The 144,179-nt window shown below is 37.0% G+C and overlaps 2 protein-coding genes across 9 annotated transcripts; one reads left to right on the top strand and one right to left on the bottom strand.

The window, feature by feature from the left end:
* Positions 1-32,441: 32,441 nt before the first annotated feature.
* On the bottom strand, positions 32,442-98,956 carry CHIC1 (cysteine rich hydrophobic domain 1). 5 transcript variants are annotated; one of them, XM_059157283.1, is made up of 6 exons: positions 98,516-98,956; positions 86,892-86,946; positions 68,595-68,750; positions 40,447-40,503; positions 40,141-40,200; positions 32,442-39,868 (listed from the first exon to the last, which is right to left on the bottom strand). In XM_059157283.1, exons 1-6 carry the CDS (start codon positions 98,788-98,790, stop codon positions 39,827-39,829), a joined length of 645 nt encoding a protein of 214 aa, XP_059013266.1. In that variant the 5' UTR covers positions 98,791-98,956; the 3' UTR covers positions 32,442-39,826. The 5 variants fall into 5 exon arrangements, with proteins under 5 accessions (XP_059013266.1, XP_059013265.1, XP_059013264.1 ...); XM_059157282.1 differs by having other exon boundaries at positions 32,442-38,694; XM_059157281.1 differs by having other exon boundaries at positions 32,442-40,200.
* LOC131821291 (uncharacterized) lies at positions 98,715-139,714 on the top strand. Of its 4 annotated transcripts, none has more exons than XR_009349869.1 (3): positions 98,715-98,857; positions 99,742-99,874; positions 107,814-108,220. XR_009349869.1 is itself a non-coding variant. In XM_059157286.1 (3 exons), the coding sequence occupies exon 3, from the start codon at positions 138,625-138,627 to the stop codon at positions 139,351-139,353; it is 729 nt and encodes a 242-aa protein (XP_059013269.1). In that variant the 5' UTR covers positions 98,715-98,857; positions 99,742-99,874; positions 138,409-138,624; the 3' UTR covers positions 139,354-139,714. The 4 variants fall into 4 exon arrangements, 3 of the variants coding, with proteins under 3 accessions (XP_059013269.1, XP_059013270.1, XP_059013271.1); XM_059157286.1 differs by lacking the exon at positions 107,814-108,220 and adding an exon at positions 138,409-139,714; XM_059157287.1 differs by lacking the exon at positions 107,814-108,220 and adding an exon at positions 138,409-139,714 and having other exon boundaries at positions 98,720-98,845.
* The last annotated feature ends 4,465 nt before the right edge of the window (positions 139,715-144,179 follow it).

Genomic DNA, 144,179 nt, shown 5'->3' with positions numbered 1-144,179 from the left:
CTCTATCTTGTTGCAAATGGCAATATTTCATTCTTTTTAATGATTGAGATATATATGCATATATCTCACATCTGCTTTATCCATTCATCAGTTGATGGACACATGGGCTGTTTACATGATTTGACTATTGTAGAAATGCTGCTATAAACATTGGGGTGTATGTGTCCCTTTGAATTAGTATTTTTGTATTCCTTGGGTAAGTGCCAATAACACAAATGCTAGATATTAGGGTAGTTCTAATTTTAACTTTTTGAGGAACGTCCATACTGTTTTCCACAGTGGCCACACCAGTTTGCATTCCCACCAACAGTGCAAGAGGGTTTCCCTTTCTCTGCATCTTTGCCAACATCAATTGCTTCCTATGCTGTTGATTTTAGCTATTCTGAGAGATGTGAGATGGAGATGGTATCTCATAGTGGTTTTTTTAAAAAGATTTTATTTATTTATTTGACAGAGAGAGCTCACAAGTAGACAGAGAGGCAGGCAGAGAGAGTGGGGGGAAGCAGGCTCCCAGCTGAGCACAAATCCCGATGTGGGGCTCGATCCCAGGACCCTGGGATCATGACCTGAGCTGAAAGCAGAGACCTTAACCCACTAAGCCACGCAGGCACCCCAGTATCTCATTGTGGTTTTGATTTGTGTTTGCCCGATGCTGAGTGATATTGAGCATCTCCTCATGTCTCTGTTAGCCATATGAATGTCTTTAGGAAAATGTTTATTCATGTCTTCTGCCCATTTTTAATTGGGTTATTCCTTTTTTTGGATATTAAATTTTATAAATTCTTTATATATTGTAGATACTCTCTATCAGATATGGCATTTGTAATTATCTTCTCCCATTCCATAGATTATCTTTTAGTTTTGTTGATTATTTCCTTCATTATTTCCTTCATTTCATTTCATTCTTTTAGTTTTGTTGATGATTTCCTTTATTTCAAAATGAAAGCAGAAGGCTTTCATTTTGATGAAGTCTCAATAGTTTACTTCTGCTTTTGTTTCCCTTGCTTCAGGGAAGCTATCAGAAAGAAGTTGGTATGGACAAAGTCAAAGAGGTAACTGCTTTGTTCTCTTCTAGGATTTTTATAGTTCCACATCTCACATTTAGATCTTTCATCCACTTTGAATTTGTTTTTATGTATAAGAAAGTCCAGTTTCATTATTTTGCATGCTGTGGTCCAATTATCACAACAACATTTGTTGAAAAGACTCTTTCCCATTAGATATTTTTTCCTCCTTTGTCAAAAATTACTTGACTGTATAGTTATGTGTGTGTGTGCATGCATGTGTGTGTGTGTGAGCATGTTTTGAGAGAGAGAGAGAGAAGAAGGGGGGAGGGAGTACAGGAGGGAGAGTGACATACAAACTCCACACACAGCATGGAGCCTGATGTGAGACTTGATCCCATGACCTCAGATTATGACCTCAGTTGAATCAAGAATCAGCCATTCAACAGAATGAGTCACCCAGGTGCCTCTAGTTGTGGGTTTTTTTTTTTTTAAAGATTTTTATTTATTTATTTGACAGACAGAGATGACAAGTAGGCAGAGAGGCAGGCAGAGAGAGAGGAGAAAGGAGGAAGCAGGCTCCTCACTGAGCAGAGAGCCCGATGCGGGGCTCGATCCTAGGACCCTGGGATCATGACCTGAGCCGAAGGCAGAGGCTTTAATCCACTGAGCCCCTCAGGCACCCCGTGGTTTATTTATTTGTTTTTTGTTCCGTTCTCTTGACTTATGTGTCTATTTTTGTGCCAGTACCATACAGCTTTCTAATATAACTTGATGTCCAGAATTGTGATCCTTCCATGTTTGTTTTCTTTTCCAAGGTTGCTTTGTATATTCCGGGTCTTTTTAGGATTGTTCTGTGAAAAATGTTGCTGGTGTTTTGATAGGAATTGCATTAAATGTGTAGATTGTTTTGGGTAGTAGAGACATTTTAAAAATATTTTTTCCTCCAATCCATAAGCATGTATTGTCTTTCCATCTCTTTGTCATCTTCAATTTCTTTCTTCAATGTTTTATAGTTTTCTGAGTACAGTTGTTTCACGTCTTTGATTAGGTTTACTCCTAGGTATATTATTGTTTTTGTTGCAATCATAAATGGTGTATAGAAATGAAACAGATATCTCTATGTTGATTTTATATCCTATGACTTTACTGAATTTATCAGTTCTAGCAGAGTTTTTTTTTTGTTTTTGTTTTTGTTTTGTTTTTTTTTTTTTGGTGGAATCATTCAGGTGTTTTACATGGAGGGTTATATCCTCTGCAAATAGTGAAAATTTGACTTCTTCCTTTCTTATTTGTATGCCTTTTATTTCTTTTTGTTGTCTGATTGCTGTGGCTAGGACTTTCAATACTATATTAAGTAACAGTAAAGAGTGTGAGCATCTTGTCTTGTTCTTGGCCATAGTGAAAAGATTTCCCCCATGAAAAAGGATATTAGCTGTGGGTTTTCCCATATATGGGCTTTATTACGTTGAGGTATGTTCCTTCTAAACCTACTTTGCTGAGGATTTTTCATTAAGAATGGATGTTGTACTTTAGTAACCCCCCCCTTTTAAAAAAATTTCCTACATCAGAGTATTTTTTAATATTTCAGTTTTTACTTAAATTCTAGTTAGTTAACATATAGCATAATAGTAGATTCAGGAGTAGAATTTAGTGATTCATCACTTACATATAACACCCAGTGTTCATCCCAAGTACCCTCCCTAATATGCATCACCCATTTAGCTCATAGCCCTGCCTACCTCCCCTCCAGCAACCCTCAGTTTGCTCTCTGTAGCTAAGAGTCTCTTTTGTGGTTTGCCTCCCTCTCTCTTTTTTTCCCTTCTTTCTCCTATGTTCATCTCTTTTGTTTCTTAAATTACACAGATGGGTGAAGTCATGGTATTTGTCTTTCTCTGACTGACTTATTTCGCTTAGCATAATATGCTTTAGCTCCATCCATGTCATTGCAAATGGCAAGATTTCATTCTTTTTGGTGGCTGAGTAGTATTCCATTGTATATTTCTCTTCTTTATCCATTCATCAGTTGATGGATGTTTGAGCTCTTCCCATAATTTGGCTATTGGTCATAATGCTGCAATAAACACTGGGGTGCATGTGCCCTTTTGAATCAGTATTTTTGTATCCTTTGTGTAAATATCTAGTAGTGAAATCGCTGTGTCATAGGGTTGTTATATTTTTACTTTTTGAGGAACTTCCATACTGTATCCCTGGGTGGCTGGACCAGTTCACATTCTCATCAAGAGTGTAAGTGTCCCCTTTTCTCTGCATCCATGCCAACATTTGTTTCCTGTGTTGTTAATTTTAGCCATTCTGACAGGTGTGAGGTGGTATGTCATTATGGTTTTGATCTGTATTTCCCTAATGATGAGTTATGTTGAACATCACCTCATGTGTCTGTTGGCCATCTGGATGTCTTCTGTGGAGAAATATATATTCATATCTTCTTTCCATTTCTTAACTGGATTATTTGATTTTTTGGGTTTGAGTGTAATGAGTCCTTTATAGACTTTGGATGTTAGCCCTTTATCATATATGTCATTTGCAAATATCTTCCCCCCTTTCTGTAGGCTGTTTTGTTGATTATTTCCTTTGCTCTGCAGGTTTTATCTTAATGAAGTCCCAATAGTTTATTTTTGTTTTTGTTTCCCTTTTCTCAGGAGATAATGTTGTTGAAGTTGCTAAAGCCCATGTCAAAGAGGTTACTACCTGCATTCTCCTCTAGAACTTTGATGGTTTCCTGTCTCACATTTAGGTCTTTCATCCATTTTGAATTTATTTTGGTGTATGGTGTAAGAAAGTGGTCCAGTTTCATTCTTCTAAAATTGCTGCCCAGTTTTCCCAGAAGCATTTGCTGAAGAGGCTGTTGAAGAGAGAATTGGATATTCTGTTTTATCAAAGATTAAATGAACTTATCAAGTTCAACACCCAAAGGACAAATAATCCAATCAAGAAATGGGCAGGGGAGTCTGGGTGGCTCAGTCGTTGAGCATCTGCCTTTGGTTCAGATAGGGCTGCCTCCTCAATGGGAAGCCTGCTTCTCTCTCTCCCACTACTCAGCTTGTATTCCATCTCTCACTATCTCTCTCTGTCAAATAAATAAAAATTAAAAAGAAAAGAAACGGGGAAAAGACATGAATAGATATTTCTGCAAAGAAGACATCCAATTGGCCAAGAGACTTATGAAAAAGTGCTCAATACCACTCAGCATTAGGGAAACATAAATCAAAACCACAGTTAGATACCACTTTCACACCAGTCAGAATGGCTAAAATTAACCAGTCAGGAAATGACAGGTGTTGGAGAGGATGTGAAGAAAGGGAATCCTCCTACACTGTTGCTGGGAATGCAAGCTGGTGCAGCCACTCTGGAAAACACTATGGAGGTTCCTCAAAAAGTTGAAAATAGACCTACCCTGTGATCCAGCAATCACAGAAGTGGGTATTTACCCTAAAGATACAAATGTAGTGATTCAAAGGGGCACATGCATCCGAATGTTTATAGCAGCAATGTCCACAAGAGCCAAACTATGGAAAGAACCTAGATGTCCATTAACAGATGAATGGATAAAGAAGATGTGGTATATACACATAATGGAATACTATGCAGCCATCAAAATCCCCACAAAATCCTGCCATTTACAATGACATGGATGAAACTAGAGGGTATTATGCTGAGTGAAATAAGTCAATCAGAGAAAGACAATTATCACATGATCTCTCTGATATGAGGAATTTGAGAGGCAGGGTGGTGGGTCGTGGGGTGTAGGGAGGGAAAAGATGAAACAAGATGGAACCAGGGAGGGAGACAAACCATAAGAAACTCTTAATCTTGGGAAACAAACTAAGGGTTGCTGGAGGGGGTGGGAAGGATGGGGTGTCTGGGTGATGGACATTGGGGAGGGTATGTGCTATGGTGAATGCTGTGAATTGTGTAAGACTGATGAGTCACATACCCGCACCCCTGAAACAAATAATATGTTACATGTTAATAAAGATCCTCTGAAGAAACCTTAAAAATAAAAAGCTTAGGTGACCATATAGTTGTGGGTCCATTTCTGGGTTTTTCCTTCCATCCATTGGTCTGTGCTGTTTTTGTGCCAACACCATACTGTTTTGATAACTATGGCTTTGTAATTTAGCTTCAATTCCAGAATTGTGATCCTCCCAGCTTTCCTTTTCTTCTTCAAAATTGCTTTGTCTATTTGAGTTCTTTTGTCATTCCATACAAATTTTAGGATGGTTTGTTCTAGCTCTTGTGAAAAACGCTGGTGGTATTTTGATAGAGATTACATTAAATATGTATATTGCTTTGGGTATTATAGACATTTTAACAATATTTATTCTCCCAATCCATGAGCATGGAATGTTTTCCCATTACTTTATGTGATCTTCAATTTCTTTAATAAATGTTCTATAATATTCAGAGTGCAAATATTTTACTTCCTTGCCTAGGTTTATTCCTATGTATCTTGTGATTTTTGATGTAATTGTTATTGGGATTGATTCTTTGATTTCTCTTTCTTCTGCTTTATTTATGCTTTTAGAAATGCCACAGATTTCTGTACATTCATTTTGTATCATGCAAATTTACTGAATTTGTGTATTGTTTAAACAATTTTTTTGTGGAGTCTTTTGGGTTTTCTATATAGAATATCATGTCATGTGTAAATAGTGGAAGTTTGACTTCTTCCTTGCCCATTCTGATGCCTTTTTTTCCCTTTTTGTTGTCTGATTGCTGACAGTAAGACTTTCAGTAGTGTGTTAAATAATAATGGTGAGAATAGACATACTTAACTTGTTCCTGATCATAGAGGAAAAGCTCTCAAGTTTTCCCCATTGAGGATAATGTTAGCTGTGGGTCTTTCTATGTGGCCTTTATGATGTTGAGGTATGTTCCCTCCATTCCTACTTTTTGAGGGTTTTTCATCAATAATGGATGGTGTACTTTGTCAAATACTTTTTCTGCCCTTATTGAGACGATCAATATTTGTTCTTTCAATCTATGAGCATGGAACATTTTTTTTTCCCATTTCTTTGTGTCTTCCTCAATTACTTTCATAAGTATTCTCCCATCCAAGTACTAACCAGGCCCGACCCTGCTTAGCTTCCGAGATCAGACGAGATCGGGCGCGTTCAGGGTGGTATGGCCGTAGACTACTTTCATAAGTATTCTATAGTGTTTTGAGTATAGATCCTTTGCCTCTTTTGTTAGGTTTATTCCTAGGTATCTTATGGTTTTTGGTGCAATTGTAAATGAAATTGACTAAATTTCTCTTTCTTCAGCCACATTGTTAGTGTATAGAAATGCAACTGATTTCTGTGCATTGATTCTATGTCCTGCCAAGTTGCTGAATTCTTGTATGGGTTCTAGCAGTTTTGGGGTGGAGTCTTTTGGGTTTTCTGCATACAGTATCATGTCATCTGTAAAGAGTGAGAGTATCACTTCTTCTTTGCTGATTCAGAATATTTTATTTCTTTTTGTTGTTTGATTGCTGAGGCTAGGACTTCTAGTACTATGTTGAACAACAGTGGTGAGAATGGTCATCTCTGTCATGTTCCTGACCTTAAGGGAAAAACTCTCAGTTTTTCCCCATTGAGAATTAACTTGCTGTCTGCTTTTCATAGATGGCTTTTATGATATTGATGTATGTTCCCTTGAACCTCACAATTTGAAGAGTTTTAATCAAGATAGGATGCTGTACTCTGTCAAATGCTTTTTCTTCATCAACTGAGAGGCTCATACGGTTCTTTTATTAATGTGATCTATCATGTTGCTTGATTTGAGATTGTTGAACCACACTTGCAGCCCAGGAATTAATCCCTCCTGGTAGTGGCGAATAATCATTTTATGTGCTGTTGGTTCCTATTGGCTAGTATCTTGGTGAGTATTTCAGCATCCATGTTTATCAGGGATATTGCTCTGTATTTTTCCTTTTTGATGGGGGCTTTGTCTGGTTTTGGGATCAAGGTAGTGCTGGCCTCATAGAATGAGTTTGGAAGTTTCCCCTCCATTTCTATATTTCAAAAAAGCTTCAGAAGAATAAGTATTATTTCTTCTTTAAATGTTTGGTAGAATTCCCTGGGAAGCCATCTGGACCCAGACTCTTGTTTTTTGGGCCATTTTTGATTATTGCTTCAATTTCCTTGCTGGTTATTTGTCTGTTCAGATTTTCTATCTCTTCCTGTTTCAGTATTGGTAGTTTGTAAGTTTCCAAGAATGCATCCATTTCTTCCAGATTACCTAATTTGTTGGCATGTAGTTGCTTAGAATATGTTCTTAAAATTGTCTGTATTTCCTTGGTGTTGATTGTTATCTCTCTTCTTTTATTCATGATTTTATTAATTTGGGTCCTTTCTCTTTTCTTTTGGTTAAGTCTGACCATAATATTGATCTTATTAATTCATTCAAAGTACCAGCTTCTAGTTTTGTTGATCTGTTCTACTGTTCCGTTTCTATTTCATTGATCTCTGCTCTAATCTTTATTCTTTCTCTTCTCCTTATTTGTTTAGGCTTTATTTGCTTTTGTTTTTCCAGGTGTAAGGTTAGCTTGTGTATTTGGGATTTTTCTAATTTATTGGGAGAGACTTGTATTGCTATGTACTTCCCTATTAGGACCACTTTTGCTCTATCCCAGAGGTTTTGAATTGATGTGTTTTCATTCTCATTAGTTTCCATGAATTTTTAAAAAGATTTTATTTATTTATTTCTCAGAACTGGGGCAGGGGGGAGATTGGCTGAACACAAACAGGGGAAGCAGCAGGCAGAGGGAGAGGCAGGCTCCCTTCTGAGCAAGGACCCCAGTTTGGGACACTATCCCAGGACCCTGGGATCATGACCTGTGCTGAAGGCAGATGCCTAACTGACTGAGCCACCCAGGTGTCACAGTTTCCATGAATTTGTTAAGCTCCTCTTTGAATTCCTGGTTGACCATTCATTCTTAGCAGGATGCTTTTTAATCTCCAAGTGTTTGAGTTCCTTCTGAATTTCCTCTTGTGATTGAGTTTCAGTTTCAAAGAACTGTTGTCTGAAAATAATCTCAATATTTTAGTATTGGTTGAAACCTGATTTGTAACCCAATATGTGATCTATTCTGGAGAAAGTTCCATTAGCACTTGAGAAGAATGGGTATTCTGTTGTTTTAGGATGGAATGTTCTGTATATATTTGTGAAGTCCATCTGGCCCAGTGTGTCACTCAAAGTCCTTGTTTTTTTGATGATCTGCTTAGATGATCTGTCCATTGCTGTGAGTGGGGTGTTGAAGTTCCCTAATATTAATGTATTTTTGTCAATATGTATCTTTACTTTGGTTATTAATTTGTTTATATATTTGGCTGCTCTGATGTTGGGGGCATAAATATTTACAATTGTTAGATCTTCTTGTTGGATAGACTCTTAAGTGTGATATAGTGTCCTTCCTTATCTCTTATTATAGTCTTTGGTTTAAAATATAATTTGTCTGATAAAAGGATTGCCACCCCAGCTTTCTTTTGAGGTTCGTTAGCAATGAAACTAGTAATTTGCTCTCCACCCCCTCACCTTCATTCTGGAGATATCTTTAGGTCTAAAATGAATCTCTGTAGACAGCATATAGGTGGTTCTTGCTTTTTTTTTTTTTAATCCAATCTGATACCCTGTGTCTTTTGGTTGGAACACTTAGCTCATTTACATTCATTCAGAGTACATTACATTACATTCAGAGTAACTATTGAGACATATGAATTTAGTGCCATTGTATTGACCATAAAGTCCCTGTTTTTGTAGAGTGACTCTGTTTCTTTCTGGTCTATGTTATTCTTGGGGTCCTTCTTCGCTTACAGGATCCCCCTTAATATTTCTCGCAGGGCTGGTTTTGTGGTCACATATTCTTTCATTTCTGTCTATCCTGGAAACTCCTTAGCTCTGCTTGCATTCTGAATGACAGCCTTGCTGGATAAAGTATTCTTGATTGCATGTTCTTCTCATTTAGTACCTTGAGTATGTCTCGACACCCTTTTCTAAGGTTTCTGTGGATAATTCTCAAGTTATTCAGATATCCTTCCTCTGTATGTAAGGAACCTCCTCTTCCTAGCTGTTCTCAGACTAGCTTATTTTTCTCTAAGATTTGCAAGCCTCACTATTATAAGTTGGGGTGTTGATCTGTTTTTATTGATTTTTGAGAGGAGTCCTCTCTGCCTGTTGGATATGAATGCTTATTTCCTTCCCCAGATTAGGGAAGTTCTTAGCTATGATTTGCTCAAATATACCTTCTAGCCACCCCCCCCATCATGAATCCCAATAATTCTGACATTGGTTCACTTGAAGGCATCATTAAATTCTCAAAGCCTTTCTTCTTGGGCTATTGGTTGCCTTTCCTTTTCTTCTACTCCCTTCCTTTCCATCAGCTTGTACTGTCCTCTAGATCACTTATTCTCTCTTCTGCCTCATTGATCCTAGCTGTTAGAGCACCCAATCTAGACTACATCTCATTCATAGCATTCTGATTAGATCTCATTTCTACCCTTAGAAACTCTGTACTGTCACTTATGCTATTTCCCAGCCTAGCTATTAACTTTGTAATTGCTATCCTGAATTCCATCTCTGACATCTTACTTATATCCATATTGATTAGCTGTGGCAGAGAACAGTGCCTCTGTGTTTTTTTTTTTTTTTCTGCTGTGAATTTCTCCTTCTAGTCATTTTTCCCAGGGAAGGATGGGTGAGTGAATGAGCAGAGTCCAAAATATCTACCACTACCCAAGCAAAATATACTTTAGAAAAATCTGACATGGTCAAAAGCCCCAAAAGAAAAACAAGAAAAATCAAAATGAAACAAAACAATTAAAAAAAAAAGGTGTGGGAGCAGGAAGAGAGACTATAATCTCACAGGGTGGACCAAGCACGGTGATCCACTTGTTTTTTTTTTTTTTTTTTTTTTTAATTTTTTATTTTTTATAAACATATATTTTTTATAAACATATATTTTTATCCCCAGGTCTGTGAATCACCAGGTTTACACACTTCACAGCACTCACCAAATCACATACCCTCCCCAATGTCCATAATCCCACCCCCTTCTCCCCAACCCCCTCCCCCCGGCAACCCTCAGTTTGTTTTGTGAGATTAAGAGTCACTTATGGTTTGTCTCCCTCCCAATCCCATCTTGTTTCATTTATTCTTCTACCCACTTAAGCCTCCATGTTGCATCACCACTTCCTCATATCAGGGAGATCATATGATAGTTGTCTTTCTCTGCTTGACTTATTTCGCTAAGCATGATACGCTCTAGTTCCATCCACGTTGTTGCAAATGGCAAGATTTCATTTCTTTTGATGGCTGCATAGTATTCCATTGTGTATATATACCACATCTTCTTGATCCATTCATCTGTTGATGGACATCTAGGTTCTTTCCATAGTTTGGCTATTGTGGACATTGCTGCTATAAACATTCGGGTGCATGTGTCCCTTTGGATCACTACATTTGTATCTTTAGGGTAAATACCCAATAGTGCAATTGCTGGGTCATAGGGCAGTTCTATTTTCAACATTTTGAGGAACCTCCATGCTGTTTTCCAGAGTGGCTGCACCAGCTTGCATTCCCACCAACAGTGTAGGAGGGTTCCCCTTTCTCCGCATCCTCGCCAGCATCTGTCATTTCCTGACTTGTTGATTTTAGCCATTCTGACGATCCACTTGTTCTTGACTGAGTTTTGATCTCTGTGTTAGAAGAAACTACATCCCAAAGTTTTGCTTTCTTTGCAAATTTGCAAATAAATAGTATTCTTCTATACTATAATAAATACTGAAATAGTATTCTTTTATGCTACATAAGTATATATACTCATATATATTATATAAGCAATATATATAGCTTATATATGAGTTATATATACATAAAACATATAAAATTACTATATTTATTATATCTTTACATAAATTTGAATAGAGTAAAAAAAGTACTAAAATGAAGCCTATATTTATACAATGTATGTGTAAAAAATAAATTAAATATATTGGAAACATAATTTGGTAAAATAAAAATCTAGTTGAAGTGGAGAAAAGGTAAGTAAAAACAATATTTTAGACTGAAAGATAAACAAGTTGTGAGAAAACATCTGTAGCTCAACATACTATTTACCCCTGGCACTGGAGTTTTACAGTCTTGTGGGATCCATAAAATTGTAATCCACCTGTTCTATCTTCTGGGAGAGGGGCTTCTCAGGTGTCTTTGCCTGAGCAGAGTTGCCCCAACCCTTGTTAGGAAGGTAGGTTCAGTAGAAGCTCTGTGTGGCTATTATTCCCTGGAGGCTTTCTGCACCTCCTCAGAGGATCAGAGCAAAAATGGCTGAGGCCAGATGTCCAGCCCAGAGCTGAGAGATTGTGGTCCCCTTCTTCACTAAACCCTCTGGGACAAACTGTTTTTACTTTTGTGTGTGACAAATTCTGCTAACTCTTGCAGTGCGTGCCCACTGCCATCCTCCCCGGTGGAGTCCCAGGGACCTGCCAGCATCACTGCCCTTTGTGTGACCTGGAACCATGAGTGGTTGCAGGCTCCTGCATGAACTCTACTTCTCCACTCCTAGGCCATGGCTGGTTGTCTCCAGTACTGTCCTTTCTGGGGCTGCTGCCACCCTGAGAGCTGTTTGTTGTGGGCACAGCTGTTTCACCCCTCCCAGGGAATTGTAAATGACCTGTGCTTTCCAGTCCTTTTCAGGGTGCTTAGGCAAAGAGCAGACACCCTACTGGCCTGGCTTGTCGTTTATGGCAGCCCAAGCTGATCATAACCAGTTTTGCTGCTCCACTGCTTGGGTGCTTTATTGGTTCAGGCACCCCTATTTTTTCTGTGTCTCCTGGGATCCCGAGACCACAATGACTCACCTAGAATTCTGCCATTATTCATCCCTTGAGTCCCTTTCAGAAAGGGATGTCTCTCCCTGCAGCAATTTTCTAAGGGTTCAGGTTTTATGCTCTGGTGTTATATCACTTTCCAGTGGCCAGCTTGTGGAGGCTTCCTCCCCCTCCATTCATCTTCCAATATCTCCCCACAAATTCACAACTCCGCACCTCCCACTTTGCAAAAAGCAATTGCTTTTCTACTTGCAGAGTTTCAGATATATTTTCTTAGGTCTCAGGCTGAATTCATGGATGTTCAGAATGATTTGATAAATATCCAGCTAAATTCAAGGGACCAGATGAATTTTCCACCATCTTGCTGGACCCCTTAGGTCTGTTCAGGTTTTGTATTTCTTCCTGTTTCAGTTTTGTTTATACATCTCTAGGAATGCATCTATTTCTTCCAGATTGCCTAATTTGTTGGCATATGGTTGCTCATAACATGTTCTTATAGTTGTTTGTATTTCTTTGGTGTTAGTTGTGATCTCTTCTCTTTCATTCATGATTTTATTTGGGTCTTTTTTCTTTTTGAGAGGATCACATGGTTCTTATCCTTTCTTTTATTAATGTAGTGTGTCTCAATGATTGATTTGTGAGTATTGAACTACCCTTGAAGCCCAGGAATGAATCGAACTTCATCATGGTGAATGATTCTTTTACTGTATGTTGGATTCAAATTGCTAGTATTTTGTTGAGATTTTTTGCATCCATATCCATCAGGGATATTGGCTCATAATTCTCCTTTTTAATTGAATTTTTTGTCTGGTTTTGGAATCAAGGTAATACAAGCCTCATAGAATAAGTTTGGAAGTTTTTGAATTCTATTTCTTTTGTTTGGGATAGTTTGAGAAGAATAGGTATTAACTCTTCATTATTTTTATTTTTCAAAGTTTTAATTTAAATTCAGTTACTTAACATGTAGTGTTTAATATTGGTTTAAGGAGTAGACTTTAGTGATTTATCAATTACATATAATACCCAGTGCTCATCACAAGTGCTCTCCTTAATCCCCATCACCCATTTAGCTCATCTCCCAAACACCTCCCTTCTAGCAACCCTGTTTGTTCTCTATAGTTAGACTCTTATGTTTTGCATCCCTCTCTTATTTCTCCCTTCCCCTATTTTCATCTGTTTTGTTTCTTAGGTTCCACATATGAGTGCAATCATATGGTATTTGTTTTTCTCTGACTGACTTATTTTGTTTAGCATAATACACTGTAGCTCCATTCACGTCATTGCAAATGGCAATATTTCATTCTTTTGGTGGCTGAGTAATATTCCTTATAAATATATACCACATCTTCTTTATTCATTCATCAGTTGATAGCTGTTTTGGCTCTTCCCACAATTTGACTGTTGTTAATAGTGCTTCCATAAACATCATGGCCATGTGATCCCTGGAATCACTATTTCAGAATCACTATATCAGAATTTTTTGTATCCTTATTGTAAATACCTAGTAGTGCAATTGCTGTGTTATAAGGTAGTTATATTTTTATATTTTGAGGAACCTCCATAGTGTTTTCCAGAGTGGTTGCACCAGTTTGCATTCCTACCAACAGGGTAAGAGATTCCTCATTCTCTGGATCCTTGCCAACATTTGTTGTTTCCTGTGTTTTAACTATTCTGACAGATGTAAGGTTTATGTCATTGTGGTTTTGATTTGTATTTCTCTGATGATGAGTGATGTTGAACATCTTTTCCTGTGTCTAGCATTAACTCTTCTTTAAATGTTTGGCATAATTCTGAGTAGCCATCTGGCCCTATACTTTAATTTGTTGAGATATTTTTGATTACCGATTAAATTTCTTTGTGGGTTATCAATCTGTTTAAATTTTTCTATTTCTTCCTGTTTCAGTTTTAGTAGTTTATATTTTTCTAGTAATTTCTCCATTTCTTCCACATTGCCCAATTTGTTGGCATATAATTTTCCATAATAGTATTATAATGTTTTGCCTTTCTGTGGTGTTGGTTGTGATCTCTCCTCTCTCATTCATGGTTTATTTCGATCCTTTCTCCTTTCTTTTTGATAAGTGTGGCTAGAGTTTTTCATTATTATTAATAAACTTTGAAGAATCAGCTCTTAGTTTTGCTGATCTGTTCTACTGTGTTTTTCTTTTTGTTGTTTGTTTGTTTCTATATCATTTATTTCTGCTCTAAAATTTTTAAAAATTTTTCTTATTTTTTTAAACATACAATATATTTTTATCCCCAGGGGTACAGGTCTGTGAATCGCCAGGTTTACAAACTTCACAGCACTCACCATAGCACATACCCTCCCCAATGTCCATAACCCTACCCCCCTCTTCCAACCCCCCTCCTCCCAGCAACCCTCAGTTTGTACTCTGAGATTAAGAGTCACTTATGGCTTGTCTCCCTCCCAATCCCATTTTGTTTCATATATTCTTCTCCTGCCCCCTTAACCCCCCCCATGTTTCATCTCCACTTCCTCATATCAGGGAGATCATATGATAGTTGTCTTTCTCTGACTTATTTCGCTAAGCATAATACCCTCTAGTTCCATCCACATCATCACAAATGGCAAGATTTCATTTCTTTTGATGGCTGCATAGTATTCCATTGTGTATATACACCACTTCTTCTTTAACCATTCATCTATTGATGGACATCTAGGTTCTTTCCATAGTTTGGCTATTGTGGACATGGCTGCTATAAACATTCGGGTGCACGTGCCCCTTCGGATCACTACGTTTGTATCTTTAGGGTAAATACCCAGTAGTGCAATTGCTGGGTCATAGGGTAGTTCTGTTTTCAACATTGTGAGAAACTTCCATGCTGTTTTCCAGAGTGGTTGCACCAGCTTGCATTCCCACCAACAGTGTAGGAGGGTTCCCTTTTCTCTGCATCCTCGCCAGCATGTGTCATTTCCTGACCTGTTAACTTTAGCCATTCTGACTGGTGTGAGGTGATATATCATTGTGGTTTCGATTTGTATTTCCCTGATGCCGAGTGATGTGGAGCACATTTTCCTGTGTCTGTTGGCCATCTGGATGTCTTCTTTGCAGAAATATCTGTTCATGTCTTCTGCCCATTTCTTGATTGGATTATTTGTTCTTTAGGTGTTGAGCTTGATAAGTTCTTTATAGATTTTGGACACAAGCCCTTTATCTGATATGTCGTTTGCAAATATCTTCTCCCATTCTGTCAGTTGTCTTTTGGTTTTGTTAACTGTTTCCTTTGCTGTGCCAAAGCTTTTGATCTTGATTAAATCCCAATAGTTCATTTTTGTCCTTGCTTCCCTTGCCTTTGGCGATGTTCCTAGGAAGATGTTGCTGTGGCTGAGGTTGAAGAGGTTGCTGCCTGTGGTCTCCTCAAGGATTTGAGGAGATCGTTGGATTCCTGTCTCACATTGAGGTCTTTCATCCATTTTGAGTCTATTTTCATGTGTGGTGTAAGGAAATGGTCCAGTTTCATTTTTCTGCATGTGGCTGTCCAATTTTCCCAACACCATTTATTGAAGAGGCTGTCTTTTTTTCCATTGGACATTCTTTCCTGCTTTGTCGAAGATTAGTTGACTGTAGAGTTGAGGGTCTATTTCTGGGCTCTCTATTCTGTTCCATTGATCTATGTGTCTGTTTTTGTGCCAGTACCATGCTGTCTTGATGATGACAGCTTTGCAATAGAGCTTGAAGTCTGGAATTGTGATGCCACCAACTTTGGCTTTCTTTTTCAATATTCCTTTGGCTAGACGAGGTCTTTTCTGGTTCCATACAAATTTTAGGATTATTTGTTCCATTTCTTTGAAAAAAATGGGTGGTATTTTGATAAGAATTGCATTAAATGTGTAGATTGCTTTAGGTAGCATAGACATTTTCACAATATTTGTTCTTCCAATCCAGGAGCATGGACCATTTTTCCATTTCTTTGTGTCTTCCTCAATTTCTTTCATGAGTACTTTATAGTTTTCTGAGTATAGATTCTTAACCTCTTTGGTTAGGTTTATTACTAGGTTTCTTATAGTTTTGGGTGCAATTGTAAATGGGATTGACTCCTTAATTTCTCTTTCTTCTGCTTTGCTGTTGGTGTGGAGAAATGCAACTGATTTCAGTGCATTGATCTTATATCCTGACACTTTACTGAATTTCTGTACAAGTTCTAGCAGTTTTGGAGTGGAGTCTTTTGGGTTTTCCACATATAGTATCATATCATCTGCGAAGAGTGGTAGTTGACTTCTTCTTTGCTGATTTTGATGCTTTTAATTTCCTTTTGTTGTCTGATTGCTGAGGCTAGGACCTCTAGTACTATGTTGAATAGCAGTGGTGATAATGGACATCCCTGCCGTGTTCCTGACCTTAGCGGAAAAGCTTTCAGTTTTTCTCAAATATCATTGAGAATGATATTTGCGGTGGGTTTTTCATAGATGGCTTTGATAATATTGAGGTATGTGTCCTCTATCTCTACACTTTGAAGAGTTTTGATCAGGAAGGGATGCTATACTTTGTCAAATACTTTTTTAGCATCTATTGAGAGAATCATATGAATCTTGTTCTTTCTTTTATTAACGTGTTGTATCACATTGATTGATTTGCAGATGTTGAACCAACCTTGCAGCCATGGAATAAATCCTACTTTGTCATGGTGAATGATCCTTTTAATGTACTGTTGGATCCTATTGGCTAGTATTTTGGTGAGAATTTTCCATTTGTGTTCATCATGGACATTGGTGTGTAGTTAGCTTTTTTGATAGGATCCTTGTCTGGTTTGGGGATCAAGGTTATGCTGGCCTCATAAAATGAGTTTGGAAGTTTTCCTTCCATTTCTATTTTTTGGAACAGTTTCAGGAGGATAGGAATTAGTTCTTCTTTAAATGTTTGATAGAGTTCCCCCAGGAAGCCATCTGGCCCTGGGCTTTTGTTTGGAGATTTTTGATGACTCTTTCATTCTCCTTACTGGTTATGGGTCTGTTCAGGTTCTCTATTTCTTCCTGGTTCAGTTGTGGTAGGATATATGTCTCTAGGAATGCATCTATTTCTTCCAGATTGTCAAATTTGTTGGCGTAGAGTTGCTCATAGTATGTTCTTATAATTGTTTTTATTTCTTTGGTGTTAGTTGTGATCTCTCCTCTTTCATTCATGATTTTATTTATTTGAGTCCTTTCTCTTTTTTTTTTTTGATAAGTCTGGCCAGGGGTTTATCACTCTTATTGATTCTTTCAAAAAACCAGCTCCTAGTTTCATTGATTTGTTCTATTGGTTTTTTTTGGTTTCTATTTCATTGATTTCTGCTCTGATCTTTATGATTTCTCTTCTCCTGCTGGGTTTAGGCTTTCTTTCTTGTTCTTTTTCCCGCTCCTTTAGGTGTAGGGTTAGGTTGTGTACTTGAGACCTTTCTTGTTTCTTGCAAAAGGCTTGTACCGCTATATATTTTCCTCTCAGGAATGCCTTTGCTGTGTCTCACAGATTGTGAACTGTTGTGTTTTCATTACCATTTGTTTCTATGAATTTTTTCAATTCTTCTTTAATTTCCTGGCTGACCCATTCATTCTTTAGACGGATGCTGTTTAGTCTCCATGTATTTGGGTTCTTTTCAAATTTCCTCTTGTGATTGAGTTCTAGCTTCAGAGCATTGTGGTCTGAAAATATGCAGGGAATGATCCCAATCTTTTGATACCGATTGAGACCTGATTTAGGACTGAGGATGTGATCTATTCTGGAGAATGTTCCATGTACACTAAAGAATGTGTATTCTGTTGCTTTGGGATGAAATGTTCTGAATGAATCTGTGATGTCCAACTGGTCCAGTGTGTCATTTAAGGCCTTTATTTCCTTGTTTATCTTTTGCTTGGATGATCTGTCCATTTCAGTGAGGGGAGTGTTAAAGTCCCCTACTATTATTGTATTATTGTTGATGTGTTTCTTTGATTTTGTTATTAATTGGTTTATATAGTTGGCTGCTCCCACGTTGGGGGCATAGATATTTAAAATTGTTAGATCTTCTTGTTGGACAGATCCTTTGAGTATGATATAGTGTCCTTCCTCATCTCTTATTATAGTCTTTGGCTTAAAATTGAATTGATCTGATATAAGGATTGCCACTCCAGCTTTCTTCTGATGTCCATTAGCATGGTAAATTATTTTCCACCTCCTCACTTTAAATCTGGAGCTGTCTTTGGGTCTAAAATGAGTTTCTTGTAGGCAACATATAGATGGGGTTTGTTTTTTTATCCATTTTGATACCCTGTGTCTTTTGATTGGGGCATTTAGCCCATTAACATTCAGGGTAACTATTGAGAGATATGAATTTAGTGCCATTATATTGCCTGTAAGATGACTGTTACTGTATATTGTCTCTTTCTTTCTGATCTACTACTTTTAGGCTCTCTCTTTGCTTAGAGGACCCCTTTCAATATTTCCTGTAGAGCTGGTTTGGTGTTTGCAAATTCTTTCAGTTTTTGTTTGTCCTGGAAGCTTTTTATCTCTCCTTCTATTTTCAATGATAGCCTAACTGAATATAGTATTCTTCACTGCATCTTTTTCTCCTTTAGTGCTCTGAATATATCATGCCAGATCTTTCTGGCCTGCCAGGTCTCTGTGGATAAGTCTCCTGCCAATCTAATATTTTTACCATTGTGCGTTACAGACTTCTTGTCCCAAGCTGCTTTCAGGATTTTCTCTTTGTCACTAAGACTTGTAAATTTTACTATTAGGTGACAGGGTGTGGACCTACTCTTATTGATTTTGAGGGGGGTTCTCTGCACCTCCTGGATTTTGATGCTTGTTCCCTTTGCCATATTAGGGAAATTCTCTCCAATAATTCTCTCCAATATACCTTGCTCCACTCTCTCTTTCTTCTTCTTCTGGAATCCCAATTATTCTAATGTTGTGTCATCTTATGGTGTCACTTATCTCTCAAATTCTCCTCTCGTGGTCCAGTAGCTGTTTGTCCCTCTTTTGCTCAGCTTCTTTATTCTTTATGATTTGGTCTTCTCTACTGCTAATTCTTTCTTCTGCCTCATTTATCCTAGCAGCAAGAGCCTCCATTTTTTATTGCACCTGATTAATAGCTTGTTTTTTTTTCAACTTGGTTAGATTTTAGTTCTTTTATTTCTCCAGAAAGGGCTTTTATATCTCCCGAGAGGGTTTCTCTAATATCTTCCATGCCTTTTTTGAGCGGCTAGAACCTTGAGAATCATCACTCTGAACTCTAGATCTGACATATTATTAATGTCTGTATTGATTAGGTCCCTAGCCTTTGGAACTGCCTCTTGTTGTTTTTTTTTTTGTGGTTAATTTTTCTGCCTTGTCATTTTGCCCAGATAAGAGTATATGAAGGAGCAATTAAAATACTAAAAGGGTGGCAAAGACCCCAGGAAAATACGCTTTAACTAAATCAGAAGAGATTCCAAATCGTGAGGGGGGAGAAAGGGGACAAAATGAGGTTCAGAAAAAAAAAAGAAACAAAAAAGAAAACGAATAAAGAAAAAATATTAAAAAAGAAAAAAATATATATATATTAGATAAACTAGTCAAAAACGTTAAAAAAGAAAAGGGTAAAGGTTAACAAAATTTAGCAGAAGGAGAAAAAAATTGAAAAAGAAAAAAAATAAATTAACGGCAAGATTAAAGAATCATGGGGAGAAATCCATGAGTTCCATGCTTTGCTTTCTCCTCCTCTGGAATTCTGCTGCTCTCCTTGATACTGAATCTGAACTCCTTGTTAGGTGTACTTGGTCCTGGCTGGATTTCTTGTTGATCTTCTGGGGCAGGGGCCTGTTGTAGTGATTCTTAAGTGTCTTTGCCCCAGGCGGAATTGCACTGCCCTTCCCAGGGGCTGGGCTAAGTAATCCGCTCAGGTTTGCTTTCAGGAGCTTTTCTTCCCTGAATGCTTTCCGTAAAGTTCTGGAGAACGGGAATGAAAATGGCAGCCTCCCAGTCTCCCGCCAGAGGAGCTGAGAGCTCGCGGCCCCACTCCTCAGTGCGTCCTCAGAGAATAGCACCCAATTACTCCCGTCTTCCTGGCCTCTGGTTGCGCTCTGAGCTCATCGAGCCTGCGGCCGGTTCAAGGTAACCCTGAGCTGAGAGGTCACTCCTTGGCTCTGTCTCTGTAACCAGCTTCCCCGTTCTAATACCTGCAAGCTCTGCAATACTCAGACACCCCCGATCCTTCTGTGACCCTGCAGGACCTGAGGCCACGCTAACCCTGCATGGTCTTCACCCGGTTTAGCCTCTGGAGTGATGTCCCTCAGCGGAACAGACTTTTAAGAGTCCTGATTTTGTGTTCCGTTCCTCTGCTGCTTTCCGGGAGCCGGCCCCTTCCCCCACGGTCTATCTTCCCGTTGCTTTGGATTCACTTCTCCGCCAGTCCTACCTTTGAGAAAGTGGTTGATTTTCTGTTTCTAGAATTGCTGTTCTTCTTCTCTTCGATCTCCCGTTGGATTTGTACGTGTTTGCAATCTTTAGATAAGCTATCTAGCTGAACTCCTGCTACCTGATGTAGTCTCAGCCTGCTACTTCTCTGCCATTTGACTCCTCCTGCTCTAACCTTTATTAATTCCCTGGCCGTCTTTAGTCTTCATTTGATGTTCCTTTTCTATGTACTTGGGGGGTAAGTTTATGTTGTTTATTTGAGACTTTTCTTGCTTCTTGAGGTAGGCCTGGATTGCAATCTAGTTCCCTTGCAGAATCATCTCTGCTGCATCCTAAAGGTTTTGGACTGTCATGTTTTCATTTTCATTTGCTTCCGTGTATTTCATTTATTCTTTAACTTCCTGGTTAACCCTTTCATTCTTTAGTAGGATGTTCTTTAACTTTCATGAATTTATCATATTTCCACAATTTTCCTTAATAATTTATCAATTGATGTATGTTATTGAATTGTTAATCCATTAATGAGGTGTTAAAAGTCCCTGTTATTATTGGATTATTATCAATTAGTTCCTTCATGTTTGTTATTGTTTTATATATTTGTGTGTTCCCATATTTGGTGCATACATGTTTAGAATTGTTATATCTTCTTTTTGGAGTGTTTCCTTTATGGTTATACAGTGCATTTCTTTGTCTTGTTTTAGTCTTTGTTTTAAAGTCTAGTTTGTCCAATATAAGTATTTATACTCTTTCTTCTGACATCCATTTGTAATGGATGTAAATATTGTAAATATTTGTAAATATGTTTTTAAATATTGTAAATATGTTTTTAAATATTTACAAATATTTACAATATTTATAAATATTACTCCATCCCCTCACTTTAAACCTATAGTTGTTTTTAGGTTTAATATCAGTCTCTTGTAGGCAGCATACAGATGGGTCTTGATTTTTACCCATTCTGATATCTTATGTTTTTTGACTGGAGCATTTAGTCCATTTACATTCAGTGTAATTGTTGATAAGTATATAGTACCATTTTATCACTTTGTTGTTGTTGTTGTTTCTGGAGATTTTTACTCTTTTATTTCTTGTCTTTTTCACTTAAGTCTCTCCTTTGCACTCATGGAATCCCCTTTAATATTTCTTGCAAGGGTGTTTCAGTGGTCATGAACTCCTTTAGTTTTTATTTGCCTGGGATAGTCTTTATCTCCTATTCTGTATGATACCTTGCTGGAGAGAGTATTCTCCACTGTAGATTTTTCCCATTCAGGACATTGAATATATCATGTCAATCCCTTTTGGCTTGTCAAATTTTTGTTGAGATGGGTCCTGTCTTAAGTTAAGGACTTCTTTGGTCTAGGTGACTTCAATATTTTTTTCTTATGACTATATTTTGCAAATTCAATTACAATGTGCCTTTGTATTGGGCTGATTTTGTTGATTATTGTTATTACTATTATTATATATTTTTTTATTTTTTTAAAAGATTTTTATTTATTTATTTGACAGACAGAGATCACAAGTAGGTAGAGAGGCAGGCAGAGAGAGAGAGAGAGGGGAAGCAAGCTCCCTGCTGAGCGGAGAGCCCAATGTGGGGCTCAATCCCAGGACCCTGGGATCATGCCCTAAACTGAAGGCAGAGGCTTAACCCACTGAGCCACCCAGGCGCCCCTATTACTATTATTTTAAAAGAGAGAGAGAGGCCGAGAAAATTCCAAGCAGGCCTCATACCCAGTGTGTGAGCCTGATATGGATTTCCATCTCACAATCCTGAGATCATGGCCTGAGTCAAAATTAAGAGGCAAATGCTCAACTAACAGAGCCACCCAGCACCTCCCACTCCTGATTTTGTTGATTTTGATGTGAGTTCTCAGTATCTCCTGGATATGGATGTCCATTTCCTTTCCCAGATTAGGGATATTCTCAGCTATGATTTCCTCAAATAAATTCTCTGCCCCCTTTTTTCTCTCTTCTTCTTCTGGGACTCCTATAATAAGAATGTTATCACATTTGATGGAGTCACTGATTTCCCTAAGTCTATTCTTGTGTTATATAATTCTTCTTTCTTTTGTTTAGCTTCATTGTTCTCTATTATTTTGTCTTGTATGTCACTAATTCATTCTTTTGCTTCTTCTAGTCTACTGTTCATTGCTTCAAGCCTGTTTCCTCTCCTGTTTTTTTTTTTTTTTTTGCATTCTTCATCTCTGATTCATTCTTTTTTAGCTCTTTTATCTGTGTAGTAAGTGTCTCAATGATGTCTTCCATGCTCTTCTCAAGCCCAATAAGTTTCCTTGTGATTGTTGTATTAAATACCCCATTAGGGATGTTAGTTATATCTTTTTCCCTTAGATCTCTGGCTGCGTCCTTATCTTGTTCTTTCAATTGACATAAACGTCTCTATCTTGGCATTATGTTCAAGTCTCTGCTTTTTTTCTGGGTGTCAGAAAGGCCAGTTATGTTTCCTACTCCTGATAGGAAAGAAGAAGTCATGTGATGTCCAATGCCTGGCACTTCAGGGAGTGTCTCCATTGGGTGCTGCATGCACTCTGGTGTTGTTGTGTTTTGGTTGCCCTAGCTTTCAGGGCAGTTTTCTGTAGAGAGTCTCCTTGCCTGCAGTGGCCAGTGTTTGGTCCCTCGTCTATGTATGGTAGGTTTTAAGGGGGTATGCTCTGGTCTGCTTTTGAAAAGACACCCAAGACAATTTCCCTGAATAATTCTCTGGTTGGAAGACACTGTTGGCAGGAGTTTGGGTTGGTCTTCTGAGGGAGGGGTCTGACACACTGGGACAGAGGCAAACTTGACTGAGAAGTGCAGTCCTGTTGAATGGCATGGGGGGTGGGGCTTGGTGTAAGCAAGGTAGACAGCCAGGATCAGCAATCTGCTGCTTCCTGCAGGTTCCTTTGTGCTTATATTGAGAGACAGAGAAAGAAAATGGCATACATCAGCTTCTTTGTTCCCCAAAAGGTGTCTCCATGAATTATGCCTGTCAAGGTGTGCTCTGAGAAAAGCAAACCATCTCTCCTCTGTTTGCCCCAGACATTTGCCAGATGGCTGTGTCCATGTTGTCTGTCCCTAGGTTGTTTGCCTGCCTTCTCTCCAGGATCAGTGCAGTGTCCTTCAGGCTTTATCTCAGCCAAACCTGCTGACCTTTAAAACTCCAGGCTTTAAGGCCTGTTGGTTGAAAGAACTCATGAAATTCAGCCCGTCTTATTTTCCAAACCAATGTCTTCAGGAAAACCTCCCTGTGCATTCTCCTGTGTCTTCCTCTCTCTTTCACCCTTCTCTGCAACCAGGGATTCCCCTTCTCCACAGCACCTGTGATCTGTTTCTCCCTATACCACATATCTACTCTTTCTTCCTACCTGTTGCCTCTTCTTTCTCTTTACTTGTGGAGTTTGTTCTGTCAGTCTTCAGGTAAATTTATGTGTTATTAAGGATGATTTGATAGTTACCTAGTTGTGTTTATGGTGTGAGATGAGCCCAGGGTCCTCCTGCTCAACTGCCATCTTCCATCTCCTGATTTCCTTTGTCTTTAAGGTGGAGATAATAATGTCTGATTTACTTATCTAGAGATCTTTTTGAGAGAATTGAAAGAAGCAAAATTAGTTAAGGAAACTAATTTGAAAAATGAGAAAAATCTGCAAAAGTGTTAAAATTCCTTTAGAGGGTGCTTGGGTGGCTAAAGCCTTCGGCTTAGGTCATGATCTGGGAGTTCCAGGATCCAGTCCCACACTGGGCTTCCAGTTCCATGGGGAGTCCCCTTCTCCCTCTGACCTTCTCCCCTCTCATGCTCTCTCTCTTCAAATAAATAAATAAAATCTTTTAAAAAGGTCCTTTAGATATGAAAGTGGTGGTTAGATATATAAAGTCCTAATTAATTCAGTTTCCTAAGGGGAAGGGAGTGAACCAAATGGGATTACAGAGCATTTTTGCAGTGTATTATGTATCCACTGTTTACAAACTATATACAAGTTATCTATAGAGTAGCGTTCTTTTGTTCAAGGGCATCTAGCATACCCTACATCTGGGAGTCTGATTATTTCCAGGAAATGTGTACATTTGATTCACCCATACTGACCCAACTATGGCTCAATGTCCCTTATCTAATGCCTACTGTGTTCCCAATTCTGTACTAGGGGCCCTTCAGGGAGATAGAAGAATTTCAAATTCTCAAATATACCTCCTTCCCTTGATGACATTGTATTTTAGCTATGGGGACAAGATGTGCTATTCCTATTTTACATAGCAAAAATTTGGATTTGTGGTGTGTAAGTACACATGTTCCTGTGGAAACATTTGAACAACTTATTAAAATCTGTATTATAATAAAGGAATCAGGATGTTTGGTTATAATAGGCAATACACATACATGCAGAAATAGCATATGCTAATAATAGTAAAGTGTGAAAGTGCTTTGAGGGAGATTTCTTTGATAGAGGGTGGTCAAGAAAGTTTTCACTAAAGAAGCAAGTTGTGTAAGATTATGAAAAGGAGGGAGAGGTCATTCTAAACTGAGCACAGTGATTGTCAGAATGGCAATTATTTCATATTGGAGGGAATCCAGTATTGGACAAGAATTATTATATTCTTTCCACTTCATAAGTATATCAAAGACTTTAAGTAATCTCAAAGCTAGAAAAACGTAGAGCCAGGATTTGAATCCAAATAATCTGTTTGCAAGTTTGGTATTCTTTCCACAAGACCACTTTTCCTCTACTTCAGGTGCAAGGTCTCATAGCAGTCTCCAAAGGCTGCCCATTTCTTTTCCTACTCACTAGTTCATGATCTCTTTTAATCTTTATCTTTAGTTTTGTTTTCCATTCTGTTGTAGCTCAATAGACTAGAAAGCGGAAAAGACCCATTGTATACATAGAAAACGGAGATTCTAAAGTAGACTGTTGTAGTCTTAGTTGCTGGCATGTCTTGAGGAACTAGTCATTTTCCCAAGATACAAATAGTTGTTTTTTTTTTTTTTTTTTTTTACAAGAGAGAACATCTTAAAACCTCTTTACATGCCATGTCCCATTACCAATATTTTCTATGAAACAGCTAGACAATATGAACACAAATTGTCTCTGTCAGCTATTATTGATCTGAGGAGAAAGTAGAACATAGGTGACATTCTTACTGACTTATTTGGATCCAACAGCACATATCCCTCTAGTTGCTCTGTTCTTTATGGTAGGACATGACCTCCTTTCTCTCTTCATTACAACTTCTAGAGTCAGCATAGGCCTGTTCTGAGTGATCAAATCATTTCTCTTTCTGTGGTAAAGCATTCTGGTATCTTTTTTTTTTTTAAAGATTTTGTTTATTTGACAGAGAGAGATCACAAGTAGGGAGAGGCAGGCAGAGAGAGGAGGAAGCAGGCTCCCTGCTGAGCAGAGAGCCAGATGTGGGACTCGATCCCAGGACCCTGGGATCATGACCGGAGCCAAAGGCAGAGGCTTTAACACACTAAGCCACCTAGGCACCCCCTGGTATCTTTTAATCAGGTACTCATTCCTTTCAATTGAGACTTAATTCTTACTTTGTGCCTGAAATACACCAAAGGACATTATTCTTGGAGGCCAAGCCAACACTAACATGACTCAGGTGAACTCAGTAGGGTAGCCAGTAGAGTTCCCATTCCCATTTGTGAGCACAGATTTATTTGTTGACTGTTCCTATCACTTTGAGCAAATGAAAATTTGAGTCAGAATTTAATAAAAGCCAAGGTTTAGATAAAGGCCAAACTGAAAGATAAATAAAATTAAGGATTGTAAAACACAATATTATAATTGATTACCCATTAAGCTTTTTATAGAGTAGCAGACTGAGAGATATCATGGAAAATGGGGCTCTTTATGTAGAGGTGTTCCCTGTCAAATATGGATGTTACAAGGATCCAGTTGAAAGGTTGGTTTATTAGAATTTTCCCCTTCTCTAATCACTTCAAATAGTTAGCTGGATGAAAAATGTTCTCAGAAAATTTCTTCAACATCCCAAAGTATCAAGTCCTTGTTGATAATTCATCACTCTTGCTCTTTGGCCCCCTTTATGTACATCCTATCTTAGCTTGTTGAAAATTCACTAATCTTTGGAGATTTCTCTTTTGAAAGCATTTGAAGTAATCCTTTAATCTTCCTCTGCCTTTCATTCTGATAATCTATGCCACTCTGATTATCTGCATTGCTGCCTACTTTTCATTCATAAAAACCCTGATCAAACTGCAAGTACAGTTGGCCCTTGAACAACATGGGTTTGAACTGCACAGGTCTCTGTGTGTGTGTGTGTGTATGTGTGTGTGTGTGTGTGTATAGGACTATAAATGTGTTTTCCTTATGCTTTTCTTAATAAGCTTTTCTCTAGATTACTTCATTGTAAGAATACGGTACATAATACATGTAACTTACAAAATATGTGTTAATTGACTGTTTATTTTATCAGTAAGGCTTTTAGTCAACAATAGGCTATTAGTAAAGTTTTTGGGGAGTCAAAAAGTTTTGACTGCATGGGGAGGGGGCTGGTACCCCTAACCCCTGTGTTGTTCGAGGGTCAACTGTATTTCAGGATGTTTTCTTAGAAAAGAGAAATGAGACATGGCAGGGGCCATGCACATAATGGGTGTACAAAGAATGCCAAAAGAATGTGAGGAGTCACCCCAAGTAAAAATAACTGAGAAAAGACCCACTACTTCTACCTTGGCAGAGTTTTGAATAATCAACATTTTTTAAAACATAACCAGCAGTAGACAATCCTGATGAAAAATTGTATTAATTTATTCACCTATCAGAAGGCACAGGTTGTGAAATTACTCTTCCACGGAAACAAAAGTACTGTGATTTGATAACTTCCCAGCTCTTTCACATGTTACCTTAATCCTAACAATTTTGTCGGGTGTAATTATTTCTGTTTTACAAAAGAAACAGAAGCTAAGAGTTAAACTGCTTTCTCAAAATTGTCTAGTGGGGAATAGAAGACAGGAAGCATAAAGCAGATTTACAATAAATGTAATATAGATACAGTGCTTCTTTCCCTGAACCATGGCTGCCTTTCCAGAATTGGTAAAGCAGGAAAGAAGCAGCTAGGAGAGTGAGAAATAACCCTGTGGGGATACAGAATATGGCAAATAGTATGTAAGGAAGGATCTCTTTCAGAAGGTGAAATTTTAAGATATCAAGGGAAGCAGTATATCTGACTGCTGAAAGATGGGATAGAAATTACAGACTACACAAATTATATTTGCTGTTTTTTTACTGAGCTATCAGAGCTTTGTAAATCAGAATTTGAAGGCCAGTGGTTTTTAAGGGATGAGGTGTCTGGCACTGACTTTTTTAATTTAAATTTTTTAAATTTAAATTCAATTAATAACATATAATGTATTATTGGTTTCAGGGGTACAGGTCTATGACTCATCGGTTTTATAGAATACCCAGTGCTCATCACAACACATACCCTCCCCAATGTCCATCAGCCCTCTTCTCCTCCCACAACCCCCAGTTTGTTTCCTATGATTAAGAGTTTATGGTTTTTTTTCCCTCTCTGGTTTCATCTTGTTTCATTTTTTTCCCTTTCTTCCCCTATGATCCTCTGCCTTGTTTCTTCAATTCCACATATCAGTGAGATCACATGATAATTCTTTCTCTGATTGATTTATTTCATTTAATTAATTAACTGAATTCATAATACCCTCTAGTTTCATCTACGTCATTGCAAATGGCAACATCTTTTTTTTTTTTTTGATGGCTGTGTAGCATTACATTGTATATACTACATTTTTATTCATTCATCTGTTGATGGACATTTGGGCTCTTTCTACAGTTTGGCTATTGTGGATATTGCTGCTATTAACATTGAGGTGCAGGGGCCCCTTCAAATCACATTTGTGTCTTTGGGGTAAGTACCCAGTAGTGCAATTGCTGGATAATAGGGTAGCTCTATTGTTTTTTTTAAAGATTTTATTTATTTATTTGACAGACAGAGATTACAAGTAGGCAGAGAGGCAGGCAGAGAGAGAGAAGGAGGAAGCAGGCTCCCTGCTGAGCAGAGAGCCCGACGCGGGGCTCGATCCCAGGACCCTGGGATCATGACCTGAGCCGAAGGCAGAGGCTTTAACCCACTGAGCCACCCAGGCGCCCCTGGGTAGCTCTATTTTTAATGTCTTAAGGAATCTCTATGCTGTTTCCAGAGAGGCTATAACAGTTTGCAATAGGTTAATAGGGTAATAGGGTAGCTCTATTTTTAATGTCTTAAGGAATCTCTATGCTGTTTCTAGAGTGGCTATAACAGTGTAGAAGGGCTCCCCTTTCTCTGCATATTCGCCAACTTCTGTTGTTTCCTGACTTCTTAATTTTAGTCATTCTGACTTGTGTGAGGTGGTATAGCACTGACTTTTAAGGACAGATCTGCAGGGCTAAGGATGATGTCCTCATGCCCTTAAGTGGAGAAGCAAGGACCCTCAGTTCTATTCTTAGCTGCTGGGAAATGTCAGTTTAAGCCTTCCAATTTTTGACAGTATCCCACCCCAATTAGTGCCTCTAAATAGTGTGTCTGTATTAATTCTTACTCTTAATTCTCCCCATCTATCCAGAGGAAGACAAATACTTGGTCTGAGTGTCACATCTCCCATGCCTCTCTTAAAGCAATTATGTAATATACATCAAGAGCTATAAAGACTTCATATTCTTTCACTTAATAATTTATAGGAATCTTTCTGAAAGAAATTACCAGATTCAGGTGAAGATTTATGTATAAAAATGCTCATGAAGTCATTATTTATAATAGCAAAACACTGAAAACAGACTAAATACCAAACAACAGGAAGTTATGGCATATTCAAACATTATACATCTATATCACCATAATTTAGTTTCAAAGATTAAATGGGAAAATACAAAACTGTAAAAGCAGCATACAATATGCAATCTAATTAAAAAACTTTTTAAAAAATACACTATAAATACACATAAAAATTTTATGTTGCAATATTTAAAACACTAAAATGGTTGTAGATGGTGGGTAAACTTTTATTTTCTTCTTCATACTTCTTATATTTTCTAGTGGAAGCCAATATTTTTATAATAAGGAAAAAATTATCTTAATGGCCATACTTTTTATCCATCAGACCATAATACAGATCCTATTAAAGTAAAAGCTTACTTCCAGTTGTAGAATTTAAACATATTGAGTCTAACCTACTTTTTGAAAGTATTTGAGTATAGTTGACACACAATGTTACATTAGTTTCAGGTGTACAACATACTGGTTCAACTTTATTATATGTTATGCTATGTTTACCACAAATGTATTTACCATCTGTCACCATACAATGCTATTACAATATTATTGACTATATTCCCTATATTGTGACTTTTATTCTAGTGACTTGTTCATTCCATAACTGGAAGCCTGTATCTCCCACTCTCCTTCATCCATTTTGCCCACTCCCCAAACCCCTTCCTTCTGTCAACCATCAGTTTGTTCTCTGTACTTATAGGTCTGATTGTTTTTATTTACTCATTTAAAAAAATTCTATGTGTGAGTGAAATATTAACCTAATTTTTGTATTTTTTACACGAGGGAAAAATAACAGCCTAATTTTGAAATAAGTCTAAATTTTATTAATTTTTGAAAATATTTTACTTGTCGGAGAGAGACAGAGCACAAGCAGGGGGAGTAGCAGGCAGAGGGAGAAGCAGGCTCCCTCCTGAGCAAGGAGCCTGATGAGGGACTCCATCCCAGGACCCTGGGATGAGGACTTGAGTCAAAGGTAGATGCTTAAATGGCTGGGCCACCCAGGCATCCCCTAAATTTTCTTTTTGATCAGTATCATCTTGGTTCAACGTATTGTGGAAAAAGAGAAACATCAGCAGTCCTATGTAAATAACAAAACATAGAATAGGTTTTACAGATTCCTACCTAGAATTCTTATGGTAGTGTTACCTTGGGCAGTACTACCTTTGGGAGATACTGAGGTAGGTGCTGCTTTGGGTGTTTGATCAAATCTTTTTTGAAAAGCTATAAAGCAAAGATTAGTTCTAAAATGTTTTTGTCCTCCCTGCTTCTGGCTGTATTCCACTAGGTGGTCTTTGATGTCACTATTCTATTTGGAAGCCTGACCAGTTTCATCAACACTACCCATTTATCACACACAGACCTTCAAAGGCATAACAATTTGAAGTACAATGTTATAGAATCACCTCATGGAAACTCAAAATGTCAGAATTAAATGAGGTTTTAGAGATAATCTAGCTCAGGAATTATGAGATCAGTAGGTGATTTGTTAAGAAAACAGTTCCCCTCCACCCAAAAAAACACCACCAAAAGCCCAAACACTCACTCCATCCCCCACCTCCCCACACCAATATATTTTTAAAAAAGAGTATATGTAGCTACCATGGTTGGTATTAGCTGTTACTCAGCTCTAGCTAATTGTTCACATACGAAATTTCTCAAAAGCAGCCAGAAATCTAGATTTCTATGAAGTCTCTCAATTTTAAGTGCTGACAAACTAATTCAAAACGTGTGAAAAATAATTCTCTAAGTCAAGACATGTCTGTTGGAGGAATGGATATATCTTAGTTTGTAACCCTGATTTAACTCAACCTCCTACCTGGGGATGACGTATAAAACCAAGCTGAGTGTACTGATTTTTGCTAGAAGTTGGGTTGGCGGGCTCTGGGAGTAGAGGAGGAACATTAGAAATCACCACTGCGTCCCGCCCCCCTTTCCTTAACCCTTGACTCTCCTGCCAAAAGGATGTATGCCCAGGTCTCTACAGGTAACCCGATACCTATGCAGGAAACAGATAAAAGACCTCCAACTCCCTCCCAGTGCAACTTCCCGCACTCTGCTTTCCAGAGTGCCGGAACCTTGCCGGAGGGTGCCCACCTCCTCCCAGCGCAACTTTCCTGGCTCCCCTTCTCCTGAGCCCTGAAACTTCGCCAGGTGTCCTGTTTATCTCACCTATAAAACCTTACAGAAGTCACTCATACAGAAGAGGGATTACAATTCAGATTTATGGTAACTACAACTGGAAAATTCTAGCATCCCCCAGAGAGTTTCCCACATTTAGGTAGATAAATATCCTATACTGTGTTAAATATTATTTAATGACAGATATAAAGGCATGGGGCTTCAGCCCTCAATATTAGAAAATATAATGTAAAAGTATTTCCCACATAGCACACCCAAATAGTTATCAATAAAAAAGTATAGATTTTTGCTCATCCATATAGTTATCAATAAAAAGTACAGAATTTTGCTCATCCATAAAGTTTCCTCAAAAAATAATTTTAAAACAAAACATGAAACTTCCTGTAGGTTTAAGTCTGTGATCTCTGCTTTAACAGTTCAAAATTTAAAGTCTTTAAAAAATACTCAGTATAATTACCAAAGAAGATGGGAAACATTAAGTTTTTCTTTTTTTCTTTTTAAAGATTTTATTTATTTATTTGATATAAAGAGGTCACAAGTAGGCAGAGGGGCAGGCGGGGGCGCTGAGTAGAGAGCCTGATAAGGGGCTTGATCCCAGGACCCTGAGACCATGACCCAAGCCAAAGGCAGAGGCTTAACCCACTGAGCCACCCAGGTGCCCCTAAGTTTTTCTTGTTATTTTATATTTTCCTTCCTGCTTTGCTGAATTTGCAAAAGTTTGGCACAAGTTTTAAAAAATCTAATATTATATGCTCATTAGCTTGAGTAGTAAATCAAGATGTTAACACCTGAATTTTTTTTATAACAAACTGTTGACAAGAGAGTCAAAACTTTTGCCAAGTAGCTTCACATCATAACATTTCTTTCACTTAAAAAATATGCTTATTGAGGGTTTTGGAGGGGAGAGGGGTAAGGGGTTGGGTGAGCCTGGAGGTGGGTATTATGGAGGGCATGTATTGCATGGAGCACTGGGTGTGGTGCATAAACAATGAATTTTGGAGCACTGAAAAGAAATAAAATTAAAGAAAATTATGGTTATTAAGGTGTAACATCACTTTTAATTTTGTAGTTCACAGGTAGGCATGCAAAGTAGTTTAGAAACAAATTCCTACTTAGGCAAATACTAAACAATGGGCACAACAAAGGCCCCTAAAGCTAAAACACAGAATGAATTACAGGATCAGACATAATACTAGCAAATGCACGAATAAGAGGCAATATGCAAAATACAATTTTTAAAAAGAAGCCTTAGGTGACTACCTTAGAATGATGAAAACAGAAGTGAAGGAAGAAAGGAAGATGCACCAAAGAATACAGAATTCATTAACATAGTTTTGCACTTTATTGTAATTTTGCATCCTGAGATAATAAAATTTTATATCCGACAAGTGAACAACAGAAGCAGCAGTGAAAGTTTCAGAGAGGCAGGTTCCTTCATTTTGGCACAGCTGTATATAGGATGAGTTCTTTCAGGGGAGTCACTCTCAAACACGGGAGAAAAATAAATTCATTCCACAGGCTATGTAACAATACAAGATCACGAATGTTCTTGGTTTGAATGGACATATCCACTTTTATTCTTTTCTGGTAAACTTGTCCCAGTAGGAATCCTCTGCCAAAAAGTAGAAATCCTAGGCTTTTCAAATAGATGTTTTGATCAATGCCCATTTTCCAGCTACCAGCATTTCCTGTTTTTGCAGCTGAGATTCATTATTTGTATGTGGTTAGTCATGGAAGGCAAACTAGCTTGCTGATTATACAATTTCAAACACTTGTAATCTGTTCAAAGTTCAAGCATTAAAATAATTTTACACTATTTGCTTACTAGAAAAATGGAAAATTAAGAAAACTAAGCCAAGATAAAAGCAACAAAATAAACAGGAATAAAAGGGACATTTGAGAAATTATTGCCTAGGCTCATAATGAGTTTATACACAGAACTACTTTGAGACTCAGAAGCTGATATTTACTCCAATGCTAGAACATATAAAACTTTCCACATTTGCAATCCTATGTGTGTATATATAATTTACAAATACACACTCAAATAAATTAACTCAGTTATCCTGAAACAGAAGAGAACAGAAAGCAAATTCTAACTTGAAGTTATATAGGCCAATCTAATACACACACACACATCTAGCATTTTGTTATTTAGGGACCTGGGTAAGTAACTTGGGGAGAGGGTCAAATAATCAATAATCTTAGCCCCTTTGTAAAAGTGGTTTTCAGCATTTTCACCATAAGCATCCCTTTATTATTCCCTCCCCATGTTTTGAAGAATTTTATTTACTAAACTGCATGTAATAATAGGCTTTTTCATTCTTTTATTAATCAAAAGCAGAACTGTCATTTGCAGCTTCTGATCAATGTGTGATAACCAGTGTTGTTAGGCAGGATTGAAAAAATATAAGTAAAATGCATGGAAAATCAATGTCTTAATTGGCTTATGTGGCAGAAATATGGGTAAATGTATGCTTTCCAGTATATTTTTTGAAATATTAAGAAAAAGCTTCAAGGATGCCCTCTGCTATCTTTACTCTGTCCCAAGTTGGGAACCACTGAAGTTTGCATCCACCTGCTTTTCCTCCCTAAGTCAAGTATTAACATAACACAATTACTCATGTTAACATATAGGAGATTAATAACAAAATTTACTACTGACAAAATAGATTAACTGCAACACTCATTCTGTAGAGTTTAACTGAGAAAGAAAACATAACAACATAGATTTTAAAGGAATCTATTTAGAAATTACAAAATTATGATATCCAGTATATCTTTCAGTGAACTTCAAAAGCACACTAATATATGAAAAAAAATCCTCAATTCCCCTGTGAGGTAGGCCCAGATTATTGTCCCCACTTCCACAATGAGGACATGAGGTACAGAGGAATTAAGCAGCAGAATGAAGAATTAAACCAGAAGTGATTTGGGTTTGAGTTCCATACCACTTTTCTTTCCATCTAGTATCAATTTGTTCCAATAGATCTTTTTGAGGATATGGAACCTAGTAAGACACTGAAGCAGATATTTGATAGGATATGAACAATTTTCACATCAATGTCAAAGTGGTCCTCCCATATCTCCATTGTTGTCACAGTTATAATTCTTGCCTCGATACCAAATGCATAGTCAGATTCCACATATGCAAAACCCATAGATCTTAGCTTTTCATTCCTAGGGAAACTGCATTTCTTTTTATTACCATAGAGGGGCTGAGGTCTAGCAGGTATCAGGTTCTTTAGTCTGTGTGACATAAACACACAGCAGTTAGTCAGTTGGCAAATCAAACATTTACTGTGTGCAAGGCACTGTGAGAATTTCCACCAAGGGTAGTAGATCTGAGAAAAATCATTCTGGGACTCTGTAGAGTAAGAATTTCCTAAGGATTCCTAGAATCACAGAGTATTAGTTTTTCTCTAATTTTCTGTCAGCTCTAGGTTCAACCCAATGATTTTACAGATGAAGAGACTGAAATGTAATTTATGTGACTTGCCCAAAGCCCATAATATTAGGTCATTTCCTCATTATAGTAAGAAGCTGACAAAGTCCACAGAAAATGGAATATATTTTCAGGTTGCCATCGTGAAAATGAAAAGGCTGGCTCAGAATCAAGAGAGAAATTTGGGGCAAGATAAGGATATACATATCCTTTTTTAGTATCCTATGTTACATGAACAAGTAGTATTAATAAAATCTATTCCTTTTCTGTGGAAAATTTCCTAATAGTTCACCATTTAAAGGAATCCAAACAATCAGACAATTGCAGACAATTGCTGCAAAATGAATTTTTTAAAGCAGAATTTTATAGGCATAAGGGGATTTAACTTCAGTGAATTTGGGCATGTTATAATCAAATTAGCAAATATATTCCCACATGTGAAACTGCTCCAGTTAAACAAGTGTATATAATTTCTATATTCTCCTAAGCCAACACAGTTAATTCTGATGAAATGTTATCTGGGGCTTTATGTTCGAGTAGTGAGGTTTGATTTTAAGTGGTGGCTTATGTGTAAACAAAATTAAAATGCTAATAATTTTTGAAACTCTTAATACATTTGGAAAAATTCTATTTGTTCTAAGCCTTACAAATGTTATGAGCATGGAACTTCATTCAAATTATGAAAAAATAAGAATAAATTTCATTAAAAATTGTAGAGTGCTAAATGTTAACACAGATAAACTGATCACACATTAGTGCTTATAGATCATAATATAAATAGTATGTACATTAAATACTTAAGTGGATTTTGGTAGGGCTTCAATCAAAGACCACTGTTCTTCCAGAACCATGTAAATTATATATTCACTAGCATTAGAATTATACCAGTTTTTTAAGTGATTGATAGCCCTGTTCTGTAATGCTTTATCATTAACATATATGATTGGGGGAAAACTAGGAAACAGGCTTTGAATAATAAATATGAAATAAGAAATATGAGAAATAAGAAAAATAAGAAATATGCTAATGAAATATTCTTATACTTGAAAAGGATAGTTTTAAATCTAATGATCTGTCAATTCATCCATTTTGTTTCCATCAACATAAAATGTTATCTTTGTTCAAAAAAGACAAGGCACTTCTCCATCTTCTTCTAATGTTTGACTACAATGATCTAGTTCTTAAATTAATATCATGGGTAGGAGGGAACAAAAAAGAGTCGAAAAAGGTTAGGCCTTAATTTCATTTTATACATAATTTATGTTTTTAAAGGGGGAACTGGGGATGGAGATATGTAATGAAAAGTTAGAGAAGGAACAGTTTTAACTTGTGACTTTAAAGCTTTGTGAGATTTAGATACTTTGGCAAATACATGTTATTTTCTCTGGAACCTACCACAGCAGTATTCATAAAAGAATATCATGTAAAAAAGAAATTCACGATTACTTTCTTCAACCAAAAACAGCTTTCATAAACATATTCTAAGAACTTGATAGAAATAACCAAGTATGTTTCACCCTAAGGATAAAAGAAAAAGAGGTCAGTGGGGGAGGGATTATGACCACACAGTGTGCTTTGTCATTTCATCATTCACTGCTGCCAATTTCACTGAAAAGAAAACACCCTCCTCCAAAGCACTCCAAAATACCCAACTGGTAATTAGCCCCTTACGCAGGAAAATAGTTTGAAAAAGCATTCATATAAGAAAGAAAAAAGAAAGTTTATATTATCTGAGTAGTTCAAGAAAATAAGATGAATCAACCAGCATAATGAACAATAAAACAATAAATTTAAAAGCAATTAAGAGTAGGTTTTTAAATTAAGTTTACAAATGCTGGCAAATGATTTTAATGACAAATACTACTGTAACTTAAGTTATATTCTGTCACCGTCAGATGCACTATATTTCTGTCTCAATATTTGTTTCATGGAAACAATTCACCACTTCTTGCTGTTCTTTGAGCAAAACCAAGTGTAATTTATACATGGCAGAAAAAGTTATGATAACCAAATTCTAAATATACAGAAAAATGAGATTTTAAGGATTGACACTTAAAATTATTCTATCATTGCTAATTAGAAATTTTGTATTATTCTGGAAATCAATCTTGGTATTAAACAGTCACAGTTTGAAGCATAAACCTGATGATATTAGCTGGAGCATAAACCACAGATAGAATTTTTCCCTGACCTTAGCTATAAAACAAGACATTTGGTATGCATTTTCAGAGGTTTCCACCTTGTCTATAAAAATACATATTTAATTTTGCAGCAGACAGACAAATGTTATTTTCAGGCACACATATTAAAAGTTAGAGATTCCGGGTAGCTTGGTGGTATAGGGGTAATGAGACTCTACAGAGGGAGTTGGAAAAGTGTGCAAACAATTATTGTCATATATCAAAAAGTATCTCTTTTTTTCCTCTTCTTTTACTGGTCCAGGACTATGGATTTCAAATTAGGCATAAATTTTAAAAGTGACTTTAAAATACTTGACTTTGTATGAAAAAATGACTGTTCTCTTCACTGGGATAAATGTCTAAAAATTTTTTACTCTAGTTAAGAGTAAGATGACAAATAGGATATTTTTGAGTCTCAGATTCTTTTAATTTATTTTTAGCAAAAGGAGTTACAAATAATGCCTATAGACAGGCATACATTTGCAGATGAAATAACACAACATAAAGCTTTATACTTATGCTAAAAATTCAAAATAAGTGTGGTATTATCATTCATCTTACTTGTGAAGAGGAAAAGAAAAATAGGTATATGTAAATGAAAAGGCTACATGTGTGGTGAATTTATAAACTAAAATACTTTTGTCTAAGTACTTGTCTTTCCTTATTAGTAATATCCAAATGTTTAAAAAAAGATCCTCAAAAAATAAAGAATATTTTTATCAATTATGAATCAGCCACTATATATTCTTTAGGTACAGCTTTTCAATTAGCTCTCTCTCTTTCCCAAAGCAGAGTATCAGAAGTTCAAAAAGGGATTAGTGTGGCTTACATGAGGATCTAGACACTTCCCAAGAATGTGAAATCTTAAAACACTCCTTAAAGATCGTAATTGTGTGTATTTTCAAGTGAGGGAAAGGATACATAAAAGGCAATATATAAGGACAATGAAGCTGTGAAATGTGTTGGATGTCAAATGAATTTTTTAGGGAGTGGGAGTGGAGGACAAAATGGGAATTACTGAATTAAATGGAAAAACTAAGGTTCTTGGTTTCAGGTACAATGCAGAATATCTCAGACAATGATTTCAATTTTAATCCACTCATTACTTGGGCAATCCTGCCCTACACCTGAAATTTTTAACAAACTCATTATGGCTCTGCCATAAAACAGCATGTTAACAGTCTACACATTCAAGAGGATGCTTGCGAACTTCATTCATATTTAAATCTATGTAGATTTGTTGGCAATACAGTAAGTAATATTACGTTCTGTAAACCATGGCATATCACATTTTATGTTATGCAAAGAGACAATATTTACAAGTCTTTTAAGAGTTTAAATATTTTATCCACTAACATAAGTGATAATTTAGCAAAGTGCAGGACAAAACCAGTGCTATTAATTGCATGTCCTTTAAAAGCAAGTAAGAGTAAAACCATTTCTAAAAGCTACCAAAAGCTTATTTACTTATGTCCAGTAAGGGATTACAGAGCATTAAGTAGCCTAGAAAAATGATGCATATTTAGAAACAGTGAGTATGAAAATTATAAGGCAGCATGCTCGGAACAAATTTTTGTTTTTGTTTTTTAAACACCGGCACTGATGATTTATCTTTAGTGGCAACTATATATATACATATACGTCTCTGTATGTGTATTTATTTAAAAATATAGAGTGCAAAACACAAGCTCCATTAACAAAAAAAAAAGATGTGCAAATTTTCTTCTTAAACCAACACAAATAAAAGAGTAAGGAGAATATTCTAAAGAATAAGAAGAAGAAAAAATAAGGAATAAGTTGAACACAGCAAAGGAGACCATCTTCATTCCAAAATCATCTACAAGGCACTAAGGGTAGGAAATGACAAGTAACACAGAAGTGACTGAATAAAATTCCTCAGTCAGGTCGGAATATGGGATATTTTGGTAAGAATTCTATTAGTATTACCTGTAAAATAAAAACAAACAGAATATATTGACAAAATAATTTTCATTTGCTAGAACATATATAACCCAGAAAGTCTATAATCACTTTCCACAGGATGTACTTTGATCCTCTAATATAAAGTAAGCAAAATATATAAAACAGTTATAAAAAGAATTTACTATAACTTATCATTAGATTGGCAATTAAATCAAATTGGTAAACATAACTACTTATTGTAGCTAACAGTTTCTATGACCTAATTCATGTAATTATTTGTTTAGGTGCAGAAAAGCAAACCGTCTTACATTATTATCTCCATCTATCTATACTTCCTTTGGCCCACCTTTTTTTTTTTTTTGACAAAGTAGAAGGGATTAAAATTGTGTTTTACAGATTATAAAAAATACCTTTATCTATATTACATCTATATATTTTTCAGTTAAAGTAGCTGATATTGGTTATTACCATCTTTTACAAGTTGTTTGGAAAATATAATGAAACATCCAAATGGATTAAAACATTTTAATTAAAGACTGGAAATATAATAATAAAAACCAAAAATATTTATACACTATATAAATTTATATGCTAACTTATATTTAGATATATGCTCTCTATATATGTTATTTATAAATCTAATGTGTAAATTTATAATACTTTATATAAGGTTTTATCTATAGTGCATTTTAGATTTGTGGTCATTTGCACATTTTTCCCCCTAGCTATTCAAAATGGAGAAAAATGGCACAATAATCCTTATTTATGATATGGAAATGGAATGTTTACATAATATATATATATGTATATATATATGTCAGCAATGTGAAGTTTAGGTGAGTTTCATATTCTTTTGAATGTTTTATGATGAACTTATCACATTGGTTATAGGTAAATTTGTGTTTTGTGATTAAGATTGCATAGCTTATAAAAAAAAATAAGAGCCTATCATTTCTTTATCAAAAATTAAGTGCTAGCTAAGACTGTTAGGGTACGGAGTTGACCACCCCTCAATTAGACAGAGAACACTCTTGATAATGCAAGTCACACAGCGAGGTTTATTTCCAGCTAGCTGGGAAAAGCCAGGAACATGAATCCAGAAGTCAATTCCTATTTTATGCAAGTTTTGTCAAGATCACATTTAGAAATATTTTGTTCAACAGCAGTTGTGCTCATTATCAAACGTGATATTCTGCACCTATGTGAAGATAAGATTATGGTTGGGCAATGTTTTCATTGCAGCATACTAGCTGACATTTTTCTCAGATCTAAGTAATTACTAGCTTTCAAGATATTTTATGTTGGCTACAAATATAAGGAAGATGGAAGGAAACCTCTATGCTCCAATGGACAGAAGTTTAGGCTGAGGAGAAAAAAAATGTAGAAAGAACTGACAAGTGATAAGCTCAGTAAAATGTAACATTTAGAATGGAATCCAAAAAAAGTAACTAAAAACAACTGCATACTTACATACTCCATCATATTGCTAGTTTCGCATTTCCTTTTAGTCAACTTCCAGTGCAAAGCAAGCTAAGAAAGTACAGTTAAGAATTTTGATATCAATTTATATTAATTATTACCTATAACATTTGAATAAATCACCGAGAACCATCCAGGAAAAAGCATAAAACACATAAAATAGCATTTAAAATAACTTGTAAAGAATATATATTAAAATTGAATATTCTCTAATCCATTCTTTTGTGGCCTGAAAAATTCTCATCTTATCAATTTAATAATGCAAATATGTAAGTTTATTTGCTTAAACTTTCTTACCTTGTGATATAATCTGTTATTTTCCCATTCTAATAACTTCTGAATTGATCTTCTGGTCTAAGAGGAAGAATCAAGACTCTGTTACAAGATGAACTGAAGAACTTTGTAAACTATGTGTATATTTTTCTGCTTGTTTGTAAAATCCAATTATCTTCTCTTCTTGTTTTTGCATTAGAAATCAGAAAAAAGGCAATGTAACTGACAGAAACTGCCAAAAGAGGAGTAATATTTTGAGCAATTATTATACTGTTATTGTAAGATCGTTTTCTCTCCCTCTTCACACACCCATGCGTATATATGGGGTTTTAATATCTACTTTTAAAAATAAAATATGTACAAACTGTTCTGTGTTGTGAGTCCATTTACTGGACTACTATGAAATCAATACTGATACAGCTAGTAGTCCACTTAGATGGACCTAATCTTGACTTTCACATATCTTTTCATAGGGTTACTTTTTCAATATACATGCAATATACCAAGTTAACCCTGAATCCTCACAGAAAGTCTTCCTATAAGAGCTCCTAGCACAAATGCCTGGCATATGGTAGTCACTCCAGATCTACAAGTTGAAAAAAGCAAGCCAACATATATCAGAATTTCCACTGACAAGAACATGTTAAAAACAGCTAGTCAGAAAATTTTATTTAGAGGAAAAACTAAATGAGAAGCAGCACTGTCCTAAACAAGGGGACAGAGACTGAATTTCTCTATTGGAGTGCACATATGTTGTAGGGAGGAAGAAGTTTGCAAAACCTTCAAAAAAATTAAGTTAAAGTCTATTAGGCATTTTCAACTCTTATTTGGAAGAGTTTTATTAGGTTTCTGATAAAGAAGTCATGGTTAAAATTTAATACTACTCCTCAAAATTGAATGATTTACAAATCCGTATCTGAAATGGTTTCTAAAGCACCAACTTAGATACTATTCCATTTGTGGAACTATGTCAGTTAACAATCAATGGCAATTATATTCAGTTCATTCACTAGGTCAGAATGACAACAATGCCAGCTGGAGTGCACCATGGGGTTACTGTACTTGATAGAATCTCTAAACAAAATCAGATGGGTACAAAGAGACTGAATTAGTAATTATAAATCTTTTCCCAAAGAAAAAGTCAGGCCCAGATGGTTTCAACAATGAGTTCTACCAAAGAGTTAAAGAAGAAATAATAACATGACAATAAACACAAACTCAACAAAATACTAGCAAACTGAATCTAACAACATATGAAAAAGATTTTATCAACCAAGTAGAATTTATCTGAGGAACACAAAAATAAACTGCTGCAATACATTATATTAATAGAATAAAGGAAAAAAAACGACATGGTCATCTTAACAGATTTAAAAAAGGCTTTGAACAAAATCCAATATCCATTCATTATAAAAATCCTTAAAAATTAGGAATAAATATGAACTTCTTTAACCTGATAAAGGGCATCTATGAAAAAAAACTACAGCTACTATACTTAATGAAGAGAGGCTGTTTTCCTCTTAAGATCAGGAAAAAGACAAGAATGTCTCCTCCCCCTACTTTTATTCAACTGTATGAGAAAATTTATTCAAGTGTACTAGAAAGAATAGGGAGGGCAATTAGACAAAAATAAGAATTAAAAGGCATCCAGATTGGAAATGAAAAAGTGAAACTGTCTTCATTTGCAGACATGACCTTGCACAGAGAAAACACTAAGGAATCTGAAACCATGCTCCATAGGGTTAATGAAGTTAAAACTGTCACTAGCAAGACCCTCACTGACTATCCCTTCTTCACAAGAATGCTAAACCTTAACCTTTTAGAGGCAAACAGGAAGAGCTCAGGCAGGCTTAGACCAGTTTGAGCTTGACTACGGACTCACACCCGTGTAGATGGACCATGGAGTGTCCACAGTAGCTTCAATCTCATAATATCTGCTCAAGGAGGAATACAAACCTCATCAACATAACATACAATGTGTTACAGGCATATTTCCTATATATGTGTATATGACATTATACCTCTACATGCAATGACAAATCCCTCCCCCCTTTTCTGAATATCCATCCTGTCCCTAAATAAAAGAAATCCATTTACCCCTACTCAGAAGTCATGGCTTTGGAAGTTATTCCCCATGATTTTCTTATTTGTTGAAGTAAAGTTTTGTGTGACAACTCCACTTGATGTAGTCTCTATCTGTAATTTCCCAAGGAGTGAACTCACTTTAGTTATTAGGTTACAAATCCATTAAAACATTACTAGAACTAGAATAAGTCACCAAGTTTGCAGGAAACAAGATTTTGGTAGGTAGAATTCTGGCTCCCAAGATCTTCACCTCCTGGAGTTACACCTGTGAATACGTTACATTATGTTGCAAAAGGGGTGTTGCAGATGTAACTCAAGGTACTAATTATTTGGCTTTAAAATAGAGGGAGATTATTTTAGATTACTTTGGTGGACCCAATGTGATCTCAAGGGCCCTTAAAGGTAGAGAACTTTTTCTGGCAGATGAAAGGACAGTCAGAGGGATCTGAAGCAAGAGAAGAACTCAAACCACCACTGCTAGCTTTAAGACAGAAATGTAAGGACCCATTTTATATTTTTATTTTAGCCAGAGGCTTCCATTGAAGTTAAACAATAACTTTGTTGTTTAACCCTTAAATTGTCCCTGCTCCTCTTCCCCCAGGGGGACCTACTTAAAAACAAGTCCGGGGAAACCAGCCTCAGGTAACAAAGCTCGAATACAAGGGTGGATCAGGGCAGGTGGAGATACCCAATCAGTGGGGGCGCATACTGTCTCCTAGCTACCAAGGTGATGGGCTAGTTCCTATGGCTACTGTGGGGTGAATTGTAATTCAATTAGCCACTTGAGAGTGGCCAGGCCCAACCACAAGGCCTTTGCTCTATAAAAGTTAGTCTGGAAAGCAGGGAGGGGTCGCCCTCTCTTATAAGAGGTACGTCCCCAAACATTCAGTTAGATTCTTGATGCTTGGAGCAAAATAAAGCTTTGCTTGACCTTCGCTTTATATCAGTCTCGCTCCTTTAATCGCGGACCCATTATTGGTGCATAACAAGAGAGGCCACCCGGAAAGTATAAGAACATGATTTATGCAAAAATCTGAGGGAGTTTAGAAGCAAATTCTTTCCCAGAATCTCTAGAAAGGAATACAGACAGCCCTGCCATCACCTTAACTTTGGCCTTGTGACGCCTTAATATGAAAACTGTTTTAAACCATTAAATTTGTTACACTAGATAGAAAAATAACACGAGGCTCAACCTGTAAAAAAATCAATTGTATTTGTATACACTAGTAATGACCAATCTGAAAATGAGAGTAACGGACCATTTACAATAGAATTGAGAAAATATTTAGAAATACATTTAACGAATGAAGTATAAGACTTGTAAACTGAAAACTAAAAGAATCGCTAAAATACATTAAAGAGGTAGATAAATGGAGAGATATCCTATGTTCATGAATCAGAAGACTCATGGAATAACATTCACAACAATGGTGCTGGGACAATTGTATATCCAAAAGAAAAATTATGAACTCAGATACCTATCTCACAGCATGTATGAAAATTAACTCAAAATGGATCAAAGACCTAACCATAAGAGGTGAAATTTTAAAACAACTATAAGAAAACACAGGAGTAAATCTTTGTGATCTTGAGTTAGGCAAAGCACCTTTAGATATGAAGCAAAAAGTACAAGCAAGAAAAATTTAAAAACGATAAATATGACCTAGTCAAAATTAAAAATTTTGTGTGTCAAAGATACCATTGAGAAAGTGAGAGCCCTTCCAGAATAGCCATGTGAGAACCTAAGGGAAATTTCTTCCTTGTAGAGATAACTATTACTTTGATCAAGTATTAGCAAGGATACTCAAGCAAATGTTCCAGAGATTGATCAAAGGGATAACAGACTGACAAGTATTTATTCAATAAAGTTATGGACAATAGCTAAGAATATTGGGAAGCCTCGGTAATAAAGCTAGGTAATACACCCATATCTCCATTGCTCTACATTGTGGAAGAACTATTTTAACAAGCTTGGGAGCTGTGTGGCAGGTGGTTCCCCATAGCTTTCAGCTCCCTGGAGTGTAACTGCTTTCCTGGGTAAGGGCAGCTTCTACTTCTCTAATGCTTACTTCTACAAAATAGGCAAAACAGTTGGTGAAAAGTGCAGTCCCCCTTTCTGTCACATATCTGTATTGTGGGAAAGCTGATATATTTGGCTTGACAACTGAGTGGCATTTCCCATCCTCTCCGCTTCCTAGGGCAGAAATACTCTGGGCAATCCAGTTGCCCCCAAAATTCAGTTCCATTTCTATATAATAATAGTAAATAATTCAAAAAAGAAATTAAGAAAATAATTACATTTGCAGTAGAACCAAAAAGAATAAAATACTTAATAATAAACTTAAGCAAAGAGGTAAAGATGTGCAAACAGAAAATTATAAAACATTGCTAAAAGAATTTAAAGACCTAAATAAATGTAAAGACATCCTGCGTTCATGGATTAGAAGACTTAATATTGCTAAGATGACAATATTATCCAAAATGATCTATAGATTCAGTGCAATCCTTATCAGAATCCCAGTGACATTTTTATAGAAATAGAAAAAATCCTAAAATTCATATGGAATTAAGAGACCACTATTAGGCAGCAAGCTTGAAAATGAAGAATATGAAGGCCTCATATCTCTGGATTTCATAACTTAGTACAAAGCAATGGTAACCAAAAAAAAAAAAAATGGTATTGGAATAAAGACAGATATGTAGACCAATGGAATAGAATAGAACCCAGAAATAAACCTTTGAATGTATATGGTCAACTGTTTTTCAACAAGAGTGCCAACCATTTAATGGGGGAAAAGAATAGTCTCCAATAAATGCTGCAAGGAAAACTGGATATCCACATGCAAAAGTATCAAATTGGACCCTAAACTTACACCACATACAAAAGTTAGCTCAAAATGGATCAAAGAACCAAACAGAAGAGTGAAAACTATAGAAGTCTGTGAAGAAAACATTGGAGACAATCTTTATAACACTGGATTTTGCAATTTCTTGGCCCCTGACACTGAAAGCATAGGCAAAAAAAGGGGAAAATATTAACTGGACTTCATAAAAATTAAGATCTTTTATGCATCAAATGGCACTATCAAGAGAGTGAAACAATTATCTACAGAATGGAAGAAAATATTTGCAAATAATCAGAATACATAAACACTCCCCCAACTCAACAACAAATAAACAAATTAGTTGCAAAATGAACAAATTACCTATTATTAGAAATGGCCAAGAGTACATGGAAAAAGGCTTAACACAAGTCATTAGAGAAATGCAAAGCAAAATCAAGATACCACTTCACACCTATTAGAGTGGCTATTATCAATAAGAAGGAAAATAGCTAATGTTGGTGAGGATTTGCAGAAATTGGAATCTGGTACAAAAAAAATGGTACAGCTCCAATGGAAAGTCTTTCTTTTTCTCAAAAAGCTAAGCAATTACCATATGTTTACATATTCTATTCCTAGGTATACTTCCCCAAAGAACTGAAAGTATGGACGTGAACAGATATTTATACAGCAATGTTAAATGCAGTATTATTCACAAAAGACAAAAAGGTGGTGAGAATTCAGGTATCCATCAACTGATGAGTGGATAAACAATGTGGAATATAAATAGAATGGACTGTTATTCAGCCATATAAAGGAATTAAGTTCTAAAACATGCTATGACATGGATGAACCTTGAAGACATTAAGCTAAGCAAAACAGTGTCAGGGCAAATACGGAATTACCCTATTTATATGAGGTATCCTAGGGTAGACAAATTTGTAAACACAGAGAGTAGATTAGAGGTTACCAGGGTCTGAGGGGAAGGGGAATGAGGAGTTATTATTTAATGGCTACAGAGTTTCTGTTAAGGTAATGAAAGATGTGAAAATAGGTAATGGTAATTGTTATACAACATTGTGAATGTAATTAATGCCAATGAACACTTAAAATGGTAAACTTTATGTTATGTGTATTTTACCACTCTAACACATTTTCAGAAAAATCCAGTAAACACAGTAGAAACCAAGAAACGATATCATTAGTTGACCAAAATATAAGGAATTTCTGTATGATATAGATGACCCCACCCTCAAATGAAAAAGCTGAAATTTAAAAAATGCCTGACTGCAGACATCTTGATATGAAAGTATAGGAGCCTGAAAAAGAAGCAAAGATGAACCTGAAGTAACTTTAAATATGCACAGCAAGGAGGACATGTGCACCAAAAAAAAAAAAAAAAAAAAAAAAAAAAGGAATTAAGCTTCTTATAACAAAGGAATATAATATGCCATGCCATGATCAGAAATAAATGAAATTATGATGTCAATGGCTCATTAAGTAGAAACTATCTATAAGGAGACAGAAATTATTAAGAAGAGCCAAATGGAATTCTGGAGTTGAGGAGTACAAAACTGAAATAAAAGAACACAAAGTAGATTTGAATTAGAAGAATAATCAGAGTCAAAAGATAATATGTAATCTCAAAGCACAGAAAAACAGAATGAAGGAAAATGAAAACAGCCTCAGAGAAATGTTAGACATCATTAAGGGCACCAATACACATATCCTGGGAGTACCATAAAAAGACAAGAGCAAAACAGAAGAAATATTTAATGCAATAATGGTGAAAACTTCCTAAATTTAATGAAAAATATCTATCTACACATCTGGGAAGCTCAAGAGGTCCAAGCAGGAATAAACCATAAGGAGATCCATAGCATAACATTATATTATAATGTTGAAAAACAGAAAAACAACTGAAAATCATGAAAGCAGTAAAATGAAATTACTAATTACTTACACAGAAACTATAGTAAGATAAACAGCCGACTTCTGATTAGAAACAATGTAGGGCACAAGATAGTCTGTAACAGACTGAAAGTGATGAAAGAAAAAAAGACTGTCAACTTTAGAAAATGAAGGTAATCCATTTAGGCATGTAAAGGCTTGGAAGTTATCTCTCCTGCCCACATATCAAGAAGGAACAAAACAAAACAAAACCCTGAACCACCTGAAAACCAACTCCCCTTAGATTCATCAGAGAAGAGAGGTTGTAAAGACTGGAGAGATACACAGATGGATACAAATAAGCACAATTACCAGGGTAGAAACACAGGAGAGGAAAGCTCTGTGGGAACCAGGGGTAGGATAGCAGGACCTGAACTTGACGAATTGCTGGAAGCTGGAAGCTCAGTGGGGACAAGTTTGAGAGTTAAAAATTCCAAAGAGGCCCAGTCTTGGGGAAGATTCCCACACTTTAAGTTTTATTACCAAAAGCCTTACCAGGTTCTCACAGTGATTGGAGAAAAATTCCTTCATCCTTCTAGTAGGAAAAGGGAAAGAACAGCCACTTTTAAATACTCCCAGAAGGGACGCCTGGGTGGTTCAGAGTTAAGTGTCTGCCCTTCAGCTCAGGTCATGATCCCAGGGTCCTGGGATCGAGTCCTGCATCAGGCTCCATGCTCAGTGGGGAGCCTTGTTTCTCCCTCCGCCTGCCGCTCCTCCTGCTTGTGCTCTCTCGCTCTCTCTCTGACAAATAAATAAGTAAACCTTAAAAAAAAATGCCCAAAACATTCTGTTCTTAAAGACTGTTCTTAAGAGAAGCTATTGTACCAGAGCCTGACCAACCTTGGGGAAGGCAAAGACAGAACTCCAGCACCCTCCAGCCTTCCTGTCTCACCTAAAGGGGAAAACAAAAAACTGGGAAGCACTTGTGAAGGGCACAGCTCAGGGGCACAGGGTCACTAAAAAACAGGCCAAATCATAGTACTACAGAGTACTTCCAAGTCTTCCAACACCTTACCACTATGTCAGTAAAGTTTCTTATAATATGGGAATACAACTGAAAGAACTGTGCATCTCAGACAATATTTAAAATAAATAAGTCAGATGGATGAAAAGTACAGTACAAGGAATACAGTCAATAACACTTAATAACTTTGTATGACATATGGTAACTATACTTATTGTGGTAATAAGCATTGTGTAATGTAGAGAATTGTTGAATCACTATGCTGTACACTTGAAACTAATATAATGTTATATGTCAACTGTACTTCAAAAACAAAAAAAAAGGCAGAAAGTGAAGATAATTTACTTAGAGTCCTTTACACTAGAGAATTTGTTAAATAAATTGTTAAATTAAAGAACAAAAAAAGAAGTATCTAGGGAAATCTAAAGAAAACAGGCCAGACAAAACCAAGGACACTGGGGAAAGTTTAGTATCCAACATTGACAACAGTAAATACAGCCAAATGCCTGATAACATAAAATCTTATTTAAAAACCTGTTTACCTCAGTTTCTTTTACCTACTACATATGTGTGGCTTTCACACAAAAAGTAAACACAATAAAAAAAAAAAAAACGGCAAAAAAAGTAGAAGTCATACTAAAAGACACCACAAGCATTAGAACCAGACACAGAAATGGCAGAGATGTTGAAATTATCAGACTGGGAATATCAATCACCAAGACTAATATGTCACATGTAATGCAAAAAGTGGACAACATGAAAGAACAGATATGGATGATGTTAGCAGAGAATTGGACAGATATAATGTCAGCAAAGAAATGGCAACTGTAAGAAAAATTCAAAAGGAAATGGCAGAAAGCCAAAATACCATAACAGAAATAAAGAACACCTTTGATGGGCTCATCAATAGACTGGGCATGGTTGAGGTAAGTATCAGTGAAGATTGAAGATATAACAATAGTAACTTTCAAAACTAAAATAAAAGGAAAAAAAAAAGAAGTAGAATATTCCAGAACCAGTGGTCAATTATAAAAGGCGGAATAGACATAGAATAGAAATGCCAGAAGGTAAAAGAGGGAAAAGAACAGGAAGGAAGAAAGGAAGAGGAAGTATTTAAAGTAATAGTGAAAAGATAATTTCCCCCAAATTAATGAAAGGCATCAAACCATAGGTTGAGGAAGCTCAGAAAGTACAAAGCTAGATACTCAAAAATCTATACCTAGTAATCTCATATTTAAACTGCAGAAAGTAGGTGCACCTAGGTGGCTCAGCTACTGGCATCTGCCTTTGGCTCAGGTCAAGATCCCAGGGTCCTGGCATAGAGCCTTGCATTGGGCTTCAGGCTCTGTGGAAAGCTTGCTTCTGCCTCTCCCACTCCCCCTGCTTGTGTTCCCTCTCTTACTCTCTGTCAAATAAATAAATAAATAAAGTCTTTAAAAAAATAAATAAACTGCAGAAAAATCAAGGAAAAATCCTGAACAAAGCCAGAGGGAAAAATGCCTTACATATAAAGGAACAAAATAAGAGTTATATCAGACATCTCTTTAGATCTCCGGTGCGACAAGAAGAGAGTGGAATGAAATAAAGTGTTAAAAGTACCCCCAACCGAGAATTCTACACCCAGTAAATAAATATAGGCTTTCAGACAAAAAGTTGAGGGGACATGTCAACAATAGAACTGTCTTGCAAGAAATGTTAAAAGTTCTTCAGAGAGAAGGAAAATGCTATATTTAAGATACTTAGATCTTTAAGAAGGTTTAGAGAAGGAAAAAAATGAAGGTAAAATAGCTTATTTCTTTTATTCTTTTTTTTTTTTAGTAAAAGTTTTCATGCTTCTCAACTTGAGGGTTAAATTGGGGCATTTCTCTTATTCTTAATTGATCTAGCAGGTAATAATTTGCTCAAAATAATAACAACATATTCAATGATGTTAGCTTATGGATAAGTAAAACAAATGGCAGCAATGTTATAAGGGATGGGAAGGAGAATTAGAAATACTCTGTAAATAAGGTACTTCCACTACCTGGGAAGTGGTATTGTGTTATTTGAAAGTGGTCTTGAATTGGTTATACATATATATACATACACACACACATATATATGTGTATATGTACATATATATGTGTGTATACATATATATGTGTGTATACAAGTTTGTAGTATACATATATACACACATACATGTGTATATACACACGTGTATATACATATATACATACGTATATATGTATGTATATATGGTAAATGGTATGAACATGGTAAATCTTAATCCAACTATATCAATAATCACTGTAAACATCAATGGTCTAAATACACGGATTAAAGATTGTTTGCAGATCAAAAAAAAAAGATTCAACTACGTATTGTCTATGAGAAACCCACTTTTAATTTAAATGTAAAATCATATACGACTAAAAGTGAAGTGATGGACAAAGATATATCACGGTAACACTAATCAAAGGAAAGCTGGAGTTACTTTAGTAATTTCAGACAAAGCAGATTTCAGAGTGGGGAAAATTATCAAATACAATGATAAAAAGGTCAGTTCTTGATATGTCATGGGCATATCAAAAAAGCATCAAACTATGTGAGGCAAAAACTGATGGAACTGCAAGGAGAAATAGAGGAATCCACTCTTTTAAAAAAGATTTTATTTATTTATTTGACAGAGAGAGAGACAGCGAGAGAGGGAACACAAGCAGGGGGAGTGGGAGAGGGAGAAGCAGGCTTCCTGCTGAGCTGGGAGCCTGACGGGGCTCGATCCCAGGACCCTTGGATCATGACCTGAGCCGAAGGCACATGCTTAATGACTGAGCCATCCAGGTGCCCTGAGGAAACCACTCTTATAGCTGGAGACTACAACAGCCCTTTACCAGTAATGAATAGATCAATCAGGCAGAAAGTCAGTAAAGACATAAAACAACTCAATAGCACCACTGATCAGCTGGATATAATTAACATCTACAGACTACTTTATCAAACAATAGCAAACTACATATTATTCTCAGGCTGACATGGAATATTCATCAAGATAGATCACATTCTGGGTCCTAAAACACAACTTAACATATTTCAAAAAGCAGAAATCGTGCAATGCATACCCTCAGACAACAGTGGAATTAAACTAGAAATCAACAACAGAAAGGTAGCTGGGGAGGGGGTGGCGCCTGGGTGGCTCAGTGGGTTAAGTCTCTGCCTTTGGCTCAGGTCATCATCTCAGGGTCTTGGGATCGAGCCCCACATCAGGCTCTCTGCTGAGCAGGGAGCCTGCTTCCTCCTCTCTCTCTGCCTGCCTCTTTGCCTACTTGTGATCTCCCTGTCAAATAAATAAATAAAATCTTAAAAAAAAAAGAAAGGTAGCTGGAAAATTCCCAAACATTTAAGAGATTAAACAGCACATTTCCTTTCTTTTAGGGTGGGGGAGGAGCAGAGGGAGAGAAAATCCCAAGCAGGCTCCATACTCAGCACAAAGCTGGATGCAGGGCTTGATCTCACAACCCCAAGATCATAGCCTGAGCCGAAATCAAGAGTCAGATGCTTAACCAACTGAGACACCCAAGTGTTCCTAAATAGCACATTTCTTTTTTAAAAATTTAAATTCGGGGGCACCTGGGTGGCTCAGTGGGTTAGGGCCTCTGCCTTCAGCTCGGGTCATGATCCCAGAGTCCTGGGATCGAGCCCCACATCGGGCTCTCTGCTCGGCAGGGAGCCTGCTTTCTCCTCTCTCTCTGCCTGCCTCTCTGCCTGCTTGTGATCTCTGTCTGTCAGATAAGTAAATAAAATCTTAAAAAAAAAATTTAAATTTGGGGCACCTGAGTGGCTCATTTGGTTAAGAGACTGCCTTTGGCTCAGGTCATGATCTCAGAGTCCTGGGATTGAGTCCCATATCAGGCTCCCAGCTCCATGCGGGGTCTGCTTCTCCCTCTGACCTCCCCTCTCATGCCCTCTCTCTCTCTCAAATAAGTAAATAAAATCTTAAAAAAAAAAAAAACCACCTATGAGCACCAAATGGCCATTTCAATAACAATCTCTTTGGCTAGAAACATTTAAAAAAATTTAAATTCAATTAGCCAACATAAAGTACATCATTAGTTTCAGATATAGAGTTCAGTAATATATCAGTTGCATTTAACACCTAGTGCTCATCACATCACATGCCATCCTTAATGCCTATCACCCAGTTACCCTATCCTTCCCCCATCTCCCCCCACATCAACCTTTGGTTTGTTTCCTATAGTTAAGAGTCTCTCATGGTTTGTTTCCCTCTCTGATTTCTTCCCATTCAGTTTTCCTGACTTTCCCCTATGATCTTTTGCACTATTCCTTAAATTCCACATATGAGTGGAAGCACATAATTGTCTTTCTCTGATTAACTTATTTCACTCAGATGATAGCCTCCAGTTCCATCCACATTGATATAAATGTTAAGATTTCAACCTTTTTGATGGCTGAGTAATATTCCATTGTATATCTATACCATATCTTTTTCCATTCATCTAGATGCCAATGGACATCTGGCTCCCTCCACAGCTTGGCTATCGTGGACACTGCTGTTATAAACATTGGGGTCCATGTGTCCCTTTGGAGCATTGCATTTGTATCTTTGGGGTAAATACCTAGTGGTGCAATTGCTAGGTCATAGGGTAGCTCTATTTTTAACTTCTTGAGGAATCACCATACAGTTTTCCAGAGTGGCTAAACAGCATATTTCTAAATAATATAGTCAAGAAGGATCTCAGGAGAAACTTAAAAATATATAAAACTAAATAAAAATGAAAACACAACTAATTGAAATTTGTGGGATTCAGTGAAAGCTGTGCTTAGAAATTTGCAGCATCAAATGTATAGAGTAGAAAAGAAGACCTAAAATCAATCATGTAAGTTTGCACTTTAGAAAAAGAACAAATTAAATCCAAACTAAAAAGAAAGAGGTAACACAAATTAGAGCAGGAATCAGTGAAATTATAATAGGATTTCAATAGGGAAAATCAACAAAATTAAAAACTGAGTCTTTGAAAGACTAGTAAAAAGAGTCAATTTTTAGCCATGTTGAGTAAGGGAAAAAAGACAAAAGTTACTAATATCAGAAATAAAATGGGTTATCATTAATGATGCCATGAATATTAAAAGGGTAATAAAGGAATATTATTAACAACCCCATGCCCATGAATTTGTTAAGCAAAATGAAATGGACCAATTACTGGAAAGATACAATCTACTAAAACTCACACAAGGAGAAACAATTTGAATAGGCCTATATTTATTAAAGAAACTGAATCAACAATTAATAACCTTCCCAAATAGAAACTCCCATGGCCAGGTGGATTCATGAGTGAATTCTACTAAATATATAAGGGAGAAATTTTACCAATTCTTTACAATCTCTTCCACAAACAGAAGCAGAGGGAATACTTCTTAACTCATTTTAGAAGGCCAGTACTACCTGAGTGCCAAAACTAGACAAAGATATTATATGAAAGGAAAAGTACAGATCAATATTTCTCATGAATATAGATGTAAAAATCCTGAATAAGACATTAGCAAACAAATACAAGAATGTATATACCACAATAAGTGACTTTTGGTTTGGCAATGAATTCACAGATAGAACCCAAAGCATGAGGAATAAAAGAAAAAAATTGATAAGCTGGACTTTATCAAAATTAAAAACTCTATTCTGTAAGAGATGCTGTTAAAATAATGAAAAGACAAGACAAAGGCTGGAAGAAAATATTTTGAACACAAATACCTGATAGAAGACTTGCATCCAAAATATATAAAAAGTGTTTAAAATTTCACAATAATAAACCAGAAACCCAATTAAGATATGTCTGAGCAGAAAAATCTCAAAGATATATAGATGACAAATCAGTACATAGAAAGATGCTCAATATCATATAACTTTAGGGAATTGCAAATTAAAAAAACAGTGAGATACCACTATGCACATCTTAGAAGGTTCAAAATCCAAAATGCTGTCAACACCAAATGTTGACAAGTACATGGAGCAACAGAAAGTCTTTTTTTTTTTTTTAAAGATTGTACTTATTGGGGCGCCTGGGTGGCTCAGTGGGTTAAGCCACTGCCTTCGGCTCAGGTCATGATCTCAGGGTCCTGGGATCGAGTCCCGCATCGGGCTCTCTGCTTGGCAGGGAGCCTGCTTCCCTCTCTCTCTCTCTGCCTGCCTCTCCATCTACTTGTGATTTCTCTCTGTCAAATAAATAAATAAAATCTTAAAAAAAAAGATTGTACTTATTTGAGAGACAGAGAGTGAGGGTGAGAGGGAGGGAGAGAATGAGAGAGAGAGAGAGAGCGCGCCTGCACAAGCAGGGTGAAGGGCAGAGAGAGAATCAAACTCCCTGCTGAGCAGGGAAGCTGGACATGAGGCTCCATCTGGAGACTCCAGGATCATGACCTGAGCCAAAGGCAGGCACTTAACTGACTGAACCACCCAGGCATCTCGCAAGATAAAGTCTTATGTATTGTTAGTGGGAATATAAAATAATATAGCCACTTTGGAAGAGGACTTGGCAGTTTCTTACAAAACTAAATATAATCTTACCATATGATACAGAAATTATACTCCTTGTTTTCTTACCCAAATTACTTGAAATTTGCTGAATATTTGTAGCAGCCTAATACATAACTGCCAAATCTTGAATGCAAAGACGACATCCTTCATTAGGTGGGTGGGTAAACAACTGTAGTACATCCAAACAACAGACTATTATTCAGTAGGAGACTATTATTCAGTAGGGGCACCTGGGTGGCTCAGTTAGTTAAGTGGCCAACTTGACTCAGGTCATGATCTCAGGGTCCTGGGATCAAACCCTGTGTTGGGCTCTGCACTCAGCAAGGAGTTTGCTTGAGGATTCTCTCTCTCTCTGCCCCTCCCCACACTCATGCCGCCTTCTCTCTCTCAAACAAATAAATAAACCTTTCAAAAAGAATATTATTCAGCAAAAATAAAGGACCTATCAAGCCACAAAAAGACATGAAGAAACCTTAAATGCATATGGTAATTGAAAGAAGCCAATCTGAAGAGACTATATCTTGTATGATTTAAACTATGATATTCTGGAAAAGGCAAAATTATGGAGACAGTTAAAAGTTCAGTGACTGCTTGGAATTTTGGGGTGGGAGGGAGAAATGAAGAGGTGTAGCATGCTAGATTTTTCAAGGGGTGAAATTATTATTCCATAATACTGTAATAATGAATACATGTCATTATACACATCAAAATCCATAGAATGTACAACATAAAGAGTGAATTCTGATGTAAATCAAGGACTTTAGTTAATAATGATGTGTCAATATTGGCCTCATCAGTTTTAACAGTTGTACTTCAACAGTACAAGATGTTAATAATAGAGGAAATTGGGAGTTGGGTGAGGAGGATATATGGAAATTATACCTTTTTCTCATTTTTCCCCATAAACCTAAAATTGATAAAAGATAGGATGTTAATTAATTTTATATATCAAAGAGTAGAGACAAAATGAGGACATTCATAGATAAAAACTGACAGCATCTGTTGCCTGCAGACCTACTGTACAAAAAATACTATGGGAAACTCTTCAGGCTGAAATCAAGGGACACAAGATATTGAGTCCACATATAGAAAAAAGAAAATTCTGGGGCACCTGGGTGGCTCAGTAGGTTAAGCATCTGATTTCTGGCTCAGGTCATGATTGCAAGGTCCTGGGACTGAGCCCCGTTGTCAGGCTCTAGGCTCAGCTCAGAATCTGCTTGTCCTTCTTCCTCTGCCCCTCCTCCTGCTCATGCTCTCTCCACCTCTCTCATAAGTAAGTAAGTAAGTAAATAAATAAATAAATATCTTTTTTTAAAGAAAGAAAAAGGAAAATTCTAAGCTCAAAGAATTCCGACTATGATAAACTCAAAGAGATACATCCTGAGAGAAACTATAATCAAACTTGAAAGCCAAAAACAAGGAGAGAAATCTTGAAAGCAGCAAAGGAAGAGTGACTGTTATATTCAAGGGGTCCTCACTAAGATTAACTGTTGTTTTCACATCAGAAACCATGAGGTTCAGAAGCAGTGGAATGGCGTATTTTGAGCGTTAAAAGAAAGACTGTTATCCGAGAATTCTAGATATGGCAAAACTATCCTTCAAAAAAGGGGAGAAATTAAGACATTCCCAAATGAATAAGCACTGAGGGAGTTCATTCCTATGAGAATTATCTGTAAGAAATGTTAAAGAGAGTCCTTCAGCCTGAAATAAAAGAACATTAGAAAATAAGTCATAGGAGGACATAATGCCAGTAAAAGTAACTCAATAAATAAAAGGCAGTATTATTCTGTTTTTGTTTTAGAACTCCTCTTTTCTACCTATGTGATTTAAAAATGCATAAAGTAAAATGATAAATCTATGTTAATAGATATAAATATATAAAGATATAATTGTGATAACATATAATGGGAGGAGGTATGCATATGTACAGGAGCAGAGTTTGTGTATTATCAAAACTAAGGTGATATTAATTTAAACTAGTGTGTTTAAAGGTGCGTGTTAAGGAGGGCACCTATTGCATGGAGCACAGGGTGTGGTGCATAGACAATGAATCTTGAACATTGAAAAAAATAAAATTAAATTAAAAAAAAAAACAAAAACCAAAAAAAGATGTTAATTATAATCCCCAAGAAACAACTAAGAAAATAAATAACTAAGAAATATATTCAAAAAAAGGACATGAGAAGGTATACGGTACATTACAAAATCAGCTAAATGTAAAATAAGGAAGTAATGGAGTATTTGAGTTAAAAAATATATGACATATGGAAAACAAATAGCAAAATGGCAGAAGTCCTTCCTTATCTGTTATAGATTGAATTACTTTCCCCCAGTTCATATATTGAAGTCATAACTGCCCATACCTCCGAATGTGACCATATTTGAATATAAGGTTTTTAAAGAGGTAATTAAGTGAAAATGAGATAATCAGGGTGAGCTGTAAGCCAATATGACTAATCACTTCTGATAAGGATACAGACATGTTTAGAAGGAAGACCAGGTAAAGACTCAGAGAGAAAACGGCCACCTACAAGTCAAGGAGAGAAACTTTAGAGAAAAAATAAACTTGATCTCAGACTTAAAGTCTCCAGAACTGTGAGAAAATAAATTTATTGTCTAAACCACCACGTCTGGGGTACTTTATTAAGGTAGTGCTGGCAAACTAATACATTACCATTAATCACTTTAAATGTATGTAGCAAACTTTCAATTCAAAGGCAGAGATTTGCAGAATTAATTTAAAAAACATAATCCATCTGGGGTGCCTGGGTGGCTAAAGTGGTTAAGCATCCAACTCTGGATTTTTAGCTCAGGTCTTGGTCTCAGGGTCCTGAGTTTAAGCCCTACACTGGGCTCCATGCTGGGTGTGGAGCCTACTTAAAAAACAATAAAACATAAACCTAATCCATCTATATCCTGTCTACATAAGAATCCATTTAGATTAAGAGACAGAAATAGTTCCAAAGTGAGAGGATGGAAAAAGCTACTCTATGTAAATAATAACAACAACAACAAGAGCTGAGATGGCTATAATAATATGAGACAAAATTATTTTAAGTAAAGAAAATGTTACAATTGAAAAAGATGGACACTGTATAAGTCTTAATATGCTCAGGTTGTTATAACAAATAGAATAGACTCAGTGACTTAAATAGCAGAAATCTTATTTCTTTTCTTTTTTTTTTTTTAAAGATTTTATTTATTTATTTGACAGACAGAGATCACAAGTAGGCAGAGAGGCAGGCAGAGAGAGAGAGAGAGAGAGGGAAGCAGGCTTCCTGCGGAGCAGGGAGCCCGATGCGGGGCTCGATCCCAGGACCCTGAGATCATGACCCGAGCCGAAGGCAGCAGCCCAAACCACTGAGACACCCAGGCGCCCCCAGAAATCTATTTCTCATAGTTCCAACAGATGGGAAATCTTAGATGAGATGGTTTGTTGAGTTCAGGTGAGAGCTCTCTTCCTTGGCTTCCTTGGCCCCTGGCTGGCAGATAGCGTCCTTATTAGCTTCCTTATTGCTGTGACCTCACATGGTAGAGAAAAAGCAAGCTCTGGTCTTTTCTTACAAAGGCACTAATTCCATCATGAGGACCCCACCCTCATGACTCCATCTACACCTACTTACCTCTCAAAGACCAAAATACTATCCACCTGAAATATTATCCAATTAGTGGGGAGAGCTTCAACATATAAATTTTGGGAGGAAACAAACATTAATTCCATACCAGCATACTTCATAAAAACATAAACCAATCAATAAGAAATTACAATTATAAAAACAAACATAACTAAACACACACCTACAAAATGTGTGAAGCAAAAACTGACCAAACTGAAGAGAGAAATAGTTCTACAATAATAGAGTCTTCATTACCCCACTTTCAATAATGAGTAGAACAACTACGAAGAAGATCAATAAATAAATATAGGGCTTGGACAACACTGTCAACCAACTATACCTAAAACATATATGGAACACTCTGTCCCACAACAATATAATACAAATTCTTCTCAAGTGTACATGGAGTATTCTCCAGGATAGGCCGTATGTTATGCCACTAACCAAGTCTCAATAAATTTAAAAAGAGTTAAGTCTTACAAAGTATAAAACTAGAAATCATAAGAGAAGAAAAACATCATATTCATGCTGCAAGACTGAGAGAACAGTCCCTTTCCTCTGAACACCCCTATCAATTTAGCAAATATAGCAAAAAAGGGTAAAAGTTATTTTAAAATGGTGGCATGAATAGGCCTGAAAGTTGACTTATAATATCACAGTTGTTTCAGTGGTAAATGTAAGAATGGGTAAATGAAAACTTTCATTTCATATATCATGTAGCCATGGAATTCTAGTAGAACCAAGAGCAACTAGAAATTGCTGAGAGTACCCTAATTTTTATTTCTTTTCTTTCACCTAATTTGTTACAAAACATATTCATGAAGTATACTGGCTAAAAACTGTTCATAAGGCAGTTTACAAAGAAGTTCTTTTCTTGGAAACATTTTACAATCAGTTTACACAGCAACCTTGTGATATAGGGCAGTGTAGCCACATTATTTCTATTTTATTTTGTGGGTAACACAAATATGACTTTCATAAAGCTAGATACCTAGAGTTGGCTAGAGTAGGGTGGCAAATGGTAGCTCTCAGGCAAAATCTGTCATGCTGCCTGAAGTTTTACTGTAACACAGCAATGCTCACTCATTTGCATATTGCTTATGGCTGCTTTCATACTAAAACCACAGAGCTACATAGTTGCAACAGAGACCTCTGGCTCACAAAGCCTTAAGTATTTACTATTTTGTCCTTTAAGAAATATTTGTCTGCTAGAGAATTAAAACTCATTGAGCTGTATATCATACCACTTATCCTAATGTTTCTTGTTCCAGCAATAGGAAATACGACCTAGGCAACATGATGTAGTCAAGAGAATACAGTGTTACAAGAGACAGAAACCAAACAAAACAGAAAAAAATATTTTTCTGCATGTGTCATTTACTATGTGACACTGGGAAACTCACTTTATCTCTCTGAATCTGTTTCCACACCTGTAAAATAAGGGATTTGGGCTATATGAATGCTAATCATCTTTCCAATTAAACTATTAGAGTTTATACAACTTAGTTTACAGATTATGAAGCAGCAATGATGGCATAAAAGTTCTTAAATTATTTTTATTTTTAAAAATTTCTACATGTGGACTAAAAGGCAGTGAGGCACCTTAAATTTCTTTATCATCACACTACCTTAAAAGTAAGTAGTACTAAAAAAAATAAGTAGTTCTGAGACACATGGGTGGCTCAGTTGGTTAAGTGTCTGCCTTTGGCTCAGGTCCTGATCCCAGAGGGCTGAGATTGAGCCCCTCATCAGGCTCCCTGCTTAGCTGGGAGCCTGCTTCTCCCTCTTCTTCTGCCATTCCCCTTTCTTGTGCTCTCTGGCTCTCTTTCTCTGTCAAATAAATAAAATCTTTTTAAAAAGTAAGTAGTAGTAGCCTGATTCTATTAGTGAGGAAAATTGAAGCTCCAGAAAGGGCAGTATCTTACACAAGGTTACCAACATGTGCTTAGTGTTTTGTCTAGTGTGTTAACAACATAGCATGTACAAAACCAAGGGCCATAACTATAAAGTGTACAGAGCAAGGCAGATAACGTAAATGCTGGGTGGTACTGTGGTGAACCAGAGACCTCATATCCTATTTAAAGGAAGAAGCCACCACTCAGCTAGGGCCAATTGCTGAAAGATTTTAAGAGAGGCTGGCTATCTCAAATTTTATTTTAAATACTCCAATTTTAAGTGTTGGCAATTCATTCAAATGTTTAAAAAAACAGAATGGTCTAGATGTGGCCCAGAAGATGACAATTTGAAAATATGTATTTAAAAATCTTTCTATTTTATTATTTTTTGAAGAGTTTATATATTTGACAGAGAGAAACACAGAGAGCACAAGCAGGGGGAGTGGCAGGCAGAGGGAGAAGGAAAAGCAGGCTCCCCACTAAGGAGGGAGCCTGATGTAGGGCTTGATCCCAGGACTCTGAGATCATGACCCAAGCCAAAGAGAGATGCTTAACTGTCTGAGCCACCAGGTGCCCCTAAATAAATATGTTTAAATTGGCATTTTAGTGATCTAAGAATACAGATGGTCCCTGATTAATAATCATTCTATTTATGATTTTTTCAACTTCCTGATGGTGTGAAAGTTATATGCATTCAGTAGAAACTGTACTTACAATGCTTATGATCTTTTCCTGGGCTAGTAATACGCAGTATAATACTCTCTTGTGATGCTGAACGGTGGCAACAAACCACAGCTCCCAGTCACCTACGCCGTCATGGGGGTAAACAACTGATACACTTAAAGCCATTCTGTACCTGTGCAATCATTCTGTTTTTCACTTTCAGTACGGTATCCAATAAATTACATGAGCTATTTAATAATTTATTATAAAATATGCTTTGTGTTAGATTTTGCCCAGCTACAGGCTAATGTAAGTGCTGCGAACACATTAAAAGGTAGTCTAGGTTAATCTATCATGTTTGGTAGGTTACATGTATTAAATGCATTTTCAACTATTGATATTTTATTTTTTTAAAACTCATAGAGCAATTCAGTAATGTGGCAGGATACAAAATCAATGCACAGAAATCAGTTGCTTTCCTATACACTAACAATGTAACTGCAGAAAGAAAAATTAGGGAATCAATTCCATTTATGAGCAACAAAAACTGTAAGATACCTTGGAATAAACCTAACCAAAGAGGTGAAGGATCTATACTCTAGAAACTACAGAACACCTACAAAAGAAAGTGAGGAAGACACAAAAAGATGGAAAAACATTCCATGCTCATGGATTGGAAGAATAAACATTATTAAAAAAAAGTCTACACTGCCCAGAGCAATCTATACTTTCAACACCACCCCAATCAAAACATCATTAGTGTTTTTCAAAGTACTGAAATAAAAAATCCTAAAAGGGATGGAACCAGAAAAGACCCCGAATGGCCAAGGAAATGTTGAAAAAGAAAAAGCTGGGGGAATCATGGTGCCTGACTTCAAGCTATACTACAAAGATACAACCACCAAGACAGCACAGCCTGGTACTGGCACAAAAACAGACACATAGACCAATGGAACAGAATAGAGAGCCCAGATATGGACCCTCAACTCTATGGTCAAATAATCTTTGACAAAGCAGGAAAAAATATCCAGTGGAAAAAAAAGACAGTCTCTTCAATAAATGGTGCTGGGAAAATTGGAATACTATATACAGAAGAATGAAACTCAACCATTCTCTTACACCATACACAAAGATAAACTCTAAATGGATGAAAAACCTCAACGTGAGACAGGAATCCATCAAAGTCCCTGAGGAGAACATAGGCAGTAACCTCTTCAACATTTACCACAGCAAGTTCTTTCAAGATATATCTCCAAAGGAAAGGGAAACAAAAGCGAAAATGATCTTTTTGGACTTCATTAAGATAAAAATATTCTATATAGCAAAGGAAACAGTCAACAAAACAAAGAGGCAACCCATGGAATGGGAGAAGATATTTGCAAGTGACAGTGTAGATAAAGAGCTGATATCCAAGATCTATAAAGAACTTCTCAAACTCAACACCAAAAAAGACCAAATAATCAAGTCAAAAAATGGGCAGAAGATATGAACAGACACTTCTCAAAGAAGACATATAAATGGCTAACAGACACATACAAAAATGTTCATCATCATTAGCCATCAGGGAAATCCAAATCAAAACCACACTGAGATACCACCTTATACCAGTTAGAATGGGAAAAATTGACAAGGTAAGAAACAACAAATGCAAGGTGGTACAACCACTTTGGAGAACAGTATGAAGGTTCCTCATAAAGTTAAAAATAAAGCTAACTCTATAACTTAGCAATTGCACTACTGGGTATTTACCCCAAAGATACAGATGTAGTGAAAAGAAGGACCACATGTACCCAATGTTCATAGCAGCAACATCCACAATATCCAAACTGGAAAGAGCTGAGATATTCTTGAACAGACAAATGGGTAAAGAAGATGTGGTCCATATATACAATGGAATAATTACTCAACTATTAGAAAGGATGAATACCCAACTCTTGCATCAACATGGATGGAATTGGAGGAGATTATGCTAAGTAAAATAAGTCAAGCAGAGAAAGTCAATTATCATATGGTTTCACTTATTTGTAGAACATAAGGAATAGCGTGGAGCACATTAGGAGAAGGAAGGGAAAAATGAAGGGGTAGATATGAGAGGGGGAGACGAACCATAAAAGACTATGGACTCTGGGGAATAAAGCAAGGGTTTTGGAGAGGAGGGGAGTGGGCTGATGGGTTAGCCTGGTGATGGGTATTAAGGAGGGAACATACAGCTTAGAGCACTGGGTGTCATATGCAAACAATGAATCATAGAACACTACCTCAAAAATTAATTATGTACTGTATGGTGATTAATATAACATAATAAAAAAAGGTTTTATTTGAAAGAGACAGTGCACGCATGTATATATGCACAAGAGGGAGAGGGGCAGAGAGAGAGAGGCAGCAGCAGATTCCCTGCTGAGACAGACAGGGGGCTTGGTCCCAGGACCCTAAGATCATGACCTGAGCCAAAGGCAGAGCTTAATGAACTGAGCCATGCAGGAGCCCCTCAACTCATATTTTCATTTATGATGGATTTATCCGTATGTAATCCCATCATAAGTCCAGGAAGATCTGTACACTGATACCTCAACTTCATTTTTTAAAAATTTACTTATTTATTTAAATATTTTAATTATTTATTTGAAAGAGAGTGAAAGCAAGAGAGATCACAGAGGGAAAGGGAGAAGCAGACTTGCCACTGAGCAGAAAGCCTGATGCGGGGCTTGATCCCAGGACCCTGAGATAATGACCTGAGCCAAAGGCAGATGCTTAGCTGATTGAGCCACCCAGGCACCTTGATATCTTAACTTCAATGTGAATAATTAATTAACCAAAGTAATGGGGGTGAGGGTGAAATGACAGCATCAGTATTAATATCATTTTCCACCGAATATTCTATTAGAAGTTTGCATAGTAATGTCACATAATTGAAAAAATTGCTTCTCTATATTTTAGGCTATGTGGGGAAAGTTTCGACAAGTAGACAAAGAGTAAACAGGTCATCAGTAAAAATGATAGATCCTGGATAATACTAAAACCTACAATTCTGTTCTTAAGTAGCTAAAATTGGCTGTATTTGTATGATTGAAAATCTAAATCATAATTCATGCACACTGAGGCTTTAAAAATAATGGGAATGGATAGGAATTACTGATTCCTATTTGGAATTACTGATTTCTAATTGTTAAAAAATATGACAACTAGAGAAAGAAATTTATGCTTCCAATTTTTTTAACTTATAGAAAGTCATCTGAAAATACTGTACATGCTTTGACAAATAATAAACTTTTATTTATATATAATATAAACTAATTACCAAGGGAATAAAAAAATGTTCAACTTTTTCATTAGAAAAGTCATACAGATCACAGTGTTTCATTATTTTTCTTTTTGAAGTACACATTAAGAAGGGAAGAAGATTTGTATTTCCCTGATGCCGAGTGATATGGAGCACCTTTTCATGTGTCTGTTGGCCATCTGGATGTCTTCTTTGCAGAAATGTCTGTTCATGTCCTCTGCCCATTTCTTGGTTGGATTATTTGTTCTTTGGGTGTTGAGTTTGCAAAGTTCTTTATAGATTTTGGAAATAAGTCAAGCAGAGAAAGACAACTATCATATGATCTCCCTGATATGAGGAAGTGGTGATGCAACATGGGGGCTTAAGTGGGTAGGAGAAGAATCAATGAAACAAGATGGGATTGGGAGGGAGACAAACCATAAGTGACTCTTAATCTCACAAAACAAACTGAGGGTTCCTGGGGGGAGGGGGGTTGGAAGAAGGGGGGTGGGGTTATGGACATTGGGGAGGGTATGTGCTTTGGTGAGTGCTGTGAAGTGTGTAAACCTGGCGATTCACAGACCTGTACTGTACCCCTGGGATAAAAATATATGTTTATAAAAAATGTAAAAAAAAAAGAAGGGCAGAAGAAAGATGTGGACAGAAAATTAGTTAAGTACTTCTTGGGAATATTTTTAGCCTTTATCAAACAACTGTACTTCTAATTATAGCTATACAAGGTACTGTAATTTTTGAATACAGTTTAGTAAGCTAATTATTATTTATAAGTTTAAACAAAAATTATTAGTGTGGTACAGGGTGACTTCAGTCTTTTCCACTGGGAAATGAAAACATTCCAAAGACTAAAAGTTTTAAAAATGAGATTAAGATAGTAGTCTTAAATCCATCATGTAACTAGTAATGTCTTGTTATAATAGTGTTATTTCAACATGTTCAAAACTAAGGAGGATTTCCCCCCAGCTACGTAGGTTACTCTCTTTTCCTTTTCTTCAGAGCAGAAGAAACTCTCCCATATAGTTGTAGCTTGGAAATACTTTATTTTTTTGAAGATTCTATTCATTTATTTGAGAGAGAGAGAGAAAGAGCCAGAGAGAGGGCATGAGTGGAAGGGAGGGGCAAAGGCAAAAGCAGACTCCCCACTAAACAGGGAGCCCAACATGGGGCTCAATCCCAGGACCCTGGGACCATCACCTGAGCCAAAGGCATATTCCTAACCAACTGAACCATCCAGGTACCCTGCTTAGAAATACTTTAAATCACATGTTTGGGTTTTGTGAAAAGAGTTGAGTAGCCTAGTTACATTTATATTTACTCCAGTACTCCATTTATATTTCACTTTAAGATGATGAGAACTCAAAACCAGACAAAGACCCCACCAAAAAGGAGAATTACAGACCAATATCCCTGATGAACACGGATGCAAAAATTCTCACCAGGACACTAGCTAATAGGATCCAACGGTACACTGAAAAGGATTATTCACCATGACCAAATGGTATTTATTCCTGGGCTGCAAGGGTCGTTCAACATTCACAAATCAATCAATGTGATACATTAATAAAAGAAAGGGCAAGAACCATATGATCCTCTCAACAGATGCAGAAAAAGCATTTGATAAAATACAGCATCCTTTCTTGATACAAACTCTCAGCAGGGTAGGGACAGAAGGAACATACCTCAAGATCATCAAAGCTATATAAAAAGAACCACGGCTAATATCATCCTCAATGGGGAAAAACTGAGAGCTTTTCCCATAAGGCCTGGAACATGACAGGGATGTCCACTCTCACCACTGTTGCTCAAGATAGTATTGGAAGTCCTGGCCTCAGCAATCAGACAACAAAAAGAAAAAGGAATAAAAGGCATCCAAATCAGCAAAGAAGTCAAACTCTCATTCTTAGCAGATGACATGATCCTGTGTATGGAAAACCCAAAGATTCCACTCAAAAATTGCTAGCACTCATACTGGAATTTGGCAAAGTCACAGGATATAAAATTAAAGCACAGATGTCAATTGCATTTCTATACACTAACAATGAGGCAGAAGAAAGAGAAATCAAGGAATTGATCCCATTTACAATTGCACGAAAATCCACGTGATACCCAGGAATAGGTATTCCTAACCAAAATGGTAAAGGATCTGTACTCTGAAAACTATAGAACACTTATGAAAGAAATTGAGGGAGACACAAGAAATGGAAAACTTTCCATGCTTATGGATTGGAAGGACAGATAGTGTTAAAATGTCTAAGCTCACCAAAGCAATGCACATTCAATGAAATCCCTATCAAAATACCATGGCTTTCTTCACAGAGCTGGAAAAAACAATCTTAAACTTCGTATGGAACCAGAAAAGCCCATGAGTAGCCAAAGAAATGTTAAAAAAAAAATAAACCCAAAGCTGGAGCCATCACAATTCCGGACTTCAAGCTGTATCATCAAGACAGTATGGTCCTGGCACTAAAGCAGACACATAGATCAATGAACAGAATAGAGATTCCCTAAAAGGACCTTCCAACTTCACAATCAACTAATCTTTGACAAAGAGAGAAAGAATATCCAATGGAAAAAAGACAGTCTCTTCAACAAATGGTGCTGGAAAAACTGGACAGCCACATGTAGAATAAAACTGGATGACTTTCTTACACCTTACATATAAATAAACTCAAAATGTATGAAAGACCTAAATATGAGAGTGGAATCCATCAAAATCCTAGAGAAGAAAAGATGCAGAAATCTCTTTGACCTTGGCTGCAGCAATTTCTTGCTAGACACATCTTCAAAGGCAAGGGAAACAAAAGCAAAAATGAACTTTTAGGACCTCATCAAAATAAAAAGCTTTGCACAGCAAAGGAAACAGTCAACAAAACTAAAAGACAACGGAAAGAATGGGGAGAATATACATGCAGAAGTCTTATCAGATGAAGGGCTAGTATCCAAAATCTATAAAGAACTTACCGAACCCAACACCTAAAATACAAATAATCCAGTCAAAAAATGGTCATAAGACATGAACAGACATTTCTCCAAGGAAGACATACAAATGGCCAACAAGCACATGAAGATGTTCAACATCATTTGGTATCAGGGAAATATAGATCAAAATGACAGCGAGATATCACCATACACCAGTCAGAATGGCTAAAATTAACAACTCAAGAAATAACAGATATTGGCAAGGATGTGGAGACAGGAGAACTCTCTTACACTGTTGTTGGGAATGCAAGCTGCTATAGCTACTCTGGAAAACAGTATGGAGGTTCCTCAAAAAGTTAAAAATAGAGCTACCCTATAAACCAGCATGTGCACTACTAGATATCTACCCAAAAGATACAAACAAAGTAATTCAAAGGGGCACCTGCACCTCAATGTTTATAGCAGCAATGTCCACAACAGCTCAAATATGGAAAGAACCCAGATGTCTATCAACAGATGAGTGGATAAAGAAGAGGTGGGGTGGGGCGCCTGGGTGGCTCAGTGGGTTAAGCCGCTGCCTTCGGCTCAGGTCATGATCTCAGGGTCCTGGGATCGAGTCCCGCATCGGGCTCTCTGCTCAGCAGGGAGCCTGCTTCCCTCTCTCTCTCTGCCTGCCTCTCCATCTACTTGTGATTTCTCTCTGTCAAATAAATAAATAAATAAATAAAAAATCTTTAAAAAAAAAAAAAAAAAAAAAAAAAAAGAAGAGGTGGGGTGTGTGTGTGTGTGTGTGTGTGTGTGTATATATATAAAATGGAATATCACTCAGCCATCAAGAAGAATGAAACCTTGCTATTTGCAATGATATGGATGGAAGTAGAGGATATTATGCTAAGTGAAATAAGTCAGTCAGAGAAAGACAAATACCATATGATTTTACTCATATGTGGAACTTAAGAAAAAAACGAACATAGAAGGGAAGGAAAAATAAAATAAGATGAAAACTGAGAGGGAGGCATACCATGAGAGTCTCTGAACTCTAGGAAACAAACTGTGGGTTGCTGGAGGGAGGTGGGGAGAGGGAAGGGATAATTGGGTGATGGGTGAAAGGAGAGCATTTGATGAAAGGAACACTGGGTGTTATATGCAACTGGTGGATCACTAAATTCTATCCCTGAAACTAATAAAAAATAATAGTCAAAAAAAGAGAAAAAAATAAAATGATGGGAAATCATATTAAGTGACAAAGTATTGATAAAGGCTGGACAAATTACTTCATCTCTCTGTCCCTAAACTTGTCTCTAGAATGAGGCTAACACTGTTAAGAGAATTTTTAAAAATCATGTAACACTGTTAAGAGAATTTTACAAAATCATGTAACATACTCGGTACATATAAGGGATCAATAAATGTTAGCTCTATGGTTATACAATAAAATGGTTACTCACTCTTTTGTTGAGACAAATAACAGGCCACAGGCTGCAACCCAGTGTGCAACAGCAGCAGAGACAACCACATAGTAGCCATTTCACATTGACCGGGAGAGCCTTTTTCAAACATGCATTTACACGGCCAATGCTCGTCTTAAATTCTTCCGGGGCCACCTATAACAAGGGTGCAATCTTTACTTAACATTTTATGGGAAGCTTTCCACTATTTATCTTTAAATGTGAAGAAAATGTTTGTCTTTTATAAACACTTTAAGGAATTACATGTCTAAATAGATTTATGCCTTTACTGTATTACCATACTCTTGGATGACATTAGAAAGCAAAACAATATAATTTCACGTTTACAGAACTTAATTCTGATGTTCAAAAATAATCTTCTGAAATTACCAGCATTAAAATGACAGCAAAATTGGTGGTAAAGAATACCTGTCAAGCAGTTTTTCTACCAAACATTCTCATTATTCAGGCAATATTATAGTCTCCAATTATTCACGCTAGTAAGACCAGAAGCATAATGTAACAATAAAAACCTAAATACTGCCAGAGAAAATGGAATTAAAATTAGACTCTGGTTATATTCCTGGATTATTTTTAAATAGGCAACTCTTGAAACTTTCTCCCTGGCAAATTTGCAGCACAATTTTAATACTTGCCATCATTTGTAGGGAAAAATTACACTAACAAGACAGCGAGGAGTAACAGCATTAAAAAAGTGTCTTAATATTCAGCATAAAATGTACTAAAAAAACTGCTGTAAATTTTGAAATTTGAAAGGTTTTTAAATATACAAATTTAATATCTTAATTACTACCACCATTCCTGGAAGTGGCTGCTTATGCCTCTCTGTAAACAATGACAAAGTTAGTTCAAAGGCAAGAGCATGACAGGCATAATTACATTTATACTGAAAATTCTGCTTGAAGGTTATACAATTCAAAGGCATACTAAAAATAGTTTGCTTTCAGTGAAATCACATTTGTGGATCACAAATATTATTCTCTTTCATTTAGAAAGCTGTCAGACTGTAAAATCTATGGGAAAAAATTCTAGCATCTGGCTGGGCAGGCAAAAATTATGAAAATATTAGAAAAAAATAAGCTGCTATAAAATAAAAGCCCTTTAACACGTTAGGTGTATAAAATACGGAGTTTTACAACTCTTCCAAAAAAAATTGTAGTAGAGAATTCAATTTATTACATTTTTGTCTTTTAATAGATATATCTTAGAATCAATGCTATAAAAACATGCAGATGTTATAAATATACATGACCAAAGAATTCAGCACCATCATGATTAAAACATTATACTAGCTTTATTAGAATTGTTCACGCCACCCAATAAAGTTAATTGCTTAACCCATACATTTGATTTTCTTCCTAATATGTTAACCAACAATAGTTGTAAAATTGCAAGGCTCAAAAAACTGTTTTTACATGGATATGTAAACTAATCTATACACTCCAACTAAACTGCTGGCAATATGATTTAAGATAATCACTGAGTAAAAAGAATTTCAATTAAATGACTAACTTCCTAGGGTAAATATGAAAATAAATTCAGAAAACCAAGCCTTGTAAATGAAAAAAAGAAAATGCTAACAGGCTAAGCATATCAGACAATAAATGAAGATTTTGATTCTACTTACTTATTAGCTATGAAAAATCACAGGCAAATTCTGAGTTTTAATTTCTCCTATATAAAATGAAAATAATAACCTTTGTCTCATATATCTTATAGGAAATGGGCCTCATATCTTAAAAAGAACCTCACTAACCAGAATGCTTTGAAAAAGGAAGCCACTTCCTCTTGACTAGATTTGGAGAAAGAAAAGCAAAGCTCTCTTTTGCATGGTCTCACCTGAAGGCAAGGCATTTGATCAGGTAACCATTAATAATCCATAGCCTTGCTACATGTTCTATTATAAACAAAAGGCTAATTAGCTACATTTTGTTTTCCAATTTTTCATTTTCATTCCAGTAAGTTAACATACAGTGTTATATTAGTTTCAAGTGTATAATAGAGTAATTCAACAGTTCCATACATTACCCTGTGCTCTTCAAGACAAGTGCACTCCTTAATCCCCATCACTACTTCACTTGTCCCCCAATAACCATCAGATTGTTCTCTATAATTAACAGTCTATTTCTTGTTTTGTCTTATTTTTTCCCTTTACTTGTTTTGTATCTAAAATTACACATACAAGTGAAATCCTATGGTATTTGTCTTTCTCTGGCTGACTTATTTCACTCAGCATTATATATACTCTCTAGTTCCATCCATGTTGTTGCAAATGGCAATATTCCATTCCTTTATATGGCTGAATAATATTGCATTTTGTGGATATATCTATATCTGTATCTGTAACTATATATCACATTTTCTTTATCCATTCATCAGTCCATGGACACTTACACTGCTTCCATACCTTGGCTCTTGTAAATAATGCTGCTATAAACACTGAGGTGCATATATCCCTTTGATTTAGTGTTTTCGTACTCTTTGGGTAAATACCTAGTAGTGTGATTGCTGGATGATAAAGCAGTTCTATTTTTAACTTTTTTGAGGAACTTCCATACTGTTTTCCATAGTGGCTGCACCAGTTTGCATTCCCCACAGTACATGAGTGTTCTTTTGTCTCCACATCATTCTTATGGTAGTACCATACTGTTTGGGTTATTATGACTTTGAAATATAACTTGAAGTCTGGAATTGTGATGCCTCCAGATTTGCTTTCCTTTTTTAAGATTGCTTTGGTCATTTGGGGTCTTTTGTGGTTCCAGACAAATTTTAGGACTGTTGATTGTAGTTGTGTGAAAAATGCTGTTGTAGATTGCATTAAATCTATAGACTGCTTTGGGTAATATAGACATTTTAACAATATTTGTTTTTCCAATCCATGAGCATGGAATGTCTTTCCATTCCTTTGTGTTGTCTTGAATTTCTTTCATCAGTGATTTATGGTTTTCAGAATACAGGTCTTTCACCTTTTGGGTTAGGTTTATTCTTAGGTGTCTTATTATTTTAGATGAAATTGTAAATGGGATGTTTTTCTTAATTTCTCTGTCACTTCATTGTTAGTGTATAGAAATGCAGCAGATTTCTGTACATTGATTTTGTATCCTGTGACTTTACTAAATTTGTTTATCAGTTCTAGCAATTTTTTGGTGGGGTCTTTAGGATTTTCTATATATAGTATCATGTCATCTGCAAATAGTGTAACTTTTACTTCTTCCTTGCTGATTTGGATGCCTTTTATTTCTTTTTGCTGTCTGACTGCTGTGGCAAGGACTTACAGTACTATGTCGAATACAGGTGGTGAGAGCAGACATGACATCCCTGTTTTGTTCTGTTTTTCACCATTAAGGATGATGTTAGCTGCGGGTTTTTCATAGGTGGCCTTTATTATGTCGAGGTATATTCCCTCTAAACTTATTTTGTTAAGAGTTTTTATCATGAATGTGCATTTGAAAAGAATGTGTATTCTGCTGTCCTAGGAGGGAATGTTCTGAATATCTGTTAAGTTCATCTATTCCAGTGTGTCATCAAAGCCATTGTTTCCTTATTGATGTCCCGTTTAGAGATCTGTCCACTCAATGTGTGGTGTTAAAGTTCCCTACTATTACTGTGTTATTATGAATTAGTTCCTTTATGTTTGTTATTAACTGTTTACATATATAATTTACATTTAAACAAATATCATATCTTCATGTATCTTCATATATCTTATAGCATATAATTCATATAGCATATAATTCATATATCTTCATGTTGGATTATCCCCTTTATTATTATATATTGTCCTTTGTTTCTTGTTACAGTCTTTGGTTTAAAGTCTGTTTTGTCTGATATAAATGTTGCTATTTTGGCTTTCTTTTGATATCCATTTGAATGTTAAATGTTTCTCAATCCTCTCACTCTCAATCTGTAGGGGTCCTTAGGTCTAAAATGGGCCTCTTGCAGGCAGCAAATAGATGGGTGTTTTTTTCCTTAATCCATTATGCCACACTATGTCTTTTGATTGAAGCATTTAGTCCATTTACATTCAAAGTAATTACTAATAGATACATATTTATTGCCATTTTATTACTTGTTTTGTGATTGTTTCTGAAGAATTTCTCTGATCCTTTCTTGTCTTTTTTCATGTTTTGCTTATTTCTTTAATGACATGTTTGGATTTTTCTCTCCATTCTTTACATATCTATTAGTGGTTTTTGATATGTGCTTACCATAAGGTTTGTATATAACCTCTTCTGCATATAGCAGTCCATATTTTTGATGGTCATTTAAGTTTGAACATATTCTTTTCTCCTGTCCTCTACACCTTTTAGGTATGTTATTGTATTTTATATCCTTCCTTTGTGAGTTTGACTTTTTTGCAGAAAAATTCATTTTTACTGCTTTTGTGTTTCCTGCATTTAACTGTCACTTTTGGTCTCTCTATTCAAAGAGGCCCTTTTAATATTTCTTGCAGAGCTGGTTTAATGGTCATGAACTCCTTTAGCGTTTGCTTGTCTAGAAAACTTTATCTCTCTTTGTATTGTGAATGATAGCCTAGCCAGGTAGAGTATTTTTGGCTGCAGATTCTTCCCATTCAGCACCTTGAATATATCATGTTACCCATTTCTGGTTTGCAAAGTTTCTTTTGAAAAATCTCCTGCTAGCCTTATGGGTTTTCCCTTGTAATTTAATGACTTCTTTTGTCTTGCTGCTTTAAAAATTTTTTATCACTATATTTTAATTTAATGACAATATATCTGTGTGTTGGTCTGCTTCTGTTGATTCTGTTGGGGGGGGGGGTTCTCTGTGCCTCCTGGATCTAGATATCTCTTTCTGTCCCAAGATTAGGGGAACTTTCAGCTCTTATTTCTTCAAATAAATTTTTTGCCCCCCCTTTCTCTCTCTTCTTTTTCTGGGATTCCTATAATATGAATGCTATTACATTTGATGGAGTCACTCAGCTCTCTCTGTTTATTCTCATTTTGCATCTTCTCTTTCTTTGCTCCCTCTTGTTCAGCTTGATTACTTTCCATTACTTTGTCTTCTAGGTCATTAATTCATTTCTCTGCTTCTTCCATCCTCTGTTTATTCCATCAAACATGTTTCTCATTTCTTTATTATTATTTTTAAAAGTTTTTATTTATTTGACAGAGAGAGAGGTGTCACAAGTAGGTATAGCAGGAGGTAGAGGGAGAGGGAGAAGTAGGCTCCCTACTCAGCAGAGCCCTATGTAGGGCTTGATCCCAGGACCCCAGGATCATGACCTTAGCCAAAGGCAAATGTTCAACCAACTGAGCCACCGAGGCACCCCACATGTTTCTCATTTCATTTATGTTGTGACCTTTATCTCTGCTATGTTATTCCTTCCTTTGTGTTAAGGGTCTCACTCAGGTCTTCCACTTTTTTCTCAAGTCCAGTGAGTATCCTTATGACCACTGCTTATATTCTCTATCAGGAATCTTACTTACATCTGTTTGACTTAGGTCTCTGGCTATGGCCTTGTCCTGTTCTTTCATTTAGGATCAATTTCTCTCTCTCGTCATATTGTTTGCCTCTCTGTGTCTTTTTCTCTGTGTTAAGGTTAAGTCAGTGTTTCTTCTGTTATTGAATAGTGATTTTATGAAGAAGAGGTCCTGGAGAGCCCTGGAGTGCAGTGTCCCCTGTTCACCAGAACCTAGATCTTCAGTAGAGTATCCTATGTGTGTTTTTATGCCCTGCTGTTTCATCTGATTCAATTTTCCTTTTAGTGCAGTCATCTGCAGTGACTTTCTGCCTGTTGTGGCCATGCTTGCTCTCTGTGGGACCCAGTAGGCCAGCTCTGGGTGGGAGGAGTTCCCACTGAGGAAGGTAGTGTTAGCAAAATTTCTGCTGGGTCATTAGTCCTATGCTGGATCCCCTGAAGCACTGTGGCAGCTGGGGGCTTCAGGCCAGGGTGTCTAAGGGCACAGGGCTGGGCATGGTATGTGACGGTAGCTGATGATGTCTGGTTGGGCATGGCCCATGAGGGCTGCTGGGAGCATGCAATTGAGTGCAGTGTGCAAAGGCACCTGTAGGCATCTGGCTGAGTAGGCAAGTGATGGAGCCTAGGAACAATGGAAGGCTTCCAGAGAGGTGCACAGGTTGGCATGGCTTGTGATGGGCAATCAGCTACATTTTGAACACAAATTCAATGTTCTTCAGTTCTTCAATTCTTTAGAGTAAAAAAAGAGATGTCCTTTTAAAAAACAGAGGGGAGTGGGATGCCTGGGTGGCTCAGCTGGTTAAGCCTCGGCCTTCAGCTCACGTCATGATCCCAGGTCCCTGGGATCAAGTCCCACATTGGCCTCTGTGCTCGGCAGGGAGCCTGCTTCTCTCTCCACCTTCTGCCTTCCATTCTGCCTGCTTGTGTGCTCTCTCCCTCTCTCTCTCTGACAAATAAATAAATAAAATCTTAAAAAAAAAAAAAAAGAAAAACCGGAGGGGAGATAGGCAAGATGGCAGAGCAGTAGCAGACTGAAGCGACATCAGATCACAGGAGTTCAGCTAGATGGGTATCAAACCATTCTGAACACCTACAAACTCAACAGGAGATAGAAGAGAAGCACAGCAATTCTAGGAACAGAAAATCGACCATTTCTGAAAGGTAGGACACGTGGAGAAGTGAATCCGAAGAGACAGGAAGATAGACCGTGGGGGGGGGGAGGGGCCAGCTCCTGGTAAGTGGAAGAGCAGTGGAGCACAAAATCAGAACTTTTAGAAGTCTGCTCCACTGAGGGACATCGTTCCACAGGCTAGTGGAGGTGAAGCCCTCACAGGGACAGGGTGGTCTCAGGTCCCGCTGGGTCATAGAAAGATCAGGGGTATCTGAGTTTGGCAAAGCTTCCAGGTATTGGAGCAGGAAAGCTGACTACAGACAGAGCCAAAGAATGAGCTTTCTGATTGGGGTTTTCTTAAACCATGATCCAAGGCACAGATGGGCCACTGCTTCTCATGCCACAAGTGGCAGATCTGGGGAGATTCATTTCCTGCTCCTGAAGGAACAGTGCAGCAGGAATCTGCTGGGTTTGGGGCTGTGCACCAGAGATAGAAACATTTGGTCACATGCCCCGTGAGCTCGGAGTGAGGCTGGAGACCAGGGAGACAGGAGTTGTTGACTGCTTATCTCTGAGGGCACAGTGAGGAGTGGGGCCCCGAGCACTTGGCTCCTCTGTGCCAGAGATTGGAAATCGGTCATTTTCAATCCCATCCTCCAGAGCTCTACAGAAAGCATTCAGGGAACAAAAGCTCTGAGAGCAAACTTGAGCAGACTACTTAGCCCGGGCCCTGGCAAGGGCGGTGCAATTCCGGCTAGGGCAAAGACATTTGAAAATCACTGCAACAGGCCCCTCCCCCAGAAGAACAGCAAGAACATCCAGCCAAGACCAAACTCACTGATCAAGGAGAACAGCGGAACTCCAAAGCTAGGGGAAAGCAATGCATAGAATTCATGGCTTTTCTGCATAACCCTTTAGTCTTGCAAAGTTAATTATTTTTTAATTTTATTTTTTTCTTATTTTATTTTATGAACTTTTCCTCTTTCCTCTTTTAGCATTCTATAACTAGTTTGTCTTAACAATACCTTTATAAAAACTCTTTTTAAACCTTCATTGTTATAGTGGTATTTTATTCCTTCCTTGTATTTAACCTTATTTTTTGTATACATACAGGTTTTCTTTTAATAAATAATTTTGGGACACAATTTCTTCCAATACATCAAAATATACCCTAATCCAGCACATAGCAGAGTTCTAGTCTCCAGCCTGAGCCTCCTCTTTTTTTTTTTTTCTTTTTCCAACCAATTTATCTTATCAATTCCTTTTTTAGAATTTTTAAAAAAATTTTCATCTTTACACTCATAATTCCATCCCTTCATCATGTTTACCCTTATTTTTGTACATAAAGTCTTTCTTTCTTTCTTTTTTTTTTTTTAAAGATTTTATTTATTTATTTGACAGAGAGAGATCACAAGTAGGCAGAGAGGCAGGCAGAGAGAGAGAGAGAGAGAGAGATGGAAGCAGGCTCCCTGCTGAGCAGAGAGCCCGATGCGGGACTCGATCCCAGGACCCTGAGATCATGACCTGAGCCGAAGGCAGCGGCTTAACCCACTGAGCCACCCAGGTGCCCCAAGTCTTTCTTTCTTTAAAATTTTGGGAGGTAAATTCTTCCAAGAGACCAAAATATACCCCAAATCAAGTGGGTGGCTCTGTTCTATTTACGAGTCTAATAAAAATATGTATTTATTTTTTATTTCTTCCCCCTTTCTTCTCCCCTCGGTTTTGATCTTTTCTGATTTGGGCAGTGTACATTTTTCTGAGGTCTTTGCAACTCTTTCACTATTTTATTATCTTGTTCATATATTCTTATCTGGATACAATGACAAGGCAGAAAAACTCACCACAAAAAAAAAGAAGGAGAGGCAGTACCAATGGCTATGGACCCAATCAATCGGACATGGGTAATATGTCAGAACTAGAGTTCAGAACGATCATTCTCAAGGTGCTAGCTGGACTTGAAAAAGGCATGGAAGATATTAGAGAAACCCTGTCTGGAGAAATAAAAGAACAAAAATCTAACCAATGTGAAATCAAAAAAGGTATTAATGAGATACAATAAAAAATGGAGGCTCTTATTGCTAGGATAAATGAGGCAGAAGAGAGAATTATTGATTTAGAAGACCTAGTGATGGAGAATAAAGAAGATGAGCAAAAGAGAGACAAACAACTACTGGACCATGAAGGGAGAATTTGAGAGATAAGTGATACCATAAGACAAAACAATATTAGAATAATTGGGATACCAGAGAAGAAGAAGGGGGGGCAGAAGGTATACTGGAGTGAATTATAGTAGAGAACATCCCTAATTTAGAGAAGGAAACAAGCATAAAAATCCAGGACGCACAGAGAACCCTCTTCAAAATCAATAAATAAAGGTCAATGCCCCATCATCTAATAGTAAAACTTACAAGTCTTAGTGACAAAGAGAAAATCCTGAAAGCAGCTTGGGACAAGAAGTCTGTAACACACAATGGTAGAAATATCAGATTGGCAGCAGACTTATCCACAGAGACCTGGCAGGCCAGAAAGATCTGGCATGATATATTCAGAGCACTAAAGGAAAAAAAGATGCAGCGAAGAATACTATATCCAGCTAGGCTATCATTGAAAACAGAAGGAGAGATAAAAAGCTTCCAGGACAAACAAAAACTGAAAGAATTTGCAAACACCAAACCAGCTCTACAGGAAATATTGAAAGGGGTCCTCTAAGCAAAGAGAGAGCCTAAAAGTAGTAGATCAGAAAGAAAGAGACAATGTACAGTAACAGTCACCTTACAGGCAATACAATGGCACTAAATTCATATCTCTCAATAGTTATCCTGAATGTTAATGGGCTAAATGCCCCAATCCAAAGACACTGGGTATCAAAATGGATAAAAAAAAACCCCATCTATATGTTGCCTACAAGAAACTCATTTTAGACCCAAAGACAGCTCCAGATTTAAAGTGAGGGGGTGGAAAACAATTTACCATGCTAATGGACATCAGAAGAAAGCTGGAGTGGCAATCCTTATATCAGATCAATTCGATTTTAAGCCAAAGACTATAATAAGAGATGAGGAAGGACACTATATCATACTCAAAGGATCTGTCCAACAAGAAGATCTAACAATTTTATTTTTATTTATTTATTTTTTTTAAGATTTTATCTATCTACCTGACAGAGAGAAATCACACGTAGGCAGAGAGGCAGGCAGAGAGAGATAGAGAGGAGGAAGCAGGCTCCCTGCTGAGCAGAGAGCCCGATGCGGGACTCGATCCCAGGACCCCGAGATCATGACCCGAGCCGAAGGCAGCGGCCCAACCACCGAGCCACCCAGGCGCCCAAGATCTAACAATTTTAAATATCTATGCCCCTAACGTGGGAGCAGCCAACTATATAAACCAATTAATAACAAAATCAAAGAAATACATCAACAATAATACAATAATAGTAGGGGACTTTAACACCCCCCTCACTGAAATGGACAAATCATCCAAGCAAAAGATCAACAAGGAAATAAAGGCCTTAAATGACACAGTGGACCAGATGGACATCACAGATACATTCAGAACATTTCATCCCAAATCAACAGATTACACATTCTTCTCTAGTACACATGGAACATTCTCCAGAACAGATGACATCCTAGGTCACAAATCAGGTCTCAACTGATACCAGAAGATTGGGATCATTCCATGCATATTTTCAGACCATAATGCTCTGAAGCTAGAACTTAATCACAAGAGTAAAGTTGGAAAGAACTCAAATGCAAGGAGGCTAAGGAGCATCCTACTAAAGAATGAATGGGTCAACCAAGAAATTAAAGAAGAATTTAAAAAAATTCACGGAAACAAATGATAATGAAAACATAACTGTTCAAAATCTGTGGGACACAGTAAAGGCGGTCTTAAAAGGAACATATATAGCGATATAAGCCTTTATCAAGAAACAAGAATGGTCTCAAGTACACAACATAACCCTACACCTAAAAGAAAGAGAAAGAACAGCAAAGAAAGCCCAAACCCAGCAGGAGAAGAGAAATAATAACGATCAGAGCAGAAATCAATGAAATAGAAACCATAAGGACAGTAGAACAGATCAATGAAACTAGGATCTGATTCTTTGAACGAATTAATAAAATTGATAAGCCCCTGGCCAGACTTATCAAAAAGAAAAGAGAATAAATAAATAAAATCATGAATGAAAGAGGAGAGATTACAACCAACACCAAAGAAATACAATTATAAGAACATATTATGAGCAACTATATGCCAGCAAATTTGACAATTTGGAAGGAATGGATGCATTCCTACAGTCATATAAACTACCACAACTGAAACAGAAAACCTGAACAGACCCATAACCAGTAAGGAGATTGAAGCAGTCATCAAAAATCTCCCAACAAACAAGAGCCCAAGGCCAGACAGCTTCCCGGGAGAATTCTACCAAACATTTAAAGAAGAATTAATACCTATTCTCCTGAAACTTTTCTAAAAAATAGAAATAGAAGGAAAACTTCCAAAGTCATTTTATGAGGACAGCATTACCTTGATCTCCAAATCAGACAAAGACCCCACCAAAAAGGAGAATAACAGACCAATATCCTTGATGAACACAGATGCAAAAATTCTCACCAAAATACTAGCCAATAGGGTACAATAGTTCATTGAAAGGATTATTCACTATGACCAAGTGGGATTTATTCCTGGGCTGCAAGTTTGATTCAACATCCACAAATCAATCAATGTGATACAATATATTAATAAAGAACAAGAATCACAGGATATTCTCAATAGATGCTGAATAAGCATTTGACAAAGTACAGCATTCTTTCTTGATCAAAACTCCTCAAAGTGTAGGGATAGAGGGTACATACCTCAATATCATCGAAGCCATCTATGAAAAACCCACAGTGAATACCACTCGCAATGGGGAAAAACTGAGAGCTTTCCCCCTATGGTCAGGAACACAGCAGGGATGTCCACTATCACCACTACTATTCAATGTAATACTAGAAGTCCTAGCCTCGGCAATCAGTCAAAAAGAAATAAAAGGCAAAGAAGAGGTCAAACTCTCACTCTTTGCAGATGATATGATACTTTATGTGGAAAACCCAAAAGACTCCACTCCAAAACTTCTAGAATTCATACAGGAATTCAACAAAGTGTCAGGATATTAAAGCAATGCACAGAAGTCAGCTGCATTTCTATATACCATCAGCAAGATAGAAGAAAGAGACATTAAGGAGTCAATCCCATTTACAATTGCATCCCAAACCATAAGATACCTAGGAATAAACCTAACCAAAGAGGCTAAGAATCTGCACTCAGAAAACTATCAAGTACTCATGAAAGACATTGATGAAGACACAAATAAATGGAAAAACGTTCCATGCTCATGGATTGGAAGAACAAATATTGTGAAAATGTCTATGCTACCTAAAGCAATCTACACATTTAATGCAATCCCTATCAAAATACCACCAATTTTTTTCAAAGAAATGGAACAAATAACCCTAAAATTTATATGGAACCAGAAAAGACCCCAAATGGCCAGAGGAATGTTGAAAAAGAAAACCAAAGTTGGTGGCATCACAATTCACATATCAAGCTCTACTACAAAGCTGTAGTCATTAAAACAGTATGGCACTGGCACAGAAACAGACACATACATCAGTGGAACAGAATAGAGCCCAGAAATAGACCCTCAAGTCTACGGTCAACTAATCTTTGGCAAAGCAGAAAAGAATTCCCAATGGAAAAAACCAGTCTCTTCAACAATGGTGTTGGGAATATTGGACAGTCACAGGCAGAAGAGTACAACTGGACCATTTCCTTAAATGACACACAAAAATAGACTCAAAATGGATGAAAGACCTCAATGTGAGACAGGAATCCATCAAAATTCTTGAGGAGAACACAGGCAGCAACCTTGTTGACCTCAGCTGCAGCAGCTTCTTCCAGAAACACTACCAAAGGCAAGGGAAGCAAGGGCAAAAATGAACTATTGGGACTTCATCAAGATCAAAAGTTTTTGCATAGCAAAAGAAATGGTCAACAAAACCAAAAGACAACTGACAGAATGGGAGAAGATATTCACAAGTGACATATCAGATAAAGGGCTAGTATCCAAAATCTATAAAGAACTTATCAAACTCAACACCCAAAGAACAAATAATCCAACCAAGAAACGGGCAGCAGATATGAACAGACATTTTGGCAAAGACATCCAGATAGCCAACAGACACATGAAAATGTGCTCAACATTACTCAGCATCAGGGAAATTTACAAATCAAAACCACAATGAGATACCACCTCACACAAGTCAGAATGGCTAAAATTAACAAGTCAGGAAACAACAGATGTTGGAGAGGGTGCAGCGAAAGGGGAATGCAAGCTGGTGCAGCCACTCTGGAAAACAGCATGGAGGCTTCTCAAAAAGTTGGAAGTAGAGCTACCCTATGAGCCAGCAATTGTACTACTGGGTATTTACCCTAAGGATGCAAATGTACTGATCCAAAGGGGCACGTGCACCCAAATGTTTACAGCAGCAATTTCTACAATAGCCAAACTATGGAAAGAGCCGAGCTGTCCATCAAGAGATGAATGGATAAAGAAGATGTGGTGTGTGTATGTGTGTGTGTATATAAATGTATACACACACACATACACACACAATGCAGCCATCAAAAGAAATGAAAATCTTGCCATTTGCTATGATGTGGATGGAACTAGAGGGTATTATGCTGAGTGAAATAAGTCAATAAGAGAGACAATTATCATATTATCTCTCTGGTATGAGGAATCTGAGAGGCAGAGTGGAGAGTTTGGGGCGTAGGGAAGGAAAAAAATGAAAACAAGATGGGATCGGGAGGGAGACAAACTATAAGAGACTCTTAATCTTACAAAACAGACTGAGGGTTGCTGGGGGGAGGTGGTGCTGGAGAGGGTGGTTGGGTTATGTACATTGGGGAGGGTATGTGATATAGTGAGTACTGTGAAGTGTGTAAGCCTGACATTTCACAGACCTGCACCCCTGAGGAAAATAATACATTATATGTTAATAAAAATAATTAATAAAAAAAGAAAGAGCATTTTACATCAGAAAAAAAAACAATGCCAAGTTGCTATCTCAAGATTTACCTCTCAGTGATACTCAACTTCTTTTTCCTAGTCAATCACTGAGCAATGAAATAGAAATTAAAATAAGGAAAATATATTTATATATTTAGCTCTAATCTGTAATATAACATTACTATAAATTCTCTTTAAATTGTGTATCTAGAAACACTAATATATTTTTAAAATATGGTAAGTTTTATATAAACTAATATAATTCATAAAATTATTAAATCTGTGCACTTACAAATTTAAGTGCTTATAACTAGAATTTAAATTTTTATTTAAAAAGTAAAATTTTTACTTAGAGTATTTATTTAGAAGTGTATAAGCACAGACAAAAAAAATAAAAATAAAGAGCAAGGCTAAGGCCAGAAACCAATCAGCTGAAAAGGTAAAACGTGCTTTTTGTTTTAAAATATTGTGAATAAAATATATGCCAAGATATATAAAATTTATTATAAAATTTCTTTTATTACATGCTTCTGGAAATAAATAAACAAAACTTTTAAAAGAATGTAGCAATTTTCCTTCTTTCTTGCCAATACTTTCCACCTTTAACACATAATCGTGTCAATTATTACTTTGTCACCATGATTAAACTATAAACTACTATACTGAAGTTACTAAAAATGAGAATTCAAATTTTTTGAAGTCATAAGATAAATACATTGAAAGGAAAACTACTAGAATTTCAAAAAACAAAATAAAACCTTCATTTTGCCTTTAAAAGGAGGCCAGGATTGTCTTTGGAAAGAAAATCTGTGTTTGAATAACAGTAAAGTCTTAAAACAGATAAGGACATAGTAAATGAGAATTGGTTAACTCCTGATTTAAACATTGTGAAAATAATGTTTAGTTAACTGTATGTTACTCATTTACTTCCATATAATTGAGTATCTTTAGTAATGAAAGTTAGATGGAAGCCTTTTACTTTCTAGCTAAATGGCAGGTTATAAAGAAACACTGAATTCCTTTTGACTTTCTTGAAAAGAAAAAGAAAGCCACATCATAAAGGTGGGGGAAAGAGTGATAATATTTTATAACAGGATGCAAGAGACTGCAAACAAGAAAATATAAGCAAAACCCAGCAAGACTGTTTTGCCTCCTTCAATCATGGGGAACACAACCCTATCAATCACTTGTCATATTTGATCACAATAGTAGTGGTCGATTTTATGGCTTAGATTTCCCCCAATATCACACACTAATCTCCCCATAATACCATTTAATTGTTCTAAGCTGAGGGCCAGAAGCTTTCATTTCTTTTCCAAAGTACTGTAGTTCTTTCATTTTCTGGTCACCAGAATCTGCGGTACACACCTGCTTGATATATCTTATCATGACAGGAAGACTTATCATTAGTAAAATGGCTAAAACAATCTTTTCTGCACTTAATATAGAAGGTTATCTTTTTATTTGTATTAGAAGCATTAACATATAAGCACAAAATTAATACTGAGCCATGAATCTTGTCAAAATGGCTTTTTACGTTTTCAGAATTAATTCTGTGCAGTTTTGCTTAGTTTAGGCATAAAAGCTATTTAGAATCCCATTCATGCCAGAAGACTGATTTTTTATTTTTTATTTTTTTATTTTATTTTTTTTTTTTTTAGAAGACTGATTTTTTAAAAGGTAGATTTATTTTTCTATTTTAAAGACTGCATTTGTTCATTTTAAAATATTTTACACAAAGGCTGTTAAGTTTGGAATTCAGACCTTCCTTTTTCCTTTTTTTTCTGGTTAATGTAATTCTTCTTGCCTCTTCCCCCAGTTATTAGAGAAGCATTTGGATAATTCATAATAACCTATACAATTACAACAGTGCCTACTGGACAAAAATTGTCTCATTAAAGAGAAAAGTGAATAAAATTAATGTTACCACCATGTGGCTTTTAAAATCAGACTTTCAGAATTCCTGTTGGTGATGTTTTCATCACTAAAAACTAAACTAAGAAAAAAATCACGGTATCATTTATGCCTCATTTAATAATGAGAAATCCTGTCCACTTAAAGTAATGCACATTAGAATACCCAATCATTGATATGTGCTATAGAAATGGTCACCTGAAAAGAAAGGATATCTTTAAAAATAGCTCATATCCAGATTGCAGCTTAATATTCTTACTCTAGTTTAAAAAGACTGTACTACCTTTTTCAATGATGGAGCTTTTAGTTTTAAAAGGCTTGGAAAGAAATATTCTAAGTATTCCTTGAGCGTATAAAACCAGCCCATTTCAAAGATGGATACATTTTATGCCTGTAAATTCTAGGCACGGGCATTTTTTTTTGATTATTCATTTTCTAGAAATCCTTGGACTTGTAATTCAAACTTTTAAAAAACAAACTAGCAATAAAACTTAATATAACTGCCCAGAAAACACATGCAGCAGCACCAGGGAAACACAAAGCACAAGTTTTCCCTTGGAGATGTTTTAGTTCACATTCTCTTTAATACTGAATTTGTCATCTTTCCACAAACACATTATTATTCAAAGGGTTTTTCTACAGCTATTTTTTTTCTTTTGGAGAAAACATATATGAAAATTCATATAAAACAAATCTAAGTTTGAACTGCTGCTTCAGTTGGCAAATTATTCTAAATGATCAGGATAGGAAGGTAGAACATTCTAGAGAGTGAGGCCAAAACATCAAACCAGAGGGCTCTTTGTACCCTAAAAGTGTAAATGGACATATATCTTCTGTTAACTTAGCCAGGGACTATTTCCACTTGCTTATTATATAGAATGATTTGACAGTATACATAAGGAGAGAGAAAAGGTCAACAGTTTAAAAATGAGAGATTACTGGTGGGATCAGTCAATAAACTGTTACTCAGATAAAGAATATAAAAGTAGAAAAAGCAATTAAAAATTGAAAGCTGGTAAGAAAAAATTGGAGAAATAATCAGGATGAAACTGGGATACACTGGTGGGGAAAAAAACCTTACATTGGGAAGCTAGTAAGTACCTGACAATATACTCGAAGTTTTACATATGTTCTTTCATTTAATCCTTACAATAACAAATGAAGTACTAGTCACGTAAAAACTGAGGCTCAAAGAAGTGGCTCTCTCAAGGCCACAAAGACAGTAAGTGATAGACCTTGTATTCCAACCCAGATCTGATTTCAAAGTTTAACTACTCTATACTGTCTCTAGCTAGCTCCCATTTTTCATGGGGTAAAGGAAGCAAATAAAGTATAAAATATCTTTCAGGGATAAATCAAATAGAATTTCTTACAATTCTAGTGACAACTCCTGTGAAAAGAAATAGCTCTGCTGTCTTTTGCTCCCTACCGACCTCTGAATAATGCTCTGAGATTAGGCCAAAAGTGAAAAGCAAGCAGCTAGAAAATGTATCATGACAAAAAGGAGCCAATATTAGATGCATTTTATCCCATTCTCAGAGTGTAGAATGAGCAGACAAATTAAAGAAAATTCAGGTTTGAATAGGTAACACAGTGACATGGTTCAAAAATCAAAATAATACTAAATACCAAAATACCAAAAATGGTCTTATCCTTACCCTTGCCTCCATCTATCTCATTCCCCTTCTCCTATCAAGGTCACCACTTTTATTTAGTTCCATGTGCAGTCTTCTAGAATTTCTTTATACAATTAATAATGTGCTTATTTCTCCCCTTTATTACACATACTGTAGACAAGGATTTGTACCTTGCTTTTCTCATTAACATTATCACAAAATTTAACAATAAATTGCATAAAGGCCCTTTAGGGAATGGAATGATTTTAAAATCTGACCAAATCTATACTGACAAGTAGCATTGTTCTAGTAATAAAATTGTACAGAATAGTATTAAATTACAGGTTTCAAAATACAAAAAGTTAATTTCTTTTATCCCCAAGTCATCATTTCACCTATCTAGCATTCACCTATTAACCATTTGGAAATTACTGAGTATTTTGTAATATAATGGCTTTTCTCTTTCTTTTGTATTTCCTCAAGTAACAAACATGTGTAAGCAACTTTTTGCCTTAGTCAAAGCCTTTTTCTTTGGGCCTATAAGTTAGTATTACTGTTGTAAGATAATTTTCTAAACATAGTCTCAAATCCTAAAAAGTCTTTGAATACTGAACCTGAAGTGTGAAGATACCGTGGAATGTAGAGGAACCAGGGAACAGAAAAGTAGTAATTTATTGCAGCAAGTCCAATTTTAGAAACTCAAACGATTTAAAAGGTAGAAAAATGTCTGACCAAACACTTGATTCTTTTGATGTATAACAAATCATACTGTAGGACACTTTTAAAAATAATAGAGTGATACAAAGTTAAACAATGATAACTTTGTTAACTCTAAAGAACACTGGGATTAGGGACCTAAATGAAAACAATTATAGCTACTAGTGCTGAGAATAAAGGTCAAAATTGGAAAAACTGAACAGATAAGCAATTAATAGCTGGCATTAATGGACAGTGAACAAGATAAATGGTCATAGGCTAGCAGTCATGGTGACAGCTTTGTCAGTAATGACACAGCTTCCAAGTACCCTGGCCTCTTGTTATTATCAATACCAGGGAGCCAAAGTATTTGTCATAATACTGAATAAACTATAAAACAATGCTTTTAGAATTGAAAAATTCAAAGCAAACTCTCACTTACCTTCCCTGTTAGAACTGAGGGAAATTCAGTATCAAACTTGTTGCTCAAGCCAAACCTTAAAAACAAAGAACAAAATATATTCTACCCAGCATATTTAACTCTTTACCCTCTCCCTTTTTAACTAACAAAGGCTTGCATTTTTTGTTTGATGTTGTGATTTAAAAATGTGTCCTAAAAATAATGTTATGGTATTTATAGAAAACAAATCTTTGACTATTAATATGAATTAATAGTAAAAGAAACTTATGGTGCAAATGTTAAAGTGGTATTCTAATTACATCCATGCATGATATGGGATTAAATAACAAATTAGAGCTGGAAACAAGATTTTTGACTTTAATGTTTCTGTTAAAACCCATTTTAGTTGATAACTTTTATTTTAAAAAATTTTTTTTAATATTTTATTTTATTTATTTGACAGAGAGATCACAAGTAGGCAGAGAGGCAGGCAGAGAGAGAGGAAGAGAAGCAGGCCCCCCGCAGAGCAGAGAGCCCGACATGGGGCTTGATCCCAGGACCCTGGGATCATGACCTGAGCTGAAGGCAGAGGTTTTAACCCACTGAGCCACCCAGGTGCCCCTAGTTGATAACTTTTAAAACTGGCTGGTAGTACGTAGGAGTGGATAATACTATTCTTTCTACTTTTATGCATATATGAAAATTTTCCTAATAAAGACTAATATAACCTTTGGAGCTGTAGCTCAAAAACTTATGATCAGTTAGTATTCAGATACTCAAAGGTTGATCTTTATGAATGGCTTTCATGTATATGCTAAACTTGTTTTCAGAAAACAGGTCTCAGCCTTGAAAGCTCTGACTCAAGTAAGCTCATTGAAATCTGTTTTCAGAAGTCAAGATGAATTTTATGAGCCTTCAATCACCTACTAGAAGAGATATCACAAAGGTCACGTCCTGCATATCATCCTGTATACCATCTTCAGATGACATACCATAGTAACTATAATTTTACAGTGTAGTGTAGTATAGTAAGTAGATGATGGGTTGTAAGAAAAAATTAAAAAACAAAACAAAACAGGAATATTTACTGAGAATTCTTGGTGAGGTAGGCAATAAAGTAACAATTTACCATGGGTTAGACACTGTGCTAGATAAATATGTTACTTCTGAAGTTTACAACCCGGAAAGAGTAGTACTGTCATCGCCCTCTTAAAGACAAGGAAGCTGACACTCAGAAATTTTTTTTTTCAAAAAGTAACTAAAAGACTTGCACAAAGTCATATATCTAGTAAGGTGGGGAGGACCAAAATTCAAATGCTGATCCCTAAGTTCTTTCTGTCCTGTACTCAGCTTTTTGCAAGCAGAAACTATGACTTATTTATCTTTTTGCTTAGTAGCATAAAGTAATCTAGTAGGTATTTAATAGAAGTTTGTTTAATAATAAGCTACAATACTGTTTGATTCGACTGATTTATGGCCCTTTAGTCTTATGGTCACATTAAAGACATGTAAGAATCCAAATGTCCTATTAAAACTATGTGGGAATAACATTCTCCTTGTATCATTTATGCTAATGGCTCCTTTTCTGGAACATAAGCACATCTTAAACACAAAAATTCTCTACACTTAGCAGCTAGTAGCAAGGTACACATCTGTGTGTGTGTGTGTGTGTGTGTGTGTGTGTGTGTACACTCTGTGTATTTAAAATGTATTTTTAAACAACAAATTCTATGTTTTAAGATAGTTGGGACAATTAATTAGCAACCACAAAAAGATCTTAACTTCATTTAAAAATACTTAATTACTTCTCTAGGTATCAGTATATGTAATGAGAACATAATATTCTCATAATAATGTTTCCTTATAAGTCTATACCTGGACACAGGATACAGCCAAACTGGAAAATAAGATAGTATAGGGGCGCCTGGGTGGCTCAGTGAGTTAAGCCTCTGTCTTCGGCTCAGGTCATGATCTCAGGGTGCTGGAATCGAACCCCACATCAGGCTTTCTGCTCAGTGGGGAGCCTGCGTCCCCCTCTCTGCCTGCCTCTCTACCTACTTGTGATCTCTATAAAATAAATAAATAAAATCTTAAAAAAAATAAGACAGTATATCCCATACATGAATTTTTATGGAAAATTTCATGTGCTCTTTGAGAAACTGACACTTCAGTATTAAATATATATTTGCAACTCAGCATTCAATAACATGACCAATATATAAGAGAGCAAGAAACGTCCTTCATTTCAGTTATATGTAGCTAAATAGTGATCTCATCACTATCTAAAAGGTAGAAAAACGTCTAACCAAACATTTGATTCTTTTGATGTGTAAAAGATGATCTCAAGAAGATATAATTTAATTCATTATTCTACAAGGAGTAAATTCTTATTGTGTAACACAGTAACAGATAATAGGTTTCATTTTTAAAAGGAGACATTATACACTTTAAAGTAGAGCTCTATTTCCATATCTTGTCTAAATGCCTTTTGGATGCAATGTCAATAACATGTTCTTGATTTAGAGTCTGGGAAGATGGCAAAGTAGGAGGATCCCAAGTCCACCTCATTCCACAGATACACCCTAGATAACAGCCATACCAGTGCAATGAACACAGAAAACCACCCAAAGACTGCACAGCAGACTTTCCAGTTAACTGAAGAGAACAAGTCACACAAAGGGGAGGAAGTATAGAAACATGGTCAGGACTCAAGCTCCTGGTGACACTAACCACAAATGGAAGGGACATCACAAGCACTGAGAAGGGAGAGGAGCAGACCCCCACCAACCCCAACCACCACCCACCCCAGGAACCTGGACTTGGAAGACAAGTCCCCATAATATTTGGCTTTGAAATGCAGTAGGGCTTAACTCTGGGTAAAAATCAGCAGGCTTATGGGGCACCTGGGTGGCTCAGTCTGTTCAGTATCCAACTCTTGATTTCAGCTTAGGTCATGATCTCAGGGTTGTAAGACTGAGTCCCACATTGGGCTCCATGCTCAGCATGGAACCTGCTTAAGATTCTCTCTCTCCCTCTGCCCCTCCCCTTGCACATGTGCGCGTGCTCTCTCTCTCTCTCTTAAAAAAATAAATTTAAAAAAAATCAGCAGGATTAGCTCTTGGAGAGCCAGAGAGCAACAGGAAATTAAGCCCTTAAAGAGACAGCCTAACAAACAATACTGCTAGATAAAAGCATTGAAACAAAAATTTAAAAAGGGTCTGGGTATACAGAAAGGAGATTTATTTACTAATCTCAGAATGTGTGCTGGAGGGGCAGGGATCTTTAGGAGACTTCTTCAAAAACAAAAGAGCTTGTGGGTGCCAACCCTACCTCCATCCTATCCCCAGCCTATCCCCAGCCTAGATATCAGGACACCTGCAGGAACCAGGGAGAACACTCTCCACCTACCTTGCTAACACCACACACACTGCTTCTGTGTTCTCCTGTGAATCTACCCCATCCAACCTACCCCACTAGGCACCCATCTGTCCAAAGCAGCTCCTGGCACATTTTATCCTGAAAGCAGCCCTGGCAAGGACCAGCACCACTTCAAAATGACTCCTGCCTGAGGAGAGGGGAAGATAAACCACATACTAGTTCAACGGTAGCCCCAGCTTTGCTATTCTCTTTGCATTTACCACTGAGCAAGTGAACTTTCTTGTTTCCATTTCCTTATTATTCCCTCCTTTCTTAACTGTTTATAATTTCCCTTATAATGCTGTCACTTTTCTGAAAACAATCTCTCACTGAGTAAATTTATTCAGAAAGACAAGTTCATCATGTCTTATTTATTGCCAATTATATATTCTCTTCCTAGAACATTTTCCCTTTACTTTGCAGCTTTGTCACACTGTTTGATCACTCCCTAACACTCTCTCATCCTTCTACTCTCCTCTAACTTTCTTGCATTTTCCAAAAATTTGGCTTTTAGTCATCTGCTTGTCTTTCTACGTAAACTTTAACAGTCCCTCTTTGTTTAGTAGCTTTGACCCTTCTATGCTGATTACCACCAAATCTGTATCTCTAGTTCTACATTTTCCAGTATTCTTTGATCTCTAATTGCATACTAAAAATTTCGATTTCAGTATCTTACCAAAAACAATACCATCTCAAGTAAAACATGTCTAAAATTAAATGTTATCTCTTTATTGGAAACAAGCCTCCCCCCTTCAAATTTTTCATATCTATCAATGACACATTGATTCTCTTTAACCTAGACCTTGGTTTTGGTTTTGCACCTTCCCTCCCTTATTTTTTGCACCGTGCTTGCTCTGAGGTGGCACCAAATCCTGATATTTGTTCCTTTGAAATAATTCTCATAATGATTCCTTCCCTTCCACTGCAACAGCCATATTGGCTATTGTCTTTGCTCAGGTGGTTCCTCTTGCTTCCCTTCCCTAGTTTAAATCCTATGCAATCTTCAAGGCTCAAGTCAAGTCCCAACCACTGCTGTAATACCACCAATGTTCAAGCTTTTATGGATTTCCTTTTTTCTCTAAATGCTCACAGCTGTTTCTAATCTGTACTATATAATTCGATAGCTAATAAAATATTTCCCATTATTCTTTGCTGCTCTATTGCTATAGAGATATCTTGAAAGCAATTTTCCTGTTAGTTTTATAAAGCAAGGTTTATACTTCACTTTTCTCCTGTATTTTTCATAGTGCATACACCAGTGCTCAAGTTCTCAATATATACTTGCTATATTCACATTACCAATATTCTTCAATATAAAAAGGGATTATCTTTTCTAAAATATAAAAAGTATATTAAATATGGTAAGGAAGGTGTCATTTTACTTTTTAAAATACTCCTTTAACATGTGTATGTATGTATGTGAATGCATACACACATTTTCAAAAGTTATAAATATAGGCAAACTAGTCTTGATATACTCTCAGAATTTTGGCCAAAAGGCAGTAACAATCCGATTCTTGCCTACCAGAGATTTCTTTTATCTTTTTTCATTAGAAACTCAGCATTTAAAAAAAATACTTAACTCAAATAACCTTGGGCATACATTTCACTTTATAGCTACTAGGAAAATGTTGAAATGGCTGCTGCTGAATAAACACCTCAGCTCTGTTTCATAAACAAACTATTAAGAACTGTGAATCCACAGAGGTTAGACAAAATCACCTACCCATTATTGATTAGTGATAAGCATTAGCCAGGATGTGGGGATTTTCCAGCATTAGATAAATGAACACTTGGGAACTTCTCGCACTGTCCATTTTATCAACTTCATTAAATATAGAGCCTATTCTGTGTTTGAAGCTGTCCTAGCTCATGGTTCCTAATGACTGCATTTTATCTGTCAAGTGTCTTCAAATTTTTAATTTCTTGGATGATTCTTTGGAGTAAAGGAAACTGAGAAAGATGGGTGGGTCCTCTTAGTTGCTCTTCCCTTCTCTCTCCCTCCCCACATCCTCATTGCTTTTAATCTTTTTGGAAATGGCTACACACCAGACTTTGAAAACCTTATACAAATGAAAGCTTATATGTTCAGGTTGCTTAAAAAAACAGATAAAACAAGTAAAATTCTGCCATTAAGAAACATGATTTTACTAGAAAACTATGTACTTACAGTAATAATTCTTTAGTGTATACATTGAACTTTATTTACTATACCATGAAAAAGAAAAGTTTATGCTATGAAATTCAAAGATATTTTCAAAAATATTATAGTTAAATCTCTTTAATATTTTATATGAAAATAATCATGTCTTGCCACACTGTAAAATAGCAAGTTACCATAGCTTCCCCATTCTAAAATCTTATAAAATATTTACCTTATACAAACACATATTAACAATGCATCACTGTAATTCCTCAAAGACAATTGTTTATAGAAAAGGCACTCCATTAACTGACCTGAGAAGTATCAATAATTATAGTCTAAGTATAATAATTGCTGTCCAACTTTTTGGAGAAATACACTGTTTGGCAAACTTGGCCATCTTTTTCCCATCTTTTTCAATTCTATATGGAATAACTTTAGCTCTTATAGATTAATTTTAGTGAGACAATTTTATAAGAACTGGTAACCTATCATCTCTACTAACTTCTATACAGATCTACTATGAAGGGTAAATATCTGTATGTTCATTTTTTTAAAAGATTTTATTTATTTGAGACAGAGAGAGAATGGGTACACAAATGGGTGACAGGGGAAGAAGGGGCAGAAGGAGAGAGAGAAGCAGACTCCCCTCTGAGCAGGGAGCCCAATGCGGGGCTTGATCCCAGGACCCCAAGATGATGACCTTATTCGAAGGCAGATGCTTAACTGACTGAGCCACCCAGGCACCCCTGTATGTTTCAAGTACTATAAAGAGTGTGACAGGGTGCCTGGGTGGCTCAGTTGGTTAAGCGACTGCCTTCATCTCAGGTCATGATCCTGGAGTCCTACCTCAGGCTTCCTGCTTAGTGGGGAGTCGGCTTCTCTCTTTGACCCTCCCCCTTCTCGTGCTTTTTCTCTCTCTCAAATAAACAAATAAAATCTTTAAAAACAGAGTGTGATAATACCTATAAATAAAGATCTCATGAGATATAATTATCCTTGTATGTATTTCAATACATTGGATCCAAATACTTATCCTAGAAACACTAAGAAGAAAAGTGGTAGATATTAAGTTATATCACTCCGATGTATAGTATTTCTAAAACACTTAGTATTTCCAAGAGGCATTTTATTGTGTCTGTTTCTATAAACTCAAAACTGTAGAGTTAATTTTGCCGTATATTTTTTCAATTTGGAAAAAAATCCCCAAATATCCATTCATCCTCATCATCTTAGAATTGGAATTACAATTAGTATGGTTAGCCCATTCTATTTCTTAAAAAATTATAATTTGTTCCATGTTAAAAGATTAGCATCTTTTAAAAGTAACTAGAAAGCCAATATGTTAAGATGATAGAAATAGGGGTATTCTGATGCCTTAACAAAGATATCAGAGGTAAGTCCATGTCATAATCCTCATCACTGGGACTCGTGATATTACTGTACCCATATTGATCTTTGCTCAGAATCAGAAGTACTCTCCACAGCATGATTCAAGTAACCCGTATTTGTCGAGGGCCTAAAATACAGCATACATTATGGTAGGAATACTGAGTGTTACTAAAGTGAACCAATATTCCTTCAACTCACTTTTACTGATTGTCTACTTCAGGCAAGCACTGTGCTAGGACATGAAGATTCAGAGGGCAGTAAAAATTGTTACTACTATTGCAGGTTACAATTTAGTGGGGGCAGAGAAGACTTGCAGGAGGTGGTGACATATGGAGAGCTGGGGTAAGGGCAGTGGGTACTGGAATTCTAGGTGGAGGTCCCAGCTTGAGCAAAGGAAAAGAAATAAGAAATAGCATGCTAGGAACAGGAAAATATAAGCCATAAGGGGAAATGTCAGCAGATTAGGCTGATAGATAGGCAGGGTACAGTTCTTTATGCAATGTTAGGGAGCTTAGATTCTATCCTGTGGATAAAGGGAAAATCACAGAATAGTCTTGGGCAGTAAAATGGCATCTCAATCTAGCAGCAGGCTGGGGAATGGATGTGAAGTTGACAAGGATGAAGACAAGTTGATTGGTTAGGGTGGTGAAAGGGGCTCGAATCAAGCAAGTGCTGGTAGGGAGGAAAAGAAGAAATTTTTAGGACATATATTATTAATACTTGCTGATAAATGTAAGTGAGAAAGAGGAACCAAGGATTAATAATGAGATACGTGGAAGTACACTGAACTGAGATGGAAAACAGAAACAGGAGGCCTTTTTTTTTTTTTTTTTTTTTTGAGGGGTTGGGATGGAGGCATAAGGGATTGGTTGGGGGGGTTAAATTCTGTTTTGAATATGCAGAATTTAAGATGACAGTGGGCTGTCAGGTGAGGAAGCCCAGGTGAAAGTCTCAGCAAAGTGTGGCACAGAGATAAATATTTGGGAGATGTCAGATAATTGAAACCATGAGAATCACGATGAGATCATCTAGGCAGAATAGGGAATGAGAAGAGTAATAGGTTGAGAACAAAACCTCAGAGACCACTGGTATTCAAGGGTCAAAAGAGTAAGAGGAGTCCATGAATGAGAGTTAAATAATTGCCAGAAAAATACAGGAGACCCAGGAGAGTGAAGTGGCCAAGGAATTCCTAGGTTTGTTTGACTGGCAAAATGTTTTAACTTCAGAATTTAAATTCCTTTAGGCAAAACATATACTACCTTCTAGTTCAACTGAGACCCCATTACTCATGGTGCACCATTTTCTGTGACCTCTATTACCTCTGAAGGTGTGTGCGTTTGCGACCCCGAGAATATAAGCCTCCAAATAAGAGGGAGTTGTTATAAGTGTCATATACAGCATTGAAGACCAGAAAGAGAATGAAAAATGCCCATAAATGTAGCAACAAGAGGGTCATGGTGCTCTTAACAAGGCTAGTTCTTCCCCGCCCCTTGGGCTGTGGTCATGGTGGCAGAATCCAGGTTACAGAGGAGTGAAAAGGAAATAGGTATGGTGACTGTAGCTACTCTTAAGAAATCTGGAGAGGAAAGGAAGAAGGACAAGACAGTAGCTAAAGGGGAACATAGGTCTAGGAAAGCTTTGTCTTATTTTGTTTTTAAACAAAAAGAGAAACTATGAATATGTTTATAGGCTGATGCAGAGAGGTAATATTAGAGAGATGGGGCTACCTGATGGAGCAAGATTTGGGAGGCTGGAAAAGAAGGGTACAGAAAGTACAAGTGAAGCAGTGAACTTTGGACAAGTGAAAGAACTCTTTGACCTCTGAGGCTGGAAGAAGAGAGCATAAGAATTCAGATCTAATTAAGATCTAGTGCAGGTTTTTCAGCAGCAAAGTGACATGATTAAACTCTGTTTTAAGAAAATTAGTTTGGCACCAGTATGCGGAATGTACTGGAGTAGAAAGAAGTGGCAGACTGTGGCAATAATTCAAGCAGGAGTTGATGGCAACCTAAACTAGGGTGGTGCCAGCAGAAATAGAGAAAATGAAAAGTTTAATAGACATTTCAAATATATGATGATATAATTCTGGGATAGAGTGGCACTTGACAAGTAAGAGTTAAAATGACTTAAGGAGGGGTGCCTGGATGGCTCAGTCGTTAAGTGTCTGCTCAGGTCATGATCCCTGGGTCTTGGGATGGCCCCAGATTGGGCTTCCTGCTCTGCAAGGGGCCTGCTTCTCCCTATCCCACCACCCCTGCTTGTGTTTCTGCTCTCGCTATCTTTCTTGCTAATAAATAAAAATAAAATCTTTTAAAAAATGACTCAAGGATTTGAAATACTACCCCAGAAGATTAGAGTGGTGGTATCAGGATCAGAAACGCGGTAACTGGAATGCACAACCAATGTGGGGACGGAAAATGATGGCTTAAGATATACTGAGTTCGAACCAATGGTGCTCAAATTTTAAATTTAGAAAAGAAACAAAGTCCTCTATAGAATAGATGACTGCACAGAGAATGGAAAAAATAAGAGGTAGGAGAGAATAAGAAATATTTCATTCAGATAGGACAACTCTAACACTCACATGCCAGAAAAGAATTTAACAGAAGCTGATTATTTTAGATGTTTCAGAATTAGATTAACCATTTCATAAGGATCATACTTTACCTGATACCGCGAAAGTTTCACTACCATAGAAAGGCCAGTTTTTCAGATTCAATAAAACTTTCTCCTAAACATTTAACATTTTTCAGATCTCAGACATTTAAGATCAAATGTGCTTTTCAGTTGAGAGAATGTGTACAACACAACTAAATAATTTTCCAAACTATATACATTGGTTAGTGGTTCAAGTACTGGTTTGCGGCTTTTCAGGTTTTGGCTTCAGTTAATACCAATAGTTACTTCCAGCGTCACTACTTCACACTGCTAATTCAGAATTTTTAAGCTGGGTGGGACATTATAACTATCACAAGGCCCTAGATATGGCAAGTGTCAGCGCTTTGCTTTTAATTGAAAATAGGTTGATAAGTACTTCACCACGATTGTGTGAAAAGTACCACAAATAAGTTTCTATTAACTTAAATTCTGTTTCCTTGCTCCTCCTCTGTTTTCTGAGTGTTAGAAAATAAGGAGGGGGACGAATGTTGGGAATATAAAATTACAGACTGGAAAAAAACCCTTTTTCTGTTCAGTCATGTGAAATAATCTGCATGAAAGTAACCTTTGGTGCCAGAATCATAATTAGTTTGAGTAATAAATTGTCTCCCTAGTGATGAAAGGAATAAAAGTAAAATAGCACAGTAAGCTGGCATCTGATCATTGTAGACTATCTGCAAAACTCTTGGGCCAAGAAAAATTGTATTAAAATAATTGCCTAACCAAAAAGCTGGTCTAAAAATCTTCCTAAACTCTTCCACAATTTCAAAATCGTCCTTAATATATTTCATGCAAAGTTCACAAAAATATATTACAATCAAAATATTTCACATGTTAAAATTAAAAGCTAACATGATGGGGGAGGTGTTGCATACTATAATACATGATTTCTGATAATAGGAACTCAATTGAAAGTCGAAGGGACTAGGTGAGTCATTATCAAAATTAGAGGTAGTGATAGGAAAATGCAGGAAAAGACAGCATAGTTAAGAGGATGAACAAGATACACACTCAAACTTTCGAGCATATACAGCCCAAGCACATAAAAAAGAAAAAGCACTCTTCAAAGCGCGGAGAGCCATGAAAATTTTCTTTTGCTTTGCAACCTCTATGCTATGAGGTCTCTCCTTCTTTTATTTTCTCAAATATGATCCAAGACTTCAATTTTTAAAAAAGTCACTCTGCATAAGTTTTCAAAAAAAAAAAAATCAACCTCAGCTCCTGGGGGAATAATTTATGTAAGTATTTCATATCTGCATATTTAATGTTTGGGCATACAAAATCTCCTGTAAGTATCTTATCTCAGAGGTGAAAGGCTTTGGAAACCATTTACCCCACACCCCTCATTTTTACAGATGGAGAAATTAAGGCCCAGAAATAGGAAATAACCTGAGCAAGGTCACAGAGCCAGTAAGAAGCAAAACTGGGACTAAGTTCCAAGAGCCGTCACTCTCCATCTATTGCTCCTTTACATTACAACTACCTCTTAATCTGAACTTCTAATTGTGTGATATTTAATGAATGTCAGAATGAGTTATCAAGACATGGAAAGGATTATTATATTCATTCATATAAGTATTAGGAAGAATGGATGAAGGAATATGTGGGTGGGTGGATATTTTTTAATATTATTCACGAAACGGGTCATGTTTCTGTTTGGAAGAATCCAAGCCTAGGTCTTATAACATGTCACAGCAGTCACCGTGTTCCACTACACACCAGTCTTAGCAGCAAAGAATCCTCTGGTACATCCTGCAGTTTAAAGACTATTTACTTGCCAACATATACAGAAGCTCTACTCCAATCCCTCTGGTTCTCAAACCTCTAACCTCTCTATCCTATACTCACTCTTTACCCGATGTTGGTGCAACACATTTGCATTCTCCTCACTTCCTTTGCACGTTATCTCCCTCGGTTTCTCCATTTAGACCTGGTGTCCTTTTCTAACTGTATGCCTCAGTCATCCCTCCCCCACCCCACAAGCCCCTCGACCACCTTCTCATTTCTCTGTCGACAAATCTCAGCGTTTTCAAACCCCACGGCCCCTCTAGCTTACACAGTGATGTGGCCGGCGCCCCGCACCAATACAGGATCGGGGGCATATCTCCGCAGATGCTCCTCACTCACTACCCGAGGCGGGGGTGGTGTCTCCTCCTCTTCTTCCTCGTCCTCTTCTTCTTCCTCATCCTCCTCATCTTCCTCGTCGTCGTCGGGTCCCGATACCGACGACGACGACGACGGCGAGGACGACGACGTTGCCGCTTCTTCTTCCTCCTCCTCCAGTTCCGAGATGGTGTCGAACTCCGCCATGTTGGGCAGCAGGATGCTCATCACGTGACCTCTCGATCGCCGCCACCCTCACGGAGCAGAGTTTGAATCTGCAGAGGTGCTGTAAGAGGTGGGGGAACGAAAGGAAGAGAAAGAGGGAGGGGGTAGGGACAGGATTTGAGGAGATGCGCCTGCGTGTTGAGGCAGACGAGGTGGCGGGGGGGTTGGAGGCGGGGGCACGAAGGAGAGAGGAACAAAATCAATCTACGCTTGCGCGGCTCTAAAGGAAAGGGGGCGTTAGAGGTGAACTCCGGGGAATTATCGAGGCCCGGTCTGCAGGTTCTGTGCTTTACTACTCTTTGGACTTGCGCTGCTTGGAGTCGGAGGACGTATCTTCTGGCTTTATTTCCCATTAATTAGTCGTGGGTATTATTTTCCACACACACACCCCCACCCCCAGTGCAGGGAATGCATATTCTATAACGTGAGGTTAGAACTTTGCCCCAGATATCTCGAGGTATATACCAACCTCTTACGCATGTTTGTTCAGCATGACAGTTTAAATAAGACTTCTGCATCAGAATTTTGCCACCCTGGGAGGCATTTTTCATTAACATTTTACTGAAGAGGAAACTTTGTATTACTACTTCTACTCCTACTGTAATACTTAATAAAAGACTTAGTATCTGGGACCGTGCTAAGCACTCTTTGTGTATATCTCATTTAATACTTCAAAACTGCATGGGATATGTACCAGAATGATCTCACTTTAAAGATGGGAGACCTCGATGCACGGAGGATAGGTAACGTGCCCAAGGTCATGGAGTTATTAATGGCGGACCTGGTTTTAAACTTGGGAATCTTTTCTTTTTTCAAAAAGCCCAGTACTCTTAATCAAAGGGCCACCCTGCCTGACTTTGTTTGGAAAGGCTTTGTAGAGTGGTACCTTCTAGGCTGTTTCTTGAAAGGTGTTTGAAGTTTGGAGTTGTGTGTATTTTTTTTTTTTTTTAACAGGGAAGAAGGCCATGGACGGGGTGGAGGGAGCATTCCAACCTAAGGAAATATTAATTAATATTGTCCATCTTCCAGACACTGAGCTAATCTCTTTCATGTACAGTATCTTTTAACCCTTAAAAAATCCTATAAGGTAAGCATTATCGTATCTATTTTATAGCTGGCAAAACTGAGTCTCAGGAAGTTTAAGTAATTTGTGGTAACATTTTGTCTAAAAATTTTTATTTTAAATATTTTTTCCTATCTTCTCTATGCCCACAAAAATGTTGTAGGGATCACATATTTTGAGTTTCCAATCCATGTGTCAAACTATTTAATACTTAGCAGCAGCACAGAAATCCTTGTCATAGTTTGGGGATCATTAAGACAGTAAAGTCATATAGCTGCTTATTAATAAAACAAATCCTATAATCCAGGTATTTTAATATCAGCTTCACTGCTCTTTATGCTACACTACAGCTCCATTCCAATTTGATGGTGAGACTGAGGAAACAGACGTAACTGTACTTTATTTTTTTAAAGATTTATTCATTTATTTGAGAGAGAGAGAATGCGCAGAGGAAGGGGCAGAGGGAAAGAATCTTCAAGCAGACTCCAAGCTGAGTGTGGAGCCCAACATAGGACTCCATCCCATGACCCATGAGATCATGACCTGAGCTGGAACCAAGACTCAATCCCTTAACCAAGTGAGCCACTCAGGCACCTCATAATTGTACTTTAATTTAAGTATTACTTAATTTGACTATTACTCTAGTGGTATAGCAATATAAACAGAGCATTTAGGATGCATGAGGGGGGAAGAAATTAGTTTTATAGGCAGCACTGTTCAAACTATTATTATCAATAGGTTTGTGTTATTAAGGTGAAAAAAATGTTTTGTATTCAATACCTAATTTATTTAGAAACTTAAAAATTATGTTGCAACACTATCAATAAGCAACAAAAGTTAGTTTTTATACTATAGAGAACTTTACCTACTAATCTAAAATATTTTACAAGAGCCTTCTGATAGGACAGATACAATATATCTGCTTTACTTGGATATTAATAAAAACTTGTCATATGTCATTTATGGTAGTGAAATACTTTAGACTTAAGATCAAATCCACATTTCAGAGAAGTTCTTCCCTTTCAAAAAGCAAAAAAGTCATAGGCAATACCAAAAATTTTCCAAACATGTTATATTATCCATAAAAGTCCACTAAGTCACTGACTAGAGGGAAGTATTTTGCTGATTATTACTTATATGGTAATTTCTCCTTTTCACCAGTTAGGATTAGGATAGGAAGGGATATTTGAAGGAGAGAAAGGGAAAGGAGTATAACGGGTGGACTTTGTGATAAGTGCAAGTGAGATACTAGAACTATGGTAAGAGTGAAGAAATGATGGCTGTAGGGAATGGGAGAGGAGGAGAAGGAGGGGGAAATTATACTGCCAAAATGGAGAGTGGTCTCTGACATTTACTCAGATGTCAAAAGGACAAAGCAGTGCTATTGCTTGAAGAAACTCACAAATATGGTCTGCTTTCTTGCATATACACTGTGCTGAAAATGCATTTATAATTTATTTTGATGAACCATAGGAGAATTTGGAATTGGACAAGCTGAGAAAAACACATTTTGTCAGTAAACACAAGGAGTGACATGATTTTTAAATGATAGTTTAGCAACCATCAAGAATACTAAAGCTGGGGTGCCTGAGTGGCTCAGTGGGTTAAAGCCTCTGCCTTTGGCTCAGGTCATGATCCCAGGGTCCTGGGATCGGGGTGAGCCCCGCATAGGGCTCTCTGCTCAGTGGGGAGCCTGCTTCCTCCTCTCTCTCTGCCTGCCTCTCTGCCTACTTGTGATCTCTGAGTGTCAAATAAATAAATAAAATATTAAAAAAAAAAAGAATACTAAAGTTGGAGTGGGTGGAGAAGAAAGCAGGCCATATAACTTTCTGTCTGATGAGCTAAGCAGGGTATAGGAGTAACTGCCCTCTCTGATGGATGGGGACTTGAGGCAAGAGGTCATAGGTGTAACCATCAGAGGAGGTTTCAATCTTAGAACATCTGAGAAGAAATGTAACTTTTAAGAGTCCTTTCATTCCTCCTTCCTTTTCTCTCACTCACTCTATTTCTCTAAGTGTACAATTCAGTGATTTTAGTTAATTTACAGAATTGTGCAACTATCACTACAAACTAATCTTAGAACATTTCTGTCACACCCAAAAGAAGTCACTATTCCATTTTCAATCATTCCCCATTCTGACCCTTAGCCCCAGGCAATAATTAATCTACTTTCTGTCTCTAAAGATTTCTTTTCTTGTCATTTTCAAATAAATTGGATCATGCAATATGTAGTCTTTTGTATCTAGTTTCTTTTGCTTAGCATAATTTTTTTGAAGTTTATCATGTTGTGTCTTGCACAAGTACTTCATTCCTTTTAATTGCTAAATAGTGTGTCATTGTAAAGGTATATCACATTTTGTTTATCCATTCATCAATTGATGATATTTGGTGTGCTTCCACATTTTGGATATTATGAAAATGTTGCTTTGAAAATTCACATACATGTCCTTGTGTGAACATAGGTTTTAATTTCTCAAGGGTAGATATCTATGAGAGGAATTGCTGGGTCATATGGTAAGAGTGTTGATTTTAAGATAACTGCCAAACCGTTTTTCAATGTAGATCAGTTTGCATTCTAAACTGGAAATGTATGAGAGTTTCATTTTCCCCACATTCTCTCCAACAACTTTTATGTTCTTTTTTATTAGAGCTATTCTTGTGGGAATGAGGTGTATCACATTGTAGGTTTATTTTATATTTCTCTAGTGACTAATGATGTTGAACATCTTTTTGTGTGCTTGTTTTTCATAATATACCTCTCTGATGAAATGTCTATTCAAATCTTTTGCCCATTTATAAATTAAGCTTTTTTTTCAAGATAATTAAAGATTGACATATAATTGTAGGAAGTAATACAGAGGTCCTGTTTACACTTTACTCAGTATTTCCCAATGATAAAGTCTTGCATAACTATAGTACACTATCACAACCACAAAATTGACATGATACAATCTGCCCATCTTACAGAGTCCCACAGTTGTACATGTATTCATTTTGTGTGGGTGTATGTGTGTGTGAATTTAGTTCAATGTAATTTTACCACGGGCATAGGTTCATATGACTACCACCACAGACAAGATAAAGACCAGTTACATCACCACATCACCACAAGGATTCCTCCTCTTATCTTTTTAAAAAGATTTTATTTATTTATTTGAGAGGGAGAGAGAGAGAGAGCAAGCAAGAGAGAGCACAAGAGCAGGGGGAGGAAGAAGCAGACTCCCCACTGAGCAGAGATGCAATATGGGGTTCCATCCCAGGATGCTGGGTCTGTGTGTGTCTGTGCCTGTATCCGTAAAATTCTTAGGGTTTTCTACATATAAATTTATGTAATGTGTGAATGAACACAGTTTTATCTATTCCTTTCTAATCTGGATCTTCTCCCTCCCTCTCTTTTTTTCTTCTTCTTCTTCCACTTCTCTTTTTACTTCTCTTTCTCCCTCCCCCTGTCTCTTTTTCTGTCTCTGCCTGTTCCTTTTTTAAGGATTTCCAAAACTTAAATTAATTTTCAATTTAAGAATTAAATTTTCTTCTGTTGTTGATTTCTAATTTAATTCCAGTGTAGTTTGAGGATAAATTGTATGATATAAATCCTTTTAAATTTCCAGAGACTTGTTTTGTTGTTTTACCATATCATTTATTTTGGGAAAGTTTTATGTACATTTGAGAAGAATTTATATTCTGTTGTTATTGGTTGGATTGTTCTAAAACTGTCAGTTATATCTACCTTATAGTTCTGTTTATGTTTTCTATATCCTTTTTGGTATTCTGTCTTATTTTGCTGTCCATTACCTAAATGGGTCATTGAAGTCTCCAGCTATTATTGCTGAATTTTCCATTTTTATTCACTTTTATTAATTTTTGTTTTGTATAGTATCCTTTTTAGATACAAATGTTTATAATTATTTTATTTTCCTGATGAATTAATCCTTAATCATTATGAAATACCCCTCTTTATCTCAAATAATAATGTTGGTTTATATTTTTATATTACTATGGACACTCCATCTCTCTTATTGTTACTGTTTGCATCATATTTTCTGTTCCTTTATTTTATTAAAAAATCTTTTATTGAGATATAATTGACATATAATGTTGTATAAGTTTGAGGTGTACAACATATTGACTTGATAAATTTATATCTCAATAGGATTGCCATTGTAGCATTAGGTAATACCTCTGTCATGCACATAACTGTCATTTCTTCTAGTGGGGGGAACAATTAAAACCTAGTCCTTAGAAATTTCAATGTTTATAATACAGTTTTTTTCACTGTGCTGTGTCTCCAGGTCTTACTTACCTACCAGTTGCAAGTATGTACCCTTAAGCAATACTTCTCCCATTTCCCCACTCCCCAGCCTCTTACAGCCATCAATCCACTCTCTGTGTTTTCAAGTTTACTTAAAAAAAAAGATTTCATGTATAAGAAATACTATACAGTATTTGTTTTCCTCTGTCTGAGTTATCTCACATAACATAATGTCTTCAAAGTCCATCTCTGTTGTAACAAATGGCAGAATTTCCTTTTTTTCTCATGGTGGAATAGTATTCCATTGTGTATACACCACATCTTATTAATCCTCTTATCCATTGATGGACACATATTTTCATATTTTGGTTATTTTGAATAATACTACAATAAATATGGGATACATATATTTCTTCAGTAACCTGTTTTCATTTCTTTTTTGATATATACCCAGAAGTGGGCTTACTGGATTATATGTTATTTCTATTTTTAATTTTTTGAGGACTTACCATATTAGTCTCTATAGTGGCTGAACAAATTTTATAATCCCACCAACTGAACAAGGGTTCCCTTTTCTCTGCTTCCTCGCCAATACTTCTTAATTCTAGCCTTCTTGATGACCACTATTCTGATAAGTGTAAGGTAATAATATCTCACTGTGGTTTTGACTTGTATTTTCCTGATGATTATTGATGTTGAGTACTTTTTCATGTACCTGTTGACCTTTAGGATGTCTTATTTGGAAAAAGAAATCTGTGTAATTTCTCTTCCCATTCTTCAATTAGACTTTTATTTGTTACTGAGTTGTATGAATACTTGAAAAATTTTGGTGTTTACATAATTTGATACATTTGATACATTATTTACTTTTTGATACATAGTTGGCAAATATTTTTTTTCCATCTGTAGGTTGCCTTTTCATCTTGTTGATTTTTTTTTTGTTTGCAATGCAGAAACTTTCAAGTTTGATCTAATCTTACTTGTTTATTTTTTCTTTCATTGCCTGTGCTTTTGGTGTAATATCAAAAAAAAAAAATTGCCAAGACCAAAGAATCAAGGAGATTCTTCCCTCTGTTTTCTTACTAGAAGTTTTATGGTTTTAAGTTTATGTTTAAGTCTTTAATCTACTTCAGGCCGATTTTTCTGACTGGTGTCAGATAGGGTCCAATTTTATGTTTCTGTATGTGGTTATCCAATTTTCCCAGCACCATTTGTTGTTGAAGACACTGTATTTTCTACATTGGATATTCTTGGCTCCCTTATTAAATATCAGTTTACCATGTATGGGGGGTTTAATTCTAGGTTCTGTATTCTATTCTATATGTGTCTATTTTTATCAGTGCCATATGTTTTAATTATTGTAGCTTTGTAATATAGCTTGAAATCAGGAAGTGTGATGCCTCCAGTTTTGTTCTTTCTCATTATTGCTTTGTATATTTTGCATCTTCTATGTTTCCACAAATTTTAGGATTATTGTTCTATCTCTGTGAAAAATGTCATTGGGATTTCAATAGAGATTATTTTGAATTTATAAATGGCTGTTGGTAACATGGATTTTTTTTTTTAAGAGTTATTTATTTATTTATTTGACAGAGAGAGGTCATAAGTAGGCCGAGAGGCAGGCAGAGAGAGAGGAAGGGAGAGAGAAAGGAAGGGAGAGAGGAAGGGAAACAGACTCCCTGCAGAGCAGAGAGCCTGATGCAGGGCTCAATCCCAGGACTCTGGGATCATGACCAGAGCCGAAGGCAGAGGCTTAATCCACTGAGCCACCCAGGTGCCCCAACATGGATGTTTTAATAATATTTACTCTTTCAATCCATGAACACAGGATATCCTTCCATTCCTGTGTATTTTCTTTGATTTCTTTCAGCAAAGTCTTATAGTTTTCATTGTACAGATTTTTTATTTTCTTGGTAAAATTTATTCCTAAGTACTTCATTGTTTTTGGTGCTATTGTGAAAGTACTGCTTTCATTTTTGGGGGTTGCATATCCAGAAGAGAGATTGCTGGGTCATATGGTAGTTTTATTTTTATATTTTTTTGGGGAATCTCCATAGTATTTTCCATGATGGTATGTTAATATATTATATAATATAGTATAATATAGTACTGGTAATATAATATAGTATAATATAGTACTGGTATAAAAACTGACACACAAACTAATGAAATAGATTGGAAAGCCAAGAAATAAATCCAAGAATATATGCATATATAGTCAACTAATTTTTTGAGAAAGGCAAAGCTTTCAGTTTCACCAAGTATGATGTTATCTGTGGGGTTTTCATATATGGCCTTATTATCTTGAGATAATTTCCTTTCATAGTTGTTGGATAATTTTATATTATGACGTGATGATAGAATTTGTTACATGATGTTTCTGCATCAATTGAGATGATCCTGTGGTATATTTTCATTCTGTTAATGTAGGATAAAATATTGATTGACTTCTGTATGCTGAACCATGCTTGTATTTGATCATAATGTATGATCATGTTAACATGCTGTTAAATGAGGTTTGCTAGTCATAGGGATTATTGATCTCTAGTTCCTTTCTTTCAATGTTTTTGTCTACCTCTGATCTCATGATAATGCTAGCCTTATAGAATGGATTAGGAAATCTTTGCTCTTCCTCAATGTTTCATAAGAGTTTGAGAAGGTTTAATGTTAATTCTTCTTTAAATGTTTGATGTAGTTAACTCAAGGAAACCATCCGATGCAGGGCTTTTCTTTCTTGAGAGGTTTTTGATTACTAATTCCATCTCCATACTACTAATAGGTCTATTCAGATTTTCTATTTCTTCATGAATTTTCTTGGTAGATCATGTGTTTATGAAAGTTTGTCCTTTTCATTTAGGTTATCCAGTTTCTTGGTGGACAAATTTGCATATACTCTTTTTTATTTAAAGATTTTATTTATTTATTTGACAGAGATAACAAGTAGGCAGAGAGGCAGGCAGAGAGAGAGAAGGGGAAGCAGGCTCCCCACTGAGCAGAGAGTTGGATGTGGGGCTGGATCCCAGGACCCTAGGATCATGACCTGAGCTGAAGGCAGAGGTTTTAACCCACTGAGCCACCCAGGTGCCCCTCATATACTCTTTTAAAAATATACTCTTTTACAATCTTTTTATTTCTGAAATGTCAGTAGTAAGGTTTCACTTCATTACTGATTTAATAATTTTAAGTTTTTCCTCTTTTTACTTAGTCAATATAGGTAAAGTTTTGTCAAATTTGTTGATCTCTTCAAAGAACCAATTTTTGGTTTTGTTGATTTACTTTTTTTCTCTATCATCTGTTTCATTTGTTTCTGCTTCATTTTTTTTTTTATCATTTTCTTTATTCTGCTACATTTGGGCTTAGTTTTTCTTTTTTTCCTAGTTACTTAACATGTAAATTTGAGTTGTTGATTTAAGATCTTTCTTCTTTTTTAGATATAAACACTTGTATCTATTAATTTCCTTCTTAGCACTGCTTTCACTGCATCCTATATAATAAAATTTTGTGTTATATGTTTTGTTTTGATTCTCTCAAAGTATTTTTGAAATTTTCCTTGTGCTTTCGTTTTTGAGTGTTGTTTAATTTCCATATATTAGAGAATTTTCTTTTTTTTTTTTTTTTTTTTTTTACTATTGATTTCTAGTATTATTCCTTTGTGAACAGAGTGATGCTTTGCATGATTTCAGCACTTTTAAATGTGTTCATATTGTTTTGTAGACTTAGAAGTCATCTATTCTGGAAGATGTTCCCTGGGCACATGAGAAGAGTGTGTGTTCTGCTGTTGTTTCATGGACCATTATGTGTATGCCAGGTCTAGTAGATATATTGTGCAGTTCAAGACTTCTGTCCTCTTACTTATACAATGATTATTTTATGGATCCTGAATGTGGGGTATTAAATTCTCCGACTCTTATTGAGGGCTCTGTATTTCCTCTTTCAATTGTGTCTATGTTTACCTCATATATTTTGAGACCTGATGTTTGGTGTATATATTTTTAATTGTTATATATCCTTGGCAAATTGACTACTGGCAATATATAATGTCCTTTTTTGTCTCTTGCAGCAGTGTTTGACTTATTTTTGTTATTATACCCACCTTCAATCTCTTTTGGTTATAATTTATATGGTATATTTGTTTTTAAAATTTTAATTTAAGTATAATTAACACAATAAATGTTATATTAATTTTAAACATACAGTATGATTCCACAATTCTATATATTTCTGGTGTTTAGTTAGATAAGTGTACTCTGAGTACCCCTTATTTTACCCGTGCTTCCCAATTTTTTAATCTATTATTGAAGTGTAATTAATATTCAGTGTATAATGAATTTCCAGTGTATAATGTATTGATCTGAGAATTCTATACATAACTTACCAATATAAGTGTAGTCATAATCTGTCATCATACAACATTATTACAATATTACTGACTATATTCCCTATGCTCTTCTTTCCAATTCCAGGACTTACTTATTTTATAACTGAGAGTTTGTACCGGTTAGTCCCCTTCATCTATTTTGTCCGTCACCCCACCCACTACCCCTTTGGCAACCACAAATTTGTTCTCTGTATTTAAGACACCGTTTGTTGGTTTATTTCAGTTTTTAGATTCCTTCCACATGTAAGTAAAATCATATGGTATTTGTTTTTCTCTGTCTTATTTAACTTAGCATAATACCCTCTAGATCCATCCATGTTATTGCAAATGACAAGATTTCACTCTTTTTTATAGTTTTGTATTATTCCATTATTTGGTGTGTGTGTGTGTGTGTGTCTGTGTGTGTGTGTGTGCGCGCGCACCAACTCTTTTTCATCCATTCTATCAATGGACTCTTGTGTTGCTTCCATATCTTGATTATTGTAAATAATGCTGCAAAGAACATAGGGTTGAATATATCTCTTCAGATTGGTGTTTTTGTTTTCTTTGGAAAAATACCTAGAAGTGGAATTGCTGGATCATATGATACTTCTATTTTTTAATTTTTTGAGGAACCTCTTAATGGCTTTCCATGGTGGTTGCATGAATTCACATTCCCACCAACAGTGCATGAAGGTTCCCTTTTCTCCATATCCTCACCAACTTGTCATTTTAATAATACTCACCCTAAAAGGTGTGAGGTGATATGTCATTGTGGTTTTGATTTTCATTTCCCTGATGATAAGTGATGTTGAACATCTTTATTTTTTATTTTTTATAAACATTTATTTTTATCCCCAGGGGTACAGGTCTGTGAATCGCCAGGTTTACACACTTCACAGCACTCACCAAAGCACATACCCTCCCCAATGTATTGAACATCTTTTAATGTGTCTGTTGGCCATCTGTATATCTTTTTTTTTTTAAATGTCTAGTCAGGTCCTCTACACATTTTTAAATCGAATTTGTTGTTTCTATCTCTCTCTCTCTCTCTCTCTCTCTCTCTGTGTGTGTGTGTGTGTGTGTGTGTGTGTGTGTGTGTGTTGAGCTGTATAAGCTCTGTATATGTTTTAGATATTAACCCCTCATAGGATATATTATTTGCACGTATCTTCTCCCCTTCAGTAGGTTGCCCCCCCTTTTTTGGTGGATGGTTTTGCTTGTTGTGTGAAGGCTTTTTGTTTTGGTGTAGTCCCAATAGTTTAATTTTACTTTCATTTCTCTTGTCTTGGAGACATATTCATAAATATGTTGCTAAGGCTGATGTCCAAAAGATTACAGCCTATGTTTTCTTTTGGGAGTTTCATGATTTCAGGTCTCACACTTAGGTCTTTAATCCATTTTTAGTTATTTTTGTATATGGTGTAAGAAAGTGGTCCAGTTTCATTCTTTGGCATGTAGCTATGCAGTTTTCACAACACTGTTTATTAAAGAGACTGTCTTTTCTCCATTGTATATTCTTGCCTCCTTTTTCAAATATTAATTGACTATGTAGATGTTTACTTCTGGGCTCTCTATCCTGTTTCTTTTATCTATATGTTCATTTTTGCACTAGTACCATTCTATTTTGCTTACTATAACTGTAGTATATCTAAATCTGGGATTGTGATATATATCCAGTTTTGTTCTTCCTCAAGATTTCTTTGGCTATTCAAGGTCTTTTGCAGTTACAGGCAAATTTTAGAAATAGTTGTTCGAGTTCTGTGAAAAAAAAAAAATGCTATCAGTATTTTTGTAAGGGGTTCCACTGAGACTGTAGATTGCTTTGGTAATACAAACACTTTGCCCATTTTTATTTGGGTTATTTTATTTATATATTTTAGATATTAACCCCTTATGAGATGTATGGTTTGCAAATATTTCTTTCATTCCAAATGTTATCTCTATTTTATTAATTAGTTCCAGGTTTTTAGTTTGATACAACCCTACTTATGTTTTTTTTTTTTTTTTTTTGACTATGCTTCTAGGGCCAAATCCAAAAAATCATTGCCCAAATTAATGTCAAATTTTTCCCCTGTTTTCTTCCAGGAGCTTTATAGTTTTAGATCTTACATTTAAGTCTTTATCCATTTTCAGTAGGTTTTTGTGTATGACATGAGAAAGAGTCTAATTTTATTCTTTTTCATAGGGTTATCCAGCTTCACAATACCATTTATTGAAGAGAATATGCTGTTTCCATGTTTTTGGCAACTGTGTTGAAGATCAAATGACCATAAATCCGTGAATTAATTTTTGGGCTCTCTTCTGTTTTATTTCTTTATATGTCTGTTTTTGTTTTTGTTTTTTGCCAGTACCATACTGCTTTGATTACTACAGCTATCTAGTCTATTGTGGTTCCATATAAATTTCAGGATTTCTTCCTCATTTTTGTGAAAAATGTCATTGAGATTTTGATAGGGATTGCATTGAATCTGTATATCACTTTGTGTATTATGCATATATTAATAATATTAATTTTTCCAATCCATAAACACAGGATATATTTCCATTTACTTGTGTCTTCAATTTTTCTCATCTGGGTTTTATAATTTTCAGTGTGCATATTTTTCACCTCCTTGGCTACATTTATTCCTAAATATTTTGTTGTTTCAGATGCTATAGTAAATAGGATTATTTCCTTCACTTCTTTCTCAGATAGTTTGTTGTCAGTGCATATAGAAAAATAGCTGATTTTGTGCATTGATTTTATATCCTACAACTTCACTGAAATTATCTATTATTATTAAATTATTGTTTCTCTCTTTTTTATTTTTAATTTTAATTCTAGTATAGTTAACATATGGTGTTATATTAGTTTCAGTTGTACAATGTAGTGATTCTACAATTCCATACATCACTGTGTGCTCATAACAACAACTGTAGTCCTTAATCCCCAACACCTATATAACTCATTGACCCACATATCTTTCCTCTGGTAACCATAAATTTGTTATCTACAGTTACAAGTCTGCTTCATGGTTTATCTTTTCTTTCTTTCTCTTTTTTTAAAAAAAATTCCACATATGAATGAGGTCATATGCTATTTGTCATTCTCTGACTGACTTATTTTGCTTAGCATTATACTCTCTAGCTCCATACATGTTATTGCAAATGGCAAGACTTCATTCTTTTTGGTGGCTGAATAATATTCCATTGTATACATATACCATATTCATCAATTGATGGGACACTTGGGCTGCTTCCATAATTTTGCTATTGTTAATAATGCTGCTATACACATAGGGGTGTGTGTATCCCTTTGACTTAGCTTTTCGTATTTTTGCGGGGGGGTAAATACCTGGTAGTGTAATTACTGGATGCTAGAGTCGTTCTGTTTTTAACTTTTTGTGAAACCTCCATGTAGTTTTCCAAAGTGGCTGTACCAATTTGCATTCCCACCACCAGTGCAAGAGAGTTCCTTTTTTCCCTACGTCCTTGTCAACACTTGTTGTTTCTTGTGATTTTGATTTTTGCCTTTCTGACAGATGTAAGGTACTATCTCTTGTGATTTTGATTTGCATTTCCCTGATAATGAGTGATACTGAACATCTTTTCATGTGTCTATTGGCCATCTGTATGTCTCCTTTGGAGAAATGTCTGTTCATGTTTTCTGTCCATTTCTTAGTTGGATTATTTGGTTTTTGGGTGTTTAGTTATATCAGTTCTTTATATATTTTGTATACTAACTATTTCTTGGATGTGTCATTTGCAAATATATTCTCCCATTCAGTAGGTTGCCATTTAGTTATGCTAATTGTCTCCTTTGTTGTGTTGAAGCCTTTTATTTTGATGTAGCCCCAGTAGTTTATTTTTGCTTTTATTTCCCTTGGATCCGGAGACATATCTAGAAAGGTGTTGCTATGAGCAGTGTCTGAGAAACTACTGCCTGTGCTCTATTCTAGGATTTTTATGGTTTGAGGCCTCACGTTTAGGCCCTTAATCCATTTTGAGTTTATTTTTGAGTATGGTGAAAGAAAGTGTTCCAGTTTCATTGTTTTGCATGTTGATGTCCAGTTTTCCCAACACCATTTGTTGAAGAGAATGTCTTTTTCCCATTGGATATTCTTTCCTGCTTTGTTGAAGATTGGTTGACCATATAGTTTTGGGTTCATTTCTGGATTTTCTATTCTATTCTATTGATCTCTGTGTCTATTTTTATGCCAGTACCATACTCTCTTGATCACTACAGCTTTGTAATATAACCTGAAGTCTGGAATTGTGATACCTTCAAATTTTGTTTTCTTTTTCAAGATTGTTTTGGGTATTTGGTTTCTTTTGTGGCTCCATACATATTTTAGGATTGTTCTAGCTCTGTGAAAAATGCTGGTGGTATTTTGGTAGTAATTACAGTAAATCTGTAGATTGCATTGGGTAGTGTAAACGTCTTAACAATATTTGTTCTTCCAAGCCATGAGGATGGAATATCTTTCTATTTCTCTACATCATCTTGAGTTTCTTTCATCAGTGTTTTATGATTTTCAGAAAACAGGTCGTTTACCTCTTTGATTAAGTTTATTCCTTGGTATTTTATTGTTTTGGTGTATTTTTAAATTTTTAAATTTTTATTAATTTCACTTTCTGCTACTTCATTAATATTGTATAGGAATGCAACAGATTTCTGCACACTGATTTTGCATGCTACAATTTTACTTAATTTATCAGTTTTTTGTTGGAGTCTTTAGAGTTTTCTATATAGAATATCATATTATCTGCAAATAGTAGGAGTTTTATTTCTTCCTTACCAATTTGGACGCCTTGTATTTCTTTTTGTTGTCTAATAGCTGTGTCGAGAACTTTCAGTACTATGTTGAAAAACAGTGGTGAGAGTGGACATCCTTTTCTGGTTCCTGACCTTAGTGGGAAAGCTCTTAGTTTTTCTCCTTTGAGTATGATGTTGGCTGTGAGTTTTCCATAAAAAGCCCTATTATATTGCAATATTTCCCTCTAGTTCTTTGTTGAAGGATTTTATCATGAATGGCTTTTGTACTTTATTAAATGCTTTTCTGCAGCCATTGAAAAGATCATATGGTTTTTATTTTCCATTAATGAGGTGCTATATCATGTTGACTGTTTTGCAAATATTGAACCACCTTTGCATCTCTGGAAGAAAGTCCATTTGATCATGCTGTATTTTTTAAAATATATTTTTGTATTCAGTTTGCTAATAATTTTTTAAAATTTATTTTTTATTTTCAGCATAACAGTATTCATTACTTTTGCACCACACCGAGTGCTCCATGCAATCTGTGCCCTCTATAATACCCACCACCTGGTACCCCGACCTCCCAACCCTTGCCCCTTCAAAACCCTCAGATTGTTTTTCAGAGTCCATAGTCTCTCATGGTTCACCTCCCCTTCCAATTTCCCTCAACTCCCTTCTCCTCTCTAACTCCCCATGTCCTCCATGCTATTTGTTATGCTTCACAAATAAGTGAAACCATATGATAACTGACTCTCTCTGCTTGACTTATTTCACTCAGCATAATCTCTTCCAGTCCCATCCATGTTGCTACGAAAGTTGGGTATTCATCTTTCTGATGGAGGCATAATACTCCATAGTGTATATGGACCACATCTTCCTTATCCATTCATCCGTTGAAGGGCGTCTTGGTTCTTTCCATAGTTTGGCGACCGTGGCCATTGCTGCTATAAATATTGGGGTACAGATGACCCTTCTTTTCACTACATCTGTATCTTTGGGGTAAATACCCAGGAGTGCAATGGCAGGGTCATAGGGAAGTTCTATTTTTAATTTCTTGAGGAATCTCCACACTGTTCTCCAAAGAGGCTGCACCAACTTACATTCCCACCAACAGTGGAAGAGGGTTCCCCTTTCTCCACATCCTCTCCAACACATGTTGTTTCCTGTCTTGCTAATTTTGGCCATTCTAACTGGTGTAAGGTGATATCTCAATGTAGTTTTAATTTGAATCTCCCTGATGGCTAGTGATGATGAACATTTTTTCATGTGTCTGATAGCCATTTGTATGTCTTCATTGGAGAAGTGTCTGTCCATATCTGTTGCCCATTTTTTGATATGCTTGTCTGTTTTGTGTGTGTTGAGTTTGAGGAGTTCATTATAGATCCTGGATATCAACCTTTTGTCTGTACTGTCATTTGCAAATATTGTCTCCCATTCCGTGGGTTGCCTCTTTGTTTTTTTGACTGTTTCCTTTGCTGTGCAGAAGCTTTTGATTTTGGTGAAGTCCCAAAAGTTCATCTTCACTTTTGTTTCCTTTGCCTTTGGATACATATCTTGAAAGAAGTTGCTGTGGCTGATATCCGTTTGCTAATAATTTTTTAGAATTTTTGCAACTATGTTCATCTGTAGTTCTCTCTTTCTCTCTCTCTGTCTCTCTCTCTTCCTTTTGTGGTATCTTTATTTGGTTATGGTCCCAGGATGATACTGGCCTCACAGAATGAATTTGGAAATTTTCCTTCTCTTTAATTTTTTGGAATAATTTGGGAGTAATAGGTATTGACTCTTCTTTAAATGTTTGGTAAAATTTGCCTGTGAAGCCATCTGGTCCTGGACTTTTGTTTGTTGGGAGATTTTTGACTATGTATTCAATTTCACTGCTGGTAAATGGTCTGCTCATATTTTCTATATATTCCTGTTTCAGCTTTGGTAGGTTATATATTTATAGGATTTTTTTTCCATTTATTCTAGCTTGTCTAATTTGTTGGCATATAATTTTTAATAATATTCTTTTACAATTGTTTGTATTTACATGGCTGTGGTTGTTACTTCTTGCCTTTCATTTGTGATATTGTTTATTTGTGTCCTTTCTCATTTTTTACAATTAATTATCTAGGGGTTTATCAATTTTGTTGATATTTTTAAAGAATCAGCTCTTGGTTTCATTGATCTAATGTATTGCTTTTTTAGTTTCTGGATCATTTATTTCTGCTCTAATATTTATTATTTCCTTCCTTCTACTGGTTTTGTGTATTATTTGTTCTTCTGTTTTTAGCTCCCTTTGGTGTAAGGTTAGATTATTTATTTGAGATTTTTCTTGTTCTTGAGTTAGGCCTGTATTGCTATGCTCTTCCCTCTTAGAACCACTAGAATGTCTCATATGCACTTGAAAAGAATGTGTATTCTGCTATTTTAGGATGGAATGATCTGAATATATCTGTTAAACCTATCTGGCCCTTTGTGTCATTCAAAGGTATGATTTCCTGGTTGATTTTCTGATTAGATGATCTTTTCATTGATATAAATGGATGTTAATGGCCCCTTCTATTATTGAGTTATTATCAATGAATTCCTTCACTGTTTTATATATTTGGTTGTCCATGTTGGATGCATAAATATTTACAATTGTTAGATCTTTTCTTTTGATTGTCCCTTTACTTATGGTATAGTGCCCTTCTTTGTCTCTTATTACAGTCTTTGTTTTAAAGTCTAGCTTGTCCAAAATAAGTATTGCTACTCTGGCTTTCTTTTAATATTCATTTGCATGATAAATATTTCTCTATCCACTCATTTTCAACCTGTCGGTGTGTAATTCTAAAATGATTCTCTTGTAGGCTGCATATAGATTTTTTTTTTCTTAAATCCATTCTGGCATCCTATGTCTTTTGATTTGAGCATTTAGTCCATTTACATTTGATGTAATTATTGATAGATATAAATGTAGTGCTGTTTTATTACTTATTTTATCATTGTTTCTGGAGAGTTCTCTAATTCTTTCTTATCTTTGTCATTTTTAGTCTCTCCTTTGTACTCAGAGTCACTTTTAATTTTTCATTCAGGGCTGGTTCAAACATTGCTAACCCTTTTAATTTTTGTATTTCTGGGAAACTTTTTATCTCCTTCTACTCTGAATGATCACTTTGCTGGAGAGAGTATTCTTGACTGCTAATTCTTCCTTCATGTCACTTACTTCTGGCTTGCCAAATTTCTGTTGAGAAATCCCAGCTAACTTCATTGATCTTCCCTTATATGTTAAGGAATATATCTTTGTTGCTAGGATGACCTTTTCTTTATCATTATATTTTGCAAATTTAATTATAATATGATGGTGTTAGCCTTATTTTGTCGATTTGGATGGGTTTGTCTGTCCCTCATGGATCTGGAAGTCTTTTTCTCTCCTTAGATAAGGGAATTTTTCAGCAATTATTTCTTCACTTAAATTTTCTGACTCCTTCTCTCTCTTCTTCTTCTCTGACTCCAGTAATATGAATGTTATTACATTTAATTGAGTCACTGAGTTTCCTCAGTCTATTCTTGTGTTGCATAATTTGTCCTCTCTTTTGTTGAGCTTCATTATATTCCATTATTTATTTATTCCTCTGCTTTTTCCAGCATGCTGTGCATTACACCAAGCCTTTTCCAATCTTGTTTGTTGCATTTCTCTCTGCTTAATACTTTCTTAACTCTTTTATCTCTTTGGTAAGTGTCTCACTGATGTCTCCTATTCTTTTCTCAAGCCCAGTGAATATCTTTATGATTTTGCTTTAAATTCCCTATCAGGCATGTTACTTATATTTGTTTTGCTTAGATCTCTACCTGTTGCCTTATCTTATTGTTTTATTTGGGGGAAATTCCTCCATGTTGGCATTTTGTCTAAGTCTCTGCATTCTTCTCTGTGTTAGAAAAGTGAGTTATGTCTTTTAATTCTGAAAGTAATGGCCTTATAAAGAAGAGGTCAGAAAGTGCCCTCAACTTGACACTGGAGTTATTGTCTTTAGTGTGTGTTGTAGGCATTCTGTTGTTGTGTTTCTCCCTTTCTATCCTTCAGATTTTTGGAGACTCTCCTTGTTTGCTGTGGGTAATGTTTGGTCCCTGTCCTGAATGTAGCTTGTTTTAAGTAGGTGTGCTCTGGTCTGCTTGAGATCTGATACTACTTCCCTCAGAACTGAGGCCCTGTGGAACTCTAATATAGAGATGTGATTTGGGTAGGAGTTTGTCCTGGTATTCTGGGGAAGGGGCTAACTGCACTGGAGCTGAGGCAAGTTTGAAGGCAAAAGGAAGTCCCAGGAGAGCATGGGGAGGGGTGTGGCTTAGTGTAAGCAAGTTAGGCAGTCAGTGTGAGTACTGTTGTGCTTCCCACAGGTGGCTCTGTGGTTATATTGAATGGTAGGGGAGGGAAATAGTGCCAGTCAGCTCCTTTGTTCCTGAAGATGATCTCCATGAATGTTGTCTCTCAGGGATGCAGTCCAAGAGCAGAGAATAATCTCTTTGCTGTATGCCCCCAGGTATTTTTCAGATCACCATTTCTATGCTATCTGCCCCTGGATTGTTTGCCTGCCTTCTTTCCAAGAGTAGCACAGTGCTCTCCCAGTTCTACGAGTGCCAAGCCTGTTGACTCCAGGCTTTAAGTTTCATTGGTTGTACAAACTAATATTTCCACTGTCATATTCCAAGCCAAAGGGTTTGGGGAAACGTTCTCCTTGTTCATTTGCCTGTGTGCTCCTCTCTCTCTCTCTTGCTCTTCTCACCAACCATGGCTCCCTCCCCCACCACACCTGTGATTAATTTCTCCCCTAAACTACATGTCTGCATTTCTTACCTTCTTTGATGTGACCTCTTCTCTGCCTTTAGTCATGGAGTTTGTTCTGTTAGTCTTCAGGTTGATTTCTGGGATATTTGGGATGATTTGATAGTTACCTAGTTGTGTTTATGGGAGGAGATGAGCCTAGAGTCCTCCTATCTTCCTCTCCTCCTATTCCTCTTTTATTCTTATTTCTTTTTTCTCCTCTGTCTGAATAGTTTCAAATTATCGTCTTTGAGCTCATTGATTCTTTTGTCTTCTTGTTCTAGTCTGCAGTTAAAGCTCTCTATTGAATTCTTTAGTCTTTGTATTATTCAGCTATACAAATTTTTGTTTTTTAAATGTTTTCTATGTCCTTGTTGAAGTTCTCATTTTGTTCTTGTGTTGTTTTCCTGATTTCATTAAAATCTTTTATCTGTGTTGTCTTGTAACTCTCTCCTAGTCTTCAGAACAATTGTTTTGAATTATCTCTCTGGCACATCACATATCTCTACTACTTTGGGGTTAGTTACTGAAAGCTTACTGTGTCCCTTTCATGTTGTCATATTTCTGTGATTTTTCTTGATCCTTGTAGTCTTGTACAGTTGTCTGAAAATTTGAAGAAGCACTCACTTCTTCCAACCTTTATGGACTGATCTCCATAAGAAAAGACCTTCTCCTGTGGATGGTGTCATGCTGGAGTGTGCTGTGGCCCTGGGTTTAGTGATGTAGAGTACCAAGAGCAGGGAAGTGTTGCAGCTCCCGATCTGGATGTGACTCATTCGTTCAGGCCATTGGGATCTACATTTTTGACAATGACAATGGAGGCATGTATTGGGAGTCAGTTCATGGGCATGCAGGTGCACAGCTGGAGGGCTTAGTTGCAAATGAGCACAATTGTGCTAGCCAGTGACTGGAGATAGGTCCAAATCAGCCTATGAGCAGCTACCTGGGCCCTGGCCATCAACATGCACTCCTGTGGATACATGATCATTCTGCAGGCATGCACATGGCAGTGGATACTGTTGATGGGGATCAGGCTAGTGGCATCCAGGTACACAGCTGGAAGGGCTAGCTTTGAGCCTACTGGTGCAAACCAGTGACAGAAGACAGGGCTGGATATCTGGGCCCCAAACCAAGAGCACGAGTTTTGTCTATTAGCATGCAGTACTTTGGCTAAACTCTCTCTCCTTAAGTATGTGAATGGCTATTGGCAGTGGAGGCCAATGATGAGGGTTGAACCAGAGGCATGCAGGTTTCAGGTTAGCCTAATGATGTAGGCTGTGACAGTATATAGGACCAAATTCAGTCCTAGAAAAAGCTGTCAACTTGAATAACAGTGAGGCAAAAACTAGTGAAATCTACAGGGGGGTCACATTGATAGCTAGCTCTTGCTTTTAGTGGCAAAAACTATTGTGGATGTTTGCAGAGTAGGTCATTGATAACCGGTCACTCCTGCTGTGTGACTGATATTGGTAGCCCTTCTTTGTTCCTGGTCATCTTTACACATCTCAGCTTTGCCACTCTCTGGATGGAGTGAAAATGAAATGGATTCTTTGTGCAGTGCTCCAAAAGTCTGGGGAAACTGATTGCCCACTCCACTCTCCCTTTCCCAGTGAAGGTACTCTTTCAAATGGGAGATTTCCTTCTTGGGACTGAGCACTGAGGGCATGGTGGAAGGGATGATGTAGGCAATGCAAAGGTCTTGTTCTCTACTTCTCATGTGGTTATTTTCAGGTTTTTGTTTCACTGGGTTGCTAAAGCTTCTTAAGTGGACTCAAACTATTTCAGAGTTATTTTTGTTTGTGGATAGTTATCTAATTATTGATCTTTGTTGGGGGATTGGAGGCTGGTTCATCTTGGTGACATCCTGATTGATTTTTTTTTTTTTTGATTTTTAAATATTATACCAACCTTGCATCCTTTGAATTAACCCAACTTGGTCATGGTGTATGATTCTTTTTTATATATTACTGAATTCTATTTGCTAATATTTTGCTAAGGAGTTTTTACATTTATATTTTATAGTTTTCTTTTTCTGTCATCTGTTTGGTCTTAGTATCAGGTTTCTAGCTTTTAAAATAAATTAAAAAGTGTTATTTCCTTTTCTGTTTTCTGGAAGGCATCATGTGGAATTAGTTTTAATTTTTTAAATCATTGCTAGTATTCTCCAGTGAAACTATCTGAGCTTGGAGACTTTTAGGGGGATTTCAAAGTATGAATTCAATTACATTAAAAGTTAAAGAGCTATTCAAATAATGTTTAATTTGGGGTGAATTGTGGTTTGTATTTTTTGAGTAATTGATCTATTTCATCTAAATTTTTAGATTCCTATGTGTAGTATTGTTTATATTATATCTTTATTATTTTGATATTTGCAGAGCCTATAATGATAGTCCCTTGTTTCATTCCAGTATTGGTAAATTGTGTATTCTCTCTTTTGTCAGGGATTTTAGAGGTCTGTCAATTTTATTGACATTTTTCAGAGTGAGCTTTTTATTTGCTTTGTGGTTTCAGTTTCATTGATTTCTGTCTTTATTATTATTTCATTTTTTCTGTAGGCCTTGAGTTTATGTTGCTCCTCTTTTTCTTGTTTCTTGAGGTAGAAGCTTTGATTATTGATTTGTTATTTTTCTCATATAATGTATACATTTAGTGCTATTTGATTTCCCCCTTACCACTGCTTTAATGTTGTCATGAATTTTAATATGGAATATTTTCTTTTCTATGGAGTTTACTACATTTTTATTCTTCTAGAGACTTTCTTTTTGACCCATTGATTATTTAGAAGCACATTTTTTTCAAGTTCCAAGTATTTGCAATTTTTCCTTTTAAGTTTTTGTTATTAATTTCCAGTTTTCTTCCACTGTAGTTGGAGAACACACTCTGTAGGATTTCTTTCAATTTGTTGAGGTTTGATTTATAACCTTGGATATAGTCCATTTTGGTATATATTACATAGGCAGTTGAAAAGAATATTCTTTTTGCTATTGTTTGAAGTGTTCTGGAAATGTTGATTAGATACTGTTGTTGAATTATATATCTTTGTTGATTTTCTTTCTATTTGTTCTATTAGTTTTTGAGAGAAGGCTATTGAAATCCCCAGCTGTTTGTTTGTAGACTGGCCCCTATACCTGGAGGGCAAGGAGAGATCAAATAAAGAGGTAGACCATCCCATATTGGTAGGTGGCATTTTCAATAACAAGGGAACTTACATATAAGTCTTGTCCTGGGTGGCCACAAAATGAATAGATTGCTGCATCCACCTTCTAGAATTTTAGAAGTTTATATAAAGGCCTTAACAGGGTTTGGCACATATACTGTCCAGATGGTCTCAGTATCACATTCCTTTCTCAAGACTGTGTCCTTGATGATGACTCCCACCATGAGAACAGTAAACTAAATGTATATTTCAAAGATAGGGGATGGTTGAGGAGTCTCTGATTGCCTGGATCTAGCTTGTTGTTCAACTGGTGGCCGTGCCCTCTTGATGACCTCCAACTCTGTACTCCTTGTGATAGGCTCTTACAATCTTACATGCCATTCTTCTTCCACAATGTGCCCTAACTGGTCAGCAAGGTTCACTAGCATGGAACTGGCATGTTTTGTGGCTATCTGCCTACATGAGGGGCAGATGCCATAACACCAGTATGGAAATGTTCAAGAGAAAACATAGATTAAGATAATGATTCCCAAAATAAGTAATATTTTTTTTTTTCCAGCAAGAGCCCCATCATCTGATCCATTGATTCAATTTATTAAGTCCCCTTGTCTGGGGGGCAATATTACTTATGACATTCACTTGTGTACTCATATGATTTAATAATGATAATACATTAGCAGACTCATAAGGTATGAACATATAACATTCTGTTTGGATAATGGCACAGATTCCTCCTTTCAAAGTAGTTTACAATGCCCAAGTTCATCCTATTTTGGAAGACAGCTTTTATGATTAGGGACATTTCAGTGTTCATTCAAGACAGGCTTTCTGGTTATCATTTAAGGATCATTGGGTGAATTCAGTAATGACTTCTATTGTAAGCCAATGGAAGGAAGGGAGATGATAGCCAAATGATTGCACCAGTGGAAAACCGAATATACCCACCTGGCCTTGAAGAGAGGGAAGTTGGCAGCTTTAGGAACTTGACCTTGTTGTTCATACCATATTCACTGGCTGGGGGAAGCAACACTATCAGGATGGGAAGATGGACTTGGGGTAAGACATGCTAGGTCAAGACCCCTAAATTCTTCCCTCTTTCAATGGCATGTGCTTCATTCCAAGTATAGTGCATTTCAATAGGTCTGAATAGCAGCAGGACAATGGGATCCCAGTGAAAACTGAATGTTTCCCTTACCCACCCAGGGATATAAAGTAATCACCCATTCCAGTAGGACATTCCAGTGCAAATCCCAGTAGATAATGCCTTTCCTAAGTCTGATGGGGTTTGGTGTTCTCAGCAACAAAGAACATTGATCTGCGGTGAGAGTTGGGACAGTGACTCTTTCCTGTGACTTCCACACCTTTATGATAGTGGGTGTCTTGGAAGGGGTCCCCAGTTTGACATATGGGGCAGCAGGCTTTACTGGTTAATCATTCAAATGTATTAAAGTTTGGGGTAGTACTTTAGTTCACCTGGCCAAGGTGGTTTTACCTGTTAGTAATTTAATCTGCTGCTTTACTCTTCCATTCTTCCTTTCTACTAACCTTGCTACTTGCAGGTTGTAAGGGAGATGGAACCTTTATTAATGTTATGTTCTCTTGCCTAGTCTTGAACATAATGACCCTTAAAATGTGAGCATATTTCTAGATACTACTCAGTTTCTCTAATGCCCTAATGGTAGTAGCCTGGCTTATGCAGTGATGGGAAGGCTTGGGTTAGGCCAGATGTGCTGTCCACACAAACAAAGGCATATTTTAAACCCTCACTTGGAGGGACAGGGCCAATATAACCAGTTTGCCAGTCTCTCACTGGTTGAGTTCTGATCGATAGCTCCCAACTCCTTTGGCAGTTGCCTTTGGCATTGGTTAACCAAATCACGGCATTTCAAGAGAAATCCACTATTCTTGGCAATATGCCATTCCAACTGAGTACTATGATGACCCACCACTCTTCCTATGCACCCAGTCTGCTGTATGTACTGAAAAGTCAGTTGCTAGTGGTTATACCTGGGCTAGGGGTTATCAGTGCCTTATAAGCTGTGATATGGAAGACAATGAGGACTGCCTCAGGCTCTTTCAGGCAAACCCAAATGTCTTTTCCACATATACAACCCTAAAAGGGATTATTTGTGGTTATCCACCCCTAAGCTTCCCATTATCCAAGAAATCGGTTTAATCCTTTTAGATGAACCCAACTGTCAGTCAGGGTTAATGGCCAAGTCTCATGAGCAATCACCAGCTAAACTGCTGGGAGTTCAGCCCACTGGCTGCTGTGGTTTGTTCCTGTTTCTATCCAGATGGTATCAGTGTTGGGATGAATAGTGACTGCAGCCCATGTGGAGAATGCCCTAACTAGACCTAGCCGTATGGCAGGCATTAGCTGGAATTTCCCCCACTCCTCTCTACAGGATGCAAGGGCCACCACAGGAATGTGTGAGGGTATTTGGAAAATCTACATACTCTACGGGGTCTAGTAGCTTCTGCATTTCTAGAGACAGTGAGCTGGTGAATATGGTGTTCCTTTGCTGCAAATAAGCATACCACTTAGTCAAGTGGGAGTTTGAGCCATGGCAGAGGTGGGTTGATAGCATCCCACCCCATAATAAGAAGTTAAGTTCTTACTATGATATAATGTTCTTTCATGAGAGGCTCTACCTGAAGGAGTTCTATATACACTGCTAAAAGTTGTTACTCAATGGGGGTGCCTGGGGGTGCAGTTGGTTAAGCATCTGACTCTTCTTTCTTCTCAGGCTGTGAACTCAATCCTGTGTTGGGCTCCACCATTAGTGTAGAGTCTGCTTGGGATTCTCCCTCCCTCTCCCCTTACCCCTCTCCCCTAAATAAATAAATAAATAAATAAATCTTTTTTTAAAAAGCTATTTCTCTATGGGTGTATACTGGGTTTCTTCCACTTTTCAGAGCTGTGACCAAAATCCTAGAGGTACTCTCCTTCTATTGTCTCTGCCACAGTGCCCAATGGATACCTTCTGGATTCACAGATACATCTGACTCAAATGATAGCCCTGCTTGGGAGATGACCAGAGCGTTAATCGGCTTTACTGTGAACACCAGATTCTTTCTTCATCAAGTGGTATAGGGGATGGAGGCACTGTGCCATGCTGGGACTAAAAGTCCTTCATAGCCTCAAAATCCCTACAAAAGCTTGCACTTCTTTCACATTCTTAGGGATCATATAGGCTTGCATCTTGTCAATTATAGCTTTAGGACAATGCATATCTTAGCCAACCATACAACTCCCAAAAACTTTATGGATGTTCCTGAGCCTTGCATTTTCTTTGGGTTTACTGTCCATTCTGTCCCTTGCAGATGTTCCAGTGAAGTTTGCAGGGTGTCCTGCAGCACAGGCAGGTCTTCACATTTTAATATTATACCCTCAGTGTAATGGGTTTGTTTTACTGATGTGGGAAAGGAGAATGGAGACAAATCTTAAGCTGTCATCACATAACATATTGTGGGTATGTACGGTAGCCTTGGGGAAACAGTTGAAAGATCAATTATCGCCCTTCTTATATGAAGGCAATTTGGTTTTATGGCCGGGGTATACTGAAAAAAAATATATATATATCTGCTAAGTCCAGGACAGTATGGTACATTCCAAGGACCATGGCCAAAGTATCTAAGATGGTGGCAGTATTGGACATAGCCAACGTGGATGTGGGGGCACTCCCTTGTTCAGTTCTTGGTAGTCCATGGTTCTCTGCCATGAGCTATTTAGTTTTTTTTAACGGGCCATACCAGGCTGTTGAAAGCATGATGGATATGTATTAGAGTATAGTCGGCTCCAGTGCCAAACAGAGCTGTCACTTTTTGTTTATTTCTGGAGACCAGTGAATAGTGAGCTTAATTTAGTGAGGTCTCTTATCATCTCCAATGGCCCTAACCTGGATGCAGTCTTGGTCTGTTTCCTGGGGCATGTGAAGCACCCACCTAGAACAGGACTGTATCCCTGAGGTCCCTGCTGGAGCAGGTGGGGCCTCAGGGATGGTAGGGGCAAGTGGGGTAGGGGCAAGTGGGGCAGGTCTGAATTGTTGTTCAGGTTTAAAAGTTTTCCAGAGGCTAACCAACACAGTGTTGGGTTGCTGATCTATCTTTTCAGGTGGGGTTCTAGTAGCAAGGAGGTCAAATCACATTTGCTTCTGGGTTACTTTTACTGGACAGCTTTACAGCTGATTGGGATAACCTTTTAGCTTTCCAAGCTCCCTTTCTATCTTTCCCATAGCCCATAGCCATTGCTAGAATTTGTGTTTCCCCTAGGTCAGCTTTTGATTACCCAACATCATAAATGTCTTATCTCATGACCGGGCTAATATCGATATCAGTATCCTATACCAGGTCCTAGAGTGGACTGGAGTATCTTGCGTTTCATTTCTGCAGTAAATGTGGCCCAATCAGGGCCTTCAAAGACAGGGGCACAGATTGATTTTTTCATTCTCAACTCCCAGAGAATTTGCTCTAACTCCTCTATAGATTGTGCTTGGGAGATTCCCCTTTTGGACCAAACCTCTCTGCAGGCTAGAATAATCCAATCTATAATGGAGTAAGTACCTTAAACCCCCTAAGCACCATGCATGTGCTGCCAGAGGGCAGGATATGTGGTGATGTTCATTTTCTCTGCTTCTTGACCTGTCAGAGAAATGCCATTGCATTTCTGACTGCCTGGCCCCTGGATCCCATAGCTGCACTAAACATGCCTTGATACTTTACCTGGCCTTTTGCCACAATGTGGCAGCTGTATAAGTGAACTCAGTAGAAGTATATTCTCTCATCATGAACATTTCCTGAATTGGAGGCTGCATTGTTTGTTGGGGTTGTTGCTGTGCATTTGCTTTCCTTTGTATTAGGACTTGAACAGCAGGGGAATTTTGTGTGTTTCATTTCAATCACAACACCCTCCCTTTTACTCTCTTCCCTTTCCCAGAGATTCCACCTGTTAGTATCACGATCAGGCTTTATCAGAAGCTTTCAGACCTTAATCTGCAGTAGTTGGATATGTTTTCTGCATTGACTTTTTTGAACTTGAAAAATGTACCACTTCTTAAGTTTGACTTCCATAGTTTCTGATGAGAAATGGTGTTCATGTGAACTGTTTTCCCTATATAGATGAGATGAAATTTCAGTCATTGGTTTTAAGATTTTTATATGATTGTATTTACTTTTAGTCATTGTAAGTTTAACTATAATGTCTTGTTGTGGACTTCAGCAAAATCCTACATGAGTGTTAATTGGCTTCTTGCATTTGTAGGTTTAGATCTTTTCCATAATTTATGAACACTTCATAATATGGTTGCTTTTTCAGCCCCATTCCCTCTCTTCTTTCCTTCCAGAACTCTGGTGACACAAATATTGTGTCTCACTGGCCCCTGAGAATCTATTCCTTTTAAAATATATTTCCTCTTTCTGTTCAAATCAGTATTTTCTATTTTTCTATCTTCCAGTTTACATATGCTTTCCTCTGTCTCATTCTAGGCTCTCAAGTTTATACATTGTGTTTTAAATTGTGACTATATTTTTCAATTCTAAAATTTCAGTTTGGTTGTTTTTTATGTCTTGCATTTCTTCCTTTTTTTCCTTTTCTTTTCTAAAAGTTTTTATTTAAACTCCAGATAGTTAACATACAACGTTATGTTAGTTTTAGGTGTAAAACATAAAGATTCAACACCTCCATACAATCCCCAATGCACATCACAACAAGTGCATGCCTTAATCCCCAACATCTATTTAACCATTTCCCCCGACCTCCCCTCTGATAACCACCAGTTTGTTCTCAGTAGTTAAGAGTGTGTTTCTTAATAGTAAAAATGAATTTTGGGAACTTCATCAAGATCAAAAACTTCTGCACAGTAAAGGAAACAGTCGACAAAACAAAGAGGTGACCCACGGAATGGGAGAAGATATTTGCAAATGACAGTAGACAAAAGGCCAATATCCAGGATCTATAAAGAACTTCTCAAACTCAACACACAAAAAAACAGATGATCATGTCAAAAAATGGACAGAAGACATGAACAGACATTTGTCCAAAGAAGACATACAAATGGGTTAAGCTTCTGCCTTCGGCTCAGGTCGTGATCTCGGGGTCCTGGGATCAAGCCCCGAATCAGGCTCTTGGCTCAGCGGGGAGCCTACTTCCCCCCCTCTCTCTGCCTGCCTCTATATCAGACACCTGAATAAATGTTCATCATCACTAGCCATCAGAGAGATTCAAATCAAAACCACACTGAGATACCACCTTACACCACTTAGAATGGGCAAAATTAACAAGACAGTAAACAACATGTGTTGGAGAGGATGTGGAGAAAGGGGAACCCTCTTATACTGTTGGTGGGAATGCAAGTTGGTGCAGCCACTTTGGAAAACAGTGTGGAGATTCCTTAAGAAATTAAAAATAGAGCTTCCCTATGATCCTGCAATTGCACTTCTGGGTATTTACCCCAAAGATACAGAGGTAGTGAAAAGGAGGGCCATCTGTACCCCAATGTTCATAGAAGCAATGGCCATGGTTGCCAAACTGTGGAAAGAACCAAGATGCCCTTCAACGGACGAATGGATAAGGAAGATGTGGTCCATATACACTATGGAGTATTATGCCTCCATCAGAAAGGACGAATACCCAACTTTTGTATCAACATGGATGGGACTGAAAGAGATTATGTTGAATGAAATAAGTCAAGCAGAGAGAGTCAATTATCATATGGTTTCACTTATTTGTGGAGCATAAGAAATAACACAGAGGACATGGGGAAATGGAGAGGAGAAGGAAGTTGGAGGAAATCAGAGGGGGAGACGAACCATGAGAGACTGTGGATTCTGAAAAACAATCTGAGGGTTTTGAAGGCACGGGGGGTGGGAGGTTGGGTAAGCCTGGTGGTGGGTATTATGGAGGGCACGTATTGCATGGAACACTGGGTGTGGTACATAAACAATGAATTCTGGTACACTGAAAAGAAATTAAGAAAAACAAAAATTTTTTAAAAAGAGTGTGTTTCTTGGTTTGCTTCTCTCTGTTCCCTTTACTTGACTTTTTTTTTTTTTAAAGATTTTTATTTATTTATTTGAGAGAGAGGGAGATCACAAGTAGGCAGAGAGGCAGGCAGAGAGAGAGGGGGAAGTAGGCTCCCCGCTGAGCCGAGAGCCTGATTCGGGGCTTGATCCCAGGACCCCGAGATCACGACCTGAGCCGAAGGCAGAAGCTTAACCCACTGAGCCACCCAGGTGCCCCTCCCTTTCCTTGACTTTCTATTTATTTGCAGGTACTTTTGTTTTTTCAATTATCTCAAGCATGTTCCTAATCGCTCATTGGAATATTTTGATGCTATATGTAAGTGATGAATCACTAAATTGAACACCTGAAACTAATATTATACTGTATGTTAACTAACTGGAAATTATTTTTATTTATATATTTTTAAAATTAACATATAGTGTATTATTTGTTTCAGGGGTACAGGTCTGTGATTTATCAGTCATACACAATTCATAGCACTCACCATAGCACGTATCCTCCCCAATGTCCATCACACAGCCACCCCATCCCTCCTACCCTGCTCATTCCAGCAGCCCTCAGTTTGTTTCCTTAGACTAAGAGTCCCTTATGTTTATTCTCCCTCTCTGGTTTCATATTGTTTTATTTTTTCCTCATTCTCCTAGGATCCTCTGCCTTGTTTCTCAAATTCCACGTATCAGTGAGATCATATGATAATTGCTTTTCTCTGATTGACTTATTTCACTTAGTATAATACCCTCTACTTCCATTCACATCGTTGCAAATGACAAGATTACATTTTTTGATGGCTGCAAAATATTCCCTTACCACATCTTCTTTATCCATTCATCTGTCAATGGACATCCAAGCTCTTTCCATAGTTTGGCCATTGTGGACATTGCTGCTATAAATATTGGTGAGCAGGTGCCCCTTCAAGTCACTATGTTTGTATCTTTGGGGTAGATACCCAGGAATGCAATTGCTGGGTCATAGGGTAGCTCTATTTTCAACTTTTTGAGGAATCTTCATACTGTTTTCCCGAGTGGCTACACCAGCTTGCATTCCCACCAACAGTGTAGGCGGGTTCCCCTTTCTCCACATCCCCACCAACATCGGTCATTTCCTGACTTGTTAATCTAATCCATTCTGACTGGTGTGATATGGTATCTCAATGTTGTTTTGATTTATATTTCCCTGATGCTGAGTGCTGGGCACTTTTTCATGTGTCTGTTGGCCATCTGGATGTCTTCTTTGCAGAAATGTCTGTTCATGTCTTCTGTCCATTTCTTGATTGGATTATTTGTTTTTTTGGGTGTTGAGTTTGATAAGTTCTTTATAGATTTTGGATACTAGCTCTTTATCTGATATATCATTTGCAAACTTCTTCTCTCATTCTGTTGGTTGTCTTTTGGTTTTGTTAACTGTTTCCTTTGTTGTGCAAAAGTTTTTTGTTTTTTGTTTTTTGTTTTTACCTTGGTGAAGTCTCAATAGTTCACTTTTGCCTTTGGTGATACGTTTAGGAAGAAGTTGCTGTGGCTGAGATGAAAGAGGTTGCTGCCTGTGTTATCCTCAAGGATTTTGTGGATTCCTATCTCACATTGAGGTCTTTCATCCATGTTGAGTCTATTTTGTGTGTGGTGTAAGGAACTGGCCCTGTTTCATTCTTCTGCATTTGGTTGTCCAATTTTCCCAAGACCAACTGTTGAAGACATTGTCTTTTTTCCACTGAATGTTCTTTCCTGGTTTGTCAAAGATGAGTTGACCATAGAGTGGAGGGTAAATTTCTGGGCTCTCTGTTTTGTTCCATTGATCTATGAGTCTGTTTTTGTCCAGTAGCATACTGTCTTGATAATTCCAGGTTTCTAATAGAGCTTGAAGTCTGGAATTGTGATACCACCAGCTTTGGTTTTCTTTTTCGACATTCCTCTGTTTGTTTAGGGACTTTTCTGGTTTCATACAAACTTTAGGATTATTTGTTCCATTTCTTTGAAAAAAGTTGATGATATTTTGATAGGAATTGCTTTAAATGTGTAGATTGCTCTAGATAGCATAGACATTTTTGCAATATTCTTTCAATCCGTGAGCATGGGACATTTTCCCTTTTCTTTGTGTCTTCCTCAATTTCTTTCATGAGTATTCTATAGTTTTCTCAGCACAGATTCTTCACCTCTTTGGTAAGATTTATTCCTAGGTGTCTTGTGTTTTTTGGTGCAAGTGTAAATGGGATTGACTCCTTAATTTCTTTCTTCTGCCTTGCTGTTGGTATATAGAAATGCAACTGATTTCTGTTCATTGATTTTTATATCCCGACACTTTACTAAATCCAGTATGAGTTCTAGCAGTTGGGGGTGGAGTCTTGGATTTTCCACAGAAAGTATCATGTCATCTGCAAAGAGTGAGAGTTTGACTTCTTCTTTGCCGACTAGGATGCCTTTTATCTCTTTTTGTTGTCTGATTGCTGAGGCTAGGACTTCTAGTAATAGGTTGAATAGCAGTGGTGATATTAGGGGGCCTTAGGGGGAAGCTCTTAGTTTCTCCCCATTGAGAATGCTATTTTCTGTGGGTTTTTCATAGATGGATTTGAAGATATTGAGGTCTGTTCCTTCTATCCCTACACTTTGAAAAGTTTTAATCAAGAAAATATGTTGTACTTTGTCAAATGCTTTTTCTGCATCTATTGAGAGTATTGTATGGTTCTTGTCCTTTCTTTTATTAATGTATTGTAACACATTGATTAATTTGAAGATGTTGAATCAACCTTGCAGCCCAGGAATAAATCCCACTTGGTTGTTGGTGAATAATCCTTTTAATGTACTGTTGGATCCTATTGTCTATTATTTTGGTGAGAATTTTTGCATCCATGTTTATCAGGGATATTGGTCTGGAATTCTCCTTTTGATGGGGTCCTGGTTTTGGGATCAAGGTAATGCTGGCCTCATAAAATTAGTTTGGAAGTTTTTCTTTCCATTTCTATCTTTTGGGACAGTTTCAGAAAAATAGTTATTAATTCTCCTCTAAATGTTTGGTAGAATCCCCTGGGAAGCCATCTGATGCTGGGCTCTTATTTGTTGGGAGATTCTTGATTACTGCTTCAATCTCCTTGCTGATTCTGTTCAGTTTTCTATTTCTTCCTGGTTCAGTTTTGGTAGCTTATACATCTCTAGGAGTGCATCCATTTCTTCCAGATTGCCCAATTTGTTGGCATATAGTTGCTCATAATATATATATTTTTAAATTTCTTTTCAGCATAACAGTATTCATTGTTTTTACACAACACCCAGTGCTTTATGCAATCCGTGCCCTCTATAATACCCACCACCTGGTTCCCCCAACCTCCCACCCCCCCCTCAAAACCCTCAGATTGTTTTTCAGAGTCCATAGTCTCTTATGATTCACCTCCCCTTCCAATTTCCCTCAACTCCCTTCTCCTCTCCAACTCCCCTTGTCCTCCATGCTATTTGTTATGCTCTACAAATAAGTGAAACCATGTGATAATTGACTCTCTCTGCTTGACTCATTTCACTCAGCATAATCTCTTCCAGTCCCGTCCATGTTGCTACAAAAGTTGGGTATTCATCCTTTCTGATGGAGGCATAATACTCCATGGTGTATATGGACCACATCTTCCTTATCCATTCGTCCGTTGAAGGGCATCTTGGTTCTTTCCACAGTATCACGACCATGGCCATTGCTGCTATAAATATTGGGGTACAGATGGCCCTTCTTTTCACTACCTCTGTATCTTTGGGGTAAACACCCAGTAGAGGTGTTCTGGGTCATAGGGAAGCTCTATTTTTAATTTCTTAAGGAATCTCCACACTGTTTTCCAAAGTGGCTGCACCAACTTGCATTCCCACCAACAGTGTAAGAGGGTTTCCCTTTCTCCACATCCTCTCCAACACATGTTGTTTCCTGTCTTGCTAATTTTGGCCATTCTAACTGGTGTAAGGTGATATCTCCATGTGGTTTTGATTTGATTTTAGTTTCTGAGGGTTTTGAGCCCTCTCCCTGAGGGCTAGTGATGATGAACATTTTTTCATGTGTCTGATAGCCATTTGTATGTCTTCATTGGAGAACTGTATGTTCATGTCTTCTGCCCATTTTTTGATATGATTGCCTATTTTGTGTGTGTTGAGTTTGAGGAGTTCATTATAGATCCTGGATATCAACCCTTTGTTGGTACTGTCATTTGTGAATATCATCTCCCATTCCATGGGTTGCCTCTTTGTTTTGTTGACTGTTTCCTTTGCTGTGCAGAAGCTTTTGATTTTGATGAAGTCCCAAAAGTTTATTTTCACTTTTGTTTCCTTTGCCTTTGGAGACATATCTTAAAAGAAGTTGCTGTGGCTGATATCAAAGAGGGTCCAGCCTATGTTGTCCTCTAGGATTCTGATGGATTCCTGTCTCACGTTGAGGTCTTTTATCCATTTTGAGATTATCTTTGTGTATGGTGTAAGAGAATGGTCGAGTTTCATTCTTCTACATATAGCTGCCCAGTTTTCCTAGCACCATTTATTGAAGAGACTGTCTTTTTTCCACTGTATATTTTTTCCTGTTTTGTCCAAGATTATTTGCCCATAGAGTTGAGGGTCCATATCTGGGCTCTCTACCCTGTTCCACTGGTCTATTTGTCTGTTTTTATGCCAGTACCATGCTGTCTTGGTGATCACAGCTTTGTAGTAAAGCTTGAAATCAGGTAGCGTGATGCCGCCAGTTTTATTTTTGTTTTTCAACCTTTCCTTAGCGATTTGGGGTCTCTTCTGGTTCCATACATATTTTTGGATTATTTGCTCCAGCTCTTTGAAGAATACTGGTGGAATTCTGATCAGAATGGCATTAAAAGTATAGATTGCTATAGGCAGTATAGACATTTTAACAATGTTTATTCTTCCGATCCAAGAGCATGGAATGGTCTTCCATCTTTTTGTATCTTCTTCAATTTCTTTCATGAGTGTTCTGTAGTTCCTCGAATACAGATCCTTTACCTCTTTTGTTAGCTTTATTCCCAGGTATCTTATGGTTCTTGGTGCTATAGTAAATGGCATCGATTCTCTAATTTCCCTTTCTGTATTTTCATTGTTAGTGTATAAGAAAGGCGTTGATTTCTGTACATTGACTTTGTATCCTGCCACGTTGCTGAGTTGCTGTATGAGTTCTAGTAGTTTGGGGGTGGAGTCTTTTGGGTTTTCCATATAAAGAATCATGTCATCTGCGAAAAGAGAGAATTTGACTTCTTCATTGCCAATTTGGATACCTTTTATTTCTCTTTGTTTTCTGATGACTGTTGCTAGGACTTCTAATACTATGTTGAACAGGAGTGGTGAGAGTGGGCATCCTTGTCATGTTCCTGATCTCAGCGGGAAGGCTGCAAGCTTTTTCCCATTGAGGATGATATTTGCTGTGGGTCTTTCATAGATAGATTTGATGAGGTTCAGGAATGTTCCCTCTATCCCTATACTTTGAAGCATTTTAATCAGGAATGGATGCTGGATTTTGTCAAATGCTTTTTCTGCATCGATTGAGAGGACCATGTGGTTGTTCTCTCTTCTCATATTAATTTGTTCTATCACATTGATTGATTTGCGAATGTTGAACCATCCTTGTAGCCCAGGGATGAATCCCACCTGGTCATGGTGGATAATCTTTTTAATGTGCTGTTGCATCGTATTTGCTAGGATCTTCTTGAGAATCTTAGCATCCATATTCATCAGTGATATTGGTCTGAAATTCTCCTTTTTGGTAGGGTCTTTGCCTGGTTTGGGGATCAGAGTAATGCTGGCTTCATAGAAAGAGTGTGGAAGTTTGCCTTCTGCTTCAATTTTTTTGAAACAGTTTCAGGAGAATAGGTGTTATTTCTTCTTTGTAGGTTTGGTAGAATTCCCCAGGGAATCTGTCTGGTCCTGGGCTCTTGTTTTTTGGGAGGTTTTTGATCACCGCTTCAATCTCCTTACTAGATATTGGTCTATTCAAGTTGTCAATTTCTTCCTGGTTCAATTTTGGGAGTTTATAGTTTTCCAGGAATGCATCCATTTCATCTACGTTGCTAAGCTTATTGGCGTATAACTGTTGATAATAACATCTGATGATTGTTTCTACTTCCTTGGTGTTTGTTGTGATCTCTCCCTTTTCATTCATAATTTTATGAATTTGGGCTTTCTCTCTTTTCTTTTGGATTAGTGTGGCCAGTGGTTTATCGATCTTATTTTTTTTTAAGTCTGCCATTTTTTTATTTAAAATTTTTTATTTTTTATAAACATATAATATATTTTTATCCCCTGTGGTACAGGTCTGTGAATAGGAGATTGTTTAAAATCAATCTTAAGTTGTGCTTTGAAGCTACAGATATTCATTAATTCAATAAGTATTTGCCAGGCATCTACTATTTCATCAAGGAATATGAAGAATAAGAAACACAAGTACTGTGAAAACATATGAGATGTTGAGAGGGTTTCTAAGCCAGCTTGGTGAGAGAGAGTACAAAAAATTATCAGGGTTCTGGGAGGGAAACATCTCAATAAAGAATTGATCTTGAGGTTAAACAAAGGCTTATTTCCCCCAAATCTTTCTCAGACTGATTTCTAGCAAAGTAAGTAAGAGCTATAAGGTATTTACTTTATGTAAAATATTTTAATATGATATGAGCCATGGTCTTAAACAAAAGGTGGCACTAAGTAGTTGTCTAACTTGCCATGCTTTTATTGGATGGCTATATTCTTTTTTTTTTTAATTGATCTTATTGATTCTTTCAAAAAACCAGCTTCTAGTTTCATTGATACATTCTACTGTATCTCTGGTTTCTACCTCATTGATCTCAGCTCTAATATTGATTATTTACCTTCTTATGCATGGAGTTGGTTTGATTTGTTGTTGATTCTCCAGTTCTTTAAGGTGTAGAGATAGCTGCTGTGTTCTGGATCTTTCCATTTTTTTGAGGAATGGCTATTTATTTCCCTCTTAGGACCACCTTTGCTGTATCCCATAGGTTTTAGACCAAAGTGTCTTCATTCTCATTGGTTTCCATGAATTGTTTCAGTTCTTCTTTGATCTCCTGGTTGATCCAAGCATTCTTAAGCAAGGTGGTCTTTAGCTTCCAGGTGTTTGAGTTCCTTCGGAACTTTTCCTTGTGATTGAGCTCCAGTTTCAAGGCATTGTGATCTAAGAATATGCAGGGAATCATCTCAGTCTTTTGGTATCGGTTGAGTCCTGATTTGTGACCCAGTATGTGGTCTATTCTTGAGAAGGTTCTGTCAGTGCCCGAAAGTAAACACGCCATTAAGATGGCGGCTGGATGCGAGCCAGTAGGCGGAGCTGAGGATTAAGGAAGTAGTCCAAAATGCCTCTTGTATCTATGTGGCTGCAAGTGATTGGTTGTACAACTTTGGTATATATACACATGCGCGGGCTGTGAAGGGGAGATCCCAACAGCTACCCAGAAATAAAGCTTGCTTCGCTGAGTTCTCTTGGTCGTTCTTGCTGGCGAGAGTAACAAGTGGTGCCGAAACCCGGGAACCCTCGGAAACCGAGGAGTTCTCAGTGAACACAACGATCCGGTAAGTGCGCACAAAATTTCAGATAAGAAAGTTCCTAAGTATAGAACCAGAAGTAAGAAAGTTCCTAAGTATAGGACGAGAAGTAAAAGGGTTTCTAGGCATAGGACGAGAAATAATGGGATCAAAGTTTACTAAGATGGAGGGATTACTGACGGAAGTGCTTAAGGCTAACGGCACTCCACTAAAAACGAAAGCAGCTCAGCAGTTCTTGAAAAAGGTTGAGGAGCTATGTCCTTGGTTTGTAGAGGAAGGACTTCTTAATATTCCTCAATGGGAACATTTGAGGGAAGAACTACGTAAGCGGGACTGACAAGAGCCACTGCCCCTAGGTATGATGGCTATTTGGAAGCTAGTACACTCCTGTTTAGACTCTAACCATAAAACAGTTAAAAATATTATCAAGGAAGGTGTTGAGGAGATGGAGCAGGTCAGAGAAGCCTCTAAGGCAGGATCTAGTAGCGGGGGAGAAAGTTCAGAGGAGAACTCCTCTGAAGATGAGCTTGGGGAAGCCATGACACACTTAAAATTAAAAGAGGACGTCCCTAAGGAACCTTTAAAGGGAAGGACATACAAAGAAGCCGGGAAAAAATATGACTCCCTAGCGCCCTCTGTCAGAAGGTCAAGAATTCCTACCCCTGAATGTAGGCCTATAGCGCCACCTGCAGAATGGCCGCCACCATATAACACTTCATGCTCCCGAGGGGCATGCTGTTGTCCAGAATGTAGAAATGCAGGATGGAGGGACATTACGGACTTTACTAAACCCTCCCCTCTTGCATACCCAGTGTTTGAAGATCAAAATCAACAGAGGTTTCATCAACCACTAGACTTCAAACTTATTAAACAGTTTAAGGAAGCAGGCACTACTTATGGGCCACAGGCTGCTTATACACTTTCACTTTTGGAAGCAGTCGGTAGCATGAACCTTACCCCAGACGACTGGACTAACATGGCAAAAGCAACTCTGTCTGGTGGACAATACTTGATATGGAAAACTGCTTGGCAAGAGTGTAGCTCAGAAACTGCCCGGCGTAATGCCGCATCAGGGAATCCCCACTGGAATATTGACATGCTCATGGGAGGAGGTCAATTTGTGGGACAAAGCAATCAGATTGGGTACCCCCCAGGGGTGTATGTACAGATAGCAGCTGCAGCCACTAGGGCTTGGAAGACCATACAGGGTTCTGGCAATTTGCAGGGACAACTTTCCAAGGTGTTGCAGGGGCCTAATGAACCCCATGCTGACTTTGTAGATCATCTGCTCCAAGTAGCAAGGCACATATTTGGGGATGTGGACCAAGTAATGCCCCTTGTTAAACAATTAACCTATGAACAAGCAAATAAATGGTGTAGAGAGGCTATCTGCCCTTGGAAGTCTAAGGACCTGACTACATATATCAAAGTGTGTCGAGACATCACTGATACAGTTGTTCAGGGCCAAGTTATGGCAGCAGCAGTAGCCCAAGGGATAAGAAGTTTCAATGGGGGAACCAGGAGTTCTTCCAAGGCTTGTTTCCTTTGTGGAAGGGACGGTCATCTTAAGAGGGATTGTCCAGAGGGTAAAGGATCTCCTAGACCAGTCAAGCCCACACCTGGATTGTGCCCTCATTGCTGTAAAGGGAATCATTGGGCTAATGAATGTAGGTCCCAGAAAGATATTCAAGGAAATCCCCTGCCACCGAATAACTGGATTCAATCCAATGACTCAAAAAATGGGAAGCAGGGCCCCGCACCCTGGGGCCCAACACAAATTTATGGGCCGCTAATGCAAATGCCCAGGATATGGTATCCTCCCTCGGAGAAAGGCGCGCAACCTCTGGATCAGCAGGGCTCGATATCAGAGCAGCCACCCGAATGGTCGTAACACCGGAGATAGATCACATCAGAGCCCATATGAGCCTACCGGGACCATTATCTGAGGGCAATGCTCTAGCAGACCACAGTAGTCATTTCCAACTTATTTGCCCTACCTTAGAACAGGCGAGGCTGTTCCATAGCAAATGGCATGTGAATTCTAATACCTTAAGATCTAGATTCCATATCACCAAAGAACAGGCAAGAGATCTAGTAAGGACCTGTGGGCATTGTGCCACATTACTCCCTCAGCCTTCCTTGGGGGTAAATCCCAAAGGCCTTCAAGCTAATCACCTGTGGCAAATGGATGTCACACATGTACCTGAATTCGGGCAACAAAAGTACGTACATATATCAGTGGACACTTATTCGGGTATCATAATGGCTACTCCCCTCATGGGGGAGAATTCAAAACAAGTCATCACACACTGCCTATGATGCTTCGCAGATTGGGGTATCCCAAAACAAATAAAGACAGATAATGGACCTGCATATACATCAAAATCTATCCATCAATTCCTGAGTCAATTTGGTATGGTCCATACTACAGGTATACCCTACAATCCACAAGGTCAAGGAATAATTGAACGCGCCAATGGCACCTTCAAATGATGCTTACAAAAAATAAGAAAAGGAGGAATAGGGGATGACTACAAGTCACCCCATGATCTTACATCTCTCACCCTTTACATTTTAAATTTTTTGTCCTTGGACCATAATGGTACATCTGCAGTGGACAGGCATGTGGCAGTTACCGAATGCACTCTAGCCCAGGCAAAGTGGAAGGATATACTCACAGGCCAATGGAGAGGCCCTGACCCGGTCCTAAGATGGCACTGAGGTTCTGTTTGTCTTTTTCCACAGGATGCCCAAGTGCCTATCTGGGTCCCGGAGCAACTGATTAGAAGAATCGAACAACATGGCCCACCCCGTCCTGATGCTCAGCCTGATAGCGATCCTGGCGACACCAGCATCCCTTCAACAGATGCACCAATGGGCAATAGTGAAAGCCTGGCCGTTCCCCATGCCACTGATGAATGAGTCCGCCATCCTCCCTCCTGTATACCTACTTTCATTCCCATGCTCATTTCTGTAAATCCTAATGATTTGCCTGTATTGCTCTCAAGACATAAAAGAGACTTTGGGATCACTGCAGCCATTATTGCGGCTGTAGCGGCCTCCGCAGCTGCAGCAACTGCAGCAGCTGTAGCTCTCACCACGTCTGTACAGACTGCCTCCACTCTTAATAACCTAACTACTGGAGTTGCAGAAGCCCTCGCCACACAAGAACTAATTAATGGCCACCTTCAAGCCGGTATTATGATCGTCAATCAGCGAGTAGATCTAATCCAGGAACAAGTGGACATTCTCCAGAAACTATTGACGACTGGATGCATCCAATCACTTTCTGGACTTTGCATAACTTCCGTGGGCTATAATGACCTTTCTATTGCCACTAATCTGTCGGAAGAGTTAAGCAGACACCTAAATGGGACATGGTCCAATCAATATTATAATTTGACAAGATTGTTAAGACAACAAATATTCACTATTAATGCAACTAAGATTGACATAGCTCCATTACGGGATTGGGTATCTGTTGTAAACCAAACACTCTCGTTTGCTAAAGAGTGGGCCGGTATGGGTGCACTATTAATTGGACTACTCCTGAGCTTGATCCTTATGTTCCGCTGTTTTGCATCATTACGTAAACAACAACGTAGACAACAGTTGGCGCTAGTACAAGCTTGCATGGCACTGGAAGCTGGTACATTTCCCCAAATCTGGCTGGCAGCGCTAGATCGGTAGTCAATGACGGGTAAGATTGGCTGCATGCACATAGCAACCTAAGCCAGGAGTTCTCCAACCAGGAGGAATTATCCGATGATGGGTAAGCATGTTCATGGCAGCTGACAACCTAAGACAGGCACGATCTCCTGCCTTGCATGCCTAATATAAAAGAAAAGGGAGATGTCGGTGCCCAAAAGTAAACACGCCATTAAGATGGCGGCTGGATGCGAGCCAGTAGGCGGAGCTGAGGATTAAGGAAGTAGTCCAAAATGCCTCTTGTATCTATGTGGCTGCAAGTGATTGGTTGTACAACTTTGGTATATATACACATGCGCGGGCTGTGAAGGGGAGATCCCAACAGCTACCCAGAAATAAAGCTTGCTTCACTGAGTTCTCTTGGTCGTTCTTGCTGGCGAGAGCGACAAGGTTCCATGTGCACTTGAGAAGAATGAGTATTCTGTTGTTTTAGGGTGGAATGTTCTGTATATATCTATGAGGTCCATCTGGTCCAGTGTGTCATTCAATGCTGTTGTTTCTTGATTGATTTTCTGCTTCGGTGATCTGTCTATTTCTGAGAGAAGTGTGTTAAGATCTCCTACTATTAGTGTATTCATATCAATATGACTCTTTATCTTGATTAACAATTTTCTTATGTAGTTGGCTGCTCCCATATTGGGGGCATAGATATTTACAATTGTTAGATCATCTTGGTGGATAGTCCCTTTAAGAATGATGTAGTGTCCTTCTGTATCTCTGACTACAGTCTTTAATTTAAAATCTAATTTATCTGATATGAGAATCGCTACCATAGCCTTCTTTTGCGGCCCATTGGCATGAAAGATGCTTCTCCATCCCTTCACTTTCAGTCTGGGTGTATCTTTAGGTTCAAAATGGGTCTCTTGTAGACAACATATGGATGGGTCCTGTCATTTTATCCAATCTGCAACCTTGTGCCATTTTATGGGCGCATTTAGGCCGTTCACATTGAGAGTGATTATTGATAGATACCTTTTTATTGACATCGTGTTACCTTTGAAGTCTTTCTTTCTGTAGATTGTCTCTATATTTCTGTTCAATGCTCTTCTTAGGATTTTTCCTCTTTTATAGAAGCCCCCTTAATATTTCCTGCAGTGTCGGCTTGGTGGTTGCATAGTCTTTTAAGCCTTGCCGGTCTTGGAAACTCTTTATCTCTCCATCCATTTTGAATGTCCGTCTTGCTGGATAAAGTATTCTTGGCTGCATGTTCTTCTCATTTGATGCCCTGAATATGTCTTGCCAGCCCTTTCTGGCTTGCCAGGTCTCTGTGGACAGGTCTGATGTTATTCTGATGGGCTTCCCTCTGTAAGTAAGGAGCATCTTTGTCCTAGCAGCTTTCAAGAGATTATACCTACAATTATGATTCCTCAATTTGACTATCAGGTGCCTTGGTGTTTTTTTGGAATGTATAATCTTGGTTGGAGACCTTTCGGCCGCTGGTTCCATTCGCAAGATTGTGAAAATTTTCATGAAGGACTTGTTCCACTATATCTTCTAGACTTCTTTCTTTCTCCTCCCCTTCAGGGATTCCAATAATTCTGATGTTGGAATGTTTCATAGCATCATTTATTTCCCTGATTCTGTTTTCGTGGTTCTAAGCTGTTTGTTCCAGGCTTCCCCCTGATCCTTTCTCTCTATCTGTTTGTTCTCCAGATCACTAATTCTATCTTCTGTCTCAGTTACCCTAGCTTTGAGAGAATTTAGATTAGATTGGAACTCATTGAGAGCATTGTGAACCTCAGCCTTGGTAGCTTTTAACTCCACCCTAACATTGTGAACATCATCTCTGGTCACTTTCAGCTCGGCCCTAATCAATTCCGTTTGGTCATCCATGTCTTTCTACAACGTAGCTATTGCCTGGATAATTGTTAGCCTGAATTCTCTTTCCGACATATTGTTTATGTATTGTATATGTCTATAGCTGTTAGCTCTGTTCCAGAAGGTCCATCCTCTGTGTTTTTCTTCTGTTGGGCATTCCTCCTCCTAGTCATTTTGGTGAGAGATGACTGAACGGATGTAGCTGGATGTATCGACCGTGGTGCAGTCAAGGTGCACCCTGAAACACTTCTGCCCACTGGCATCTTCTGCCCCTGTAGAAATCCAGACCTGTATAATTCTGATCTCAGGCTGATTTCATGGGTGATCGGAGTTCTTTGGTAGGTAATCAGCTCACTTTAGGGTACAGGTTGAAAAGGCACCTCCTCCTACTTCCCCTCCATCTTGTCCCCCCTAGTGATGACATTTTAGATAGAACATCAAAGACACAATCCATGAAAGAAAAAAAATCAATACATTGTACTTCATTATAATTAAAAATGTCTGCTCTGCAAATTATAATGTCCAGAAAAATGAGAAACAACCCATATACCAAGAGAAAATATTTGCAGAAGACACATCTAGTAAAGAACTGTTATTCAAAATATTCAAAGAAACTTGAAACTTTTTGAAATTCAGCAGTAAGAAACAAAACAACCTGACTGAAAAAATGAGCTGAACACCTGAACAGAAGATATACCAAAGAAGATATATGGATAGTGAATAAGCATAGGAAAAGATGTCCCACATCATATATAATTAAGGAAACACAATTAAAACAATGAGATACCATTGTTTGGGTGTACCATTGTACACCATAGAATGGCCAAAATATAACAAACTGATAACACCAAATGCTGGTGAGAATGTGGAAAAACACGGCTGGTGGGAATGCAAAATGTTGTACCAAAATGCTGTAGCCACATTGGAAGACAGTTTGGCAGTTTCTTACAAAATAAAACACATACTCACCATATGATCCAACAATCAAGCTCTTTGGTATTTGCTCAAAGGAGCTGAAAATTTATGTCCACACACACAAAAAAAAACCCTTCACATGCATGTTTATAAGATCTTTATTTGTAATTACCAAAGTTTGAAAGCAACCAAAATATCCTTCAGTAGGTAAATGGTATATAAACTGTGTTTCATCCAGCAAATGGAATATTATTCAGCACTAAACAAAATGAGCTATCAAGCCATGAAAAGACATGAAGGAATTCTAAATGCATATATAAGTGAAAGAAGGAAATCTAAAAAGGCCATATACTCTATAATTCCAACTACATGACATTCCTGAAAAGGCAAAATTATGGAAACAATAAAAACATTAGTGGTTGCCAGGGGTAAGGGAGGAAAGAGGGATGAAAAGCTGAATCCTATGGGGCATGTGGGTTGCTCAGCTGTTAAGCTTCTGCTTTCAGCTCAGCTCATGAACCCAGAGTCCTGGGATCAAACCCTGCATCTGGCTCCCTGCTCAGTGGGAAACCTGCTTCTCTCTCTCCCACTCCCCCTGCTTGTGTTCCCTCTCTCGCTGTGTCTCTCTCTGTCAGATAAATAAATAAAATCTTAAAAAAAGAAAAGTTTAATCACAGATGACTTTAGAGCAGTGAAAATGCTCTCTATATTATACCCCATATAATAACATAATTGTGGATACATGTGGTTATAAATTTATCAGATTCATAGAGTGTACAATACCAAGAGTGAACCCTAAGATAAACTCTGGACTTAGGAGATATGTGGTTGTAGGTCATCAGCAGTAACAAATGTAACATTTTTGCAGGGGTGATATCAATAATGGGGAAAGCTATGCATCTGTGGTGCCAGAGATATATAGAAATCTCTACCTTTCCCTCAATTTTACTGTGAAATGAAAACTGCTTTAAAAATTTACATAAAAATAAACAACCAGACTTCAAGCTATATTACAAAACTGTAATCATCAAGACAGTATGATACTGGCACAAAAACAGACACATAGATAAATGGAACAGGATAGAGAACCCACAAATGGCCCTTCAACCCTATGGTCAACTAATCTTTGACAAAGCAAGAAAGAATATCCAGTGGAAAAAAGACACTGTCTTCAACAAATGGTGCTGGGAAAATTGGACAGCCACACGTTGAAGAATGAAACTGGACCACTTTCTTACACCTTACTTAAAAATAAACTCAAAGTGAATGAAAGACCTAAATGTGAAAGTGGAATCCATCAAAATCCTAGAGGAGAACAGAGGCAGAAATCTCTTTGACCTTGGCTGCAGCAATTTCTTGCTAGACACATCTACAAAGGCAAGGGAAACAAAAGCAAAAATGGACTTTTAGGACCTCATCAAAATAAAAAGCTTTGCACAGCAAAGGAAATAGTCAACAAAACTAAAAGTCAACCGACAGAAAGGGAGAAGATATTTATAAATGTCTTAGCAGATAAAGGCTAGTATCTAAGATCTATAAAGAACATATCAAACTCCACCACCAAAAAAACCAAATAATCCAGTTAAGAAATGGTCAGAAGACATGAACAGACATTTCTCCAAGGAAGACATACAAATGGCCAACAGGCACATGAAAAGATGTTCAACATCACTCAGGATCACGGAAATACAAATCAAAACAACAATGAGATATGACTTCACACCAGTCAGAATGGATAAAATTAACAAGTCAGGAAACAACAGATGTTGGCAAGGATGCAGACAAAGGGGAACTCTCTTACACTGTTGGTGGGAATAGCCACTCTGGAAAACAGTATGGACGTTCCTCAAAAAGTTAAAAATAGAGCTACCCTATAACCCAGCATGTGCACTATTAGATAACTATCGAAAGGATACATAGTGATTTGAAGGGGCACGTGCACCCCAATGTTTATAGTAGCAATGTCCACAATAGCCAAAATATGGAAAGAGCCCAGGCGTCTATCAACAGATGAATGGATAAAGAAGATCTGGTAAGATGTGATCTATCTATCATCTATCTATCTATCTATCTAT

Source organism: Mustela lutreola, chromosome X, assembly GCF_030435805.1.
Source record: "Mustela lutreola isolate mMusLut2 chromosome X, mMusLut2.pri, whole genome shotgun sequence".
In the NCBI taxonomy this organism is placed as follows: Eukaryota; Metazoa; Chordata; class Mammalia; order Carnivora; family Mustelidae; genus Mustela; species Mustela lutreola.
This window is presented reverse-complemented; position numbering and strand designations above follow the sequence as displayed.

Coding starts and splice junctions, on each gene's coding strand:
- CHIC1 (XM_059157281.1), bottom strand. CDS start 98,790: ATGAGCATCCTGCTGCCCAACATGGCGGAGTTCGACACCATCTCGGAA. Junction 86,947..98,515: donor GGCGCCGGCCACATCACTGT/GTAAGCTAGAGG, acceptor TTTGTTTTTAAG/GTTTGGCTTGAGCAACAAGT. Junction 68,751..86,891: donor CCTCAGTTCTAACAGGGAAG/GTAAGTGAGAGT, acceptor CCCTTGTTATAG/GTGGCCCCGGAAGAATTTAA.
- LOC131821291 (XM_059157286.1), top strand. CDS start 138,625: ATGCTCATTTCTGTAAATCCTAATGATTTGCCTGTATTGCTCTCAAGA.